A 130,655-nucleotide genomic window follows, 5' to 3' on the forward strand; every position below is an offset into this window, starting at 1 on the left:
CTAACACTGATGTTTAAAGAAACATAAGACTTAAAAAGAAAATGAAAAAATATTCACAAAGTCTCCTTATCATAGCAAAATAAAGTACCCCAAATATGAAACGTATTTGGCCATATGAAGAAAGCAATATCAAAACCGAAGAAAAAAATGTATCCCAAAACACAAAAAAGTACTACACAATAATTATAGCAAAAATATATCAAATGTTTATTAATAAAAAGAAATCACATATAAAATACATAAACAAAGAAAGTGTAGAAAGAAGAGGGTGTCTGGTTGTCCACAACAACGGATTCATGGTACATAGCCTAATAGCACGCACAATTCATTCATTATAGTCTATGGGCTCCATGTGCTTTGCAAGCACATCGCTTGCAATTGCGATTGCATTCCGTCCAGGGGGGTCTCCATGCAGACGGAATACAAGCGCTAGTGTGAACCAACCCTAATAAAGGGTGTTATCCCTTACTGTGGTTTTATATAGGGGTGCAGAGAAACTTGCTGCATTATTTACAGTTATCACAATGTTATCACAATGCAGTAGCGCCAAATAAATATATAACACATTCAGCTCCACTACATACTTTTCCACTTCTTTTTGATTCTTTCATACGTCGCAAAGTAGATACTAAACCTTAAATGTTTGTTCTCTTTTAAGAAAGTACTTGGCATCCTTCCACAGGAGAACACGATTCTTCTATTAAGATAAAAAGAGTTTTTATACTGTTAAGATGAAGAATTTCAGGATCTTTGGCATCACTAAGTGACTTGGCAAGAGATAATGTGGAGTGGGAGGAGGCGGTTCAGAAAAAGAGTAAGTTGGCCCCGTCTGTCTGGAGTGAGGAACAAGTGGGCTCATCAGTGAGTCGTCTCCTCTTCTCCTCCAGCAGGGTTCATCTTTATAACCAGCTGCAAATGAACACAATCTGCCAGGGTCACTTATTCAGTGACTTCATTCATCATCGCTATGACCAGGTTGTCACAGGACTCTGCAGTATTAGGCAGTTGTTATAGAACAGAGCTGCAGGCAATATGGTATAAATGATCAGTACTAATAACATTACAAATTGAGATCTTGGTGGGGGGAAGGGAGAGGCAGGCCTGGTAAGTGATAGGAACAAGGGAAGGGTGTTAGCGAGTGCCATGTTTAGGCGGTAGCAGACTGAGTAATTGTTTCTTACAGGCCTCCCAATTGTGGAGCCATCAAATCCCATTAAGAAGCGTAAATTAAATAAAAGTTTTCATATTCTGCCCATGAAAATTTAAACTTGTGCTGTTATTGGTTGACTTTGGCAACAAAGATAGTTTCTTTTTTTTTGGACAGTTTCATAATTATTGGAAATATGGCTCATGGAGCAATGCACTTAAAGGAGGTGTTGGACAGTCTCTGTTTGATAGAAGGGTCCCCCTCCTTTCCCCTCCCCATTAAGATTTGACTTGGTAAAATTACAGGACTGCGGACCACACCTATTTGTGGATAATGTTTTTGTTTGGTTCAATTTCGTTTTGGAAGGGCAAGACAACTTCGTTAGGATTATCTCTAAAATTTTGGATTGTTGGTAAAGATCACAAAGTGTATTACTGCTGGAACTGGCAGTAACCTGTTGGAGAAACTATCAGGTAGTGTTTGATTTCCTTGAGATGCCACCACAGGGGAAATGACACAGGGCATTACACATTTCTAATTGAAATCAATGGACTATCCATGTAATGTACAGGTATGCTGAGTCCTCCAGAGACAGGCGGAGATTGAGGGAGAGACAGGCTCTTTTTGTTTTGTGGGATGCAGACATATAGCAACAGCTAGTGGGTTAGGCAGCTGCCTAATTAAAGGGAACCTGTCCACAGGATTTGATAATGCAAACCAGCCCCAGTACCTTATAATGTAGTTGCAGAGTGTGTAAATTATCGCTTTTCCTCAGAATTGCTTCAATGTACAATTTATTCAATAATTAATTCTACAACGTCAAGGGGCTAGAGAGTCAGCCAATAAAGTCAATCCCTCCATGCATCCATTTTAACACATTGGTGGGCCCAGTGCAAAAGTTTTATGAGTGGGGCCCCCCTTCACCACCACTACCCGCTTATTATACCCATCTGAAACCTGCCAAAAACTGGGATTTTATATGGTGACATTCAATGAGTGACAACGTGTTCTCTGACTGATGGAACGTTTCCCCTGTCAGAAGTGTATTATACATTCATCTGTAGTGATAATCATTATTGCTATTACTTTAGTGTGTAACGGATATCACTAGAGAGGCGGTCAGAGTATTTTACTATATAAAGATCAGTTATGGACAGGACAGGGACAGTGAAAAAATGTAAACTTTATTGATGACTTTGTTTATGTGTTGCGTAGTCCTTGGTGTGACTCTTTTGGCGCTGCGATCTCAACGATGGTAAACGTCTGGGTCATAGCGCCAGTAAACTTCTTGGTTATGTTCAGAGGGGTACTACATAAGAATACCCTCTAGTAAGGCTCAGAGCAGTATTACATTATCTAATATACAGTTCTATGAAAAAGTTTGGGCACCCCTATTAATCTTAATCATTTTTAGTTCTAAATATTTTGGTGTTTGCAACAGCCCTTTCAGTTTGATATATCTAATAACTGATGGCACAGTAATATTTCTGGATTGAAATGAGGTTTATTGTACTAACAGAAAATGTACAATATGCATTAAACCAAAATTTGACCGGTGCAAAAGTATGGGCACCTCAACAGAAAAGTGACATTAATATTTAGTAGATCCTCCTTTTGCAAAGATAACAGCCTCTAGTTGCTTCCTGGAGCTTTTAATCAGTTCCTGGATCCTGGATGAAGGTATTTTGGACCATTCCTCTTTACAAAACAATTCAAGTTCAGTTAAGTTTGATGGTCGCATGGACAGCCCGCTTCAAATCATCCCACAGATGTTCAATGATATTCAGATCTGGTGGACTGGGATGGCCATTCCAGAACATTGTAATTGTTCCTCTGCATGAATGCCTGAGTCGATTTGGAGCGGTGTTTTGGGTCATTGTCTTGCTGAAATATCCATCCCCGACGTAACTTCTACTTCGTCACTGATTCTTGAACATTATTCTCAAGAATCTGCTGATACTGAGTGGAATCCGTGCGACTCTCAACTTAAACAAGATTCCCGGTGCCGGCATTGGCCACAGCCCGAAAGCATGATGGAACCTCCACCAAATTTTACAGTGGGTAGCAAGTATATTTCTTGGAATGCTGTTTTTTTGGACGCCATGCATAACGCCTTTTTGTATGACCAAACAACTCAATCTTTGTTTCATCAGTCCACAGGACCTTCTTCCAAAATGAAGTTGGCTTCTCCAAATGTGCTTTTGCATACCTCAGGCGACTCTGTTTGTGGCGTGCTTGCAGAAACGGCTTCTTTCTCATCACTCTCCCATACAGCTTCTCCTTGTGCAAAGTGCGCTATATTGTTGACCGATGCACAGTGACACCATCTGCAGCAAGATGATGCTGCAGCTCTTTGGAGGTGGTCTGTGGATTGTCCTTGACTCTTCTCACCATTCTTCTTCTCTGCCTTTCTGATATTTTTCTTGGCCTGCCACTTCTGGGCTTAACAAGAACTGTCCCTGTGGTCTTCCATTTCCTTACTATGTTCCTCACAGTGGAAACTGACAGGTTAAATCTCTGAGACAACTTTTTGTATCCTTCCCCTGAACAACTATGTTGAACAATCTTTGTTTTCAGATCATTTGAGAGCGGGCTGTCTATGCTTACCGACCATCAAACTTAACTGAACTTGAATTGTTTTGTAAAGAGGAATGGTCCAAAATACTTTCATCCAGGATCCAGGAACTGATTAAAAGCTACAGGAAGCGACTAGAGGCTGTTATCTTTGCAAAAGGAGGATCTACTAAATATTAATGTCACGTTTCTGTTGAGGTGCCCATACTTTTGCACCGGTCAAATTTTGGTTTAATGCATATTGCACATTTTCTGTTAGTACAATAAACCTCATTTCAATCCTGAAATATTACTGTGTCCATCAGTTATTAGATATATCAAACTGAAATGGCTGCTGCAAACACCAAAATATTTAGAACTAAAAATGATTAAGATTAATAGGGGTGCCCAAACTTTTTCATAGGACTGTATATAACAATTAGAGAGCAAAAGTATAGTATCAAAAAACTCACTATGAAAGTGAAAAAATACCTGGAAACTTTGTTTTCTCCCCAATTGGATGGACAGAAACCCAAATTTTAGTCTAATGAAACCTTAACAAGCAGCCCTTTAACTCACGTTGCCCATGACAACCACAGATGGAATAGGCAATTGGAAATACAACAATAGCCACCCTTAACTGTCATTGTGGATGTGTGTGTGTGTGATGTGGTAAGACCTTCCAAAATTCACTTTTCAGGCCCTTATTGTGAGCCTTTCCAAATTAAGTTAGAGGCCCATAAGCTGAGCTACCAGCAGTGATTGAGGCCCTTTAGGTGACTTCAGCCTCTTACCAGCAGAGTTTTAGACCCTTTAACTTAGTTGAGCCTTGCACCAGCAGTGTTTTTGGCCCTTGGAGTGAGTTGAGCCTCTAACCAGCAGAGTTTGGTGAAGTCAGGGTGGATTCAGCCTCTAACCAGCAGAGTTTGGTGAAATCAGGGTGGATTCAGCCTCTAACCAGCAGAGTTTGGTGAAATCAGGGTGGATTGAGCCTAGAAGGATCAGAATTGCGCAACGCAGATGGTGGAGGAATATGAGGAGGAATTGTAGAGGTTGAGCGCAGACATGATAATTCATGTTGGGGTGCTTGACACTGGTGGGCACGAAAATGATGGGTCTATCCAGTGGCTGTTCATTTTGATGAAAGTCAGCCGGTCGGCACTCTCAGCTGACAGCCGGCTGCGCTTATCCGTGATCATACACCGGCTGCGCTGAAAACCCTTTCAGATAGCACGCTGGTGGCAGGACAGGACAGCACCTCCAAGGCGTATAGGGCAAGTTCAAGCCACAGATCCAACTTCGATACCCAAGACATGTAGGGCGCAGAGGGATCGGAGAGGACAGGGCTGTGGTCGGACAGGTATTCCCACAACATGTGCCTATACTTTTCCCGCCTGGTGACACTAGGACCCTCAGTGGCGGTACTTTGACGAGGGGGTGCCATTAACATGTCCCAGAGCTTAGACAGTGTACCCCTTGTTGGTGTGGACCGGACGGCACTTGTTCGCCTCATGGAGGAACTGTCCTCTCTGCTGCCAACGACACTTGATAGAAACATCTCCATCATGTTTTGCACCAATTGCTTGTGGCAGTCATTAATGCGATTGGCCCTCCCCTCTACCGGAATAAAAGACGAGATGTTATTTTTATACCAGGGGTCAAGGATTGCAAATATCCAGTATTGGTTGTTCTCCATTATTTTAACTATGCACTTGTCACTTGAAAAGCACCCCAACATGAAGTCAGCCATGTGTGCCAGAGTGTTACTTGGCATGACTTCGCTGCCCCCACTGGAAAGGTCACTCGCCATTTCCTCCTCTTCCTCCTCCTCCCTTTCGCCCCATCCGTGCTGCAAGAATGGGACGCATTGAACTTCCCCGGTAGCCTCCTGTGTCACAATCATATAATCTGCCATGTCTTCATTCTCCTCCTCCTCCGTCATTAAACGCTGTGAAGCGGACAGGTGTGTGGAACTACTCTCCTGCTGTGATGGTTCTGCTGCTATCCCTGACTCCTCAGTGTGATCTGCGTTATCCCTGATGGCAATTAGGGATTCTCACATCACACACAAGAGCGGGATTGTTACGTTCACTAGTGCGTTGCCACAGCTGACCCTCTTGGTGGACTCCTCAAACACCCGTAGGATTTCACATAGGTCTCCCATCCATGGCCACTCATGGTTGAGAAACTGAGGGAGCTGACTTTGTGGCACCCTAGGGTTTTGGAGATGGTACTCCATCAAAGGTTTCTGCTGCTCAACCACTCTGCTCAACATATGATATGTTGAGTTCCAGCGTGTGGGGATGTCACACAACAGCCGGTGTTCAGGCAGATGTAGGCGTTGCTGGAGTTTTTTGAGGCTAGCAGCGGCTACTGTAGACTTGCGAAAGTGGGCGCACAAGTGCCACACTTTCACCAGTAGCTCGTGCACATTTGGGTATGTCTTTAAAAAATGTTGCACCACTAGGTTAAAGACGTGGGCCAGGCATGGAACATGTTGGAGGCTGGCAAGCTCCAGAGCTGCTACCAGGTTCCTGCCGTTATCAGACACGACCATGCCTGGGCCCAGGTGCAGCGGCTCAAACCATATTGCTGTCTAATTGAGGAGGGCATCCCTCACCTCGGAGGCAGTGTGCTGTCTGTCCCCCAAGCTCATGAGCTTCAGCATGGCCTGCTGACGTCTTCCCACTCCAGTGCTGCAACATTTCCAGCTCGTAGCTGGAGTCAATTTAACGGCGGCGGAGGAGGAGGAGGAGGGTGTTGTTTCAGAGCCCCTGCCAGGAATGATAGGCGGGGAGACGAGGTACACCGGCCCAGTTTGTGACCCAGTCCCAGCCTCAACTACATTCACCCAGTGTGCCATCAGTGAAATGTATCATCCCTGTCCACGCGTCGGTGGTCAAGTGGACCTTTGTGCAAAGCGCAGAACTTAGGGCCCGCCTGATGTTGTGTGACACGTGCTGGTGCAAGGCGGGGACGGCACACTGGGAGAAGTAGTGATGGCTAGGGACAGTATAGTGAGGTGCTGCACTTGCCATCAGGTCCAGGAAGGCCGGAGTTTCCACAAGCCGGAACGCCAACATCTCCTGGGCCAGGAGTTTGGAGATGTGCATGTTCAAGGCTTGCGCATGTGGGTGGTTAGCGCTGTATTTTTGCCTGCGCTCAAATGTCTGATAGATGGTGGGTTGCTGGGAGGAGGCGCATGATGGTGCAGGAGAAGGAGCTGAGACAGGAACAGGGGAGGATGAGGGAGAAGTCCCCAAAGTGGCGGAGCCAGATGTTGCGGTGTCCTGGCTGGTGCTCTGGACTGCAGTGCCAGCACTGGCAACAGTGGGAGAGGCAGTGGCGACAACGCCGGACGACGATTGTCCTGTGTTTGCTCTTTCCCACTGAGCCCAGTGCTTGGATTCCAAATGACGGCGCATGGAAGTGGTCAAAACGTTGCTCTTTTCAGAGCCCCTACTCAGTTTCAAGTGATAAATTGTGCAAACTGCACTATATTTGTCCTCCGTGCATTCCTTGAAAAATCTCCACACCATTGAGGAATGTGCCTTCTATGGGGGAGTTTTTCTGGGCTGGCTATGATAGGGAACATCTTGGGCCATTCTGATTGTGGCCTGGCTTCGGCTAAGCAGCTGACCTCTGCCTCTACACATGCCTCTGCCTCTAGCTTTGTCTCTTTGGTGCTGCACTTCCCTCAACATCGACACTGCTTTCCCCGCTTGACATCCCCCCTGTCCAGGGCAGGTCAGTGTCCTCGTCGTCCACCACTTCCTCTGCCAATTCCTCTCTCGCCTCCTCCTCCTGCACACTGCACATGGCAACAGGTTGCCCTGATGGCAACTGTGTCTCGTGATCGTCACTGAGGGTGGGTTGCTGGTCAACCACCACAAAATCAACAGGAGATGGAGGAGAATCCAGTGTTTGGGCATTTGGACACAGAAAGTCGTCTTGTAGCTCCTTGGAATCGGGAAATGGAGGGACAGGGAGAGGGACAGTTAAAGGACCAGAGAACAGCTCCTGGGAGCAGGGAAAGCTGGAATATTACACTGTTCATGACGCATTACTTGTATTAAAAAATAAGAGAATCAATGTGATGCACTGAAAGAATGTGCGGTTCTCTGTTCATGTACAGGATTTGTATGAAGAAGAGTTTGTGAAGTATAACACATTTATCACAGTGGGAAACAAAGAGCAATTTGTAAGGGATTAACTCTGAAAAAAAGCCAATGCCAGTGACAGTCACACCAAAAAAGTTAGATAACTTACTAAGCTGATCAGGCTGACAAACATTTACTTAAAGGGGTTATCTGGTTTCTAACATTGATGGACTATGATTAGAATAGGTAATCAATATTAGATGTAAAGGGGTCGGACACCCAGGACCCCTGCAGGCCACTGGTACAAAGACAGCGCGGTTCGTGGTATTGTTTATATACCATAAGCTGCGCTGCTCACTCGCTGCACAAACTGTAGTGGCGAGTGTAGGTACTGCAGCTCTGACGCATAGATTTCAATGGAACAACACTGCAATATCTACACTAACATCTACAGTTTGTACGGCGAATGAGCAGCACAAATACCACAAACCATGCTGTCTCTTTATTGGTGACCTGTGTGGGTCCCGGGTGTTGGACTTCCACAAATCTAATATTGATGGTCTATCCTAAGAGTAGGCCAGCAATGTTAGAAACTGAATAACCACTTTAAAGGATTCAAGCCCATATCCAGGCTCTTCAATAAGGGGATTACGCTAAATGCCCAGTATATAACTCCAGGAACTTTTGCGTTAAAAGGTTAGAGATACATGTATCACGAAGTTAATGGGAGCCATTTTTGGCAGCACATTTTAAGGCAGATTCTGTGTCAAAATATGCTTCCAAAAAACTCAGTGTGAATGAGCCCTTACACTGCTGTGCTAGGAGAGCCCCCTATAGAGTGCACTCATCTACAGCACACTAGCAGAACTGAGCGGAAGTAGAGGGACCACTTATAACTATGATGGAGGCCCAATATCCAGTTTTCCGTCAATTAGTCAACCACTCATGTACCACTCCCTCTTTTTCCAGAATCCTGTTCCTGAGCCAGGGATGTATGCAGGAGGTCGGGTTCTGGAGGGTGGGGTGTATCACAAGAGGGCTGAGAGTAGGGCTGGGCAATTTGTTGGCAAATAACCAAAACCATCCATCAATCCGGATAACCAATTTATGTGAAAATGTCCAAGCCAGAACTGCTATTACAAATAAAGCAAATTGAATATTTCTTTGCTTCCCTGTGCAGAATAATTAGTGGTACAGTATTAGACATTATCGCATTTTGTTACATAGCTTTAACAATTCATATCTATCCAGACTCCCAGGCTTTATTAAGCAATATCATGAACAAACAAATTTTGTTGTTTTCATAAGGCTGCTCCCCAAAGTTCATTGATTTTTAGTGCCCCCAGAGCACCATCTTTTTAGAGCGCCAGGGATGTCCTTCCCCCTTTGCCAGAGATCCAATCTGGATTTAAAAGGTTGTGCCATTAGGGGTAAAATAAAGTTTAATTATTGTGTATTTGATAGACCTACAATGTTTTATAGCCCCTCTTCTGCCTTGTCCTGACTGTGCTTGGGAAGTAATACAGCGAAAGCTTTCCTCCCACAAAACAGAGGCAGTGGCACCCCAAGTCTCTCCAGCTTAACTCTTGCCTTACCACAAAGTGATAATGCCAAAACTTGGACTTTACTGTCCACTTGGTTGACTGTAGTAACATTGTGTATCCTGGATGTAGTGGCTTCACTTTGCATGTATAAGTACCAGAAATGGGTTACAAACTGTGCCCACACAGCTGAAGCCACCATTCAGATACAGTGTATTCATGGGTTAATGAATCCATATACTACCAGTAGGGGGAGGGGGTGAAAGTAGATGAAGGAAAAGATGGACACAATATACAGAAGTAATAAGTCAAATCAAAGATAAACAAATACAGAGGAAAGATTGAGGAACATACCCATAAGCTTGTCATCTCCTTACTGTGGTTGAAAAGACCACTTCCCATTGGGGTTCATGGTTGCAACATAGAGACATGTTACATATCCATTTTAATGCCAATGATCAATCCAATAATGCAGTTTATAAAGACTGTTGTCCCATAGAGGACAAACTCATTTACTATTCCTGATGATGAAGGATATAATTCTGTATAGAGTGGATTAAGTTCTGGGTTAGTTTTCTACCAGCGAATACATTGTAAATGCATAAGTGGAGATGGGATAGCATTAGTGCAGTAAAATATTCCAGAAATACAATTTATTACAAGTAGAGCACGTCTCTGACTCGGAGACATCTGCAGAGGGATTTCTAGTAACATCATAAATAAGGCTCATAACACCATATTAAAGCCTCCTTCATTTCAGTGCACATGGGCATGTATGAATGTTAATTTTAAATAAAGCAAATTGAATATTTCCCTGCGTCCCTGTGCAGAGTAATTAGTGGTACGGTATTAGATGTTATCGCATTTTGTTACATAGCTTTAATAATTCATATCTATCCAGACTCCCAGGCTTAATTAAGCAACATTGTGAACAAACACATTTGGTTGTTTTCATAAGGCTGCTCCCCAAAGTCCATTGATTCTTAGCGGCCCCTGGAGCACCAGGGATGCCCCTCCCCCTTTCCCAGGGGTCCAATCAGTTCTTGAAAACTGCACCCCATGAAGTACAGTGTGATTTCCAAGTAGTATTTTGTAACCCCATTTTGTTCTGGGAGAAGGTTAGTTGATAAATGTGAATAACTGGGTCTATCTTTCACAAAGAACCTACGATTTAGTGAATGACTTAGAGGAGTTGTCTACAATGTTTTATTATGGTTTTAATGATTTATCACTATTTTTAAGATCTAGAGTCTGTAAATGGAACATTTTCATTTACACTGAGAACTTATTCTGACTTTGGTCAGCTGACATAGGTGTACTGTCCTATTTTCTGATATGCTGTTAGGCCCGGTTTACATCTGTATTCGGTATTCCGTTCTGCGAGTCCGCTTAGGGCCCCCCTGAACGGGATACCAAATGCATTAAAAAGCGGTAAGCAAAGAAACCACACAGACCCCATAGATAGTAATGGGGTCCGTGTGTTTTCCGCGTGGTGTCCGCACGAATCATGCAGAGAGAAAAGTGGTGCTTGCATTACCACAGACACCATTATAGTCTATGGGGTTTGTGTGGTTTCTTTGCTAACTGCTTTTTAATGCATTTGGTATTCTGTTCGGGGGGTCTTCAAGCAAACTCCGGGAACAGAATACCGAACACAGATGTGAACCAGTCCTAAGTGCATCTTTGTCAGCCGGACATGATCAGGATGGGTTTTCATCCTTGCAGTATTGACAAGAGTGCTCATGTTCTCTGACAGATGTGAAAGATCTTGAAATATTACAAAGCTATCTCTAAAATCACAGGTTTAAAAGAAAATTAAAATACTGGGAAATCCACTTATATATGTTTGACTATTTCATCCAAAGATATCAAAATCAGTATACCTCCCGTACTAAAGGGGATTGGTCACTGTGGCCACCAGGACCATAAGTCAGAGAGGTCTCCTTTGATATCTGACAAATTATTTTCTTCTGCTCTATCAGATATATGATACACAGGCTGCCAGATGTCCCCCATCTTGTCAGGAGATCTTTAACCTGTTAATGTCAGATGTAGCTGTAGGCCAGATGTAGCAGAAGGGAAGCTGTGTAGAAAAATGCAGAAGATTGGTAAAGGGTTCCAGTATTGTGGAAGTCCACATATAAGGTAAGTCCACATCTGACAACCTCAGACGTGTCCAGGTGGTGACTCAGACTGGCTTGGTCTCCTCGGAGGATTGGGCAGTGGCCTCTTTAGAAGAGGCCAAGGCATTTGACTCCGTCGAATGGCCTTTCCTTCTACAGTCTTTGCGTAGATATGGGTTTGGGGATCGCTTTATCACGTGGATCTCCATTTTGTATAGTTCTCCCAGGGCGGCGCTATCCATTAATGGTTCGCTGTCTCCATATTTCACGTTAGGTAGGGGCACGAGACAGGGTTGCCCTCTTTCTCCGCTGCTGTTTGCTCTAGCTATAGAACCCTTGGCCTTACTTCTCCGGCATGATCCTGTCTATAGAGGTATATCCATTGGTCCCAGGGAGGAGAGGACTGCACTTTATGTTGACGACCTACTCCTGTTCATGACTGACCCCTCTACATCCCTGCCTCGAGCTGTGGAAGTGATTGGTAATTATTCAGGCCTGCGTACCAACTGGTCCAAGTCCTCTTACATAGGTCGTACTCCAACAGCAGCGGAGGGAGAGGTGGTGTGCGGTTTGCCAGTGGTCTTGGCTTTTAAATATCTTGTAATTATGATCCCTAGAGACTATAGGAGGTACCTGGACCTCAATATTTTTCCCCTCCTCTCGCACTTCCGCTCTAAATTCCAGACCTGGGCTGCATTACCATTGTCTGTAGCCGGTAGAATTAATCTGATAAAAATGATCGTTCTGCCCAAATACCTATACTCCCTTAGCAACTCAGCCGTGCCCGTACCTTTCCGATTTTTTAGACAGATGGACTCCCTGTTGACCTCTTTTGTGTGGGGATCATTCTAGACCCAAATTACGACTATCTGCCCTCCAGAGGCCAAAACAGATTGGGGGTGCGTCACTTCCCAACTTACTTCTCTATTATTTGGCGGGACAGCTCCATTTTATGAAGCCCTGGCTCTCCCCGACCCAGCTTTCGGGACCTGAGGCGCACCTGGCTCACCACCTGGACCTACGTGTATTGTGGCCGGTTCTGGCCAGTCTCGGCTGTTTAGAGGTCGGCTGCTACCCATCCACGCCTTGGCGGCGCAGGTTTGGAAACAGGCTAGGAAGATATCCTCATACTCTGATACTCCCGCAGAGACCCCTTTATGGGACAATCCTGGATTATCAGATTTTTTTGAAATACCCGACTCCAAGACCTGGTCCAGATATGGGGTGTCTTCCTTGGCAGACTTATACACACAAGGGGTGTTTGTTACTTTTGAGTCCCTGGTCTCTTCTCATGAGGTTCCGAGGCACCAATTCTTTAGATTCCTCCAGATTTGACATGCCCTTTTCTCATTGTTCCCTCACCAACCCTGTGCCATATCAGAATACCTGCTTATTGGTGTGCTGTGATCCCAGGGCCCAGGGGGCTTTATTTCAGTTCTTTATGATCACTTGATTCATGTGAAGGTATCTCTAGCCGATGCCCCAACATTGATAAGACGCCGTACTAATATTCCAGGGCTGACGGAGGAGACGTTTCAGGAGATTTTAGAGTCTCCTCTTTATGTCTCACCCTAGGCTAATAACAAATTGATCCAAATTTTCATTCTACAGCAGTGCTATTTAACTCCAGTCCGGGTGCACCAGGTAGGTTGGCTACCTGGCCCTAACTGCTTTCGGTGTTCATGCCCCCGTGCGGACTTTTGGCAGCTGTTGTGGAGCTGCCCAGTTATTCAGGCCTTTTGGAAGGGGGTGATAGACCTCCTGACAGATGTCCTGCACCGCCCTGTCCCGTTTTCTCCAAAAGTATGCCTGTTTGGTGTGCTGGAGGAGGAATTGTGGCAGCACCACGTCCGTATTTTCCTACGGGAATGCTTGTTTTATGCGAGGAAAGCCATCGCTTTGCCATGGATGGCTCCACGACCCCCATCCGTTCCTCAGTGGCGCAAACTGGTTAACACAGTTCTCCCATTTAATCAGATTATATATAAAGGTAGAGGCTGTCCCCAGAAGTTTGATAAAGTTTGGGGTGCCTGGTGTGACTCACCCATAACCCAATACTTGGCCACTTCAATGCATTCGGCTATTGATGCCTTCACTCCGCAAGGGGTGGCTCGTGGCGGTTTCACGGCCCCCCTCTGTTATTGTAATGTTTCCTTTCCTCGGTATGATATGTAATGTGTTGCCCTGAAGTGTATGGATGGTGGGAGGGGGTTTGGGGACGGGAGGGGATGATGATGATTGGCTCATCTTTGTTCGTTTGTGCTCTTTCTTTATGTGCTTCCATTCTGTTTTCTTCAACTGTATTATTTGCTCTGTTATGCACTTTTCAATAAAACGAGTTTTTTAAAAAAAAAAAAATGTTCCAGTATTGTGACAGCACATGTCTAAATGGAAGAGACTGCTTGGCTGTACAGAACATTTCTCAACACTCTCACCACTACAAGCAGAGAAGACATCACCAGGAGAGAGGGCACTGGCACCAGAAGAAAAGGCACTTTCATTTTATAGAACTGGAGTCTAGGCAATATTTTGTCGCTACATTATTGAGTTGCTACCATACATGCAGCTGATCTGCTGTATCTAGGCCTGCCATTATATTGGTATACTATCATATATAGAGCTGATCTGCTGTATCTCAGCCTGCCATTATATTGGTATATATAGAGCTGAGCTGCTGTATCTAAAACACCATGTTAGAAAAGTTTTCTTACAGATATGCTGTACTATATATATCATTATTTTTTTAGGGAAAAGCAGGAGTTAGATATATGCTTTGGGGCTTGTGCCCCTAATGTTTTAAGGCTCATGCAACAAATATAGCTGTAGTGCTGCATCAATGGGTTACTTAAGATGGGCACAGAGGGGCCTCTGCTGGCGGGTGTTAGGAGAAGTTGTGTGTTATTGAGTTGTATGTGTCTAATAAACCAGGGCCATAAAGTTAGCAATGCCTTTAAATCCTTAGGATTTATGTTTAGGCTGTCACGTTTATTTTCTGTTCTATTGATAGGTGATAAGAGACCCCTCTCACCATAGCCATAATGGCAGCTCATGCTGCTGCTATGTGCTTCTAGGAATCAGGGAGTTTGAACAGGGATGGAAATTTTCTCAAGAATACCTCAGCAAATTAACAGCTAGAATGCCAAAGGTCTGCAATGCTGGAATTGCTGCAAATGGAGCATTCTGTGACGATAGCAAAGTTTGAAGGAGAAAATTATTATTTCAAATAAAAATCATGATTTCTAACCTAACCTAACCTTCTTGACTATATTTTCAATTCATTTTGCAACTCATTTGATAAATAAAAGTGTGAGTTTTCATGGAACATATAAAATTGCCTGGGTGACCCCAAACTTTTGAACGGTAGTTTGGGGTCACAATATTAGAGTGAAAAGAAAAGTTTATTTGGGTAAAATGTACAATTGAAAGAAGGCTGGGATAGACTATTAGCCTAGATACAACTTGAGGTATGGTCAGACATGGAGGCATACAGGTTCTGTATGGTATCCTGCAGCACATTTACTCACAGATGTTACACTTGGACCTGTAGATCCTGCACACTTGTGGATTACCAATGCTAGCATCCTAAATAGCTGATGTTTATGTGTGCAAGCATTATTCTGCTTAAATATGCCAGTTGGAAGCCCTGCCATGAGATGCAATACATGTGACCACAGGATGTCCTGCACATATCACTGAGCTTTTAGTGTCCCTCATAATACTACTAGGGGTGACCAAATATGAGAAGTGATAGCTCCCTACAACATTACACCAGCAGTTGAGGCAGTGTTTAGCTCCACAGAAAAGGCAGGATTGCCACTCCATAGCAGTCCAGGATTTCCTTCTGCTATGTACCAGTAAAGGAAACTATGGGAGCTGCTCATGCTTGTTGACAATTGTTCTCTCTTCTGGTTGCCTGTATGGGTTCACTGTGTGGGTGCCCTCGCATAATCACTGTTCCCATCAACTCCTAACAGCTAGATCAGAGGGCCTAGAGGACACAAAATTAATCAAAATGACCATTCTGCTTCTCTCAGTCCAATGATTACCCACCCACCCCCATCCTCTCAAAGCATTTGAGCTGGGCAAAATGAGTATATTGTAAAGAAATGTCTAGCAATCAATGATATTTCAAGAGGTGCACTACCAAAAAGTAGCCTCAGTTAGCCTTTTTATAGGACAGTGGATGAAGCACTTTTACGCCCTCTTGTGGTGAGACCCAGTATCTAATCAGATCACAGCTGTAATAATTTACATATCTGAATGAGACATAGCTGTAACAATCCGACATTTCTATCTGGGTGTGCTATTTTTTTTCATCAATGAGTATAAATTGAAACAATTATAAGTTTGTGGGTCTTTTATGTGGTTAAATAATGTAATAATGAAGCTCATTCTGCATTTATTAGGTGGAGAGGGAAGCTGTTACTCCACAATGTGATTGCTGTAAAACCTATTCATTCTCTTTCATCAGTAAGATAGATTGTAAAATGAAAATGCTATAGAGAATACTTGAGAAAATAGGTTTTATACAATGACTCTAAAACATGTTCTCACTATATTCGCTATCACCTTCTCTGCCACTCACATCATAATGTCCTCTCCAAAGACTTTCACAAGAATCTGTACTATACCCAATATACCATGATGAGACAGCATCCTAATAATTGGAAAAATATGAGTAGGATTTAGACTACCTTCTCCACATTACTGCATGCCAGGACAAAGCTCTCCAAAATCACCTTCAAATGTGGTCTCTAATCCATGGCCCTCCAACTGCGGCAAAACAGCTCCCAGCACGACATGACTGCTGCCATTAGATACCTGGCATTCACTCACTCCTGGATTGTGGGTGTGTGAAGGGATTTTCTATCAGTATTTGTCATCACATACTATTTGGGCCCATCTTCATCCTGAAATGTGGCCTTTTTCAGTGATTTATATTATTACTAGAGGGAGGACCCGGCTTCGCACAGGTATATTACATTTTATGTTTGTGTAGTGGCCCCATAAGAATTGTCCAATTTTGCACTGGTGTATATTGTATGTGGTTTGTGTGTATGTCCATAAGCATCATGTGATTATGTGTATCTCATTTTGAATGTCAGTGAAAAACCTGTGATCAGTTGTTATGGATACCTGGAGTAAAGCTGTATCTAATCCTTCCCCGTGTAGTACTGTGTTTAGATGCAAGTATCCAATCCTTGTTGCTGTGGTACTTTGTGCAGATGCGCATATCTAATCCTCCAGTAAGTGAAACTGTGTGCAGACGCGCGTATCTAATGACTCTGGCGTGTGGTACTGTGTGCAGATGCGCGTATCTAATCCTCCCCCATGTGGAACTGTGTGCTGAGACGCGTATCTAATTCTCTGGCATGTGGTACTGTATGCAGAGGCCTGTATCTAATCCTCAAAAGTGTGGTACTGTGTTCAGATGCACGTATCTAATCCTCCCCTGTGTGCTATTGTGTGAAGAGGCACGTATCTAATCCTATGGCATGTGGAACTGTGTGTAGATGCGTGTATCTAATCCTACAGCATGTGGTACTGTATGCAGACGTGTGTATCTAATCCTATGGTGTGTACACCTGTGTGAAGATGCGTGTATTTATTCCTCTGGCGTGTGGATCTGTAAGCAGACGCACGTATCTAATCCTACGACTTGTGGTACTGTGTGCAGACCTGCTTATCTAATCCTCTGGTGTGTGGAACTGTGTGCAGATGTACGTATCCAATCCTCTGGCATGTGGTATTGTGTGCAGATGCATGTATCCAATCCCCCGGCGTATGGTACTGTGCGCAGACGCGCGTATCTAATCCTCCGGCGTGTGAAACTGTGTGCAGACGCATGTATCTAATACTACGGCATGTGGTACAGTGTGCAGACGTGCGTTTCTAATCCTCCGGCGTATGGAACTGTGTGCAGATGTGCATATCCAATCCTCTGACGTGTGGTACTGTGTGCAGATGCGCATATCTAATCCTTCCCCGTGTGATACTGTGTGTAGAAACGCGTATCTAATCCTCCAGCGGTGGTACTATGTGAAGACATGCGTATCTAATCCTCCAGCGTGTTGAACTGTGTGCAGATGTGCGTATCTAATCCTCCCCCGTGTGGTACTTAGAGCAGACATACGTATCTAATCCTTCAGCGTGTGTAACTGTGTGCAGAAGTAAGAGAGCTGCAGTAGGAGATGCAGTAGTAGTGTAGACGTAGGGTCCCAACCCAGTCAGATCATCAATAATGGAACGTCACACAATGGAATGTGCTTCAAAATCATGCAGTGTTTTATTAAGTGCTTCAAGTAGAGTTTAAGGTGAAACGTTTTTCGGTGCATACAAGCACCTTCATCAGACTCTACATATAAGGAAAGGAAATATATACAGTGAGACAAAATTGCACATGATATACAATATATACAAAATATGTACAATACAAGGCCCAGATGTAAAAGGGCAGGGAATACAATGGTAGATTTCCAAATGCTGATATGGTGGATCAGGACATATCCAAATATTGGGAGATAGACACATGACTAGTGACGGGTAGTGAGGTATACTGAACTAAAGCTAAAAAAAGCAATAATAGACTGTGTAGACAGAAGTGATGTCGAATTCCTTAAGAACTGATAGTCCGGTTAAGGTAAACATAAAACAATCTGTGGTAATAAACAAGCATATAAGCAGTACCTTTCACTGAGGGGTAAAGTAATATACACGGTTTTTCAACAGATGACCCCTGGGACAACTTGGATTCTGTCAATAAACAAGGTGGCATGTCAAAATTGTAGAGTCATTGGTGGCAGAGGAGAAAGAAGGGGGCTATTAGCCGTACTAGTGGTATTCGAACAAGGTAGTGCATACATGATGGTAAATGGCATAATGCTCGTTGCCTAGGTAACTTACCTCCGCTTGTTAGCCTGCAGGGTCCGCTTTTAATGATATAATTGGTGGTCAGTAGCAATACTATTGATAGCTGCCATCCACCAGCAGTAAAACAAGCCCTTCCAAAATCCCAACTTCTTAGGGTTAAACGTATCGTTGACAACCCCAATGTTAGGGATGCACGATACTACGAAATGACGGACAAATTTACTAAACGTGGTTATCCCAGCAAACTACTTAACAAAACTCTACAGGACACTAGAGCTCCCACTCAAAATAGGCCTCCTAGAAGCATGGATCACAGAATCCCCTTCATTCATAAATACCACCCTTTCTCCTATAAGGTGCATAATATTATCAGGAGACACTGGTCACTACTGGGACGTGCCTATCCAAATATCAAGGAATTCACACAACCCTTTATGCCATGTTTCAAACGCCCCTGCAATCTTCGTGATAGACTTATTAAGGCAGACCTAGGCTCTGACGTAAGGGTTCCACGACAGACATTTCTCAGTACACAAAGAAAGGGTACATTCCCATGTCTCCATTGCCACCAATGTTCCAACGTATTGAAGGGCGATAAAGTATATCATCCTCATAGCGGACAAGCAATCCCGGTGAAAGATTTCTTCACTTGTGATTCTAATTTTGTTGTGTATTTGATAAAGTGTCCATGCGGTCTCGCATACGTTGGGGAGACTACCCAACGTGTGCGAGACCGCATCAAGCAACACAAATCGAACATTCGATGTCGAAACTTGTTGCTTCCAATCCCAGCCCATTTTGAGACTATGAAACATAGTATCTCACAATTACGTTTCCAAGTTTTGGAGCATGTAGAAGCTCCTAGAAGGGGCGGCAATCGCATCACCCTACTCAAAAGAAAGGAAGCCTTTTGGATCCACAGGTTACAGACGTTGGAACCTAAGGGTCTTAACCGCGACTACGATCTTAATGCCTTCATTTGATTCAAGTTATATGTCCGTTCATTGCATATTTCTCACTTGCCTCATGATATTGTTCTTGTCTCCTTCACACAGGCTCGCTGACACTCCGCAACCACCCTCCAGGGTCCGCAACCATAATAAAGTATCCTTTTTATCTTTATTTTTATTTTAATTGGCATATCCCGGTCTTAGTAGAACTTCCACATTTTTATTTTTTATTTTTTATTTTTTAATTTTCATTTTTTAATTATTATTTATTATTTTTATTTTTTTTCCTTATTTTCATTTTTTACCTAAATCTTTATTTTTTCTATTTCTCTTCTTTTTTCAAATCTCTTATCTTTTTCATTCTCTATTAATTTTATTTTTCTTCATTTTTTATCATTATGTACTTCCCTATCTCTTTACTTTTCTCGTTTTGTTTACATTCCACTACTCTACTTACTCTGCCTTTTCTATCCGTCCATTACTTCTCATTTCTTCCACAGCTGGTCATTTATTCAGTAGCTGGGTTTATTACCTGTCCTCTTAGCCTCCGACCACTAGGGGCCACCAACTCCACATTATTCGTCCTATTCTGCACAAGATCATCACCTCCTGACGCTCTACACTGAGTTTGGTTCTTCCACGCATGCGCCGCAGTGCCGGCTATCGCTCCTCTATATTGCGGCGCACTGGGCATGCGCGGTTTCCCGTGAACACGGCCGCATCATCCGCACGCTCTGAGCGTGCGCCGGGGCACCCATCTGATTGGCCGTCTGGCCGTTTTATACCGGACCTCCGGCACAGACTGTACGCGCCTTTCTCTACAGCGCTACAGCTGTTATTTCTGTGCCGCGTCCTATCAATAGTATTGCTACTGACCACCAATTATATCATTAAAAGCGGACCCTGCAGGCTAACAAGCGGAGGTAAGTTACCTAGGCAACGAGCATTATGCCATTTACCATCATGTATGCACTACCTTGTTCGAATACCACTAGTACGGCTAATAGCCCCCTTCTTTCTCCTCTGCCACCAATGACTCTACAATTTTGACATGCCACCTTGTTTATTGACAGAATCCAAGTTGTCCCAGGGGTCATCTGTTGAAAAACCGTGTATATTACTTTACCCCTCAGTGAAAGGTACTGCTTATATGCTTGTTTATTACCACAGATTGTTTTATGTTTACCTTAACCGGACTATCAGTTCTTAAGGAATTCGACATCACTTCTGTCTACACAGTCTATTATTGCTTTTTTTAGCTTTAGTTCAGTATACCTCACTACCCGTCACTAGTCATGTGTCTATCTCCCAATATTTGGATATGTCCTGATCCACCATATCAGCATTTGGAAATCTACCATTGTATTCCCTGCCCTTTTACATCTGGGCCTTGTATTGTACATATTTTGTATATATTGTATATCATGTGCAATTTTGTCTCACTGTATATATTTCCTTTCCTTATATGTAGAGTCTGATGAAGGTGCTTGTATGCACCGAAAAACGTTTCACCTTAAACTCTACTTGAAGCACTTAATAAAACACTGCATGATTTTGAAGCACATTCCATTGTGTGACGTTCCATTATTGATAACTGTGTGCAGACACGCACATCTAACCCTCGGTCGTGTGGTACTGTGTGCAGATGCACGTATCTAATCCTCCCCTGTGTGGTATTGTGTGAAGAGGTGCGTATCTAATCCTACGGCATATGGAACTGTGTGTAGACATGGGTATCTAATCCTACGGCATGTGGTACTGTGTGCAGATGTGCGTATCTAATCCTACGGAATTTGGTACTGTGTGCAGACGCGCTTATCTAATACTCTGGCGTGTGGTACTGTGTACAGACGCGCTTATTTAATCCTCCCCTGTGTGGTATTGTGTGAAGAGGCACGTATCTAATCCTACGATGTGTGGAACTGTGTGTAGACGCACGTATCTAATCCTACGGCATGTGGTACTGTGTGCAGACACGCGTATCTAATCCAACGGCATGTGGTACTGTGTGTAGACGCACGTATCTAATCCTACGACATGTGGTACTGTGTGCAGACGCGTCCATCTAATCCTATGGCGTGTACAACTGTGTGAAGACACGTATATCTAATCCTCCCCTGTGTGGTATTGTGTGAAGAGGCGTGTATCTAATCCTTCGACGTGTGGAACTATGTGTAGACGCGCGTATCTAATCCTACTGCATGTGGAACTGTGTGCAGACGCGTGTATCTAATCCTATGGCGTGTACAAGTATGTGCAGACGCGCATATCTAATCCTCTGGAGTGTGGAACTGTGTGTAGATGCATGTATCTAATCCTACGACATGTGGTACTCTGTGCAGACATGTGTATCTAATCCTATGGCGTGTACAAATGTGTGCAGATGTGCGTATCTAATCCTCTGGAGTGTGGAACTGTGTGTAGACACCTGTATCTAATCCTTCGGCATGTGGAACCGTGTGCAGAAGTGCGTATTTAATCCTCTGCTGTGTGGGACTGTGTGCAGACCCGTGTATCTAATCCTGTGGTGTGTGATACTGTGTGCTGATCTGTGTATCTAATCCTCTAATGCATGTATCTCAGTTTGGATATCAGTGTTGTATTGTGCATGTGGAGTGACCGTGTGTATTGCAGTTGGAATATGAGTGAAAGTCTTGCAGGTTTGTATTGGCTAAGGAGGGGGGGCACTGTGTTTGGAATGCTGTATGTCAGCAACGGTACGTCCGAGCGAGTTGGAGTCTCATCTTAAACCTTCCCGGATATCTGAAGTATCTCTGTACCAAATTTGGTGAAGATCGGTCCAGTTGTTTGGTTCGCATTAGAGAACAGACAGACAGACAGACAGACAAGAATTCATTTTTATAATATAGAGAGAAGAGATTATTATTATTATTATTATTATTATTATTATTATGCTTTTTTTCAGTGAATTGTCTTTGATTATAACATAGGAACTCACAAGACCCTTCAAGTGGGTTGTGGGCTTGCATATTTTGGCCAAAATATCCACTAGTACCATATGGTTACTTATTTAGCAGGATGCAGCCAGGCCGTGTTATGTTGGTTGAAGGAAGATGGAGTGCTGGTACTAGTAGGATGTACTGACACAGGTGCAGGACAGCCTGCATGATCTAATAAGGAGGGGCATCACTAAAAGTATGTAAAGGTAACACAGTATATCTTGCGCTGTTACGTGACTGTCACCTTGCATAAGCCTTATATTACGCATCTACCCCCTTTATAGATTGTTGGTGTGTGAATCAATGATCCATTATATACTGTTTGGGTCTGTCTGCGTCCTGCAGTGAACCATTGCTTCATATGGTAAATGTCCCATTCAGTGATATGATTTGTAATGATTTCGAATAGCATGCACCCATAGGAATGAATGGACGTAGCCGGCTGTGCGGCCGGCCTCCGGCAAAGTCTACATGCCGGCCGCTTCCATTCATTCCTATGGGTGCGTGCTATTCGAAACGGCCATTTCCAATAGTACTCACTCATCTCTAGTAATGATGTATTCCCCTGCGTCCCACCAGCGGCACAATATGGGGTATTTTCTGCCCCTGTGTGATGGTAGGACAGGCGGAATTTTTAATTAGCCAGACTTAACACCTGGCTGGATCCTATAAGAGGGCACCACACCCCTCCCCCTGCGTGTTTTTTTCTGTCCTGTGTGTGGACAGGTGGGGAGGACTTGGTGTCCTCCTATAGGGCTCTTTGGGTCACTTACCTGATCCTGAGTCCTGTCCCTCGCTGGGGCTCCTGACCTAGAAGAGAGGCAGGGGGTCAGCAGGGTCTTTCTCTCCTTCCCCTCTCCCCGTCCGCTGACTCTTACCTGCAGAGTCGACGCTTCATGGAGGGCAGGACACTCAGTCCTTGCCTTCCTAGTTTCCCACTAGTGGGGCTTGTGAAACAGAGTGCAGCAGAGTGCAGCAGAGTGCAGCAGTTTGCAGCAGTTTGCAGCAGTTTGCACTTGCAGGTGGCAGCTGAGTTTTGGACAACTTTGTCTAAGCGGAAGCTTCGACTCCTGCCAGTGGCTCTGCAAGCAGGTAGGGGCCGGAACCTTCGGCCGGCTCCCTCGTTCCTGGATGGGGAGGGAAAACTTGCGATGCACTTCCGGCGGCGACCGAAATTTTACAGACACTAGCTCCGGAGAAGGAGCTAGGTTTAGGGGCAGGGTAAGGCAGTCCCCTGGCCCCCTGGGGGGGGAAGCGGGAAGGGGGCGGGGTCTCGGGCGGACCCGCCCCTTTTTCCGGCGGCCAGCTTAAAAAGCCGTTCCTCCAACGCCCGATAAGAAACCATTATTGTGTTTCATGTGTGTTACTCCTCTCATACTGTAAATCTATTTAGGTGAACATAGTGAACATATTTTCCGCTACCATGTCCTCTTCCACCATTCCTCCTGGGGACCAGGAGAGGAGGAAATCCTCGGCCAAGAGAAAGCATTTTTCCTGCCGGGATTGCGATATTCCCTTACCTGATGGTAAGTGTGGTCGGGGATAGGGGCTCTCTGCAGTAGGAGGTTGCTAATTAACCTCTATATTCCAGGATACGATTGGTCACATTGTCGGTCCTGCAGAGGGCCTCCTGCTGATGAGCCCTCCCCCAGGGACATGGTAATATGGATGAAGGAGTATATGGTGAGTACGGTGCAGAGAACAAGAGGAAAGATGGTTTCCCCACTTCTGGTAAGCTCCTCCTCCCCTTTTTTGTAGGAGGAGTCACTAAAGGACATCCGCGTGTCCATCACCCAGCTCTCCAAGAAGCAGCGGACAGAAGGGCGCTCTGCTTCTCCCCCCTCCCTGGAAAGACTGCAGATGGAGGATGACTCCTGCCCATCCATGGTGCAGTCGAGCGTGGCCAGCAAACCCATATTCCCATGGGACAGAACAACCAATTTGCTGAAGGCCATCCGGTCAAGCGGCATGGATGACTTGGGGGAAGCCTCCGCTTCTACCGCTGAAGGGCAGAGGGCCTTTCAGGTAGATGCGGCATTAATGGCCATTATGGAGCAGGAGTGGGAATTTCCTGAGAAGACTCATGTGGCCTCCAGGGTATTTAAGAATTTGTATCCGGTGGATCCTGTCCAGCTGGCTTCCTGGGGGCCACCCCCAAAAGTAGACCTGGCGGTAGCCAGGATGTCCAAGCGTACCATTGTGCCTCTTGAAGACGGCTCTAACTTACAGGACCTCTTGGATAGGAGGATAGACTCCACACTTAAAAAAGCGTACTCATCTGCTTCGGCTCAGACCTCTGTGGCCATTGCCTCCACCGAGGTGGCGGACTTCCTACGTGCCCGGCTGACGCAACTGGAGCGGGACATAGATACCGGCGTCGATAGAGACGAGATCTTATCGTCTATGTCCTCTATTCAGCTAGCAGCAGATTACCTGGGAGAGTCATCCAGACAACAGTTACGTCTGTCAGCAAAAACCATGGCTCAGACCACAGCCGCAAGAAGGCCACTGTGGCTCCGTCCCTGGAGGGCGGACTTACCATCCAAATACGCCCTATGCGGTCTACCCTTCCAGCCGGGGAAGGTGTTCGGGCGCAGCCTCGATGATCTAATGGAGGGCCTGGCCGAAGACAAAGGCAGAACCTTGCCGCAGGCCTCCAGAAGCAGAAGGCCTCCCCCAGGTAGGGGGCGGGGTGCTCAATCTAGGGCTCAACCTCAAAGGAGGTCCAGAATACGACCTAGAGGTATGGGCAGGGGGCGCGCCAGGGATGATCCAAAAGGTAAACCTACCTTTTGAGGGTGCGCAGCTCTCTGCGGCCAATCTTGCGGTAGGTGGGTGTCTGGCCCACTTTGCCGGTGTGTGGGATCAGATCATCAAAGATCCTTGGACTTGCGGGTGGTGGCCCAGGGCTACGCCTTGGAATTCAAGCAGCCTCCCCGCGATCATTTCACCAGCACTCGTACCCTGCCTGCTGCCCAGCAGTCCATCTTAGAGGCAGCCGTCTTGGAATACAGGACAAAGGGGGCCCTGGAGAGGGTCCCCCCTCTGGAGGAAGGCCTCGGTATCTACTCTCCAGTTTTCCTCGTCCCCAAACCATCTGGGGACTGGAGGATGATAGTAGATTTAAGATATCTCAATAGCTTTCTAAAGGAAAAACCATTCCGTATGGAAACAGTAGATTCTGTAACATCCTTCCTCCAGCAGGACGAGGTAATGGTGACCCTAGATCTCAGGGACGCCTACCTGCATGTCCCTATTTTTTGCCCACACAGGAAATATCTAAGAATAGCTGTTCAAATAGCTGGTCGCAGAGAGCATTTTCAGTTTACCGCCCTCCCCTTTGGCATATCGTCAGCCCCGTACGTCTTTACCAAGATGGTCGCCCCCATCGCCGCCGCTCTAAGATTAGAGGGGCTCTTCGTGTTTCAGTATTTAGACGACTGGCTCATAAAAGCTTAGTCTACTTCTCTACTCCGCCAACATCTTCAGATTGCTGTATCCCTCCTCCAGAAACTAGGATGGGTGATCAACTGGGGGAAATCCGAGACAGCGCCGTCCACCTGGAGGAAGTTTCTCGGATTTATTCTGGATTCCCAGAAGATGCAGATCTACCTTTCCGGCCCAAGGAAACTCAAGATAGAGGCAGCTGCCCGCTTTCTGTTCAGAATTCGGCAAATAACCATCCGGACCGCCATGAGAGGCCTGATGTCTTCTTCAGCCAGGGCGGTTCCTTGGGCCTTATGGCATTTGTGTCCCCTTCAGAGGGAAGTGCTGAGCGCCTGGAACAGGTCGCCACGGGGACTGCAAAAGAAGATCTGCCTTTCTCCCGCTACCCGTCTTTCCCTCAGATGGTGGATACACCTGAAAGACGGAAGGTCTACGGTCCCTCCAGAGTGGGTCCTGCTGACAACGGATGCATCCCATCAGGGATGGGGAGCCCATTTGGACGACAAAACTATACACGGCGTTTGGGCACATCCGGAACAGGGGTCATCCAACCTGAAGGAACTTCAGGCAGTGTACCTTGCCTTGTGTCACTTCGCCCCCCTCCTCAAAGGGAAGGCGGTCAAAGTCCGGTCGGACAATATGACAACGGTCATCTATATAAACAAACAAGGTGGTACCAGATCCCGGGCCCTTCAAAGAACCACGAACCTAATCTTCTCATGGGCAGAAAAGAACCTGTCCCATCTATCCGCTGTTCACATCAGAGGCTCCCTGAACATAGTAGCGGATCAGTTGAGTCGGGGTATTTCCGTATCCGGAGAATGGTCGCTTCATCCAGGAATATTCCAGCAGATCGTCCAAAGATGGGGTCTCCCAGAGGTCGATCTTATGGCAACCCGACTCAACGCCAAGGTGCAGACCTTCTGTTCCCTGTATCAGGAGGACAACCCCTTGGCAGTGGATGCCCTGTCCATCCCATGGAGGTTCAGGCTGGTTTACATCTTCCCTCCGGTCCCATCATACCCAGGGTATTGATGAAGATAAGACAGGACCAAGTCTCGGGCATTGCCATAATCCCGTTCTGGCCAAAAAGGACTTGGTTTGCCCAGCTCATGAGGATGAGTCAAGGCATCTATTGGAGGCTTCCCCCCCTCCCAGACCTGGTAACTCAAGGAGAGCTGCTCTGCCAGGATCTGAGGAGGTTCAACTTGACAGCCTGGAAGTTAACCAGTCCCTATTAAGGAATAGAGGACTTTCAAAGGCCGTCCTAAAGACGATTTCCTGTGCCCGCTCAGAAGCTACAAATAGAAGTTACCAAAGGATTGGTAACATCTTTAAAACTTGGTGCCAGGAGCACGAAGTGGACTCCGTGGATCCTCTGGTAGGTGTGATCCTGGACTTTCTTCAGGACGGCCTTGACAGGGGCCTCTCGGTTGCCACCTTGAAGGTGCATATGGCCGCCCTGTCCGCCTGTCTGGGGAGGCGGTTATCTCAAGACCCCCTAGTAAGTTCCTTCCTTAAAGCGGCGGGGAGGTTGAGACCAGCAGTATCTGCTCCCGTCCACAAGTGAGATCTCAGCACGGTCCTATCAGCGCTATGTGGTAAGCCCTTTGAACCTCTGGAGTCGGCAGAGCTTAAGTTCCTCTCCTGCAAGGTAGCATTCCTCTTGGCGATAACGTCAGCCAAGAGGGTAGGAGAATTACAGGCGTTCTCCTGTGAAGAACCGTATATCAACTTCTATGAGGACAGAGTCCAGTTAAGATATCTGCCGGGATTTACCCCCAAGGTTCCCTCTGTGACCAACAGACGTCAGCTGGTCACACTTCCAGTATTCTATCCAACACCCTCCAATCCGGAGGAAGTAAAACTTCATTCACTTGACTTGTCAAGGTGTTTAAGGATTTATCTAGAGCGCACGCGCTCTTTTAGAAGATCGGAAAACCTCTTTGTAAACTTCTTCGGGAAATTAAAGGGCCTGGCGGCCTCGAAACCCACCATTTCTAGGTGGGTGAAGGAGGCCATTAAAATTTCATTTGAGATACAGGAGTTATCTCCTCCGGCCCTCTTGACAGCGCACTCCACGAGGGCAGTCTCTACCTCGTGGGCAGAAAGGTGCGCCTTGCCGCTTGACCAGATCTGTGCGGCGGCGGCGGCGTGGAGCTCAGACTCCACATTTGTAAAACACTATAGACTGGCTACCCAGTCTGCGGAAGCTTCGGCTTTCGGCCGTACAGTGTTGAGTTCTGTAGAACACCCACCCTAATAAGGGGACTATGCTTGCTATCTCCCCATATTGTGCCGCTGGTGGGACGCAAGGGAATGATGGGTTATGTAGATAACCTGTTTTCCCTAAGTCCCAACAGCGGCACAAGTCTCCCTCCCTGTAATTTGGTAGAGGAAAACAGACTTAATGTACATAAGTTGCTTGTATGCACTTGTAAAGATTGTATGTATGTGGGAAATACCAATATCTTTACTGTAAACATATTATATTGTATAGAGCCTATTATAGGTTACTTAATATTAACACGCAGGGGGAGGGGTGTGGTGCCCTCTTATAGGGTCCAGCCAGGTGTTAAGTCTGGCTAATTAAAAATTCCGCCTGTCCTACCAGCACACAGGGGCAGAAAATACCCCATATTGTGCCGCTGTTGGGACTTAGGGAAAACAGGTTATCTACATAACCCATCATTTTTAGTGAATTGCACAGATCTCAATCTACTGTCCGCTTGTAAAGATGTCCTACTTTTCAAACGGACAGAAAAACCCGACATGTAGGGTTTTTCTGTCCACTTGAAAAGTCGGACATCTTTACATGCGGACAGTGAAGGAAGAGCACGGAGTGCAAAAGAACGCACCTGATCGCCATTTAAATAAATGACAAGTGTCACGGACACAGCTAGTGTCCGCTCCTAATGTCCGTGCCAGATTTTGAACGGACACTAGGAGCGGACACTACCTGTCAGACACAGACGGTAGTGTGAACGCCCCCTAACTGATGTGAATGTGTCCGTTTTTTTAACTAATCCATTTAATGGATCAATTTAAAAAAACGGACACTCTAGAATCATTTTTTTTATATATACTGTCCTTTTTTTGTTTTGTTGCTGCTTTCCGAGCATGCGCAGGAAAAGACGGACACAAAATAACGGTAACTGATGGCAATCTGGATTCTGGGAATACAGGAATAAAGGCTCACAGTGAATAACAATGTGGCTTTACTAAGTATTATGCAAGATAATGAAACTGTCTGCGGCAATTACAGTGAAGGAAATAAGTATTTGATCGCTTGCTGATTTTGTAAGTTTGCCCACTGACAAAGCCATGAACAGTCTATAATTTTAAGGGTAGGTTAATTTTACCAATGAGAGGTAAAATATGAAAAATAAAATCCAGAAAATCACATTGTATAAATTTTATACATTTATTTGAATTTTGCATAGAGAAATGAGTATTTGATCCCTCTGGTAAACAAGACTTAAAGGGGTATTCCCACGTCGCATACTCACCAGTCTTCACTGCTGTAAAATCTTCTTTCTTCCTGGTTTCTTGCGTCATTTGGTGGGCGGGGTTTCACATGCAACCTGATGTTTAGCTCCGTCCCCAAATTAGTGTGTAGCTCCGCCCACCACATAGCGTGATCCTATGGGGCGGCTGAAGGGCCTGTGATGTCATCAAAGGTCCTCAAAAAACACTATATGCACAATATTGGACTATGAAGTACAGGCAGGAGCAACTTCATTCTGTGTTACATACAGAGACTGCCTGTCTCTGCCATAATGAACACAATTGAATTAGCTAGCCTGATAACTGGGAGAACAGAAGACGAGTTCAGAAATGAAAACAGCTCCTCTCCCCTATCTGATAACAGGGAGCTAGGTCACATGGTGTAGACACAGGAATAGCTAGAAACACAGGCTCGCTCCCCTGCACTTAGCCCCTCCTCCCTCCCTCCTGACAGCAGGCAGATACATCACTTGACTTTAGAGCAGATAAGTCAAGGGCTGTGTCAACAATGAATTCAATAAAGTAAGATAGTGGACAAACAAATCAGTTTTGCTGAAGCAATGTATTTAGGAAAAGTCTTACATCCACATTACATTAACAAGCAGTATAGATAGGATCCTTGTGATGGGACAACCCCTTTAATACTTGGTGGCAAGCACAGCAGTCAGACGTTTCTAAAGTTGATGAGGTTTGCGCACATGTCTTGAGGAATTTTTGTCCTCTCCTCCTTGCAGAACATCTCTAAATCATTAAGATTTTGAGTCTGATGCTTGACAACTCTGAGCTTCAACTCCCTCCATAAGTTTTCTATGGGATTAAGGTCTGGAGACTGGCTAGGCCGCTCCATGACCTTAATGTGCTTCTTTTTGAGCCACTCTTTTGTCGCCTTGGCTGTATGTTTTGGGTCATTGTCCTGCTGAAAGACCCAGCCACAACCCATTTTTAATGTTCTGGCAGAGGGAAGTAGTCCTACTATTTGGACGGTGTGAAAAGTATGGGTAAAACTCAAGCCATTCCACCCACAAGGGTAAAGAAGCCAAATGAAGAGAAGTTGGACTACATAGCCACAAGGAGCCTGAAGTAAATACAAAGATCATACCAAGTGTTGTTTGGAGACTATTGAGCAGTCAATGAGATTCAGTTATTGGAAGCAGCCCCATCTTATACCCAAGCGAGAGGGAGACTCCTGCTGCATTGCCAGGTGGGTAATGACTGGTATAACCCAATCTTGTTGTTGGTTTACAAGCTTGTTTATTGCTCAAAACACTATTTTTGCTTTTACAAGTTCCAATAAACATCCATTCCAGCTTATCTAGCTATAGTCACTGAATCTATCACCTGTATGTTACACCACCTTGGCAAATCGCAGCTAATACAGGAATAACTGGCCACAAACCAGTACAGGGCTTGCAGTAACAAGTAAGGGTCAATGCACACTGAGTTTTTTGGTGAGGATTTTGACGCTGAATGCACCTCAAAATCAGCCTTCAAAAAAAGCCTCCCAAGTTCTATTGGGAGGCTTTTTTTGGAGGCTGATTTTGAGGTGGATTCAGCGTCAAAATCCTCGCCAAAAAACTCCATGTGCATTGACCCTTGGGGTCCATTCACACAGTGGAAAATGGTGAGGAATTTGGTGTGGAATTTCAGCGCTGAAAAAATAACTTCCCATTGACTTCAATGGGCTCCTTTTTCTCCTAGCAGGAAACTAAAGCCATTGAAATCAATGGGAGGCTTTTTTTTTCAGTGCTGAAATTCCACAACAATTTCCTGACAATTTCCCTCCATGTGAATGCACCTTTAAGTAGTACATTTTCTTCTGCTTATGTACAAGCAACAAGTAAACTATTGTATAGTAAGAATCCCCTGGCCCTGGGGAAAATACACAAATACAATCTGCAGTACTTGTCTGTACAAATCTCCAGAGAGGGTTATTAGGCTGACTGGTCTTATCTGCTGAATTCCCTGGGCACCTCTATTCATCTAAAGACTATATCTGTTACATGTACACACAACACTGGTGGTAAATTGATCAGGGTCACTGGGAATTGGTAAGATAAGGGTTAATATTTCAGACATATGTTTATTGGGGAATTTTGCATCCCATGGGAAAACATAGATCTATTCATAATGAGAATATTATACATTTCCCTGGCATTTCTATGAAGTCAACGCTAAAGGTTTTCATACTGAACCATCACAGTAGAGGTTATTTTTGCACCAATAAGTCTTTTATTGGCCCAGTATTAATATATCCTATTGTGTATAAATAATTGTAAGGCTGCAGCACAAGTCACTGTGTTTCCCAAGGTCCTTTATTGCCGCATTATTAAAGTAGTGACCGGTCACATCTGCTTCACCTTCAGAAAGAACTTCAAAAGGGAAAATCATCAATAGAAAATCAGTTTCAATAGATTTCAATCACCGGCTACTTGATTCATTATGTTCAGGCTTCTCTGTCCTGAGAGGTACATCTGATTTTATGTCCATAGATTGTTTCTGTAGCAATTTTTCTGTCTTTTATCTATTGATTGTAAAAGTACTGGAGGGGGGAAGGAATATTGGTAGGGGTCCTCTATGATCTATAGTCACAATCATGTTCTGACACTCCTATAAGCACTCATGCAGCCTCAATTTTTATTATCTCCCTCTCTCTATTCCATCGGTTTGTGCATCTTATCCTATAAAGTACACGTTTTCCACCACTCTCCACCTCTTCCTCTCACTATTTGCGTCTTCCTAATCAACGTCAGTTTCTCTGACTTCCTCATCCCTCTCTGTTCTCTCCTCACTCTTCCTGCTCTTCTTGCTGTCACTGCTGCCTCCTCTCCCCTCTCTGTTCCTTGTTGTCACTGCTGCCTGCTTTCCCTTTCTATGCTCCTTGCTGTCACTGCTGCTTGCTCTCCCTCTCTCTGCTCCTCGCTGTCACTTCTGCCTGCTCTCCCTTTTTCTTCTCCTTGCTGTCACTGCTGCCTGCTCTCCCCTCTCTCTGTTCCTTGCTGTCACTGCTGCCTGCTCTCCCTTTCTCTGCTCCTTGCTGTCACTGCTTCCTGCTCTCCACTCTCTCTGCTCCTTGCTGTCACTGCTGCTTGCTCTCCCTCTCTCTGCTCCTCGCTGTCACTGGTGCCTGCTCTCCCTTCTCTCTGCTCCTTGCTGTCACTGCTGCCTGCTCTCCCTTTCTCTGCTCCTTGCTGTCACTGCTGCCTGCTCTCCCTTTCTCTGCTCCTTGCTGTCACTGTTGCCTCCTCTCCCCTCTCTGTTCCTTACTGTCACTGCTGCCTGCTCTCCCTTCTCTCTGCTCCTCGCTGTCACTTCTGCCTACTCTCTCCCCTCTCTCTGCTCCTTGCTGTCACTGCTGCCTACTCTCTCCCCTCTCTCTACTCCTTGCTGTGACTGCTGCCTGCTCTCTCCTCTTTCTGCTCCTTTCTGTCACTGCTGCCTGCTCTCTCCTCTCTCTGCTCCTTGCTGTCACTGCTGCCTGCTCTCCCCTCTCTCTGTTCCTTACTGTCACTGCTGCCTGCTCTCTACTCTCTCTGCTCCTTGCTGTCACTGCTACCTACTCTCTCCCCTCTCTCTGTTCTTTACTGTCACTGCTGCCTGCTCTCTACTCACTCTGCTCCTTGCTGTCACTGCTACCTACTCTCTCCCCTCTCTCTGCTCCTTGCTGTCACTGCTGCCTGCTCTCTCCTCTCTCTGCTCCTTGCTGTCACTGCTGCCTGCCCTCCGCTCTCTCTGCTCCTTGCTGTCACTGCTACCTACTCTCTCCCCTCTCTATGCTCCTTGCTGTCTCTGCTGCCTGCTCTTCCCTATCTCTGTTCCTTACTGTCACTGCTGCCTGCTCTTCACTCTCTCTGCTCCTTGTTGTCACTGCTGCCTGCTCTCTGCTCTCTCTGCTTCTTGCTGTCACTGCTGCCTGCTCTCCGCTCTCTCTGCTCCTTGCTGTCACTGCTGCCTACTCTCTCCCCTCTCTCTGCGCCTTGCTGTCACTGCTGCCTGCTCTCTCCTCTCTCTGTTCCTTGCTGTCACTGCTGCCTGCTCTCCACTCTCTCTGCTCCTTGCTGTCTCTCCTGTCTGCTCTCCACTCTCTCTGCTCCTTGCTGTCACTGCTGCCTACTCTCTCCCCCTTGCTGTCACTGCTGCCTGCTCTCTCCTCTCTCTGTTCCTTACTGTCACTGCTGCCTGCTCTCCACTCTCTCTGCTCCTTGCTGTCACTGCTGCCTGCTCTCCGCTCTCTCTGCTCCTTGCTGTCACTGCTGCCTACTCTCTGCCCTCTCTCTGCTCCTTGCTGTTACTGCTGCCTGCTCTCTCCTCTCTCTGTTCCTTGCTGTCACTGCTGCCTGCTCTCCACTCTCTCTGCTCCTTGCTGTCTCTCCTGTCTGCTGTTCCCTCTCTCTGCTCCTTGCTGTCACTGCTGCCTACTCTCTCCCCTCTCTCTACTCCTTGCTGTGACTGCTGCCTGCTCTCTCCTCTTTCTACTCCTTTCTGTCACTGCTGCCTGCTCTCTCCTCTCTCTGCTCCTTGCTGTCACTGCTGCCTGCTCTCCCCTCTCTCTGTTCCTTACTGTCACTGCTGCCTGCTCTCTACTCTCTCTGCTCCTTGCTGTCACTGCTACCTACTCTCTCCCCTCTCTCTGTTCCTTACTGTCACTGCTGCCTGCTCTCTACTCACTCTGCTCCTTGCTGTCACTGCTACCTACTTTCTCCCCTCTCTCTGCTCCTTGCTGTCACTGCTGCCTGCTCTCTCCTCTCTCTGCTCCTTGCTGTCACTGCTGCCTGCCCTCCGCTCTCTCTGCTCCTTGCTGTCACTGCTGCCTACTCTCTCCCCTCTCTCTGCTCCTTGCTGTCACTGCTGCCTGCTCTCCCTTCTCTATGCTCCTTGCTGTCTCTGCTGCCTGCTCTTCCCTCTCTCTGTTCCTTACTGTCACTGCTGCCTGCTCTTCACTCTCTCTGCTCCTTGTTGTCACTGCTGCCTGCTCTCTGCTCTCTCTGCCTCTTGCTGTCATGGCTGCCTGCTCTCTCCTCTCTCTGCTCCTTGCTGTCACTGCTGCCTGCTCTCCGCTCTCTCTGCTCCTTGCTGTCACTGCTGCCTGCTCTCCGCTCTCTCTGCTCCTTGATGTCACTGCTGCCTACTCTCTGCCCTCTCTCTGCTCCTTGCTGTTACTGCTGCCTGCTCTCTCCTCTCTCTGTTCCTTGCTGTCACTGCTGCCTGCTCTCCACTCTCTCTGCTCCTTGCTGTCTCTCCTGTCTGCTGTTCCCTCTCTCTGCTCCTTGCTGTCACTGCTGCCTGCTCTCTCCTCTCTCTGCTCCTTGCTGTCACTACTGACTACTCTCCCCTTTCTGCTCCTTGCTGTCTCTCCTGTCTGCTCTCTCCTCTCTCTGTTCCTTGCTGTCACTGCTGCCTGCTCTCCGCTCTCTCTGCTCCTTGCTGTCACTGCTGCCTACTCTCTCCCCTCTCTCTGCTCCTTGCTGTCACTGCTGCCTGCTCTCTCCTCTCTCTGTTCCTTGCTGTCACTGCTGCCTGCTCTCCACTCTCTCTGCTCCTTGCTGTCTCTCCTGTCTGCTGTTCCCTCTCTCTGCTCCTTGCTGTCACTGCTGCCTTCTTTCCACTCTCTCTGCTCCTTGCTGTCACTACTGACTACTCTCCCCTTTCTGCTCCTTGCTGTCACTGCTGCCTGCTCTCCGCTCTCTCTGCTCCTTGCTGTCACTGCTGCCTACTCTCTCCTCTCTCTGTTCCTTGCTGTCACTGCTGCCTGCTCTCCACTCTCTCTGCTCCTTGCTGTCTCTCCTGTCTGCTCTCCACTCTCTCTGCTCCTTGCTGTCACTGCTGCCTACTCTCTCCCCCTTGCTGTCACTGCTGCCTGCTCTCTCCTCTCTCTGTTCCTTACTGTCACTGCTGCCTGCTCTCCACTCTCTCTGCTCCTTGCTGTCACTGCTGCCTGCTCTCCGCTCTCTCTGCTCCTTGATGTCACTGCTGCCTACTCTCTGCCCTCTCTCTGCTCCTTGCTGTTACTGCTGCCTGCTCTCTCCTCTCTCTGTTCCTTGCTGTCACTGCTGCCTGCTCTCCACTCTCTCTGCTCCTTGCTGTCTCTCCTGTCTGCTGTTCCCTCTCTCTGCTCCTTGCTGTCACTGCTGCCTGCTCTCTCCTCTCTCTGCTCCTTGCTGTCACTACTGACTACTCTCCCCTTTCTGCTCCTTGCTGTCTCTCCTGTCTGCTCTCTCCTCTCTCTGTTCCTTGCTGTCACTGCTGCCTGCTCTCCGCTCTCTCTGCTCCTTGCTGTCACTGCTGCCTACTCTCTCCCCTCTCTCTGCTCCTTGCTGTCACTGCTGCCTGCTCTCTCCTCTCTCTGTTCCTTGCTGTCACTGCTGCCTTCTTTCCACTCTCTCTGCTCCTTGCTGTCACTACTGACTACTCTCCCCTTTCTGCTCCTTGCTGTCACTGCTGCCTGCTCTCTCCTCTCTCTGTTCCTTGCTGTCACTGCTGCCTTCTCTCCACTCTCTCTGCTCCTTGCTGTCTCTCCTGTCTGCTCTACCCTCTCTCTGCTCCTTGCGGTCACTGCTGCCTTCTCTCCACTCTCTCTGCTCCTTGCTGTCTCTCCTGTCTGCTGTTCCCTCTCTCTGCTCCTTGCTGTCACTGCTGCCTTCTCTCCACTCTCTCTGCTCCTTGCTATCACTACTGACTACTCTCCCCTTTCTGCTCCTTGCTGTCACTGCTGCCTGCTCTCCACTCTCTCTGCTCCTTGCTGTCTCTCCTGTCTGCTCTACCCTCTCTCTGCTCCTTGCGGTCACTGCTGCCTGCTCTCCACTCTCTCTGCTCCTTGCTTTTGCTGCTCCTTTCCCCTCCCTCTTGCTGATTTTTCTCCTTTCCCCTTCTGGTCTCACCTCTCTTTCATCTCCCTGCACCTCTCTGTCTCTCTCTGCTCTTCCCACTCCTCTACACTCCTCTCTCTGCTCCATTCACACTCTGCTCTCCACTCTTCTCTCCTCCCTTTTCACTTCTCTCATGTTTTTTCTTTTGTCTGCATTTCAAACATCAAAGACAATCCAGAGCAGCTCCAAATATCACCAATGATTTTTCTCTCTCTGAAAAGTTGATGGATGTCAATGTTTTCTCACTTGTGTTAGCCATTTAATGAAGCAGCAGAAATTGGCTGCAGTATTGATCCAGGCGTATAAAATGCGTGATTATAATTATCTGAATATTGGGGGGAATTCATCAATGACATCATAATGTTGTGGCGCATATTTGGCACAATACCCTGATCCACTTCTCGCTTGCCACAATGTGTGAATGTAGGAGTAGGGTAGGGATGGAGGAGGGTCAGTAGCGCCTCGGTATGACAGATTCATTATAACGCATTCCAGTTCCTACCTGGCATAGATTTCCATTCTGCCACAGGAAAATCTGACTGATTTATGAAAAGGTTGCAGCCTCTACATACATTTTTCAGTCCCTGCACCACTTGAATCCTTTATGAAGACTGGCATACAATACGTCAGACTTAATAAATGTACCCCAATGTGTCCGAGCATAACAGTGAGTATATTCTCCACGCTGATCTGAGCAGTTGACAATCATCACTGGGCCAAGCATTCTACCCAACTCTACAACTTACAATATACAGGTTAAGACGGACAGCATTGCATAAACACAACATTTTGCAGTGGAAAAAATACCGCCTTTTACAATTCCAGCAAAGTCAATGAGAATTTATTCTGTGTTTATAAAAAATGCATGCATTTTCCCCATAGACTTATATGGGTGTAGGCAAACATGAGAAATGCAATTAAATTATACAGCCATGTTTGCTGCATTTCTGTGTCTTCCCTTGTGAGTCTTTAATAAGCTGATATTCAGATGAGTCAGATATTCCAGCACTGGGAATACCCATTACTGATCATGCCCTCTAGCCCTTTCCCTGTAGCGATCTAACATCAAAGACACAAAATTTTAAAGAGCAAGATTCAACCAATTCAATTCTATGTACTTTTCCATAGGGAACATTGTTAAAGTAGTTATAATCTAGGCATTATTGTAGTAGTTATTTTCTTGTACATAGAAGCAGTATTATGGTAGCTGTTTTCTTGTAGTTAGAGGCAGTATTATAATAGTTACATTTCTGTATACAGAGGGCAGTTTTACGCTAGGTTCACACTAGCTTACCTTCAGACCTGGAAAAACAGAAACCCTATCCACTTAAAAAGCAGTTACATTTTTAGACTGAAAATGTATGTTACTGTTGTAGATTGGGCCGGCCTTCAGCAACCTGAAGTACTGTCCTTGTTGCTCAGAATCCTATTTTCTCCTGCCTGCACCATCCTTTGCAGTTGGAGTTGCTGCTTAAAGGGGTTGTCCCATCACAAGGATCCTATCTATACTGCTTGTTAATGTAAATGTAAGACTTTTCCTAAATACATTGCTTCAGCAAAACTGCTTTGTTTGTTCACTATCTTACTTTATTCATTTTTTTGGGACACATCCCTTGACTTATCTGGTCATAAGTCAAGTGATGTATCTGCTTCTCCGAGGGGGGAGGGAGTAGGGGCTAAGTGCATGGGAGCGAGCCTGGAGGGGGGGGGGAGTTTACCCTTTGGGGGGAAGGGGCCGCCAATACAAACCCGGCATCCACTGTAATAGAGAGGCGGATGCCGGGGAGGGTTAGACGCCAGCACAGATGCCAGCAACATCGCTATGCTTCTGCCCTGCATGAAGCCAGCAGCGGCAGGAGCGATGCTGCTATTCCGGGGGGGGCAGAGGAGCGGAATAACAGCATCGCTTCTGCCGCTGCTGGCTTCATGCAGGGCAGAAGCATAGCGATGTTGCTGGCATCTGTGCCGGCGTCTGTGCATCTGTGTTAGCGTCTACACTCCCCGGCATCCGCCTCTCTATTACAGGGGATGCCGGGTTTGTATTCACATATTCACAAAGCTGGCCCTGCGCGCACACTCATAGACCAGTCTAGCCTTCACAATGCGAATACAGACCCGGCATCCGCTGTAATAGAGAGAGGCGGATGTCAGGTCTGTATTCGCATTGTGAAGGCTAGACTGGTCTATGAGCGCGCACGCAGGGCCAGCGGCATCTCGACGCTTGGCTTTGCATATGTGACCCCGCCCACCAATGACGCAACAAAGCCAGAAGACAGAAGATTTTATAGCAACGAAGACTGGTGAGTATGCGACATGGGACAACCCCTTTAAGTAGGATAGGTGATGTCACAGCAGTTGGAGGACCAGGAGCAGTGCTCCTAGGACTAAAATCCTGCACCCAAGTCCACCACCTGCCTCATTTGTATAAGACTTCAGAGCTGTTTTTCTCCAAATCTGCAAAAGTGTCAAACATAAAAAAGGAATGATGTTTACCACTGTAACTTGTACAATCCCTATAAACTTAGATGTGCAAACATATGGGTCTTCTGCATGACTAACTCCTGTATGTGTATTAAGAAATCATACATATATATACATGGAGGGTCTTTTGTCTCTACCTACTCCAGGGGTCCATCTGAAGCTGGATCCCACCATTTGTTTTCCAGATGTCATGACTTTTCATTAGAGAGGCAGTGGTCTCTGGGAGATTGTAACAAGGCTAGCTCTAGCTAGTTGTCTGTTGGAATCCAATACTCCAGCTTCTGCTATAATGATAAATGCATTCTGGCTTCTAATCTTGTTCCCTTGCTGCTCCTCAGGTCAGACATCTCTAGATTCTCAGTGGGACCACCACCACCTTTTGATCTTTTTATTTATAGCTTTGTGTTCTGTGCTCAATAGAAGCAAGACAATTCACCCCATGATAAGGTGGGCGCATTGGTTAGACCGAAAGGCATCACCAGATTCTCAAAGTGTCCTAGGGGTGTGTTAAACGCTGTTTTCCACTCATCCCCCTTCTTGATTCTCAGCAAGTTATACGCCCCACGTAAATCTATTTTACTAAACCAGCGGGCTCCCGTAATCTGGCTGAAAAGATCCGAGATCAACGGGATGGGATAGGGATTCCGCACCGTGATTTTATTAATCTCCCTAAAATCCAAACAAGGGCGCAACCCTCCATCTTTCTTCTTTACAAAGAAAAACCCCACTGCTACTGGGGACTTAGATGGGCGAATATGCCCCACCTCTAGACTCCCCTCAATATACTCTTTGAGCGCCTCCCTCTCCGGAATAGTGAGATTGTACAACCGTGTCTTGGGTAGCACTGCATTAGGTATAAATTTAATCGAGCAATCATAGGTGCGATGTGGTGGTAATGTCTTGGCTGCCCTTTCCTCAAAGACCTCCCTGAACTCACATATTTCTTGAGGCAAATTGTCTATAGACAAAGACATAACGGATATGGGCAAACATCGACCATTACACCCATGCCCCCAAGAAACTACTGTCTCGGTCTCCCAGTTGATAATAGGGTTATGTTGCTTCAGCCAGGGCCACCCCAACACTACTTGTGCTGGTAACTTAGATAACAAGAACAAGTCAATCTCTTCCCTGTGGCCACCCACAATAAACTCCAGACCCTCCACCTGTTTGGAGATGACAGATTGCTGTAGAGGGGTCTTATCAATAGCCCACACCGGTATCTGAGACTTCAAGACCAAAGGACTCACCCTTAGTTGCTCGCAAAACTCTGAGTCAATAAGGTTGACTGCCGAACCACAATCAACCAAAATCCGGCACTTCTGCCCATTTACCCATCCATCAAGGGTCAACCCGGCAGTCTGAGTACAGGAAATATGCACACCTCCCTCCTTAGTAGGTTTTCTCCCTTTACTCTCAATAGACCTGGGGTTATTACCCTCCTTGGCGAACCATTCTCTGGAGGGGCATACCCTTGCTACATGTCCCATCCCTCCACACACAAAACAGCGTACTGTGCGGGACCCTTCACTCTTGGGTCTAGCACTTCGCACAGTGGCCCCAATCTGCATGGGTTGGTCCCCCGGGTCCTCTCCAAAAACAGAGAATTGAGGAGGGCTAACCCCCCCAGGACTCCTGTCTCCACGCTCCCGGAGGCGCCGTCCAACTCTAATTGCCAGCTGCATGGCCTCATCTAGATCTCCCGGAACAGGGTGAGAAACTAGATGGTCTTTAACCTGGTCCGAGAGCCCTGTCTCAAACTGACTAAGTAGAGCGGGGTCATTCCAGTGTACTTCTGCTGCCCACCTACGAAACTCTGTGCAATATTTCTCTATAGCGTGATCCCCTTGCACCACACGTCGTAGGTTATACTCAGCCGTGCGTACCCTGTCTGGGTCGTCATACAGTAACCCCATTGTGGAGAAAAATGCCTCTACAGTTAGTAAGCAAGCTGAGTCGGCTGGTAACGAATGTGCCCAGATGAGGGGATCATCTCTCAATAAAGTAATAATAATCCCAACTCTCTGTACCTCAGAACCGGAGGAAAACGGCCGTAGCCGGAAATACAAAAGACAGTCCTTTTGAAATCGGAAAAAATCTGACCTCTTACCTCGGAAGGGTTCAGGTAAGCTGACTTTTGGCTCCAGAGGCCGACCCACAGGGGCGCTACTCACCTGCCTCTGTATGCCCTCCACCTGAGAGGCTGTGTGTTGAGCCAACTGCTGTACTTGAGATACGCCAGAAGCTTGGATGGCATCCATTCGTAGCTTGATCCCCTCCATTTCAGTGGAAATCTGCTGCACCGCCTGGTACAACTGTTTCAGGTCCGTCATAATGCAAACGAACCTTTTTTTTTTTTTTTTTTTTACCGGCTGAGTGTACTGTTATGTCAGTCCAGGTAGCTGCAACGGGGCTAAGGGATAGCAGTAGGGAATCTCGCCCTGCACTACTCCCACTAGCTATCCCGGTCCCTGCCTCACGGGTGTGGGTCGGCTGTTCTCAGGCTAAGCCTGACCCCGACAGCTCCTCTCTCACTGACACCGTAGGCCTAGAGGGAAGTGGGAGAAGGAATGCCCTATAAGATCTCTAGGGACTGGAGACTAACGGGGGTCACCCCTAACGAACAAGTGAAGCTGCTACCGACAGGGACTGACAAGGGTGTGCGCTGACTAACAACACAAGCAGCACACAGGAAACATGTAGGAAAGAATTCCCCAAACCAATATGGGAAGGAACCATACACTAGGAAACAAACACAGGGAAACTGAGTAGAAATCAAAGGATAAGGCAATTCACTCACACAGTCAATTATACACGGAGGGAGGATTGGTGAACACAGAAGGGAAAACACACACACCAACTTGTTCACCCAAAACCTCCCAAAAACCAACCACGGAACTTCCTCTATCCAAGATAACCACCTACTCCTCCTGCTAAGGCCTAGCTCTGTAAAAGCGACACTCAGCACAGAATCATGGGAGGCATGGGTTTAAATACAGAGTAGAGACCACTCCTCCCAGGTGCAAATGGGAGGACAGACTAATTAACCAGGAAATCAAGCTGCCTACCAACAGTGCGTGCGAGCAAGTCAGAAGGTGTGCACCAATACCCACGACACAAAATACTCCTAACAGGATCCTCCCCTCAAGGAGAAGACTCCGGATTCTCTAGGAGCATCCTTCTTCGGGAACTCCTTGTGGAATTTCTCCACGAGTCTGGGGGCTGACATATCCGACTCCAGAACCCAAGAATTATCTTCAGGACCGTATCCCTTCCATGCCACCAGATACCGTAGCTTCCCCCGAACATATTTGCTATCCAGAACTCGGGATATCTCATACTCCCCGGACTCAGAAACTGGTGGAACTTTAACTGGAGACGTTCCCTTCTTGGCCTTCTTTAACAAGGAGACATGGAACACCCGGTTTATCTTCCACCTTTTAGGTAGTTGCAGCTGCGCCGCCACTTCATTTACCATCTTGATGATCTTAAAAGGACCCACAAACCTGGGACTCAGCTTCTTGCTAGGAACCTTCAACCTGATATTCTTGGTGGACAACCAAACCATCTCACCAGGGAAGAACTGCAACTCTCCTCTCTTCCTATCCGCCTGGACCTTAGCCTGGTGCGACGCCCGCACCAGATTCTCTCGGATACGGGACCATACCCCTTGCAGCTTTTTAGAAAATAGCTCCTCCTCCGGAACTGGGGACGAAATGGAAGAAAATACTCCGAAAACAGGATGTCTACCACCGGAGCAAAAAAAAGGTGTGGTACCTGTGGCGTTGGAATCATGGTTGTTTAAGGAAAATTCTGCCAGGGGAAGAAAGTCAGCCCAATTATTCTGATTCTCTCGAACAAAACACCTCAAAAACTGTTCCACATCCTGATTCTTCCTCTCTGTTTGCCCGTTAGACTCCGGGTGAAACCCGGAGGAAAACGACAGTGTAACTCCCAACCTGCTGCAAAAAGCCCGCCAGAATTTAGCCACAAATTGCGGACCCCTGTCCGAAACGATCTCCTCGGGAAGACCATGCAACCTTACAATTTCTTTAATAAATGCCCCTGATAGTGTCTTGGCACATGGCAGCCTGGAAAACGGGATCAAATGGCACATTTTCGTGAAGCGGTCAACGACTACCCAAATGACCGTGAAACCCTTAGACACTGGAAGGCCCGTGATGAAATCCATAGACAGATGAGTCCAAGGTGCCTTAGGAGGTTCTAACGGATGTAGAAGACCGTGGGGACGGGTATGCGACGCCTTGGCTCTTGCACAGACCAAACAATTTTGAACAAACTGCAAGACATCCTTACTCCACCCTGGCCACCAAAAATTCCTAGACACCAATCTCATGGTCTCTGAAACCCCCGGGTGACCAGCAAGAACCGACTCGTGACACTCCCTCAGGAGACTTTGTCGGAGAGTAGTTGGGACAAACAGCTTGTTTCTAGGTATCTTGGAAGGTGCAGCGTGTTGCGCTTCGATCAAGGCTTTCTCCAATTTCGTGCCCAATACTGCTACCACCACTCCATCCCCAAGAATAGTGGCAGGCGCCTCTCGTTCCTCATCGGTCGACATATACCGGGATAAAGCATCAGCCTTAACATTCTTTGAACCCGGCACATAAGTCACGGTAAAATGGAACCGCGCAAAAAATAGAGCCCATCTGGCCTGCCGTGCATTTAATCTCTTCGCCGACCCAAGATAAACCAAATTCTTGTGATCGGTAAATACCTGGACTGGCCTTCTGGCCCCCTCCAGGAAATGACGCCAATGTTCGAACGCTAGTTTTATTGCCAGTAGTTCTCTATCTCCGATGTCATAATTCCGTTCAGAGGCAGAGAATTTCTTAGAAAAGAAGGCACAGGGATGCGTACAATCCTCGAACTCCTGAGAAAGTACTGCACCCACCCCCACCGAGGAGGCATCCACCTCCACTCGGAAGGCCAACCTCTCATCCGGCTGTCTCAAAATGGGAGCGGAGGAGAATCGCTTCTTCAATTCTTCAAACGCGGCTAGCGCCTCTGGCGACCACTTAGCACAGTCAGCCCCCTTCTTAGTCAAGTCCGAGATGGGTTTCACAACCTCAGAAAATCCCTTAATAAACTGGCGATAATAGTTGGAGAATCCCAAGAACCGTTGGACCGCCTTTAGGTTCTCAGGTCGCGGCCACTCCAAGACTGCCCTGACCTTCTCAGGATCCATCTCGAACCCCTTGTCCGATAGGATATAGCCAAGGAAACATAATTTATTGACCGCGAACACACATTTCTCCAGCTTAGCACTTAATTGGTTAACCCTCAGGAGATTTAAAACCTCTCTCACTCTCTCCCAATGAGTCTCCAAATCCGGGGTGTAAATGAGTATATCGTCCAGATAGACCACAACCCCCCTCCCTATGACGGCACTTAGTACATCATTAATAAAATTCTGAAAAAACGCGGGCGCATTGGTTAGACCGAAAGGCATCACCAGATTCTCAAAGTGTCCTAGGGGTGTGTTAAACGCTGTTTTCCACTCATCCCCCTTCTTGATTCTCAGCAAGTTATACGCCCCACGTAAATCTATTTTACTAAACCAGCGGGCTCCCGTAATCTGGCTGAAAAGATCCGAGATCAACGGGATGGGATAGGGATTCCGCACCGTGATTTTATTAATCTCCCTAAAATCCAAACAAGGGCGCAACCCTCCATCTTTCTTCTTTACAAAGAAAAACCCCACTGCTACTGGGGACTTAGATGGGCGAATATGCCCCACCTCTAGACTCCCCTCAATATACTCTTTGAGCGCCTCCCTCTCCGGAATAGTGAGATTGTACAACCGTGTCTTGGGTAGCACTGCATTAGGTATAAATTTAATCGAGCAATCATAGGTGCGATGTGGTGGTAATGTCTTGGCTGCCCTTTCCTCAAAGACCTCCCTGAACTCACATATTTCTTGAGGCAAATTGTCTATAGACAAAGACATAACGGATATGGGCAAACATCGACCATTACACCCATGCCCCCAAGAAACTACTGTCTCGGTCTCCCAGTTGATAATAGGGTTATGTTGCTTCAGCCAGGGCCACCCCAACACTACTTGTGCTGGTAACTTAGATAACAAGAACAAGTCAATCTCTTCCCTGTGGCCACCCACAATAAACTCCAGACCCTCCACCTGTTTGGAGATGACAGATTGCTGTAGAGGGGTCTTATCAATAGCCCACACCGGTATCTGAGACTTCAAGACCAAAGGACTCACCCTTAGTTGCTCGCAAAACTCTGAGTCAATAAGGTTGACTGCCGAACCACAATCAACCAAAATCCGGCACTTCTGCCCATTTACCCATCCATCAAGGGTCAACCCGGCAGTCTGAGTACAGGAAATATGCACACCTCCCTCCTTAGTAGGTTTTCTCCCTTTACTCTCAATAGACCTGGGGTTATTACCCTCCTTGGCGAACCATTCTCTGGAGGGGCATACCCTTGCTACATGTCCCATCCCTCCACACACAAAACAGCGTACTGTGCGGGACCCTTCACTCTTGGGTCTAGCACTTCGCACAGTGGCCCCAATCTGCATGGGTTGGTCCCCCGGGTCCTCTCCAAAAACAGAGAATTGAGGAGGGCTAACCCCCCCAGGACTCCTGTCTCCACGCTCCCGGAGGCGCCGTCCAACTCTAATTGCCAGCTGCATGGCCTCATCTAGATCTCCCGGAACAGGGTGAGAAACTAGATGGTCTTTAACCTGGTCCGAGAGCCCTGTCTCAAACTGACTAAGTAGAGCGGGGTCATTCCAGTGTACTTCTGCTGCCCACCTACGAAACTCTGTGCAATATTTCTCTATAGCGTGATCCCCTTGCACCACACGTCGTAGGTTATACTCAGCCGTGCGTACCCTGTCTGGGTCGTCATACAGTAACCCCATTGTGGAGAAAAATGCCTCTACAGTTAGTAAGCAAGCTGAGTCGGCTGGTAACGAATGTGCCCAGATGAGGGGATCATCTCTCAATAAAGTAATAATAATCCCAACTCTCTGTACCTCAGAACCGGAGGAAAACGGACGTAGCCGGAAATACAAAAGACAGTCCTTTTGAAATCGGAAAAAATCTGACCTCTTACCTCGGAAGGGTTCAGGTAAGCTGACTTTTGGCTCCAGAGGCCGACCCACAGGGGCGCTACTCACCTGCCTCTGTATGCCCTCCACCTGAGAGGCTGTGTGTTGAGCCAACTGCTGTACTTGAGATACGCCAGAAGCTTGGATGGCATCCATTCGTAGCTTGATCCCCTCCATTTCAGTGGAAATCTGCTGCACCGCCTGGTACAACTGTTTCAGGTCCGTCATAATGCAAACGAACCTTTTTTTTTTTTTTTTTTTTACCGGCTGAGTGTACTGTTATGTCAGTCCAGGTAGCTGCAACGGGGCTAAGGGATAGCAGTAGGGAATCTCGCCCTGCACTACTCCCACTAGCTATCCCGGTCCCTGCCTCACGGGTGTGGGTCGGCTGTTCTCAGGCTAAGCCTGACCCCGACAGCTCCTCTCTCACTGACACCGTAGGCCTAGAGGGAAGTGGGAGAAGGAATGCCCTATAAGATCTCTAGGGACTGGAGACTAACGGGGGTCACCCCTAACGAACAAGTGAAGCTGCTACCGACAGGGACTGACAAGGGTGTGCGCTGACTAACAACACAAGCAGCACACAGGAAACATGTAGGAAAGAATTCCCCAAACCAATATGGGAAGGAACCATACACTAGGAAACAAACACAGGGAAACTGAGTAGAAATCAAAGGATAAGGCAATTCACTCACACAGTCAATTATACACGGAGGGAGGATTGGTGAACACAGAAGGGAAAACACACACACCAACTTGTTCACCCAAAACCTCCCAAAAACCAACCACGGAACTTCCTCTATCCAAGATAACCACCTACTCCTCCTGCTAAGGCCTAGCTCTGTAAAAGCGACACTCAGCACAGAACCATGGGAGGCATGGGTTTAAATACAGAGTAGAGACCACTCCTCCCAGGTGCAAATGGGAGGACAGACTAATTAACCAGGAAATCAAGCTGCCTACCAACAGTGCGTGCGAGCAAGTCAGAAGGTGTGCACCAATACCCACGACACAAAATACTCCTAACACCTGGATTCACATACATACATATGAGACAATGAAGGGATCCGTGAAAGCCAACAATAATAGAACATGACCATTACAATTGACCATCAAATCAAAGGTTATGCGAATAGCTTCCATTTACTTGCACTGAATATAATGCTGCTGTGTGATGTCTGTGAAAAATATGTTGCACAAATATAGCTTTATTTTGGTAAATAAGGGCAATTTACCCTGAAGTCAAGTATTCTTAATTAAGGCTGCAATATAAAAATATATCATAATAAATACTTGTAATGGAAGCTTCACACTACTATAGCGAGTCCATTGCTCTAATCCATCAGAGGATCAGTGCAACAGACATTACAATGTTCCAGAATGTCAGATACAAGAATTTCTGTTTATTTCCATTTTTATTGACTGCATTGTCAAAGTGACAGATGTTACGAAAGATGACATCTGCTCTAGTAACTCAGTGCATGAATGATATACTCTATTAATTCTAATCTGGTTTAGGAGGAGGGATGTGTTTCAAGACCACATCTTGATCTTAACCTGCATTATACAAGCCTGGGATCACATAGTGTTTTTCTGATTAAGAACCAACTTACCTTCTTCCCATCTCCTTCTTTTGCCAGTTTTCCTGCTATCTCTTCTTCTCACTTCCCATATTCTTCAACAAGCTGCGGGCTTTGTTTGATGGACAAGACACAATGAAGTATCTCAGTAGCAACAGAAATTGCCTTTACCATGAAATATTATTGTCTGAGCCCTTATCAGCAAAATGCATTTAACTGACCTAATTGCCCTGACCTAGGAGCAGGACAACAGCTCTGAGAACAAGCACAAGAACTCAACCGCCTTCCCTCCAGAAAGCAGTGAGGCATGTCACCCATCCTGATAGCAGATACCAGGCCAGAGACCAAGGCAACATTGTGTAACCACTGGGAGGAATCATTTCACATAAAGGTATACAAAGTGGCATTTCTAAAACAATGTACTAAGGAAAACTTTGGAATTTATGTAAGCTAGGAGTTTAGATAGGGTCCTTTAGATAGGAGCACCCCTTTAATGAATGTTATGCTACTCTGCATTTCAGCTGTAAGCAAATAGTCATTTAATTGAAAACCACTGGTTTATTGGCATGGTAAAAATATGCAACACATCCAAACTGTATACCAACATGTGTTACTCATTACTGCAAACAGCGTGTATATCTGAATGAAAACAGCCCCATGTGTTTCTTTCCTTTTTGTTCACAGCTTGAACTGTTCTGTTTACTCATACTTATTGTAAGTAACCTGATTTGCAGTCTTATGTACTGTAATTCACTTGTTACATTGCTTAATCCTTCTCTCCTCCTGGCACTGTGTCTGTAGATTAGAGAGTTTAACTCCATGTCTTGGGCTTGAATCTTCTCCCTCAGGGGCTGATTGGAAGACGTTAGGCCAAAGATTTTACAGTGCAAACTCTTACTGTGATCGCCAACTACTGCACTAACCAAATGAGGCCCTACTGGTTTGCTGGAGAATAAACGTCCCCCAGTCCCCACCCAGCAACCTGCTATAGGCCAGGGCTGTAACAAGTCTAGGGTAACCAGACGGTGGGGGAAGCCAACAGTGTGTAAAAAAGGGAAGCCGCAAAACAATAAATACATGGAACATAAAGACAAGACAGACATACAACTTAACCAGAGGCACAAAGACAATAGAAGCAGGAACACTCTGGGAATCAGGCATGGATGCTTCCGAATTTTCACATATCTGAAGCCCCCAAACACAGCTGCCACCATTTTCTTATATCATGTTCCATTTACTGTACTGCTGATGCCGCCTGCTAATCCTAAACAGCCGAACTTCATCTCTTGTGGCCTAGTCCATCACATTATTTTATGCCATGCTGCCACTCATGTTTCCCCACCTACCACCTCTGCCATCACTCAGCTAGTCATGTCCTGCTGCACGGTCCATCATATTAATCCATATTTTACTGCCATTGCTTTTTGAAACATAACCACCGTGAGTGTCTAAAGAAAAAAAAAAAAAAAAACAGCCAAGCCCCCCCCCCCTCAAAAAAAAAAAAAAGGTCATTCTTGGAGCATTTGAAATGTTTAATACATAAAAGCAAGTATTTGTGTATGGTTAAACTAGGTGCAGCGCCGCACCTCCCATGAGGCGACCTGAAGCGACCGCTTCAGGCGGCGCTATGGCAGGGCCCCGGGGAGGGCGGCATTTTTCCTCCTGTCCTGGACTGGCTTAGCGTCACCGAGCGGTGGATTGGGGAGGCCGCTGGAGCAGCGCTGCTCCAGTGGCCTCCCCTCACACTCAGGCAGAGAGCAGGTCCTCTCCGTGCCTGCTCTCTGCCTGCTAACGCCCCTTCGCTCCACCCTGCTCCCCTTTGCTCCGCCCCCTCCTCCCGGGGGGGGGGGGCAGCTTTCTGTCGTCTGCCTCAGGCAGCGAAACAGGCAGGTTCACCCCTGACTAGGTGTTTTGTGCACTACTTGCAATCTGTTTTTCCATAGACATACACATCACTTTCACATTGGTTATGTTTGTCTTAGAGCACTAGAAATTAGATAGATAGGTTTTAGGAGTCCTGAGAGTAACATTCACATTCACAGTGTTTTACGCCAATTTAAGCTTGGGTTCTTACCGTACTTATTTGACCCAAAACAAATCTTTGTCTGAACCACTTGAATCCTTAACAAACTTATTATTCAGATGTTCGTCCATCTTTATCTAAGGCTAGAGCTACATGTTGATTTTGGCTGTGGCTGCTGTCTCCAAAGATTGCCAAGTCACTTTACAACTCTTTCACTCATGTTAGTGAATGGAGTCTTACTGCGACTGCGATGGTGTCACGACCTCTACTTCTGGTTGCACAAAAATCAAGCAATATCCGATCTTTTTTTTTTTTTTTTTTTTTTTTACTAGCAACACTGTAATCTTTTCTTTTGTGACAGGCGTCATGGCCAAAATCTTTGTGTAGACAATGCCATAGGGTCAGTCAAACATATGGTAATATTGCAGCAGCTCTACAATTTTCGTTTGACCTAGCGATACAAAAAGTTTTTGAGAAATGCAAGAATTCTGAGATGGTCTCAGAAAATATTGAAATTGTGATACTCAGATATGTCAGAATCACTGATATCTAACCTCAGTGCCGCCCTATGGACATACTGACTATGATTAGTTTTTATAGTGTTATTCCAATCTGGGCAAATCACTGACAAGATGGGAATAACTTCATGCAAGTCCTGACCAACACTGTCACGCCCACAGAAGTGAAAGGAAGCTATGGAATCAGCATAGCACAGCTTAGATACACTGTATCCATAGCTCTCATTCTATACCTTCCATAGCTAATTGTACTATACTGTTTCCATAACACCCATTCAATGGACAAAGAGGATCGTTCGCCTTGTGGCCAGCTATTCCCATCTTAGCAGTGACTTCCCAAGTTGGGAATAACTTTTTTTCCTTTTTGAATGCAGTACATTTACATGTAGCCAAGTTCAGCGTTAAGTATCCAAGTCCAGCATTACAATGAGATTAGAAAACTAATGACTCTTTCCTAAAATTGCGTCACCCATAGTCTGTGACTGTGTCTGTTATTGCAGTATTCCAATGAATGAGACGACAATGCAATTTCAAACATAGCCAGAATATTGTTTCTAACTTCTTGCTACCTCTATACATAGGTATGACTCGAAAGACTCATCTGAAAAGAACATTGCTGCCTCATTGAAGATTTTACACAAGCAGTCGCCTCCCATAACATTACCCTAGAGGAAGACTTTTGTACTGTGCTGCCTTTTATGCTGTAAAGTGCAGGTCCACTGCGCCTCTCACTGGGACTTGCACTGCTCTCGCATCATATCAGATGTTATTCATGGCTTTAATACCACCAGGGGGCTGACACCGATTCTGCTCATCACTCGCTAACCTCTAATTAGTGATAATTCATCTTTTACTTGCTTATAACACAAGGAAATCTGACAACACTTTGCGGCTGCAGGAGAAACACTAGAGAGACAACAACATATATATGCAGCCATGTATTATTAAAATACATAATTCACTATGTTGGCTGCTTTGCATATGTTCAAAGCCTGGAGGTCAAGTGACAAGACAAATGTCTCATTCAGCCATATTAATGAGATGGAAATCGACTGCAATTGAACTATTCAGCTCCTTGGGACTGGTTGATCCTACTACAGTGTAGTTAGAAGATGACCATGTATAGAGTGTAAATATAGATTACCCCACATACATAAGGTTTACCATAGTTATTGGGATGCCAGTAAAGCTGGTGTGGAATGTGGATGTTGTCCACATAAAGAAGAGTCCTTTAACGCTTTAAAAGTGTCATTGGTGTCGCATAAGCAACTACAAGCTAGTAATATTATCACATTGTAAGTATTAAATCTAATGGAAGACAAGCAGACTGTATGTAATGCAAACAGAGTGCAGTACAGGTATGGCCAGAAATAGAAGTAGGCTGTATATCTAATAGTAATGTCTCAAGTGGATCAAGGTAAGTCTATACCAGGGGCGTAACTACTGTGGTAGCAGCAGCAGCAGCTGCCACAGGGCCCGGGCCATTAGGGGGCCCGGTGACAGCCGCTACCGCTGCGGTTTTTTTGTTTGTTTTTTTTTAAATAGTCCGTTACAGGCCCCATTCACTTGCTGATCCTGGCTGGGCCGGGATCGGCAAGTGACACCGCGGGCCCCACAAAGACTATCATTATACTCGGGGGTCTTTGCAGACCCCCGAGTATAATGATCAGCGGACCGGGAGACGTAAGGAACATAACAAACAGTGTTACTTACCTCTCCACGATCCTGCCTCCGGCCTCCCTCATTCGTGTCTGACGTCTCTGACGTCACATGACCCGGGTCTGCTTCCCGGGTCATGTGACGTCCGACGTCATTAATGCAGGACAAGAGCGGCAGCCGACAGCCTAGGAGCCGGGCACAGGTGAGCAACTGGTTTTTTTTTTAAAATGTTTTTATTCCCCCGGGTCTCCGATTATTATACTCTGGGGTCTGAAAAGACCCCAGAGTATAATAATTGTTTATGGATGTCCACAGTGTGACATAATACTGTGTGCAGGGGTCACTATTGGGGTTAATTCTGTGTGCAGGGGACACTATTGGGGTTAATACTGTGTGCAGGGGACACTATTGGGGTTAATACTGTGTGCAGGGGACACTATTGGGGTTAATACTGTGTGCAGGGAACGCTATTGGGGTTAATACTGTGTGCAGGGAACACTATTGGGGTTAATAGTGTGTGCAGGGGACACTATTGGGGTTAATACTGTGTGCAGGGGACACTATTGGGGTTAATACTGTGTGCAGGGGACACTATTGAGGTTAATACTGTGTGCAGGGGACACTATTGGGATTAATACTGTGTGCAGGGGACACTATTGGGGTTAATACTGTGTGCAGGGGATACTATTGGGGTAATACTGTGTGCAGGGGACACTATTGGGGTTAATACTGTGTGCAGGGGACACTAATGGACATAATACTGTGTGCAGGGCTTACTAAGGGACATAATAGAGTTCTGAGGAGGGGGTCGGTTGAGGTCTTCAGCGTCGGTTTGGGGGGGGACCCCATGTCAAAAGTTCGCCACAGGGCCCCGCCATTCCTAGTTACGCCACTGGTCTATACATACCATTACACTTTAGTGTGGCACCACATCAAACACACACCAGTGCTCAAATATCACCATAAATAGTTGGAAAAGTAAATACATACCCACAGCTTGTTGTGACCGCCATGATTTATAATCATATTTATAATCAATAAATACAATTCATAATTATGAATTGTTACAATATTTGTGCATTTGTCAATTTTATTCATACTTGATAGAGTTACTCATTATTGGTAGTTGGCTGCAGCCTCTTCATAAGTCTGTTGCAGGTCCCAATGCCAAAATGGAAATTTACACCAGACAGGAACTGACATGGATTTCCATTCTCACACTAGTAAACTGTGGCAGAATGTGGGGGCAAGGTTATTAAGATGCATAAAGGTGCTTGTGCCAAATAGGAACCTCAATATCATAGATTTATGACAGTTTTCATTGGCTTAATTATACAGAACGACGCAAACAGAATGGCGGAACTATTTCTACTGAGGTAATTTCTACCCTATTCAACTGCATGGATTATCTGCATCACTGCCCTTATTACACAGGATGATGATGATGATGTGATGCCAATAATCTGCATCTCTTGTCCTGCATAAAAGATGTGATCAGCTGATCAACCGCACTATTAGACTGGGCTAATAATGGCAATGAGCGCACGTCGCTGACAATAGCCCTGAATATGTACCTGTCTAACAGGGCCTTTACCAATTCCATTTCAATCCCTCCTTATAGGGGTATTCACATTAACATAATTTCTATATTTTTGAAAATATAAATAAAACATTTGCTGTGTTTTAAACATTTTCTTTAACCATCTTAACAGTGACAATCTGATGTCTTGACTGGTTGCCAATGGATGTGACCATGAATTTAGAAAATTTCTATAGTTTGGTGCTTGTCAAAAACCCAGCCATGATTTCCTTACTGTGGACAGGTTTTCAGGAAAGCATACTGTTAGGAAACTCAGTTTAGCCAATGTTGCTTTAAGGTTACTGTGCCAGCCTGTGAAGCTTCTGTAGTTTTCAGGGCTCTCCGAGGCTGATCCAATTAGCATCTGAGGAGAGATAGTTAAACCCTGTTCCTTCTCATCCAGGTGTCTGCTATTTGGTTGTACTTTTGTGAGGTTTCCATCCCCTAATCATTAGTGCTGGACTGCTCTATTATTGATAATTGGCTTGTTACTGGATTTTGGCTCTGATGTTACCTCTTGGACTAACTTTTGACTTGGACAGGTTCATTCATCCAACCTGATTCTGATCTTCCTTATAGGTTTTGGTTAGACTTCAGTTCATAGAGGGTTTATTTCTTATATAAGTGGTGATAACTTGGGCCCCAAATTTAACACACATCACTCTGACTTTGTGGATGGCACTGGTGAAAAACTTTAGGTGCCCAGGATCTATCACTCAGCGGTGTGTGAAGTATAAACAGCTTGTTCTATCGCTCTCTGTTGTCAACCAGTTTCTGGAATTTCTGATATTTGCTCCAGAGATACTATCATAACAGACCCTACATGTATGAGAGGGTCATTCAGCCACAATAAGGAAATCATGACTGGGTTTCTGACAAATTCCAGGACCAAGTAAGTTCCTACATTCTACGTTGCATCTTATTGGCAACCTATCAAGACAAGAGACTGTGACCACTAAGATCAGACCTGGGCAATATATGTCCCGCGGGCCACATTCGGCCCTCTGACTGGTTCTGTTCGACCCGCATAGCTTGGTGGGATAAAAGTAGATGCTGAATGGGAAGTCCGCCAAAGGACCTGTGATGACGTTATCACAGGTCCTTTAGCTCACTAGGATAGGCTAAGACTTGTTATTAGGCAGAGTCACACGGGACAGTGTGGTTAATGTTACACAGAAAGAGCAAGCTGCCAGGAATAGAGACTGAAGGAAGATAAGGAGAGAATAGACAGTATGTGTGAATGAGAGGTGGAAACTGAGAGAACCCCTACTGTTTAATGTCCCCCTCCAGCTGCCCCAGTTTATTGTCCCCTCTAGTTTCTGCTAGTTTAAACTGGGGCACCAGGAGAGGGACTTAATACTGTGGGACATTTGGAAGGAAAGGTTATAATGTGGGGGTGTATAATGTTAGGGTGACTGTAGAAAGATTATACTTTGTGGGGGCACATGGAAAAATGATTGAGTGGGTGGAGTCAATGTAGAAGTGGGTGGAGGTAAATTTTCTGGTAAATTTTTCAGTACAAGGTGTACTGCCAACCTGCAAGCTTTTTATGCCCATATAAACATTGGATCAGACAACAAACAAGCTTATTTGTGATCATTGGCTTGTATAAAAGGGACTTACAACCAATGTTACCTGACCAGTCCAGTGTGAACAAACAAACAAAAATAATTGAATAGATCGGTAATGCACCCAGGGGTATACAAAACAAAAAAAGTGCACTAAAATTTAACTTTTATTAATGTTCATTAAAAGCTAGCTATCCATATGATAAAAATGGTAGAAAAAGGGCTAAACTGCGTGTGTGGCAAACAGGCTGCTACGCTAAATTAGTGGTTTAGGAAATATCTTGGGTACTAGGTAACCTCCTATCACTTTGGTGAATCCATTGCCTGGATACTAGTTAGCATGATTCCCTAGAAGAAGCTCCCCTTTCACCCATGGAACTCCAATACACCACACAAACTATCACTGAGTCCAATACAGCAGACCCAGTGCTACACACAGCTGAACTCAAGCCAGAGTATTTATTAACTAGCTAGAGCCGCATTCACATATGCAGGTACTGACACATAGGCCTAAACTACTCCGCCTAACGCGTTTCCCGGGCTACTCCGGATCATCAGAGATATTGGATGGATAATTAAAGGCCCCCCGGCATACCCAATTCATGGGTTAACACCAGAAAACAAAAAAGATGCTCTATATGTGTTGAGCGCTTGGTCGGCTGTGATGTTTAGCCACCAGAATTAATTCTCTACAGTTTTAATTATGGTTATGTTCATGGAAAAATTATTTTAACTTATTTACCACTGAGTGACTTAAACAGTGAAGTCACAACTCATACCCCCTCCACTATCACACATATGTACTGGACCACTGTCTTACATGTTATTTTTTCCTCATTTCTGTTTTTTTTTTTTTGTTAGCCGACACATTGTTATCAACTTAGTAGATTACAATTATCTGGGGGCTTGTATGCCATTCTGCTCCGATTTACCAGCTTTATAACACCCATATCCGCACCTCCCCCGATGCTGATGTTTGCAGTATGTTTCATTATGTTAATTAATTTTCAATGAAAACAAATTTGAAGTGTGGAGCATTTAAAAAAAATTTAAGAATTATTTGCTTAGAAAGTAGCGGTATCGTTTTCACCCAAAATATTAGCCCTGAACCCCAGCTGCCTACTAGAACTAAATGGGCCTTTAAAGATTTGGTTGGGGGCTGATGGTTAGGAGCAAAAGTTTGGTTCAATTCTAACCAGTTTGTTCAAAACTAGAAGTGCAAATGAATTGTTTTATAAAGTGAATGACAAATTGAGGGGTCCTAGGACTCCATCTAACCCCTCTAGCTCTCTAAGCAAACATAGCCTTAGTGCCTTCAAAGTGACAGCAACAGATATAACTATGAGTAAATAGTGAGATGTCAATAGTGCTTGTTTTTTCAAAGACATACTGCACTGTACAATTTTTACACTTCTTAAAATTTCACTGGGATTTTTTTGGTTTTTGGGAATCTCATCTACATAACCATTTGCTTGCATGTAGATTTTCTGACAGGTAAAATACCTACAGTGAAGAAAAGATCTATTCTGGATTCCACTGAGAGTTATACCTGTCATCGCCCTGTTACATGGCCCATGTTTAACATGAGCTGATTGACAATCTAGCATGTTGGTCAGTGCATTTTTGAAAGTCCTTCATACTTGTTGATGCACAGTACATGAGGAAATAGCAATTATTCAAGTGACTGTTTACACAGGAAGGTATGCTGGCAACCAACAAACATAAAAGGAGGTGTACTGCAACCTGCAAGCTTTTTATGCCCATATAAACATTGGATCAGACAACAAACAAGCTTATTTGTGATCATTGGCTTGTATAAAAGGGACTTACAACCAATGTTACCTGACCAGTCCAGCATACTATCTAAAGTGTAGACAAGACTCCTGATTCTCCTTCCAGTGGCTGATGTTGGAGAAGAAAAGGACTAAGCATGTTCAACTTTTCCATTCCGTATTCTCATTTCTATTTCTTGCTCTGACCATGGCTTATTCCCCTCTTTCCACAGAATAATAAAAAAAAAAACATACATTCTGCTGAGCCTAGTGTATGTATGAGTATGGCAGAGTTTTATCTGCATAGCAGCTTAAGAATTTTTCAACATCAAAACATTCCAATCCTTAGTGCTTTTTAGATTGCCATAGATTTAGTGATCATTTTGATCATTCTTCTACTTTACCTATCAGGAAGTTATAAGATGAAAGAACTATATTCAACCTACAATTCCAATAATCTAGGCAAATACATAGACTACCCCTACTATAACATACACTTCACCTATAGCATTCTTCTTATCATTGCTCTGGCTTAAAGCTGACAAACCCTAGTGAGCGCCATTTAGAGAAAGTCCGAATAGCAAATACAGGGAAAATGAATAACACTCACTGGTACAGATTCAGACAGAATCTGTATTTGGCATCAGTTGACTAGAAAAACATCTACTAAAAATGTTCCCCTTGTGGAGAGAGACTTGTTTTGAAGGCAGCTGTATAAGATTAGATCTGTTTTTCTCTACAGAATAAATGCTGCTGTTATTGATGGCTGTGACTGCTATTGCAATCATTGGAAATGGGTTTAGCTACAGTGCCAAACATAGCCATGGTTAAGGTTGGCACTATCTGAGAACAGTCAGAACAGCGCTCAATTGCTTAAAATAGGACATTTTCTTCTGCTTATCTACAAGCAACAAGTGAGACTACCATATAGAAAGAATCTGCTGGGGAAAATACACAATACAATCTCCTCCACTTGTCTGTACAAATCCCCAGAGCCTCCTGGATTATTGGGTTGATCAGTCTTATCTGCTGAATTCCCTGGGCACCTTTGCTCATCTAAAGCCTTTATCTGTTACATGTACACACAATACTGGAGATGATTGATGGGTGTCACTGGGAGTAAGTAAGGTAAGGGTTAATTCTCCAGGAATATGCTTATTTGCACAGAGCTATTTCCCAATGTTTGCTCTTGGTATCCCAGCACTGTGCTGTTCTTTTGGACCCTGCCTTGACAGCTGTGAAGCATGCAGGCAGTGTGATCTGCACATTCAGTGCTTGCTAATAGACTGCTTCCCTCCTGCCTGCAACACTTCTCTAAGCACTGCCTGTCACGTCTGTTTGTATGCTGGAGTCAAATGTGTCCTGCATCATAAAGCAGCCAGTCTGTTATCAGAGTCCTCACCGCTGGGGGGGACCAATAATCTTTAATAAATGGCTAATGCAATTACTGTGTCCATTCAGTCTAGTCCTAATGTGATTAGACCTGATGGACTTTAATTATACATAATATGCCTGGGCAAGGTGTGGGACTGGCACTCTGGCATCCTCAGGAGGGGGAGAGGACTGAAAAGCTTATCTCCTGGCACCTCATAGAGTCCTACACACCTCTCCCTAGCCAGTGCCCGAGGTGGGCAGGTCTTACATTAACACAAGCAGACTGCCCCTTCTTTACCAGACACAGCTCTCATCGGAGCACCAAGGAGCAGCAGCCCTCCAAGACATCACCCACATCCATTCTGAGGATACTTCTATGGAGGAGAATGTGACATGAGAATATACCAAGATACTGGAAGACATCAGCATATGGAGGAAAGGGTCCATTCCAGAAAGGTCCCATTACACAGTGACTGGAGAAGGTGATGCTACTGTAGAGGAGACCCCGGGACTGCCTGCAGGTGTAAACACATAGGCAACCCTCGGTCATATATATATAATATATATGGTCAACACCATGACTTTCCAAGAATATTCTGCTGCAATTCTTCTCTTGTCTTGTTTTCTTCTGTCTCCAGGTGAGTCTTAAGTTCTTTCCTGATATTCCAGTACTTGGCTCCTCTGCCACATAGGACATCACATCTACCTGCCCTTTAACATGGGAGTGGGTTGTCAGTGAGATATAACATGCCTCAGCAGACAACTTAGCCTAGAAAGATGTGCTGGAGAGATATGATCGACATTAACCCTCTTCTTCCAGGTCTCAATGTGACAGATTATAGATACTACTACTCATCTGTCCTATAGTCACCTATCCATGTACTGACTGCACTGTATCCTTCTCAAGTCCAAACAGTTCTGAGGGTAAAGACGTCTTGTCTTCTGCACAATAAACAACATCTAAGTGCAGTCAGATGGACCAGTCACTGACATGGACGACAGAGCAGGGTTAGTCACTTGTCAGACATGCTGTGGTTTCCGCACCATGGACAGTCCCCTAAGTACAGCCAAAGGGACTAGTCACATGGAGGATGACATCCAGTAACTAGTACAGGGTATAGGATATCTGTGGTATACATACATCACCATGGACACTTCAGGAGGGATCACAGAAATGTGCAAGGACTGAGACAGACTGGCAAATAAGAGTAACCGGACTTTACGAATATGATAGTGTGCACTATATAGCAACATAAATATCTAAAAGTTCAGTCCTCTAGAATGGGGTTCCCCTTAGTTTAGGTAAATCACTATCATTGTACTTTGGAACTGTTCCTGGTGCTGAAGCCACATCAGTATCTTATAGAGCAAGTGTCCAAGCCTTATAGGACTGTTCTGTACCCTCTACTACACCATAAAAGCCCAGTTACTCATATCTAGAAACCACTTACCCAGTCTATGTAAATCTGTAAATGTGAACATCCTTGGGAACAGCCCATGGAGCTGAACAGAGAACTGCGATTTGAGGAGTTTGCCAAGAATAACTAAGCCTAATAAAATACATTTACTGCTATATTGTGAACTCTAGTAAAAGGCTTAAAGTCACCTAAGCCCAAGGACAGCTCCTGAAGGCATCCAAGGGGACTGTTCTCAGATGGACTGAGCAGAACTGACTTCTAGATAAAGGTAATTGGAATGATATAGTAAAGTCCACAAGATAAGACCAGCATGGGGCAAAGAGTATAACAGTATTTTAAGGATTGTAGTCACTTGATCTTTTAGATGCTGCCATCCTTTCACCGCCATGCACAGCTCTTAAGTGATGCTGATACTGAAGGCAGAGGCTGTGTTCTCAGAGAGAGATTCCCATGGACTAAAGCTTCTAGATAAGTAGGTTTTTTATATACAAGATATGAGCACTTGGCAAGTGTAGGATAATAGACAGGAGTTTGCTTAGATAGGTAAAACCAGTCTATGATAAGATGCTGTAGGTTTTATCTGAGAGTATAAAGATATAGAGTCATTTAACTCTTTATAAGTTGGTGACTTCACAACCCATAGTGGTTGGTTAACATACATCAAAAGGTTTCCCTGCAGTCCTATGTAAGGTCACAGATAACACTGTGTAAGACATGATGGAGCTTACAATCTTGTCACACTGGAAGTATGCAAATGGCCGTAAATAGTTGAATGGCAATAAGTGTATCATTTGTGATCCAAGTATCAGCATCAAACTCTTATTGCCTACAGGTGCATGGTAGCCAAGCGGCAAGTATCATTTATTACAACTCTTATAAAGACTGCATTATTAGCGTTATTATGGAAAAAAAGATCTATCTAAATAAATTGCTATGGTTACAAAAAATAATTTACTATAATAAACAGGGCTTACTGGGGTCTTCAACTTTCCTGGCAATCTCACTGATCCAGTTATGGGGTGTAGAAATCTGTTGGCTAGTCCATACAATTCAATTCATTACAGTGCCATGGTTATTTACAAATGTAGCAGTGCTGAGAGTGTTTTGTGGGAAAACTAAGATTGCGGGTAATCCTACTGCATATGGCTAGATTACAAGTTAAACTCTTCTCCATTGATAAGGAAAGGGTTAACCTTGCTTGCTTGCTTTCTGTCGCCCCCTGCTTGCTCTCTGATCTGTGCATGACTGGGGGCTTGAAGTACACATGTTTTATTGATGCCCAGCCCCCTTCTCCCCCTTATTCCTACATTAAAATCATCAGTTCCCTGAGGTTGCTGGTTTAATAAGAGATGATTATTCCTCATTTTCATCCAGCTTTGAGCCCCTGGGGTGGAATAGGATGGAGAGTTGTAACATAACACTCATTTTACCCTGAATATAAGCAAAACTGAGGCGATGAGACCCCATACTGGCTCTCTGTTGTGAACAACTGGGAATTATGTGTGTTGGAGGGTGCTGTTAAATGGCGCAGTATTATTATACAGTACTATTACATTCTGTAATGTTTTACAGGGAATAAATGAATTCCTAACATTTCCTGCTCCAAAGGAGCTAACAATCTAATTTTACACACATGCAGCAATTTCAATGGATTTTAATAGAAGTCCGTCTCTGGTCATAGAAGCATTTAATTAACAACTGCCATAGTTGACAACTAGTTTCTATCTACCTGCACACTTGGATAAACCAAGTGTGTGTGTTCTTTTAAATGGGAAATGAGAGCTAAGTAGCTGCCATACATCTCTAGCAGGTGAAACAAAGGATTCAGCATCTTCAAATACAATATATCTGATTCTTCATTCTAGGGACTGCTGAATTGACCCCTTATGCATTAAATTGTTAGTCAATCCCATATTCAGGTAACTTCTATGACAGTTCATAGGGTAGAGATTTGTTGACTTCAGCCTAGGGCGGAGCAGCACAGTCCTATTCCATTGAATGGAGGTGTATTGCAGCTCAGTGCACAGCAAGTGCCAGTGCTTCTATATAGGGAAAAAATTGAAAATTGTAGTAGAGATTGGTTTTCCCCCATGTACGTAGAATCAGCTAGTGTAAAAGACTGATGTAACTATCCAAGTGTATATGGTCGATCAGCACTCATCATGCTGAATATTGGGCTGTGTAATAGCATCTTAAACCCTGCATTGAGATGTAATCCATAAGGCAAACTGGCAGCAAGTGTTCAACATCTCCACCATGCCAGCACTGGGGAAATGAAGCATTACAAACTTCTCACTGAAAGTTATTGGCTGTTCTTGTAACAAAGGTTGTGCTATGTCATCCATTGTAGCTGCTCTTCAACCTGACTAATAGATGAAGCTCCTGAAAATAGGGCTTCCCTCTATATTACCCCCGTCACACTACATGGCGGATAAATCCATCATGAGCAAGGGGCAGTTTGTGTGATAGTATCATCGACATCATTGGCAGGAGCCTGGTTAATACACATAGTTGGGTATCTGCCACAGCTGCCAAGGACCAATAACTCTGATCCCTGGCAGTTTAAACCTTTAGATGCGATTAGACAAAGGGAAGACGCCCCCTCTTCCAGAAGTTGTCATGGTAGTCAGAAGCCTAGCAGTGGCTTTGCCTAATAGAAGGACTGTTAGTCTATTAGGACAGAGCCTAAGTCTAATAGACTGTCTGGCAGTGTAAAACCAACAGATACACAGTCCAGTCATATTAATGTGACCACCACCTACTTTTGACGTCAACGTTAAATAACCAGTCACAGAAGGCACGTGTCATCAGTCATCTGGGTGCACTCATCATTGTGGAAGGCACAATGGATCAGCACAAGTATGCATCTATCCTTGCGGACCATGTTCACCCCTACATGCGAATTGTTTTTCCTCAGGATGGTGGCATCTACCAGAAGAACAATGCAACGTGTCATAAAGCTCGCCGTGTACGTGCGTGGTTGGAGGAGCACCAGGAAGAGTTTACTGTACTCCCTTGTCCAGCAAATTCCTCAGACTTGAACCCAAATAGAATCTGTGGGACCACCTCGATCGGGTTTTTCGCGCCATGGATGCTCAACCGTGTATCCTAGTGCAACTGGCCACGGCACTGGAGTCGGCATGGCTCAACATCCCAGTGAACATCATCACAACATCCCCTCTCTTCCTGCACATCTCGCAGTGGTCCGCTCTGTGAAAGGTGCTTATTCTGGACTTTGACAGGTGGTCACATTAATGTGACTGGACTGTGTATAATGCACTGCAATATAGAAGTGGGACTAAAAAAAATAGAGAGTTTAATAAAATGAAAAAAAATCTACTTTTTACCTCAAACACACTTAAAAATAATTATAACAATAAAATAATAAAAACCTACACATAATTATGTAAAAATACTGTACACCAATAAAAAAACTGTGTCAAAATTTTGTTCATTTCATTTTTTTTAAAAAAAACTGAATAAGACATTATCAATAAATTGTATGAACCCCAACAAGTTACCTCGTAAAAAGTACGCTCTAACTTAGCTTGATCAACTGAAAAATTAAAAATCTATTATTTTCAGAATATGGTGATGCAACAAAACCAAATCATTAATTTTAGCTGTGGATTTGTGAGCATTTTTCTATAGGTTTGAGAAAAGAAAAAAACACAGGAAAAACTCATGCCTTCTCACCTAAGGCTGGTGCCCCACATTGCAAAAATGCAGCGATTTGACACAACATTTTACAGTACCTGCAAAGTGGATGGGATTCTGGCTAATCCCATCCACACATTGCTGAGCAATATCTGCAGTGGAAATACTGCGATTTCAAAAGCTATTGCATTTTCAGAAATGGCAGCATATCAGTTATACCTATAGAAACACTGGCGTTTTCCATATAGGTATAGCAGGTGCAGAAAGTCCACAGAGGAAAACTCTGTGGACTTTCTGTGAAGATCGCTGCGGAAAAGCCACAATGTGTTTCCGCCGCGGTCTTTTCCGTAGTGCTTTTTGTGCAGCTCACTGCGTGGGGCCTTAGCCATGTGAAGTTTTCTGGGCTAATACATAATAAGATAAGATAAACCTTTAATAGTCCCACAATGGGGAAATTTCAGTGATACAGTTTCATAGATGGTACAGTAGTATATAACAAGAGAGAAAACACATACAAGCTCATGGCAGATAGAGAAATCCTAGGAATCATAGCAACTAAAAAAGAAAGAAACAAAGACACACTGCAGGATCATTTAGTTCTCTGTGTGAACTGATGTTAATAATACAGCCGAATGTGGTTGGAGGACATGAGGAGGGGATCACAGCATGTAGATATAACAGGCAAAAAAACGTTTTTTGGGTTTTTTTGCAGAGGTGGGGGACATATGCAGCTGTCATGATAACATGTGGTAGTTCCTTTGGTAGGTGGTGAGATCTCCTGCTCACAGCTGATAGTTCGGTATCTTACATCAGCGCTATTGTCCATTAACCACAAAAAATGCCCCAAATGTCCTTCATCACAAGCCCTCCTCTTCCTTTCTTCTTACCACTGTGTTCTACAGGTTCTAGAGGTCTGAAGCCATCCAGGTAGACAGGGTGCTGCTCTCTTGCCAAGCTTCCATAAACACATGGGTAGGTGGGTGATGGTAGGTTCCCAGGTTGTAACAGAGTCCCACGTGTCCACAGTAAAAGAAAGAAATACCAGTCAGCTGTAGCATCTTCACACATCAGCAATAGACGCCAAAAATCATCTCCTTGAAAGAAGAAGTCCACACTTCCATGCAGGTTTCTCCTCCATGCCGCATGGTGACCATACTGTGCTTAGCTCCTGGGGGGATGGTAACAGGCACATGTGCAGGTCTCCAGGTCTTGAGTCATTGTCCATGCTTAACAATAGAAACAAAAGGAACAAAATACTCCACAGGATCTTCCATTCGATTTATAGTTGCTAATTCATAGTGCTAGTTTACTTGGTTACAGGATTCTTGAAGATACAGAGAAAAAGAGTGAAAAAGGAAAGATAAAGGTTGCTCCCAGCTTGGAGCTCTATATCAGGCAGCCACACACAAGGCGGCGCCAGGAAGTTGTAATAATACATACCTCTGTCTGGTGCCAGTGAATTGGAGGATTCTTGCTTATATTCACATGCTTACAAATCTTTAAGAATGTAAATAATACTCAAAAATTGCAAAACTTTTCATTATGCTTTGATATTTTCCCATGTTTATGGCAGTACTATCCTGCATTTTGCCGTTGGCTGTTGTACATGGTGGTATGACTACTATGTGAATGGTTGGCATGTGAATGTTGGCAGGGGAATACACATTATGTATGGCACATTGCTCACAGTAACTGTTCATTCCTCCAAATAACTACCTTTTACATTTCAAGCCACCATCCAAAAATAATTTCATTCTTCGGTCTGATTCCTTACCTGCTGCTTTCATAATATTCTAACACCTGCTCCCCCTCACTGCTGTCCCTTGTGCCATCTTGTCCTCCATTCCCCCTTCCTACCCCCAACTGTTCCTCTTCACACTGATGATAAGATATTTTTACTTATGTGAAAACTTTTTTCCGCCCACTTGATTTTGACTGCCAATAATACAGCCACAAAGAACAGATTCCCTTTGTATTAGCCTGTTTATTTAGGTCCTTATTGATTATTGTTGGTTAGCTTTCATCTGATGCTAGGTTCACACTAGCGCCCAGAGTCCATTCTGAGCTTTCCGTCTTAAGCATGCAGAAGACAGAAAGCTGTCAGACCGGGTCCGGCCGTGAGCGCCGGTGAGCGTTTTATGCTCTCTGCCGCGATTCTGTTTTTTAAAACCGGACACAGAGTACTGCATGTCTGACTCTGTGTCCGATTTTTTAAAAACGGTTTCGCAGCGGAGAGCATAAAATGCTCACTGGCGCTCACGGCCGGACATCTTTCAAACCCATTCAGATGAATGGGTTTGAAAGAGTCCTGCAGGTTTCCATCTCCTGCTCAGTTTTGTGCAGGAAACAGAATCCTGCATGAACGGAGACCGGGCGCAGATGTGAACGAGCCCTTAGCCAGTATCAGCCAGTGTAAGGAGCTGTTCACACAGCCGAAACAGGGCTTTGATGTGGACGGCTGCTTTGTTACCCCCTCATTTTCTGGCCACTGCGGCGGCAGATGAATGGGGCTAATTGGTGGCTTGTCTTCCATCGTGGACTTAAGAAAAATTATTTAGTGTTCCTTTAAGGAGTTGTAATTTGAGTGGGTTGATCATAATCGCTCAGCAATATAAGTGAAATAGTGAGTTTTTCGCTATCTCATATGAAAGGCAAGAATTAGTTCTTTGCTGCAGCTATAGAGAGCTTACACACTGCCGAGGACAAGAAGATGTTTCCCCAGCGGATGATTCTCCATTGTCTATAGGCCATACCATCTATAGGAATCAGACATATTGGGATTGGCTACAGTGCAAAGGGATGACTACAATTTGTATCCCACGTATGTGGCACTGGGCTCTTCAGCCTGCCATTGATCTCATTCTCTGCACCTATTATAGTAGTGGTCTCCACCTGCAGCAGTCAGGGCATGCTGGAGGTTGTAGTTTCACAATAGATTGGAGACCATTGCCCTATACGTATACCTCCTACTGGAAATGTTTGCATTATTTTTGTCATGCACAGTTTCAAGCCAAAGCTGCCCCACATTTAGCGCCTCATATATCTGCCTTACTGTTGCCGGAACATTGGAGGCAATCATTAGGGTCATGGCTTACATTCAGGGACATCAATAACTGGCGACCCACTTTTTATCTGCTCTTCTCTCATTTAGAAGGTGTCTGACTGTATTCAGCTGTATATTGGATGCTCACAATAGAATCTGTGATGTCCTTGACAGTGTTTGGTGCATTGTGTGATCTGTATGGAGAATCTGTACACATCTGTAGTTGCTATGCAGAATCCCCACAGTAACTGCATTATTAATATAAATATAAACTGATTCTTATATGCATATCTATAGCCGGTGGCTTTTCTCATTCCTCAAAGTTGGGACCTTCAATCCTGGGCTGTTTCATTCTCACACTAATAATGAGTACATTAAGCAGCCATGTTCTATAGCCTACATCTGCAGTGCTGGGTCACGTAGATTTATAGGATGGTTCAACCTTTTTAGTCATAGCAGACCTGGATACAGAAGAACAATACTGAATTTCCAAAGGACACTGATGTAGGTGAATATGGTGGGAAAGCAGGGAGTTGTCTGTTCTCTATTCAATCCCAGTGTCTTCTGCTGCCAGATGGAAGCAGGCATGGGTGATGTAATGGTGTCAATACATTGGGTGTGCTTCTCTCAACCTTTCCGCAGCAGAAACGGGGGTGTACTTTGTTACAATGGGGTGTTTGCATTTTGGTTTGGGGACCACATAGAGGGGACATTTAGTCACCTCCAAACATTTTGGACAGTCAAAAAGGGACACTTATAGTTTACTTAGGGAAGGTTTAAAATGTGTCTGCATATTTAAATGCTTGAATAGGTTTTTATTAAAATACAAGACCAAACAATGTCTGAATATAGATATTTTGAGGTCTAAAATGCACTAAACTATGGCATATTATATAAGTTGGGGTCTAATATACAGTTAGGTACCAGATAGTTTCTAGAAAATAGTCAGATAGGCCATAAATATACACTGCTCAAGAAAATAAAGGGAACACTCAAATAACACATCCTAGATCTGAATGAATGAAATATTCTCATTGAATACTTTATTCTGTACAAAATTGAATGTGATGACAACAAAATCACACAAAAACCATCAATGGTAATCAAATTTATTAACCAATGAAGGCCTGGATTTGGAGTCCCCCCAAAATTAAAGTGGAAAAACACACTACAGACTGATCCAACTTTAATGTAATGTCCTTAAAACATGTCAAAATGAGGCTGAGTAGTGTGTGTGGCCTCCACGTGCCTGTATGACCTCCGTACAATGCCTGGGCATGCTCCTGATGAGGTTGTGGATGGTCTCCTGAGGGATCTTCTCCCAGACCTGGACTAAAGCATCTGCCAAGTCCTGGACAGTCTGTGGTGCAACGTGATGTTGGTGAATGGAGCGAGACATGATGTCCCAGATGTGCTCAATCAGATTCAGGTCTGGGGAACAGGCGGACCAGTCCAGAGCTTCAATGTCTTCATCTTGCAGGAACTGCTGACACACTCCAGCTACATGAGGTCTGGCATTGTCCTGCATTAGAAGGAACCCAGGGCCAACTGCGCCAGCATATGGTCTCACAAGGGGTCTGAGGATCTCATCTCGGTACCTAATGGCAGTCAGGCAACTTCTGGCTAGCACATGGAGGGCTGTGTGGCCCTCCAAAGAAATGCCACTCCACAAAATTACTGACCCACTGCCAAATCGGTCATGCTGAAGGATGTTGCAGGCAGCAGATCGCTCTCCATGTGCTCAGTGTGAACCTGCTTTCATCTGTGAAGAGCATAGGGCGCCAGTGGCGAAGTTGCAAATCCTGGTGTTCTGTGGGAAATGCCAAGCGTCTTGCATGGTGTTGGACTGTGAGCACAACCCCCATCTGTGGACGTCGGGCCCTCATACCATCCTCATCGATTTCTAACCATTTGCGCAGACACATGCACATTTGTGGCCTGCTGGAGGTCATTTTGCAGGGCTCTGGCAGTGCTCTTCCTGTTCCTCCTTGCACAAAGGCAGAGGTAACGGTCCTGCTGCTGAGTTGTCTATCTTCTACGGCCCCCTCCACATCTCCTGATGTACTGGCCTGTCTCCTGGTAGCTGCTGCAGCTTCTGGACACTACGTTGACAGACACAGCAAACCTTCTTGTCACAAATCGCATTGATGCGCCATCCTGGATAAGTTGCACTACCTGAGCCACTTGTGTGGGTTGTAGAGTCCATCTCGTGCTAACACGTGTGTGAAAGCACAACCAACATTCAAAAGGGACCAAAACATCAGGCAGAAAGCATTGGTACGGAGATGTGGTCTGTGGTCCCCACCTGCAGAACCTCTCCTTTATTGAGTGTGTCTCGATAATTGCCAATGATTTCCATCTGTTGTCTAATTCCATTTGCACAACAGCATGTGAAATTGATTGTCAATCAGTGTTGCTTGGAATTACATTGTGTTGCTTAAGTGTTCCCTTTATTTGTTTGAGCAGTGTGTAATCAATAAGGGGTCGACACTCAGCCCCCAGACCAATCATCTGTACAGAGCCGCTTCCAGCCCATTCAGTATATAAACAGGGAGCTTTGTTCACTGTATAGCAGCCAGCACCTTGGCGGCAGCTCAATGGAAGCAACTCTGTATAGATGATCAGTCTGAGGGCTGGATGTCAGCCCCCTACCAATCATATATTTATGGCATATGCTGAGGATTGGCCATAAAAAAATAAGCCCACAAATCACAAGGGGGTGTTATACTGTGTGGGGGCAAAAAGAGACGGTATTACTCTACCATGTATCCACCTTGGCAAAAGTGAAGCCCCATTACTCTAGTATGACTCCACCTTGCCAACATGCATTATTGTTTAATAATAAACACTAGGCACCTATCAATAATGCTGAAGTAAAGGTTCGGCCGGCCATTTATGATGTTGACATACTTCACACTTTACGAGAGATTTTTAGCCCAAAGATAAATGATGGCAAGCGCAGCTTTGATCAAAACGTTGGTGTAAGACTTGCCATCTGCTGCGACTGTGGCAAAAAACAAATGCAACTGACCATCCTGCGAGGCGCCGTGAGGTTCTCCCTCAATTATAGCATTTTTGGCTACCCTCCACCTCTTGCACTTGCTACAACGGAAACGTTCGTAATATTTCTGATGCATACGCTTGGATCGCCTGCTAACTGTTCCGGTGCAACGAGGGGTGCCAAGAAAACACTGTTCTTGTGGTTGTTGTTGTTGTTGTTGCTGCTGCTAGAGCTGTTGCTCGGAAAGAAGTAAGCCATTTTGGCGAGCGTACTCAGAAGCTAGTTCCTCAATGGATATTAGAGCACAAAGCTCGAACACTCTAGAATCTTGGTCACCATTTCAGCTAATTCACAAAACGGCATAAGCCACAAAAACAATATTTTACATCATAACTGGCCAAACTTTATTGATACATTAACGTAGATACATTTTTGCCAAGGTGGAGACAAGCTAGAGGAATACCAAAAGAGACTTGGGATTTGGAAGGGCCAAAAAAGAACATGAGTTGGCATGTGTATCAGCCGGAAATGTGCCCTCTTTTCTAATTTTATCCCTCCGTCAGGTTTTCTGAAAGTTGGAAGGCATGTGTAGGAAATACACAGTAGAAAAGATCAATTATTTATATGTGAGAATTATTTCTTAAAGAGGGTCTCTGGGAATAGGCCAAACAATAAAGTAAAATGTCAGGGTACATACTGTGATCCCTCACTGACTCCTCTTAGTTTTTAGTCTATTCCTAGCTAATCTTAGATGGTTAGAGGTTATTATAACCCAGGTCTGTTGGCCAGGAAGGTGGGTATAGGCTGCATTCTCTCTAGTGAGAAGGATGTTTGCGGCAGCAGGGACTGCCCTATTATACCCTTTATAAGCCAAAATCTAACAAGTCTAAACTCTAGCACTCAAGCTTCAGCCTACATGGAGAGGACACCTAGTAGGAGGACATCCAGGTCCATCTAGCTGAGGTTTGAAGAGTTTTTTTGAGTTTATGTATATTTATTTTTGCTGTGGCTGTAAAACGGAAGGTACATTCTGGTTGCTAGTGAATTTGTTTCCCTGTAGACCCATTGATGTTGGAGGGGCAATGAATATCATCTGGACTCTGGTGAATGTAACACTGGGGAATGTTAGGGTTAACTGCAGTCACATCTTAATTTTCAGTCTGAGATTGTCTGCTGCTAAGCAAAGTCACCTCTCATTTCTCTTGAGAGGGTTTTTACCTGTTAAGGAAGGTCATAGATTATGCATGGCCTTCCCTAGAGACTGGTGACCCACATACCTGATATAGCTCCTTCCCTTTTTACAAAAGTGCAAAGATTTTTTTTTCAGTATAAATGTACGTGATTATATAGCACCAACATATTCCACAGCGCTTTACAGTTTTGCCATTGAGTAACACGTAATTGCTCTTTCTTCTAGCTCTGTGTCACATTGAGACCCGTGCCCATGCAGAGGAGAGATTGCTGAAAAAGCTTTTCATGGGGTACAACAAGTGGTCCCGTCCTGTGGCCAATATATCCGATGCAGTTCTTGTGCGGTTTGGTCTTTCTATTGCTCAGCTCATTGATGTGGTAAGTAATTTTTTTCTTGGTAAAATCCTACTGTTTGATCTTACAGGGCTTGTAGATTAATGTGGTTTCTTCCAAAAGCAGCGCCACACTTGTCTACAGGTTGTATGTGATATTGCAGCTCAGTTGTATTCAGTTCAGATGAGCTGAGCTGCAATACCAGATACTTCCTATAGATGGGTGTGACAATTTCTGGCAGAACACAGTCATGTTTCTGATTCTGAATCACACCTTTAAAGAGGACCTTTCACCACTTTTGGGCACATGCAGTGTTATATACTGCCAGAAAGCCGACAGTGCGCTGAGTTCAGCGCACTGTCGGCTTTCCCGATCTGTGCCCGGTGTAAAAAGCTTACGGTGCCGGTACCGTAGTGCTCTATGGTCAGAAGGGCGTTTCTGACCATTAGCCAGAGACGTCCTTCTGCCTCGCGGCGCCTATTGCGCTGTACTGTGGAGCGGGGAGGAACGCCCCCTCCCTCTGCTCACACAGCTCATCCATAGACGAGTATTATCAGGAGCGGGAGGGGGGAGTTCCTCCCCGCTCCACAGCACAGCGCGATAGGCGCCGCGAGGCAGAAGGACGTCTCTGGCTAATGGTCAGAAACGCCCTTCTGACCATAAAGCACTACGGTACCGGCACCGTAAGCTCTTTACACCGGGCACAGATCGGGAAAGCCGACAGTGCGTTGAAATCAGCGCACTGTCGGCTTTCTGGCAGTATATAACACTGCATGTGCCCAAAAGTGGTGAAAGGTCCTCTTTAAGCCTAGTCATAGACATGTTATAATTTGATAAAGTGAAGGTCTTTCATTTAGAAATATCATACACTTGAGAAAGGGATCTGTATTCCTAAAAACGCGTCGTGTCATAAATAAAGATAATCGTTCGGACCACCGCACCTATTTCCTCCTTTTTCTACTATATGGATCATTAACAAATATGTCCTATTCAGATGTTAATTCTGTGGAGATTAGGGGCTGCCCGACACCACTGGAGCATCTTCTCCTTGGAAATAATAGTATTGGACAAGAAAAACCTGTCAGACGCTTTCTTCCCATTTATTGGAGGATGACTTTGTGCACCGCTGTTTATAGCCTAGAATATTAGTGAGGTGCAGGGCAATGCGGACATGACTTGCATAACGCAACCTTTCATGTTCTCAAGTCTTCTTCTACTTGCCATCCATAAGGTATTCCTTAATAGTGTCCCATAAAGTTTACCTTTCTTTACAGGATGCTTTCTTAAGGAGGTTATAAATATCATTATAGGAAAACATGTTCCTTCATATCATCGCACCATTCCTAGTTATGACATTGATATAGGCGCCATTTTAAGGAAGTCAATCATAGCCATAACAAAGCGTGACATTAAAGAGTGTGTTGTTTTAGAAGACTCTATGGGCCCATGCATTGTACTGACAACCCATTGATTTCATTGTAAACAGTGTAATACTTAATTTCCCTTGTGGTGCGGATGCAGGGAAATTTAACATTTTCTGTTAGAGTTGATCAAATTAGAGTTAATCATGGAGAACCCAAGCAGACCTTTACACTGCTTGGACCTGACTATCTGAGTGCCACAACAACAAAAAAATGCTGCTCTTTTTAGTTATTGACCCCTATTGAGACAACTATATTCCAATTGACAAATTTGCTTTGATCTTCAGGAAGAAGAGCTGTATTTCTGTACATGTTGGAGGACCATTGGTTCCACCTTATTTGTTCCTTTTTTAATACATTTTCATTTTAGAATGCTGGCATCTTCAGCAGTTACTGGGAGATTTATTTCTGCAAGAATTCCCTTTACTCTCCTTACTCAATCCCAAAACTTTGACTGATGCATAAATAAATATTTGGGCACTTGTACAGATGTGATTTTCCCTGGAGCCACAATTAGGATGTATTTATAGTAATTAAAACACTTGTTTTTCCTAATTAGTCAGGAGCTTACCCAGTTTTAAAGAATCCCAGAAGACTACTAGAGGATAAGAACTCACTTGTAAAAGTCAATAAAACACGATAGAGGAGAGATGTCAAAATAAAGAGACTGCAAAAACTCATGTTGTATGGTACTTTCTATAATTTATATTTAGGCATATTAATAGGGTCATTATAGAAGTTAGAATAGGTCAATGACCATTGGGACCCCTACAGTTTCCCATAGGCTTCACTGAACTCAACAGCTTTGCCAATGTAGGGATGGGATATGGTTGGGATGACTACTGGCACCTCATTACATGGAGAATCTGTACCCCATATCAGGATTCCATAATGCCAGGATGATATATATAAATTTCTTGGATTTCCTGGAATATTCCACTTTCCCCTCAGTCATAGACATAGGAGTGAAACTGATAAATTTCTTTGCTACTCTCTCCTCTTTGACCTTCAAGACCTTCATGGTCAACAGAGGTCGTAATCGATTTAGGAACCACAATCCAGCTTGACTGGTTCTAGTCAGGGGGTCAGCGAGTCTTCTCACTCAGGTGAACAGATATTCTTACTGTGTTTTGTGTTGCTGGTTCTGTGCCAAAAGTTCTTTCCGTTCTGTCCCAAGTCTCTTCTCATATGGTAATGATGGTAACTGGCCCACTTTTATTAATACTATGGCCCATGAGTGCTTATTAAAGAACATTTCTCCCTATAATTAGTACAGTGTCTGGGAAAGTTGGATGGCAACCAGTATATTCATTGTCACCCATCTTAACTTAATGACTGCCTAGTTAGGGAGTGATAAGATATGTAACAATATGGTCCGAAACACAGCTTCAGTATCGCTACATGCATGTCATATGTAAAAAGCATTTCCCTTCCAAAAGAATACCTGCAAATATGTATTATCAGTGTATGCAGTGAGACCGTATACATGCATGTATAAGGAGTCCCTATTCAGGAGTTAAAGGGGGTCTTTCAGCAGTAAATGATTTCCAAATATCTATCTGTTATTCAGTTTTGGAGCCCAATTTCCATGTAAATCACCATTTTATACATAAAACACACAGTAGCTTGCACCTGTTCACATTGGGATGTGGTGTCTGAATTTTCTTGTACGTATTTTATACATATGTAAATCAGGAAAAAGTGCCTTGTCTGGGAATCTACGGACAAACCATAGTCCAGACAAGCTAAGGCAGGCCCCAAAGCACTTTCATTCACTTGCATATGAATAAAATGTCGATTTACAATTGAAAATGGGGCTCCAAAACTTAATAACAGCGACAAGGTACTAGGATAGTTTTACAGCCAATTTACTGCTGACAGACTCCCTTTAAGAAATGCTGGGTATCTAACAGCCCCAGGACAAACTATAATGAAGGACCATATATATTCACACCCTCCTTTCCTAGACCTCTGCCTTCATATGTAGAGAATGATACATGCCTCACTCCTCAATCATCCCTTAACTGGGCAAATGTACTGTCTGGGGTTATTAAAAAGATGGATGATCACTGTTAGGGTATGTTCACACAGAAGAAACCTTTTCTGCCATGTGGCTTTTTTGCGTATCTAGCTGCATCAGGATGCCGATACAGTGCATCGGTATTCCGCTCCAGATTAGGTCCAGATGAATGGGCCTAAGCAGGAGGGTGTCTCAAGCCCCAGATGCCGCGACTAACTCAGCTGCAGAATCCGCGTGAAGATAGGGCATGTCGCATTTTTTTCCCACTAGTTGAATAAAATCGGTAGTGGAAAAAAACTGTGAGTGACTCCCATTGAAATGAATGGGAGGCATTTTTGCAGGTGGATTTTGAGGCGGATTCCACCTCAAAATCTGCGTGCAAAAAACTGAGTACCCTTATAGTATCCACATTGGCTGGTTTTTGAATACCAGTGGACACAGCATATACAACATCCAGTATGGAACTCATTAGAGGTCACAACACTATAGTTCCTAGTAATTCTGGGGATGCATAGTGGCACACCATCAGTGTGTATCAAGGCTAAAGTACCCAGCTCTTGCTGGCTCCTGAAAAGTAATCTTGCAATGTTACACTGTACAGTATGTCCTAATCCAATCTTTCATACTTCTGTACTAGCCATTCACATCAGTAGAAAAGCTGGGGACAATAAGACCGACTTTACCAGAAGAAAAAAGAATGAAATTGTACAAAAAGACTTATTGCCCTCTCTGTGTATCCTTCTGTACATTACTGTCAATCCCTGAATTCTGTTGTCATGACAGTCATAGTGTCCCCTCCCCCACACACAAATTTTCATTCTTGTAAATAGTAATGACAGTGCTTGGTAGTGTGAAGCTGCCTCAATAATTGATAGTGGTTGGAATGAGTCACTAATGGTATTAAGGCCGCCGCTAGCTCTACGTATGTTTACCCATTATATCCCTCACCCGAATAATCAATTATCTCTGGGCTCCTTTGGCACATACAGAATGGGATCAGCATTATTGTACACACTGAGGACTACTGGCAGAATACCCTCTCACTGCACCAAGTGTTTATGTAGCACGTGGTGCTATGGCAGGAACAGAAAATAGACTCAGCCTGAGGCGCACATGAGAAATGTAAAGCAGAAATTAGCTGGCACCCTCTAAATGATCCTGTATGACGGCTGGAGGACAATGTATAAGGATTGATATCAGTTCACAACATTCAACAGTAGGAAGTGCACTATTTCCTCCCGGTGCACCCAAAGGTGAAATGAAAATGTAACTCATATTTAATCTTTTTATTCTTATATTTTTGTAATATACTTTATTAACCTATCAAACTTCCTTTTAATAGAAAACAGGCTCTAAAGTTCCCAATTAACAATGTTCTAACTAAGTATTACCATAGAGAGACAACATGCCGCTCACGGTATAAAGTAAGCTAGCGATCTATATAGACTGCTATTGTGAGGGGGCGGATTATGACGTGGATTCAGCACCAAAATCCGCCCCCTCTTGCTCTGTGTGAACGGCGCCATATATGACTGAAAGAAAGGATGTGATCTGCTATAGTGAAAACGTAATAGCAGTTAATAAATGAATAGATTTTATAATGCAATATATCATAAGGGTGATCAGATCACCTAGGCAAAAAAGGGGGTCTATAAAATAAAAGCAAATTTTTTCTTTTATGTTTTAAAAATATAAAATAAACAACAATATAAAATAAACAACAAAAATATAACTGAAATGATCCCCAAGATTACATATAAAAATAAATAATCAAAAATGAACATTAACACAATAGGTATCCCTGTACCCAAAAATGGCCAAAAAGTCTAAACATATTTATTACATATGCTGAGCACTGTCATGGGGGTAAAAACACAAAATAGCGAAATTGCTTGTATTTTTCAAAGCTTTTAATTTTTAAAGGTATTAAACCATAAATAATACTATATAAAATTGGTTTTGCGGTGATCATACTGATCCACAGAATATATGAATAGTGTCATTCTCACCTCATAGCAAACTCTGCAAAAACTAAACCCGCACAATCTCCAGTTTCCTAGTACGCTGCACAAATATTAATAGTGCCACTATTATGTACGGTGTAGAATAAGCTTTCATGTGACACTATAAACAGAAAAATAAAATTTAAAACAAGTTATTGCTCTTGGAATGAAGGGATAACAAAGCAAAAAAGCAAAAACAAAGTCCGGACCTTAAGTGGTTAATAATCTGGAAATGGAATAAAGGGCATGCAAATTCTAACTAGACATCATGACCACACCGGCACAGGGCATCTTTGCTACTGTTGACCATTTATATGGAAGACAGACCTTATGCCCCATGAGGATAACTGCAAGGGTTGCAGTCATACTTCCTTGGAGCTTAATTGAACTTAAAGGTCCCTTTATCACGTAATACACCAGTAGATTTTGCACTGGGGCCCTGGAGCTTCAAGTTACTCTTCTGTATTACCCATATCACATCCTGTATAAAGCAAGGATCACAATCAACTATCTGGAGAGATAAATGACCCTGGAGAACCTGGCGGACCTTACTATTAGGGTCTTTTTCTTATGAGATGATTTAGAAATCCAGTAGGCTATTAGATAGATCCTATAATAAAAGTCAAGGAGACAGTCAGGTCAGTGCCAAGACAGATGAGTGGCACCATATCTTAGAGAAGGGTCAGTGGCCAAGAGCTTGGAGCTACATTGTCTGTTGGTAGATTTAATGTCATACATTTAAGGGAATTCTTTGTCTGGTGTCTGATCACAGTCCACCTTGTCATTGTAATACTGTATGTTACCTTTTTATTTTTTTGTTCTCTGCAGGATGAGAAAAATCAGATGATGACAACCAATGTCTGGGTCAAACAGGTGAGTTACCTCATAGATAGACTTAAGAAGAACTTGTCCAAGCATGATAAAACGGATGGTTGCCAACAAACACAGCAATACCCATGAAATATTAACTCCCTATGAAAGGACATCTGTACAGTAACCAAATTGAATTATTAAATTATTCTGAAGTGCAGGAGAAAGTGTATATGGAAACTAGGTAGGTTCACCCTGGCTTGGATCCAGTACGTGGCGCTACCTTGACTACAGTGTTCACATCCCATTCTGCGACTGTTTGAATTAGCCACCTTTATCGACATCAAACCAGGCTGGTAATGTTGCATTTAAGAGAGACATATTTTGTTAATATTTGGACCACGCTGTAACAGATGCCAAGGGGAGGGTGTGTTAGCTGTGACGGTTTGGCGAGTCGAGCCCACCAGATTACACAGTTAACATACTGGATCCATGACACAAGGGCGAACCAACTTTTAACCAGTCCCTTCTAGCAATATCTATGGATAGAAAGGCTGAAGAACCAGTAATGACCTCATAACCAAGCATTCACAGTCCTTAACTCAAGAGCAGAACAACAGAGTCTGCAGGCTGAATATCTAATCTGGAGGCAGAGGTTGTCAAAGACTGGTTCTGGAAGTAGGAGGCTCCTCTCTTATCTTCTCTCCCTTTTGTGGGGTGTTCCTGACAGTGTGGAAGAGGTGTAAATGAGCAATGATTTGTTGCAAGTATAGAGATAGATTGTATCTGCCATTAGTAGAGGGGAAGATTAAAGGGCAATCCTGCTATCATTAATGCTGTACTGTTTGGTGCTTAGGTATTTGTGCTTGTATAGGTCTTGTGCAAGTATTTATTTGCTGATGAGGCTCTGGCTTCACAACAGATAGACTGGTGAAGCCCAAGTCAAAAACGTTTGAAAAGCCCTGACATGGGAAATTCAGAGATTATGCACATACAGTGCCTGATTCAGCTAAACAGATCTCTAACACAGAAAAAAGAAAGCTATATGTATGGTGAATAAATCTGCAACTGTGTGTCACTAATTGACTAATATCCCGTCAGCAATAACACAGGCAGAAGTAGACATTTCTTATAATTGTAAGCTATGAGATGTTCTCCACAGCCCAGTGTGCAGACAGGAAAAGCTGTTTCAGATGAGTGTGAATGCTGTGAGGAAAACCAGCCCCTCTACATCCAGGTGTGAAGAGAGAACAGACCTTCCCCCTACACTCACTGTGAACCTGTCTTTTTTCACAGTGATAACTAAGGATGGAAGTTCCCTAGTAACAGAGCATAAACAGCAAATTAGCTAGGAGGTAGACATGTAGTAGCAGTAACATAAGAGAGGTTTTACAGGCAGAAAACTGCAACATTTTTGTAATAAAGTGCATTATAGTTTTGTCCAGAATCACATGCTATATTAAATGAGACTAAGTTGTCTGAAGTATTAGAGGCCATTTAATTAACCTATCTAACTTCCTTTTAATGGAAAACAGGCTGTAAAGTCCCCACTAGTATTGTCCTAATTAAGCAAGGAGGATCTGTCCCATACACTTATACTGAATGCTGTATGTAGATATGTAGCATATGTTAAATGGGGTGATTACTTTAAGGTGGTATAAAACCCAAGATACAGCCATTTGAAGTGACCATCTTTCCCTTTGGCAAATTCTATAGCGCTACATACTGGCAATACAAATATGTACATGTTCCCTAGTAAAGACGCTGTTAGAGGGTTGCAAAGGAGGGATTTTAGAGCCGTTTTTCTATTAAAAGGATTTAACGTGGGTTAATTAGAAATATCATGAAAATACTATCACCCCCCCCCCCCCCCTCCAGCCTGACACAATAGCAAAAAAAGCAAACAAAAAAGATGTGGGTTACATTTTAAAGAGAGCTAATAATTTATCTATGTATTATCTGTGGCGGCTCCTGCAGGAATGGCATGACTACAAGCTGCGCTGGGACCCCCTGGAATATGAGAATGTCACATCAATCAGGATCCCTTCTGAGCTGATCTGGAGGCCAGACATCGTCCTATACAACAAGTGAGGCAACCTTCATTACCTGCATTCTTAATTTTCTTATTTTTTGTTGGTACTGCTGCTGGAACTCTTCCAAAGCCTCAAAATAAAATGGCTGCATTACTAGTTAAGTGATATAACATGTGTGAAGTACAACTCCAGGTATGATCTACGACAATCCTAAAGATCACACCGCAGCTGATCATATGCTAGCAATATGCCATCACTTCCTCTGGTGGGGATGCCCATATAACACCATAACACCGCTGCTGGTTGAACAGAACTACAGTTCCCGCTTGTCCCTGTCCTCATGATAATACTTTTGGCCCTTTGCTTGGTCTATGTGCTGTTAGCATAGGGACTATAGCAACTTGCCACCATCAGGGACTTTTAACTTAACCCTCTTATAATTTGACTTACGTGAAATTTCATAATAAACTTGTAGAATTTATAGTGTATTGTACATTATTCCTTATGAGGTGAGGTTCACACAAATGCATAAAAAAATAGTTGCGTTGCAGTGTGATATTTTTTAGATGTGTGTTAATTGGGTTCCCCGCACCGCATAAACTTAATATTGATACAAATAAGGGCTCGTTCACATCTGCGGCCCGGCACTCCGTACTTAGGTTTCCGTTTCCTGCCTAAAATACAGGCAGGATACGGAAACCTAAAGCACCAACTAAGTATCAATGTATAAATAACACAAAAAATTCTTTTGATTTTAAATCTAAAGAATACGGAAATCTAAGGATACGGAAACCTGCAGGACTGTTTCTCACGCATTCATTTGAATGGGTGAGAGAGATGTCCGGCCATGCGCGGCGGTGAGCATTTTAGGCTCTCCGCCGCGAAACCGGGTTTTATAATCCGGACACAGAGTCGGACATGCAGTACTCTGTGTCTGGATAAAAAAATCCGGTTTCGCGGCGGAGAGCCTAAAACGCTCACCGCCGCGCACGGCCGGACCCGGTCTATGGTTTCCGTCTTCTGGCATGCAGAAGACGGAAACCATAGAACGGAGACCTCAAACGCAGGTGTGAACCCAGCGTAAGGGTCCCTCAGCATCCTTATTATTAGATTTGCAGAATGCAGTGGGGTCCCTGAAGTCTCTGCCCAACTTCTGCTACTTTACTCTATGACTTCACTTACCTTTACATTGGTGACATTTTTGATAGACCTAACAGCAGCTAAAAACAGAAGTACACACCCTTTTTTAATGGCTAATTTGCATCTGTTCCATTTTTTCCATTTTTAATGGCCAAACATCATCAGGGTTTGTTTTTTTTAACATTAAGAATTTTATTGAAATGTTTTTGTTTTTTTTTGCAAAACAAAGAACAGATAAAAAAATTAAAAAAAATAATAATGAACAAACAAGGCAGAAGGAAGGTTCCAGGAGGTGATGAGAAGGCCAGGGAAAACAAGAAAAGGTATAAAGGAACAGGAAGGGAATGTAGGGGGGAGGAGGGAAACTAAAGCTCTGTCGCAGCAAAGCCACATAAATAGTTCAAAAACATTGAATTTAGTTCAAATATCATGATAAGGAAACCTAACTTCATGTAGTAAGGGAAGAAGAAATAGTAGTGAAAGAAGGGGGGGGGCTGAAATCAGGAGACCACAAAGGAAAGGTAGACCGAAATTCAGCAGAGTAGTAGAAATGGTTCCACAAAAGCCACGTTTGCTGATGGGCGCTCTCATCATGTTGCAGCTCTGTGAGCAGATTTTCCATACTGCATATGCTCAGGATCTCCTGAAGCCATGACAGTAGAGAAGGGGGAGTCATGGATTTCCACAGCCTAGGGATAATGGATCTTGCCACTCAAGCATCAGCAGTTTTTAATGGTCAGTGAACAAAAAAAGGGAACAGTTTTTAATGTAACATGGAAGTAAATCCATTCTGCATGACTGAAAATGGATCCATTGATTTTTATTGGGTCCATGTGTCCATAAAAAAAAGGAAAAAGATAGAGCATGGCAGATTTTTTGACGGGCATAAAAAATGGTCATTCAAAAAAACAGACATGTGAATAGAGACATTGAAAACACTGTGTTCCCAAAACAGCCGTCACCACATGGCCATTTTTCAGTGTCATGTGGCTAAAGCCTAAAACAAATTGGTCATGTGACCATGAGAGTCAAAGCAGTGGAGTCGGAGGAAGGAGACCTCTGCCCCCTGCTGTGATCTGCCCAGCTAATAGTCAGAACGCCAGGGACCCTCATTTATATTGGGCCCTTTAAAAACGTGTTTTATCGCCCCACATAGTACCTTTAAATTAGTATGTCAAAGAGAAGGACCTGAAGCCTAAAATGGCTCCAAGTATCTATCATCTGCTATATTGTCTAAACTTGTGCAGGCTGCAATGTTTTTTCCCCCTACGCCCAAACAGCAGCACAAGATGGGGTATTCCTGCCCGTGTACTGTTAGGACAGGTGGAACTTTTATTAAACTAACAAGTTGCCCTCCCATAAAGGCCCAGGAGACCTCCCCCTCCCTGTGTTTTTTTCTGTCCTGTTACCAGGACAGGTGGAGGGAGAGGTCTCCTCTCCCATCTGAATTAGGTGGGCCTCCGCTCCCCTTTTGACTTACCTAGGGGTAGTGGAGGTCGCCTTCCGATGGAGTGCAGCTTTGGTCCCGCGCTGTCGGCTCCATGCTGTGCTCCCGCGCCGCTCCAAGCCGCCTAGGAACATAGTTTCCTTCTGGCGGAGGGGGGAACCTTGCGGCGCCTCTGTTTTTCCGGCCGCGGACAGTGTGTGCGCCGCGGCCTTCTGGCTCCTACCGCGCTTGTGCGGGAGCCGCTTCGCGCATGCGCGGGGGTCCCGATTTGCGGGCCCAATCGCGCATGCGCGGCTTTCCATCCGGCGCATGCGCACCAGAGGTCCTAAGCGCCGGACGGGGATTTTAAAAGCCCACAGGTATGGGCTTGTTAGGGGAATGTTTTCCCCACCGAAAGAGGCCAGGAAGGCTCTCTTTTTTAGATAGGGGAGGCCAGAGTGCCCCATGCTTTGGATAGCTAGGTGGAAGTGGCTGGGGGCGTGGTCAAGATTAGCCCCCCCCCCCCCTCCACCCTATTTTAAGCTGGCTGGCCCATTGTAGTGTGCCTGTCAGCTCTTGCTAACAGGTTGCTACTGCTCTTGGGCAACCAGAAGGCAGCTAGTCAAACCCTTGTGAAAGAGATTCCTGAAGGAATAAGGTGATGTATTCCCCCTAGTGGGGCCTCAGGGTAAAGCATAAGGTAAGAGATTAATTGATGGTATATCTCTCCTTAGATGTCATCTTCCTCCTCTGTACCTGAAAATCCTAGGAGGAAAGCTCCCGCCAAACGCCGCCACCTAGCCTGCATCAAGTGCGAGGTGCCTCTTCCGGATGGCTATGCATATCAGTGCTGCCGTGGGTGCCGTGGGCCCCCGTCAGAGGACACGTCCGTCCGAGATGTTGTTGGCTGGGTGAAAGAGTTTGTGGAGGAGTCAATGAGGGAGATGAAAGTTTCAATCTCCCAATTGTCTAAAAAGCCTCGCTTGGAGTCATCCCCTCCTTCTCTCCCCCCTATGGAAACTCTACAAATCCTAGATGAGGTTTCCTCTGAAGAGGACATCTTGGAACCCGTTAAACCGGTCTTTTCTGTAGACAAAATGCCCAAATTGCTAAAAGTTGTACGGGCCAAGAAAGTGGGAGAGCCTACTGAGGAGACTCCATCTATCTCCCTTAAATCTTTCAAGGCCAACTCTGAAATGGTTAAGAGGATGGAAGCGGAATGGAGGTTTCTGGAACGACCATTCAATGCTTCCAGGCGTTTCAGGTCGCTGTTTCCCCTAGCTGAAGCCCAGTCCAGCTCTTGGGGCCCTCCGCCTAAAGTAGATATAGCGGTCTCGAAACTATCTAAGCGCACCGTGGTACCAGCGGAGGATGGTTCGAACCTCCAGGATATGATGGACCGCAGGGCGGAGGGGTCCCTTAGGCGCATCTATGCCTCCTCTGCAGCGCAGGCCTCAGTGGGCATTGCGGCTAGTGAGGTGGTCACCAGGCTGCGGGCGGAGGTCTCGAATCTTGAGAGAGACATCGACTCAGGTGTCCACAGAGACGATCTGCTGACAGCCATGACAAGTATCAGTCTAATGTCCGACTACCTCTCTGAGGCGGCTTTCTACCAGGTCAAGCTGGCAGCAAGGGCTATGGCTTTGTCAACTGCCGCGAGGCGTCCCCTCTGGCTCAAACCCTGGAGGGCAGACAATGCCTCAAAGTTCAATTTGTGCGCCTTGCCATTTGAGCCGGGCAGATTATTCGGTAGTGAACTCGACCGCATAATGGAGGGGCTGGCCGACTCGAAGGGCAAGAGCCTCCCTCAGCCTGCAGGGTCCAGGCAACGGTCCTTTCGGGGCTATGCGGCCTTCAGAGCAGGCTCGGACTGGCCCATCGGTGTACCGGGGAATCCCCCGGTGGGCCCCCGAGCCCTGACTTAAAGTTTTGATTTTTACCAATGCAGATGCATTGGTCGGGGCCCGATCGGGATGGCCAGGGGCCCCAACTGGGCACCTGGCCAATGCATCTGCCTCCACACACAGGGGCCCCCATTAGCTGATGCTGAAGAAGTACACATCGGAGGACAACGTGTCTTTCTTCAGCATCAGCTAATGGCTTCTCCCTTCACTTACCTGCAGCTGCTGTCCTGTGAGATCTCCCCTGCTGCACGCACGCACGCACTTCCTCCCCCTCCCCCCTCCTACTCACACTGAGTCCTGTTACATCGCAGCGTGTGGGGAGGACAGGGAGCCGACTGCTGCTGGAATAGGTGAGTAAACTCTTTGTAAAATCTGTATGTTTAATATGTATATATGTACATTTGTGTAAAGTATGTGTCTTGTATACTGTGTGAGTACTGTATGTTTGTATACAGGTATGTGTGAGTATATACTGTATGCTATAATAATGTGTATGTATATATGTGTGTGTATATATAGTATTCATACAAGTATATATATGACTTATATGGTATATGAATGTATATAAATGTATATGTGCTATAGTATTGTATGTGTATATTGTATTGTATATGTGTGAGTATACAGTCCTATGAAAAAGTTTGGGCACCCCTATTAATCTTAATCATTTTTAGTTCTAAATATTTTGGTGTTTGCAACAGCCATTTCAGTTTGATATATCTAATAACTGATGGACACAGTAATATTTCAGGATTGAAATGAGGTTTATTGTACTAACAGAAAATGCGCAATATGCATTAAACCAAAATTTGACCGGTGCAAAAATATGGGCACCTCAACAGAAAAGTGACATTAATATTTAGTACATCCTCCTTTTGCAAAGATAACAGCCTCTAGTCGCTTCCTGTAGCTTTTAATCAGTTCCTGGATCCTGGATGAAGGTATTTTGGACCATTTCTTTCTACAAAACAATTCAAGTTCAGTTAAGTTTGATGGTCGCCGAACATGGACAGCCCGCTCTCAAATGATCTGAAAACAAAGATTGTTCAACATAGTTGTTCAGGGGAAGGATACAAAACGTTGTCTCAGAGATTTAACCTGTCAGTTTCCACTGTGAGGAACATAGTAAGGAAATGGAAGACCACAGGGACAGTTCTTGTTAAGCCCAGAAGTGGCAGGCCAAGAAAAATATCAGAAAGGCAGAGAAGAAGAATGGTGAGAACAGTCAAGGACAATCCACAGACCACCTCCAAAGAGCTGCAGCATCATCTTGCTGCTAATGGTGTCACTGTGCATCGGTCAACTATACAGCGCACTTTGCACAAATAGAAGCTGTATGGGAGAGTGATGAGAAAGAAGCCGTTTCTGCACGTACGCCACAAATAGAGTTGCCTGAGGTATGAAAAAGCACATTTGGACAAGGCAGCTTCATTTTGGAAACAAAAATTTAGTTGTTTGGTTATAAAAAAAAGGCGTTATGCATGGCGTCCAAAAAGAAACAGCATTCCAAGAAAAACACATGCTACCCACTGTAAAATTTGGTGGAGGTTCCATCATGCTTTGGGGCTGTGTGGCCAATGCCGGCATCGGGAATCTTGTTAAAGTTGAGAGTCGCATGGATTCCACTCAGTATCAGCAGATTCTTGAGAATAATGTTCAAGAATCAGTGACGAAGTTGAAGTTAAGCCGGGGATGGATATTTCAGCAAGACAATGATCCAAAACACCGCTCCAAATCAACTCAGGCATTCATGCAGAGGAACAATTACAATGTTCTGGAATGGCCATCCCAGTCCCCAGACCTGAATATCATTGAACATCTGTGGGATGATTTGAAGCGGGCTGTCCATGCTCGGCGACCATCTAACTTAACTGAACTTGAATTGTTTGTCCAAAATACCTTTATCCAGGATCCAGGAACTGATTAAAAGCTACAGGAAGCGACTAGAGGCTGTTATCTTTGCAAAAGGAGGATCTACTAAATATTAATGTCACTTTTCTGTTGAGGTGCCCATACTTTTGCATCGGTCAAATTTTGGTTTAATGCATATTGCACATTTTCTGTTAGTACAATAAACCTCATTTCAATCCTGAAATATTACTGTGTCCATCAGTTATTAGATATATCAAACTGAAATGGCTGTTGCAAATACCAAAATATTTAGAACTAAAAATGATTAAGATTAATAGGGGTGCCCAAACTTTTTCATAGGACTGTATATGGTATATGTTTAAGGCCTGGTTCACATCTGCGTTCAGTGATCTGTTTGGGGAGTCTGCATGGGAACCCCCTCCCCCTTCCCCCCGAACGGATTACCAAACGCATTAGCAAGCGGTGTGCAGTGAAAGTACGCGGACCGCATAGACTATAATGGGGTCCGTGTGCTTTCCACGCGGTGTCCGCATGAGTCATGTGGACAGGAAAGTAGATTGTAAAGTACTTTTCTGTCCGCATGTTGTATGCAGACACCGCACGGAAAGCACATGGACCCCATTATAGTCTATGTGTGCTTTCACTGCATACCACTTGCTAATGCGTTCGGTAGTCTGTTTGGGAGGGTCCCCATGCGGACTCCCCGAATGGATTACTGAACGCAGATGTGAACCAGGCCTGAGTGTGTAGGTATATAGTGAGTGCAATCCCATCCACACATTGCAGAAAAACACACACGGCGGACACACTGCAATTTCCAAAACTGTTGCGGTTTTGGAAATTGCAGCATGTCACTTATATCTACAGAAACACCTGCAGTTTCACTATAGGTATAAGGCTAAGTTCACACGGGGTTTTTTGGTCCGGAACCTGAGGCAGAGGCCGCCTCAGGTTCCGGACCAAAAATCGGGTAGCCGCGACTGGATGCACCGGCCTCCAGTCACGCACTCTGCTCCAGATTAGGCCCAATAAATGGGCCTAGATGGGAGGAGGGAGTGTCTTCAGGCTGAATCGCGAGGTGAAATGACCTGAAGAATGAGCACCACGCTTCTTTTTCTGGGAGCTGGAACAAACCGGCTCCCGGAAAAAAAAGAACTGACCGGCTCCCATTGATTTCAATGGGAGGCGTCTTTTTGGTCAGGATTTTGAGGCAGATACGGCCTCAAAATCCTGACCAAAAATCCCTGCGTGAACTTACCCTAAAGGAAACAAAGTCCTCAGAGGAAACCTCTGCGGAGTTTCTGCAATAAGCGCTGCAGGAAAAACTGATGTGTTGCCGCCGGGGTTTTTCCCGCAGCGCTTTTTGCTTTGTCTTGCTACATGGGGCTTTAGGCTGACGCTCGGTTCACACTAGCGTTTGTCAGTCCGTTCTCAGCTTTCCGTCTTCTGCATGTAGAAGACAGAAAGCTGTCAGACCGGGTGCGGCGGTGTGCGTTTTATGCTCTCCGCCGCAAAACTGTTTAACCGCTAAGGACAGATGAGTATTCTTTTTTTATTTATTTGTTTTTTTATTTTACACCTCCCTCCCACCACATGAGTTGCTCCAATTCCTGGACAACCACTTTAAAGGATTTATCCATCTTTATAATATTGATGGTCTGTCCTTAGGATAGGCCATCAATATTACATCTGCGATGATACAACAGCCAGGACCTCTGCAGATCAGCTTTTCCAGGACACTTCAGCTACGGGTAATGGTAACATTTCTAGGAGCCATGCTGTTCACTTGCCATACAGGCTGTAGCAGTAGGTATATGTAGTGCGCATGGTATAGTGCGTGAGTAGCATGGCTCCCAACATGTTATTACCTTTAACCGCCCTGTCTCGGTACCGCTGATCTGCAGGGTCCTGGTGGTGGGCCCCTAGAAACAATTCCACTGGTGGGCCCTAGACATCCCAGTCCGACCCTGCTTCAGAGGCATGTCAAGAGGCCAATCCCGGAGGCGCCCTGGCGGCCAAACAAGAGGTGGTCGAGGTTCCTCCCGTGGTGGTGAGAAAAGATCCACCTTCTGACTATCACGATCCCCTCGCCTGCAGGGCCGCGGTGGGGGGTCGCCTCTCTTTACATCTAGCCGCCTGGCATCAATATATCCAAGATCCATGGGTTCTCCAGCTTATACAGGATGGCTACAGAATAAGCTTTCTTTCCCCCCCTCCAGACAGATACAGGAGGACCCGCCCTCTTCAGGGCACCAAGCAGCTTCATCTTCAAAGATCCATGCAGGAGTATGTGGACAAGGCTGCATTGGAACCAGTCCCTCTAGACGAGCAGGGTCAAGGCGTCTATTCGCCCGTATTTCTGGTGCCAAAGTCGACCGGAGGGTGGCGCATGATTATCGACCTAAGGTATGTAAATCAATTCATCCGCAAGGTCCGGTTCTCCCGTTTTTGCAGCCAGGAGATCTATTCGTCACCTTGGATCTGAGGGACGCATACCTCCACATTCCCATTTATGCTCCACACAGGAAGTATCTAAGAATTGCCATACATCTAAACGGAAGATTACATCACTTCCAGTTTACGGCTCTCCTGTTCGGTATATCTTCGGCTCCCCACACCTTTACAAAGGTAGTGGCTCCGGTCGTAGCCGCCCTGCGCCTCCAGGGGATATTTATTGTCCCGTATTTAGATGACTGGCTATTAAAAGCCCAGTCAAGGGAGGCTCTCGCCACACAGTTGGGTACCACAGGGGCATTCATAAGCGAGCTGGGCTGGCTGGTAAACTGGCAGAAGTCAGTAGTGGTTCCATCAACCCGGATTCAGTTCCTGGGCTTCAATTTGGATTCTCTCAGTATGATGATCTCCCTGCCCTCTCCTCGAAAGGAGAAGATTGGTCGAGCGGTCCACCACCTATCCCGAACCAGGAAGGTTACAATCAGGACAGCTATGAAGGTCCTAGGACTTATGTCCGCGGCCATCGAGGCAGTTCCCTGGGCACTATGGCATATGCGCCCCTTACAGCTCGAGATCCTGAGAGAATGGAACCACAGTCCTTCTGGACTTCAGAAGCCTATCCAGTTATCCATCAGTACCCGTCGATCACTGGAATGGTGGTCCCAACTCAAAGACGGGAGGTCCACGGTCCAGACTTCCTGGACCCTGTTAACCACAGATGCCTCCCTCACAGGTTGGGGAGCACATCTGGGGGAGACCCTGATACGAGGAACCTGGAGCCAAGAGGAGAGAACTCGCTCCTCCAACTGGCGAGAGCTTACCGCAATATATCTGGCACTTCGGAATCTGACTCCCCATGTGCAGGGGAAGGCGGTCAGAGTGAGAACAGACAACATAACGGCTGTGCAGTATGTCAACAAACAGGGAGGCACCAGGTCTCCCTCCCTGATGCGGGTGACCAACCAAATAATTTCCTGGGCAGAAAGGAACTTATCCAGGTTGTCAGCGGTGCATATCAAGGGCCATCTCAATGTCCTGGCGGATCAGCTAAGCAGGGGCCTAGTAACAACAGCCGAGTGGTCTCTGAGCCAGAAGATCTTCCAACAACTCACCAAGATGTGGAGTCTCCCCGAGGTGGATCTGATGGCCACCCAACACAACGCCAAGGTGGGAGTCTTTTGCTCCCTGTATCGGAACGGCAATCCCTTGGCGATCGATGCCCTGTCAATACCCTGGAGCTTCAAACTAGCATACGTTTTCCCTCCGATTCCGATGATTCCCAGGGTATTGGCAAAACTCAGGCAGGACCAGACGTCGGCCATTGTCATCATGCCGTTCTGGCCAAAAAGGGCATGGTTTACCCACCTCATGTTAATGAGTCGAGGGACCTACTGGAGGCTTCCGCGTGTCCAAAACCTGGTAACTATAAACAGTCAGCTCTGCCAGGATCTGGACAGGTTCAACCTCACTGCCTGGAGGTTGACCGCACCGTACGTGGAGACAGAGGATTGTCCCAGGCCGTCTTAAGGACATTGGCCCACTCTAGAGCGGAGTCAACCAATCGCAGTTACCAGAGGATTGCTCAGGTATTTAAGGACTGGGGGGCCAGGAGACAATGTGATACATCATCCATTGAGGCAGTCCTGGAGTTCCTACAGGAAGGATTAGACAAGGGATTGTCCCCAGCCACCCTAAGGGTGCATGTCTCGGCACTATCCGCTCTATTAGGGACCAGATTATCGCAGAATCCTCTCATAAGGCAATTCCAAAAAGGGGCCTCTAGGCTCCGACCCCCGGTACGGCCCCCGGCTCCCCAATGGGACCTAGCTGCGGTCCTACAAGGGCTATGTGCCCTGCCATTTGAGCCCTTGACAGAGGTAGAGTTCAAATACCTCTCGTGGAAGGTAACCTTTTTGCTGGCAATCACATCGGCCAAGCGAGTAGGGGAGCTTCAGGCCCTGGCGGCCTCGGAACCATATACAACCTTTTTTCCGGACAGAGTCCAGCTCAGATTTATCCAAGGATTTCTGCCGAAGGTTCCCACGATGGAAAATATTAACCAAACAATAACCTTACCAGCATTCTTCCCCTCTCCCTCCTCCGAATGGGAGGAGAGAATGCACAGCCTGGACCTTGTGCGAACACTGCGGATATATCTAGATCGGACGAGCCCATTCCGCAGAGCAGATAATTTGCTCATTAATTTCTTGGGTCACAACAGGGAAAGGAAAGCATCTAAACCCACACTATCAAGGTGGATTAAAGAGGCTATTTCAGGGGCCCTGCAGGCACAAGGTCTGCCGATCCCGGAATTTTTGCGTGCCCATGCTACTAGGACAGTAGCTGCGTCTTGGGCAGAGAGACAATCCCTCTCGGTGGACCAAATCTGTGCGGCTGCATCTTGGTCTTCACATTTAACCTTTTCAAGGCACTACAGACTGGACTTGCACACCACCAAAGCAAAATCCTTTGGTTACTCGATCCTGTCCTCAGCTTGCCAGGATCGCCCTCCCTAGAAGGGGTATTACTCGTTAAATCCCCATCTTGTGCTGCTGTTTGGGCGTAGGGGGAATGGAAGATTATGTAGATAATCTGTTTTCCCTTAGCCCAAACAGCAGCACAAAGCTCCCTCCCTTTTGACTTAGGTTGATTATACACGGTTATATTCTGTATGATGCTTGGAGACTAACACAGGGAGGGGGAGGTCTCCTGGGCCTTTATGGGAGGGCAACTTGTTAGTTTAATAAAAGTTCCACCTGTCCTAACAGTACACAGGGGCAGGAATACCCCATCTTGTGCTGCTGTTTGGGCTAAGGGAAAACAGATTATCTACATAATCTTCCATTTTTTCCACAAAGACCCATAGCCAGTGTGAGAAAATGTTGGTGTGAACTGCTCCATGCACTATTATGGGCCTGTTTTGTGTGTGTGTGTGTGTGTGTGTGTGTGCAGCACATAGACCATGAAACACACCTCGTTTTCAGAATGGTCTGCAGCAACTGACGTGTATATTATGAGGTTCTGCAGAAGCTCAGATGTACACAATAATGTTGAGCATCAGCTGAGTTATGCATTATAACGTTATACAGCATCTGAGATGAGTACTGTGATTTTTTGCAGCAGATGAGGTATGTTTAATGAGGTTCTGCAGCAGCTAATATGTGTATTATGAGGTTCTACAAAAGCTCAGCTGTGTATTATGATGTTCTGTAGCACCCGAGTTGTGTATTATGATGTGTTGCACTAGATAAGATCTACGTATTATGATTTGCTGAAGCCGATGTGTGTATTATGATGATCTGCAGTAGGTGAGGTGCCTATTATGGGGGTCTGCAATGGCTTAGATGTGTACTATGTGGTTCTGCAGCACCTATTATACATTTTTGAAGCAAGAGAGCTATGTATTATGTAATACAATATAATATATGCAGCAGCTGCTTATGAACCTCTTAAAGAGTGAATGAGCACTGCATGTCACTTAGGAGAAATTGCTTCGTACAAACCAGTGTGTGACAGACACTTCTGCAGCATCTATGCGGTGCCACTCTTCTCGGTATGAGCCTCAGTATCTGACATATAAGAAAATGGAAATCGTGATGTCAACATTGCATAATATGTTAAATAAAATGTCCAATATAAAGAAATATCTCCATATTATGGCAGCACTGATGTGTTTTCATGTCATTTATTTCATCTGTCTGACATTTCATTTACAAAACGTGTTATCTGAATGTCATTTACTGCTTGACAAATCTTGTGAAGTTAGCAAAAAGTAGAAGATGCCCGCAGGAGAAGAGGAGAGAGTAGGACATGTGTGCGGTGGACTCTGTACAGGGAATGACCCCATGAACAGCCCAATGCGGGAACCATCACAAAGTAATGAGTGGACACCACATGAAAAGCACAAGTCAGGATTCTGCTTTTTTACAATAATCTCTTATCCCTTTTCACCGATTTTTCATACAGTAAAGGCATTTAAGCGCACTGAGGATAAACTGGATTATCTGGAGATGCTCTGAAAATAGAACATGCCTTATATTTCCCAAAATTAAAGTGAACCTGTCAGTATATTTTACACACAGAAGAGTATTTTCTAAATACATTACAAAACTTATCCTGTATGTACTAGGTTAAATCCTATACTATAATCTGGAGCTGCACTCACTATTCTGGTGGTGGAGACACCATGTACATACATTGTATTAACCTGTTCCGATTCTGAGTTATAGCCTGTATTATACTCATACACTGCACTCACTATTTTCGTGGTGGAGACACCATGTACATACATTGTAATAACATGTTCTGATTCTGAGTTATAGTATGTACTATAATCATACCTGTACACTGCACTCACTATTCTGGTGGTGGAGACACCATGTACGTACATTGTAATAACATGTTCCGATTCTGAGTTATAGTATGTACTATACTCATACACTGCACTCACTATTCTGGTGGTGGAGACACCATGTACGTACATTGTAATAACATGTTCCGATTCTGAGTTATAGCCTGTATTATACTCATACACTGCACTCACTATTCTCGTGGTGGAGACACCATGTACGTACATTGTAATAACATGTTCCGATTCTGAGTTATAGTATGTACTATACTCATACACTGCACTCACTATTCTGGTGGTGGAGACACCATGTACATACATTGTAATAACATGTTCTGATTCTGAGTTATAGCCTGTATTATACTCATACACTGCACTCACTATTCTCGTGGTGGAGACACCATGTACATACATTGTAATAACATGTTCCGATTCTGAGTTATAGTATGTACTATACTCATACACTGCACTCACTATTCTGGTGGTGGAGACACCATGTACATACATTGTAATAACATGTTCTGATTCTGAGTTATAGCCTGTATTATACTCATACACTGCACTCACTATTCTCGTGGTGGAGACACCATGTACATACATTATAATAACATGTTCTGATTCTGAGTTATAGCCTGTATTATACTCATACACTGCACTCACTATTCTGGTGGTGGAGACACCATGTACATACATTGTAATAACATGTTCTGATTCTGAGTTATAGTATGTACTATACTCATACACTGCACTCACTATTCTCGTGGTGGAGACACCATGTACATACATTATAATAACATGTTCTGATTCTGAGTTATAGCCTGTATTATACTCATACACTGCACTCACTATTCTGGTGGTGGAGACACCATGTACATACATTGTAATAACATGTTCCGATTCTGAGTTATAGTATGTACTATACTCATACACTGCACTCACTATTCTCGTGGTGGAGACACCATGTACATACATTATAATAACATGTTCTGATTCTGAGTTATAGCCTGTATTATACTCATACACTGCACTCACTATTCTCGTGGTGGAGACACCATGTACATACATTATAATAACATGTTCTGATTCTGAGTTATAGCCTGTATTATACTCATACACTGCACTCACTATTCTGGTGGTGGAGACACCATGTACATACATTATAATAACCTGTTCTGATTCTGAGTTATAGCCTGTACTATACTCATACACTGCACTCACTATTCTGGTGGTGGAGACACCATGTACATACATTATAATAATCTGTTCTGATTCTGAGTTATAGCCTGTATTATACTCATACACTGCACTCACTATTCTGGTGGTGGAGACACCATGTACATACATTATAATAATCTGTTCTGATTCTGAGTTATAGCCTGTATTATACTCATACACTGCACTCACTATTCTGGTGGTGGAGACACCATGTACATACATTATAATAACCTGTTCTGATTCTGAGTTATAGCCTGTACTATACTCATACACTGCACTCACTATTCTGGTGGTGGAGACACCATGTACATACATTATAATAATCTGTTCTGATTCTGAGTTATAGCCTGTGTTATACTCATACACTGCACTCACCATTCTCGTGGTGGAGACACCATGTACATACATTGTAATAACATGTTCTGATTCTGAGTTATAGTTTGTACTATACTCATACACTGCACTCACTATTCTCGTGGTGGAGACACCATGTACATACATTATAATAACATGTTCTGATTCTGAGTTATAGCCTGTATTATACTCATACACTGCACTCACTATTCTGGTGGTGGAGACACCATGTACATACATTGTAATAACATGTTCTGATTCTGAGTTATAGTTTGTACTATACTCATACACTGCACTCACTATTCTCGTGGTGGAGACACCATGTACATACATTATAATAACATGTTCTGATTCTGAGTTATAGCCTGTATTATACTCATACACTGCACTCACTATTCTCGTGGTGGAGACACCATGTACATACATTATAATAACATGTTCTGGTTCTGATTCTGAGTTATAGCCTGTATTATACTCATACACTGCACTCACTATTCTGGTGGTGGAGACACCATGTACATACATTATAATAACCTGTTCTGATTCTGAGTTATAGCCTGTATTATACTCATACACTGCACTCACCATTCTCGTGGTGGAGACACCATGTACATACATTGTAATAACATGTTCTGATTCTGAGTTATAGTATGTACTATACTCATACACTGCACTCACTATCCTGGTGGTGGAGACACCATGTACATACATTGTAATAACATGTTCTGATTCTGAGTTATAGTATGTACTATACTCATACACTGCACTCACTATTCTCGTGGTGGAGACACCATGTACATACATTGTAATAACATGTTCCGATTCTGAGTTATAGTATGTACTATACTCATACACTGCACTCACTATTCTGGTGGTGGAGACACCATGTACATACATTGTAATAACATGTTCTGATTCTGAGTTATAGCCTGTATTATACTCATACACTGCACTCACTATTCTGGTGGTGGAGATACCATGTACATACATTGTAATAACATGTTCTGATTCTGAGTTATAGCCTGTATTATACTCATACACTGCACTCACTATTCTCGTGGTGGAGACACCATGTACATACATTATAATAACATGTTCTGATTCTGAGTTATAGCCTGTATTATACTCATACACTGCACTCACTATTCTGGTGGTGGAGACACCATGTACATACATTGTAATAACATGTTCTGATTCTGAGTTATAGTATGTACTATACTCATACACTGCACTCACTATTCTCGTGGTGGAGACACCATGTACATACATTATAATAACATGTTCTGATTCTGAGTTATAGCCTGTATTATACTCATACACTGCACTCACTATTCTCGTGGTGGAGACACCATGTACATACATTATAATAACATGTTCTGATTCTGAGTTATAGCCTGTATTATACTCATACACTGCACTCACTATTCTGGTGGTGGAGACACCATGTACATACATTATAATAACCTGTTCTGATTCTGAGTTATAGCCTGTACTATACTCATACACTGCACTCACTATTCTGGTGGTGGAGACACCATGTACATACATTATAATAACCTGTTCTGATTCTGAGTTATAGCCTGTATTATACTCATACACTGCACTCACCATTCTCGTGGTGGAGACACCATGTACATACATTGTAATAACATGTTCTGATTCTGAGTTATAGTATGTACTATACTCATACACTGCACTCACTAGTCTCGTGGTGGAGACACCACGTACATACATTATAATAACATGTTCTGATTCTGAGTTATAGCCTGTATTATACTCATGCACTGCACTCACTATTCTCGTGGTGGAGACACCATGCACATACATTGTATTAACCTGTTCTGATTCTGAGTTATAGCCTGTACTATACTCATACACTGCACTCACTAGTCTCGTGGTGGAGACACCATGTACATACATTATAATAACCTGTTCTGATTCTGAGTTATAGCCTGTATAATACTCATACACTGCACTCACTATTCTGGTGGTGGAGACACCATGTACATACATTATAATAACCTGTTCTGATTCTGAGTTATAGCCTGTATTATACTCATACACTGCACTCACCATTCTCGTGGTGGAGACACCATGTACATACATTGTAATAACATGTTCTGATTCTGAGTTATAGTATGTACTATACTCATACACTGCACTCACTAGTCTCGTGGTGGAGACACCACGTACATACATTATAATAACATGTTCTGATTCTGAGTTATAGCCTGTATTATACTCATGCACTGCACTCACTATTCTCGTGGTGGAGACACCATGCACATACATTGTATTAACCTGTTCTGATTCTGAGTTATAGCCTGTACTATACTCATACACTGCACTCACTAGTCTCGTGGTGGAGACACCATGTACATACATTGTAATAACATGTTCTGATTCTGAGTTATAGTATGTACTATACTCATACATTGCACTCACTATTCTCGTGGTGGAGACACCGTGTCCACACATTGTATTAACCTGTTCTAATTCTGAGTTATAGCCTGTGTTATACTCATACACTGCACTCACTATTCTGGTGGTGGAGACACCATGTACATACATTATAATAACCTGTTCTGATTCTGAGTTATAGCCTGTATAATACTCATACACTGCACTCACTATTCTGGTGGTGGAGACACCGTGTCCACACATTGTATTAACCTGTTCTGATTCTGAGTTATAGCCTGTATTATACTCATACACTGCACTCACTATTCTGGTGGTGGAGACACCATGTACATACATTATAATAACCTGTTCTGATTCTGAGTTATAGCCTGTATAATACTCATACACTGCACTCACTATTCTGGTGGTGGAGACACCGTGTCCACACATTGTATTAACCTGTTCTGATTCTGAGTTATAGCCTGTATTATACTCATACACTGCACTCACTATTCTGGTGGTGGAGACACCATGTACATACATTATAATAACCTGTTCTGATTCTGAGTTATAGCCTGTATAATACTCATACACTGCACTCACTAGTCTGGTGGTGGAGACACCATGTACATACATTGTAATAACGTTCTGATTCTGAGTTATAGCCTGTGTTATACTCATACACTGCACTCACTATTCTGGTGGTGGAGACACCATGTACATACATTATAATAACATGTTCTGATTCTGAGTTATAGCCTGCATTATAATCATGAGCTGCACTCACTAGTCTGTTGGCAGTAAATTGGTTATAAACCTAATCGCAGTACCTTGTGGAGGGGATTCTACAGCTTCTAAATATGCCTGTTATTCAGCTTTGGAGCCTCATTTTAATGTAAAATAAAATTTTATACATATACATATGAAGAGAAAAGTGCTTTTACCCAGGTATCTAGAGTTGAACCCAAAGTCCAGATGAGATAAAGCCCCAGAGTACCCTTCCTATTATTTGCATATTAATAAACAGCAGTTTATATGAAAATGGGACTCCAAAGCTGAATAACAGAGCCATGTTTGGAAACAACAGAAACTTCACTACAATGTACTGTAATTAGGTTTATAACCAATTTTCTGCTGACAGACTCCCTCTAATGCTTCATTTTACCTGCATTGCCGGGGACAGAATGTTTCCAATTGTGTATTCTCAGTGTGTATTATGCAGATATGGAACCTGCCCAAGACAAAGACCGGGCAAGGACAAGATCCAGAGCTCTTACAGATCCTCATTATTGTTCGTGAACAAGCAAGATCTTAATAGCCCTTAGTTTTGTCTTTGCACTTAGTTCCCACCGGAGCTTGTGTCTTCTCGTAGTTAAATAACCTGCTACTGTTTGGAAATGCTTGAAACACACTTTAAATGAGCCTGTGGTTCTGCTCCAGTCATTTAGATTCTGCTGTAATTAACATGGGAGGGTTGGAGTAGAGAATAGCGCTCCTGCAGCAAACCTTCTTGTGGTCTTCATTTTCTAAGAACACTCCAGGGACACAAGAGAGAGGCCGGCTGCTTCGATAAGTGTTAGCGAGGGAATTACCACTTATCATGAAAGGAGCCTGTGATTATCAAACAGACCTTTCAAGATCTGCTAAAATTGAGATGGAAATGTTTGTACGGGACAAAGTCTCTCTGTATTTTTTGGGATGTCTGATCCGATTCTCTTATCTTTCTTTCTCTCAATTTGTGATTAACTTATTAATGCAGAGATCAGGCATGGTGGGATGATAATCTCATAAGGACTACATAACTGTTAAATTGCCTGAGAGGCGGAGGATGGGATTTTTTTTTTTTCTTTCTAGAAATGTTTTGTATTTATATAATCACTTTTGATGGGATTTATCCTGATAAGAAGGTCAAGAACTCAATCAGAGAAGAGGATCATAAAGGTTATGGTGAATGTCTAGTAGAGGCAATCAATGGAAGGATGTGGAAGGTTACAATGAGGGTCTGCTGGACCAATTAATGCTCTGAGGACAGGATTGTACAGAGTTCTAGACAGTGTCTAGGGGGCCAAACCAAAGCCTTTGGTGGAGGGATTTAGAAGTTTGAGGTAAAAGCATTGTAGGCCTAGTTCGTGCCCTTCGCAGACAGTTTATGATAGAGAGGGCTGTAAATTCCATAAGGAATGTGCACAGAGAACATCAGACATTACAGAGTAGCAAAATATTTAACAATGAATAATTCAACAAGACAAGTAAGGTTCCTTTTAACAAGAACTTACAATCTAGGAGGAAACAGGGCTGACTCAGAAGGTAGAAGTGCTGGATTTGTACAATGGCCTAGTTGTCTTTTACAGAAAACAGGGCAGTACACATAAAGCATGAGACAATCACAGGGCAAGTATCTCAGTATGTACAGATATAAAATGCCTTTAAATACAAAGAATGTGGGGGTAATGGTGAATGAAGGATTCTGAGAAATATTGCAGAAGAACATTAAATGTAGTAGATTAGAGAAAGTGATAGCCCTGCCTAAAAAAAAAAAAAAAAAAAAAAAGTATTTAGGACAAACTTGAAACAATGGAATGGGGTGGTACATTCCAGAGAAGTAGTGCAGTCTTGTAGATGAAATGGAGGAGGTTCAGATTATGGAGGAGGTAAATCTTGAGTGGTTGGAAGAACATAGAGCCCAGTGAGAGTGGTAGGCAGAAATGAGGGAGAAGAAACAGGGTCATGCAGAGCTATGGAGAGTTTTGTGGATGACAATGATGATTATAAATTGAATTTGAGAATAAATGGGCAACCAGTGATGTGACTAGTATGCAATACATCTGATATATTAAGATTGCATTCATACACCAGTTTTAATAAACTGACTAATAAATTAGGCACACACCCATGCATCGGAATGAAAGTCTATGCTAGTCAGGAACTGGCGTAGACTTCATATATAACCCATAGCAGAAGACCGGCATGATTTATAATAGATATGTCAGGCTGGGGCAATTCCAGCCCACCCTGCTGTCCGCCCATATTTGTGGAAAGTGGTGAGCGAAGTGCAGAATGGGGGATCTGGTGCATCTCTGGCACAAAAAAAAAAGGGCATCAAAGATACGGCATATTATCATACATCTGTGCCAGAAAACTGGCATCAATGCATCGATCAATTCTCCATAAATGTATTAGCACTACAACCCTCCATGGCGACTATGGATTACAGAGTGACGCACACTCATTTTGGCAAAATACACATGTAAAGAATACACGTGTAAAGATAAGACTCCCATTGTCTTCAATGACATTTTACACGTGTTTCTTGACATGTATTATGACATGTTTTTTTACAGGAGTAAAAAAATGTCATTGAAGTCAATGAGTCTTATTTTTACACGTGTATTTTGCCAAAATGAGTGCGCGTTTACTCCGTGTGAATGGACCCTTATAGTACAAGTTCTAGTGAGGATCAGCAGACCTAATCAATGACAGGAAAAAGTGGGTTCTCTGGCAGATGTGACCGTGCAAAGGTTACAACAAATAATTTGCATACAAATTAAAAATTAATTTATTCAACCACTAGATTAAACCTTGAAACACAAAGGTGGCAGTAGATCCCTTTTAAATTTTTATTTAAACCATTCAATTCGTGAAGGAATGAAATGGTTTGGTTGTCCTTAGATGGTCCATCCTCGCTGCGTCCACCATGCACTAGTTTCCAGGATACACTTGTACAGGTACAGCCTGTATATAGCGGAAAGGCTGGATATATACTTCTTTGAGAATGAGAACTGGATGCAGTAATGAGTAGCATATGTTACTATGGATGTCATCTGTATGATAACAGCTATTAAAGTGATAACCTTTGATTTACTGGCATAGTAACATTTGCTACTAATAACTGTAATTAGCTGCATGGAGTTCTTAAGTTAACAAACCTCATGTAATCGCAGCCTCCGTGCATGTGCCTATTTTCCGAGTTGTAACTGTATTACTATCATGTAGAGATGAGCGAGTACTGTTCGGATCAGCCGATCCGAACAGCACGCTCCATAGAAATGAATGGATGCACCTGGTACTTCCGCTTTGATGGCGGCCGGCCGCTTAACCCCCCGCGTGCCGGCTACGTCCATTCATTTCTATGCGAGCGTGCTGTTCGGATCGGCTGATCCGAACAGTACTCGCTCATCTCTACTATCATGTATAATTGTATAGAAAATCGTATAACGTACTAGTGAGGTACTACTAGACACTTCTACACAGAGCTGGGATAAAGGAATGATACTGTGGCACACATGTTTTGCAAGACCTTTCTTGAGCCTGCATGGCCCTGAACTCTGTTCTGTCCCTCTGTATGTAGAGCTCTAGATCCACAGCAGCACCATGCATACACAGCAATAGATGCGTGCAAACCACAAAACCTCAGCAGAAAGACATTTCTTTAAGATAAATATAAAAAGGCACCACTCCAAAAATAAGAAGAAAAAGTGGTGAGATTTATTTCATACCAACATTTCAACACCTAACTCTGGAGCTTTTATCAAGCAAAGTGCAAATACAAAGAAACAATACACCCATGCACCCCACATCTCTCCCTCACCCACAGCCAACCTTGCACCCCACATACCCCACAGTACACCCTGTGTACTGTTGGGACTGTCCTGTGGAATGTGGGATGGCTGGGAGCAATGCTTACACCTTTACTTTAACATTACCCAGCATATCCAAGTAAAGTGTCAGTTCCAGCATCTACTACATCCTATAGCGCATGTCAGGGAAGGGAAGATGCACAAGACAACACATATTCCAAGATGGCGCTGCTTGAGTGGCAGCCTCGATACAGAGCTCCAAGCTGAGAGCAACCTTTATCTTTCTTTTTCACTCTTTTTGTTTGTATCTTCAAGAATCCTCTACTCAAGCAACCTATGAATTAGTAACTATAAATCGAATGGAAGACCCCGTGGAGTATTTTTTTTCCTTTTGTTTCTATTGTTAAAGCATGGACAAGACTCAAGACCTTATCAGCTGGAATTTCCTGTTGGGACATGTTCCTGTTACCATCCCCCCATGAGCTAAGGACAGCATGGTCACCATGAGGCAAAGAAAGCTGGAGGAGAAACCTGCATGGAAGTTTGGACTTCTTCTTTCAAGGAGATGATTTTTGGCATCTATTGCTGATGTGTGAAGATGCTACAGCTGACTGGTATTTCTTTCTATTACTGTGGACACACAGGACTCTGTTACAGCCTGGAAACCTACCATCACCCACCTACCCCATGAGTTTATGGAAGCTTGGCAAGAGAGCAGAAGCCTGTCTACTTGGATGGCTTCAGACTTCTTTGGGCAGTAGAACACAGTGGTAAGAAGAAAGGAGGAGGTGGGCTTGTGATGAAGGATATTTGGGTAATTTTTTGTGGTTAAAGAACAATAGCGCTGATGCAAGATACCGAACTATCAGCTGTGAGCAGGAGATCTCACTGCCTACCAAAGGAACTGCCACATGTTATCATGCTAGCTGCATATGTTCCCCATCTCTGCAAAAACGTTTCTGCCTGTTATATCTACATGCTGTAACCCCTCCTCGTGTCCTCCAACCACAGTCGGCTGTATTATCAACATCAGTTCACACAGAGAACTAAATGATCCTGCAGTGTGTCTTTGTTTCTTTCTTTTTAGTTGCTATGATTCCTAGGATTTCTCTATCTGCAATGAGCTTGTATGTGTTTCTCTCTTGTTATATACTACTGTACCATCTATGAAACTGTATCACTGAAATTTCCCCATTGTGGGACTGTTAAAGGATTGTCTTATCTTATATGCAAAAACACCATGCTAAATGCAACTCTTTTTTTTCTTTTTGGGTGGGGTAAATAGTCCTGGAAAGGTACAACAGCTATGAGCTGGCACAGATTTTTCTCCAGATATATGGCCTGGCCTCATTTATGAAGAAGTGTATACATACTTATAAATGAGGTGCACGCTCTGCCGATGATGGGGTTATGAAGACTGGGGTTGATAAATGTCTTTTTTTTTTTTTTTTTTGGAATACTGTGAGCCCCATATAGGGCTCACAATGTACATTTTTCCCTATCAGTATGTCTTTGGAGTGTGGGAAGAAAGCCATGCAAACACAGGGAGAACATACAAACTCCTTGAAAATGTTGTCCTTAGCAGGATTCAAACACAGGATTCCAGCGCTGCAAGGCAGCAGTGCTAACTCCCTAAATTTCCCCTAATCTCTTTACTATGCTGCTGTCAATTTCAGGTACTACCGGAAGGATATATTAAATGAAAGCACTCAACTAAAATGACCTAGTTCTCTCCTGTAAACATGCGGCATAATGCATAGTGTTTATTCCTCGCACACAGCATCTTCAGGTACACCTCTAAGGGAAAATAATGCTTTTCTCCTGTCCTAAAAGAAGAAAGAGAATGTGAGAAAGGGCGACTATTTATAGGGAGATAATTTCACCCTTCCTTACAGTGGCACTTCTCCTGGGCCTTCATCTACCTTATACACAAGAGGTTCATGCTTTCCCATCCTCCTTCTTGTCGAAAGCTTAGTGTGGGGGTCAGGAGGGTGTAGGCTGTGCTATCATTAGAGGGGAAAGACGGAAAATCTTCCAGTACCAGCTGATAGTGACAGGAGCCTGGGAGCAGAGAAGCATCTCGCTGTTTCATCCTAGATTCTGATAGTGTAGAGGGCGTCAGATGTCAAACTGTCGTACACAGGTACTGAGGGATCTGTACACTGAAGTGAGCTGCACAAACTCGATGAAGAGCAAAACAAACTTAAGCCTGGTTCTATATATATCAACACGTCATTAATATTATATGAAATGGCATTCTGAGCCATATCTACCAAGAGCAAAGAAGTTTAAAGCAGTGGCCACCAATAAGGCTACATTCACATGACCAAGGTGAAAAACGGTTGTGAAAAATGCAAACAAGGCATGCCTGTTTTTTATGGATCCCTCATACATTTGAACCTATTGAGGAATCTGTAAAACAGACTGAGAATGCAGCGGCGGTTGTTATCAACACCCCACTATCCACCGGTTCCACCCACCGAATATAAGCAAGCATTTTACTTCAGCTATTTGCAGCCAAAATGGAGCTTTGAGTATTAGACAGCACACATACAGTTGGGTCTCTTAATAATTGTGCAACATTTCGGAAGATATGTGTGCCGGAAACTGAAATCTACTCAAGCAAGCAGTTGGAATAGATTTCATGTATTACTCCAATCATAGATGTTTTTGGCTGTTACGGCCTTGCCCCCTAAGCAGTTGCAACACCTCTCAATGCAAACCTGCTGCAGAACCTCCTAATATACACCTGAGCTGCTGACTGCATGCTGTGCCACTTTGGAAATGTTGATGAAATCTGCAGTCATCGCTCCTAACAGGACCTGCAACTGATGTGACCATACCCTAAGTAGCCTTTCATCTGAATATTACTGGGCCGTGTGTCAGTCACATTTCCTGGTCCAAATGTGGCTTTTATGTACAGGATCCACAGCATCATGTGAATACTGTTTAGCAGAGCCATAGTTGTTCTGAAGCTCACGGAATAATAAATCAGTATGATCCTGTGAGATCCATTAAAATGAGTCGCAGTTGAGTTGGAAAATGTGAGCGACACACAGGTGTGTTTCTCAACCTGGTTACATTCATGTGAAAGGGCCCTAAAAGGGTTGGGGTCACCATAAAACATAACAGCCTACTTTCAGCCTAGGGTATCTTGTATTAATTAAGTGTGCTATCCGTGTATTTTACGGATAGTACATTGACCCATTCTTTTCTAGGGTCCCATACACACGACCACAATCCTTGGTACGGTCTGACACTCCGGGCCACAAAATATAGAACAGGTCCTATTCCCGTCCTATTTTGCGGCCTGTGCTTCCGTGGCTCTTAATCATTTACTGAAAGGAGCCGTGGAAGCACAGCCAGTGCACAGGCGGCACACGTGTGACACCCGTGCTTTTAATACATGGCAGACCGGTTGCAGCACAGTCATCTGCAACTGGCCTTACTCTGTGATTCCTGGGTTTCCTCTGCCAGTCCCTTGGCCCCCTGGCAGTATGATTTTTTTGATTTTTTTTGGTTATTCCTCCTGTTAAGAAATAATAAAAGTTTTTACTAGAGATGAGCGAACAGTGTTCTATCGAACTCATGTTCGATCGGATATTAGGCTGTTCGGCATGTTCGAATCGAATCGAACACCGCGTGGTAAAGTGCGCCATTACTCGATTCCCCTCCCACCTTCCCTGGCGCCTTTTTTGCTCCAATAACAGCGCAGGGTAGGTGGGACAGGAACTACGACACCGGTGACGTTGAAAAAAGTAGGAAAAACCCATTGGCTGCCGAAAACATGTGACCTCTAATTTAAAAGAACAGCGCCGCCCAGGTTCGCGTCATTCTGAGCTTGCAATTCACCGGGGACGGAGGTTTCCGTCCAGTTAGCTAGGGCTTAGATTCTGGGTAGGCAGGGACAGACTAGGATAGGAAGGAGAAGACAACCAACAGCTCTTATAAGAGCTAAATTCCAGGGAGAAGCTTGTCAGTGTAACGTGGCACTGACGGGCTCAATCGCCGCAACCCAGCTTTCCCAGCATCCTGAATGGAATACACTGACAGTGTATTCCCGTATACCCTATATATACACCCCCGATCCCCGTTCCAACGGTGTGCCCCCCCACCTTCACCCCAGAAATACCCTGCAAGTCCCCTAGCAATAGAATTGGGGCTATATACACCCACTATTTTTGCTACTGCCATATAGTGCCATTGTCTGACTGGGAATGCAAAGAATATATTGGGGTTACAAATACCCTCATTTCTTGCTACTGCCATATAGTGCCATTGTCTGACTGGGAATGCAAAGAATATATTGGGGTTACAAATACCTTCAAGTCCTGCCACTGCCATATAGTGCCATTGTCTGACTGGGAATGCAAAGAATATATTGGGGTTACAAATACCTTCAAGTCCTGCCACTGCCATATAGTGCCATTGTCTGACTGGGAATGCAAAGAATATATTGGGGTTACAAATACCTTCAAGTCCTGCCACTGCCATATAGTGCCATTGTCTGACTGGGAATGCAAAGAATATATTGGGGTTTCATATACCTTTAAGTCCTGCCACTGCCATATAGTGCCATTGTCTGACTGGGAATTCCAAGAATATATTGGGGTTACAAATACCTTCAAGTCCTGCCACTGACATATAGTGCCATTGTCTGACTGGGAATTCCAAGAATATATTGGGGTTACAGATACCCTCATTTCTTGCTACTGCCATATAGTGCCATTGTCTGACTGGGAATTCCAAGAATATATTGGGGTTACAAATACCTTCAAGTTCTGCCACTGACATATAGTGCCATTGTCTGACTGGGAATTCCAAGAATATATTGGGGTTACAAATACCTTCAAGTTCTGCCACTGCCATATAGTGCCATTGTCTGACTGGGAATGCAAAGAATATATTGGGGTTACAAATACCCCACACCCCTGGGTGTGCCCCCCCCCCCCACCTTCACCCCAGAAATACCCAGCAAGTCCCCTAGCAATAGAATTGGGGCTATATACACCCACTATTTTTACTACTGCCATATAGTGCCATTGTCTGACTGGGAATTCAAAGAATATATTGGGGTTACATATAACTTCAATTCCAGGGAGAAGCTTGTCAGTGTAACGCGGCACTGACGGGCTCAATCGCCGCAACCCAGCTTTCCCAGCATCCTGAATGGAATACACTGACAGTGTATTCCCGTATACCCTACATATACACCCCCGATCCCCGTTCCAACGGTGTGCCCCCCCCCCACCTTCACAAATACAAATACCTTCAAGTCCTGCCACTGCCATATAGTGCCATTGTCTGACTGGGAATGCAAAGAATATATTGGGGTTACAAATACCCTCATTTCTTGCTACTGCCATATAGTGCCATTGTCTGACTGGGAATGCAAAGAATATATTGGGGTTACAAATACCTTCAAGTCCTGCCACTGCCATATAGTGCCAGTTTCTGACTGGGAATTCAAAGAATATATTGGGGTTACAAATACCCTCATTTCTTGCTACTGCCATATAGTGCCATTGTCTGACTGGGAATGCAAAGAATATATTGGGGTTACATATACCTTCAAGTCCTGCCACTGCCATATAGTGCCATTGTCTGACTGGGAATGCAAAGAATATATTGGGGTTACAAATACCTTCAAGTCCTGCCACTGCCATATAGTGCCATTGTCTGACTGGGAATGCAAAGAATATATTGGGGTTACAAATACCCTCATTTCTTGCTACTGCCATATAGTGCCATTGTCTGACTGGGAATGCAAAGAATATATTGGGGTTACAAATACACTCAAGTCCTGCCACTGACATATAGTGCCAGTTTCTGACTGGGAATACCTGGCCACCAGCTCTGCCCTCTCCGATCCCTCTGTGCTCTACAGCCTACACTTATTTTCTCATCTTTTTTTCTGCACTGCACATCTCTTGCCTACTTCCTTTGGGATCTCAGAAGTGGTGGTCTCAATGCTGAGAAACACATCTGAGTCCCCCATGCAATATGCATTAAGAGAACCCTGGAGCCTACCATAGCATCGAGCCTGGCTAAATGCAGAGAAAGATTTTGGACCACTTCCAGAGATGGTAATTTCAGCACTGCAGTTGGCAACGGATGGTGTAATGGGATTAGCTGAGGGATCGCTGTCTTGACCACTTTTTGGCACAAAATGAAAGTCCAATCCAGCCAAGTATGGTGCAAGGATATGATGCAAGGACACCTACATATCCGTCTGTGACACATTGGGGAGTTCACCCTCATCCGCCCTTTTGGCCTGCACCATAATGCGCCTCTTCCCAGCTAAGCTAAGCGCTGAATTTAGGGACCGCCTCATGTTTGGGGGAAAGTGCTGGTGTGGACGGCACAGTGAGGTGGCGCAGTAGACACTCTGCCCAAAAAGGGCAGAGTGTCCCCCAGCCGGGACTCCAACATCTCCTGGGCCAGACTTTTGGAGATGAGGCCGTTGAAGCCTTGGGCATGTGGGTGGGTTGCGCTGTACTTTAGCATGAAATGAAAGGCCTGGGAGATGGGGAGTTGCTGGGAAGAGGCGCATGATGGCGCGGGCAAAAGGAGAAGTGGCAGGAAAAGGGGAGGATGAGGGAGAAGTCAACAAAGTGGCGGAGGCAGATGAAGTGATGTCCTGGCTCGTCCTCTGGAGTGCATCGCCAGTACTGTGAGCAGAGGCAGTGGCATGAACGGTGGGCGACGTTTGTCCTGCCGTTGCTGCCTGCCACTGATTCCAGTGCTTGGATTCCAAATGACGGTGCATTGAAGTGGTGGACAGGTTGCTCTTCTCAGGGCCCCTACTCGATTTCGAGAGGCAAATTGTGTAGACGACACTATATCTGTACTCGGCGCATTCCTTGAAAAAACTCTACACCTTCGAGAAACGTGCCCTCGATGGGGGAGTTTTTCTGGGCTGGGTACAAAAGGGAACATCTTCGGACATTCCGGGTCTGGCCTGGCTTCGGCAAAGCAGCTGACCTCTGCCTCTGGACATGTCTCTGCCTCTAGCTACCCTTTTTGGTGATGCACCTGCCTCAACATCCACACTACTTTCCCAGCTTGATATCCGCCTTGTCCAGGTGGGGTCGGTGTCCTCGTCGTCCACCACCTCCTCTTCCAACTCCTGTCTCGCCTCCTCCTCCTGCACAATGCGCATGTCAACTGGCTGCCCTGACAGCAACTGCGTCTCATCGTCGTCGATGAGGGTGGGTTGCTGGTCATCCGCCACCAAATCGACCGGAGATGGAGGAGACTCTAGTGTTTGAGCATCTGGACACAGATACTCGTCTGTTAGGTCCGTGGAATCGCTAAATGGAGGGGCAGGTTGCGGTACAGTCAAAGGAAGGGAGAACAGCTCTGGGGAGCAGGGACAGTTGGGGTTATTGTTCTGGGAAGATTGGGAATTTTGGGTGGAAGGAGGACAAGACTGTTGGGTAAGAGGAGGTAGAGGCTGACTGGCTGGTGGACAATGTGCTTTAAGCGTTATCCGACAGCCATTGCAAGACCAGTTCCTGATTCTCGGGCCTACTAAGGTTTGTACCATTCAGCCTAGTTAATGTGGAACTTTTGTGCAAAGTGCAGAACTTAGGGCCCGCCTGATGTTAAGGGACACACGCTGGTACAAGGCTCAACTCACCCTAAGTGCCAAAAACACTGCTGGTGCAAGGCTCTACTCATGCCAAGGGCCTCAATCTCTGCTGGTAGCTCAGCTTACGGTCCTGTAACTTTGTTTGGAAGGGCTCATGTTAAGGGCTAGAAAAGTGAATTTTGGAAGGTCTTACCACATCACACACACACACACACACACACACACACACACACACTCAAAATGACAGTTAAGGGTGAGGGCTTTTGGATTTCCCATTGTCTATTCCATCCGTGGTTGTCATGGGGAACGTGATTTAAACGTGCTTAAATTGGGGTTTGTGTCCATCCATTTGGGGAGTAAAGAAGGTTTCCAGGTATTTTCCCACTTTGATAGAGGTTTTTATGAATGTGTAAAGTGTGTAGTTGTTCGGCTGTGATGTTGGGGTAATAGAGGGTCTTTGGTGTGTTAGATGCCCCCAGACATGCTTCCCCTGCTGTCCCAGTGTCATTCCAGAGGTGTTGGCATCATTTCCTGGGGTGTCATAGTGGACTTGGTGACCCTCCAGACACGGATTTGGGTTTCCCCCTTAACGAGTATATGTTCCCCATAGACTATAATGGGGTTCGAAACCCGTTCGAACACACGAACAGTGAGCGGCTGTTCGAATCGAATTTCGAACCTCGAACATTTTAGTGTTCGCTCATCTCTAGTTTTTACTCTATTATATGTACACCAAAATAGTTCAATTTAAAAATGCAACTTGTCTTGACAAAATCAAACCATCATGTGGGGACGTCAATGGGACGATAAAAAAAACTTATGGCTCTACCCTCTCCTGCTGAGGGGCATTATTTTTCTGGTGCCTAGGTCAAAGCTAAAAAAAATATATAAAAATACAAAAGATTTCCATTTAAATCACCCCCTTTTCCTAGAATACATACAAAAGTACATAAATAAAGCTAAACACATACATATTAAGTATCCCTCTGTATGAAAACGCCCGGTCTACAAACTTATAAAAATATTTTTCCTGTAGCAGGAAAGCTAAATCTAAGGGTAAGTTCACGCAGGGTCTTCTGGTCCAGAACCTGAGGTGGAGGCCGCATGAGGTTCTAGACCAAAAATCGGGTGGCCGCGACTGAATGCTGGTGCAGTGCACCGGCATCCAGTCGCGCACTCCGCTCCGGATTAGGCACAATGAATGGGCCTAGTCGGGAGAAGGGGGTGTCTTCAGGCTGAATCACGAGGCGAATCGGTCTGAAGAATGAGCATGTCGCTTCTTTTTCTAGGAGCCGGAACAAAACAGCTCCCGGAAAAAAGAACTGACCCGTTGATTTCAATGAGAGCTGTCTTTTTGGTAAGGATTTTGAGGCGGATATGGGCTCAAAATCCTGATCAAAAAACAGGACTGTATTTCAGCAGGACTACATCCACAGAAGATCTGTGGTTAGTTCCCCAATATGTTCAAGAACTTCCCTGCTGAACTTCTTTCAAAAATTATGTACAAGTGTACCTAGAAGAATTGGTGCTGTTTGGAAGGGGTGGTGAGGGTGGCTAGACCAAATATTGATTTCATTTCAATTTTTCTTTTGTTCATTCACTTACCATTGTGAATTGCTATAATAAACTATTAACCCTTCTATTTTTGAAAGCATTGTTAATTTGAAGCATTTACCACCCTACCTAAAACTTCCAGCTCACTATATATGTATGTGTGCATATATATTATATACATACAGTTAAACAAATACATATTTGCCTTTCCAAAAGCTCCTTGTCAAGGCAGAAAGACTTCCAGAGACCTATATCTTGTGCCCACCCTCTGTTTCCCTACCAAACTGCTCCCCCCTTGCTACACCCTCTAGTCTACGTCTTATCCTTTTAGATTGTGTTATAGGATGCTTGCACGCTTACCCTCATGGGGTATCTATACAGTGGTTTGCTTTTGGGTTTGCTGGGCTGTACTAGATACTCACTTGCATTTTGCATACAGAACACATATGATCTTCCTGATTTGGGGTCACTAGTAGGGTGTATGCGGAGGGATTTAGACTACCAATTGAATCCATTGGCCATAAATAGTTCTCTGATTTATATGGATTCCCAGAATTACCCTCTGAATGACTCCTCATGAATATCCCTCCTCGAGGATTCTGTGCAGTAAATGACTTTTCTAATGTCAGATCTGATTAAATGCTATGTAGAAGACTCTAGTGGTAGCTGAATCTGGCCATTGAGCTGTAATTTTCCATTAATAAAACCAATATTCATCATTCATTGTAGCGAGCTGCCAGACATCCTCTATGTGGCCACTATGAATGAGCACGGGCTCCAAAGCATGGAGTCTTATTGGAAACACAATGAAAGGTGTTTTCTTGCACTGCAAGCCAAGAGCTTCCTCTATTTAAATGCAGGGCTATGGAAAAACCTTTTACTGAGCCTTTTAAATATGCAATGCAGCGAAGGATCTGATAAGTCAACACTAGAGGATTTGTGAGGATTAATGTGTAAGTGTTAAAATTCAAGAACACCGCTTGGAATAAATGCCTAGAAATTACAAGTCTAGAGTGAAAACAAGTATAATTAGATTCTGATACATCACTCGACAATACCTCTCTGGTGTTCACTTCATAGTACATCATTCAGTAGGGTTAAAGAGTCTGCAAGGTTAATGGGGAAATTTAAAGGGATCAACAGGGTTGGACAAACATGGCTGCTTTTACTTCAAAAACAGCACCATACCTGTCCACAGATTCAGAAGTGTAAGGATGGGGTGTGATCATGTCCATGTCTGGAGGGATAAGGGGGTTCCACATAGAGGGTCCCTCAAAGACCCCACAGTCAATTGCATCATAACAGCAGTAGGGGTAAGACTGAGGATAACCTGACTGATATCTATGTTAACATCACAATACAGTGTGATAGCAGAGATCGGCGCTCATCTGTGCTGCCTGTAGAGTTACTGAACCGTGGCACTTGTGCGAGATCTGTGACCCCTTCACCATTTAAATCACATGCCAGTTGTTTTATAGCAGCCATGTGATGTTATTACAGCATCATCCCATAAAACTGAATAGTGAAGGCCACATCGCATTGCTATAAAACAGACTACCTGTGATATAAACTGTGAAAGGGTCCTGCTGCTCGCATGAGTGCCACAACCCCTTCAAAGAGCTGATCAGCAGGGGGTCCTGGGTGATCTCTTATTGATGATATATCCTAAGGGTAGGTCTTCAATTAAAAAAAAAAAAAAAAAGTCATCTCTGTACAGCATAGTATTCTGGAACATTCTACTTCTGGTTACAATCCTTACATTACATATCATGCAAGGTAGCATGCTACTATTTTTTATGAACCTGCCGAACAACTCTGTATTCCTCCATTATCTCCCATACAATATGACACTTATAGAGTCTGTTATGTAGTGTGCCCGACATCTTAGACTGCACTGTGATAAGTAAGCTATAAGTTATGTTCTCTATGTAGCAGAAGATGGAGTTTTTAGGCCCTTTTTCTGCTATTGGATGGTTGATATCTCTCTAGTTCCTAGTTCAGCCTGTACAGTAAAAACAATGTCAAATAAGCCTCAATAAACTAGCAGTATTGATTCTTTATCCAAGTCTGTGTCCATCTTGAGGGCCCGTTCACACAGAGTAAACGCGCGTGTATTTTGGCAAAATACACACGTAAAAAATACATGTGTAAAAATAAGACTCCCAATGACTTCAATGACATTTTACACGTGTATTTTGATGTGTATTTTGACCTGTTTTCTGCACGTGTAAAAAAAATGTCATTGAAGTCAATGGGAGTCTTATTTTTACATGTGTATTTTTTACGCGTGCATTTTGCCAAAATACACATGCGTTTACTCCATGTGAAAGGGCCCTCATACAATACTATAAAAGACATTTTTTCATTATTGTGTTTTGAAAGTCTTCCAAAATGTTTGTCAGGGTCTGATGTTCTCAAACATTTTCTTTGTTCTTTTTTCCTAAAGTGCTGATGGGGACTTTGCCGTTACACACTTGACTAAAGCTCATCTCTTTCATGATGGACGCATAAAATGGATGCCTCCTGCGATTTACAAAAGCTCTTGCAGCATCGATGTCACATTCTTTCCCTTTGACCAGCAGAACTGCACCATGAAGTTTGGGTCATGGACTTACGATAGAGCTAAAATTGACCTAATTAGCATGCACAGCCACGTAGACCAACTCGATTACTGGGAGAGTGGGGAATGGGTCATTGTCAATGCTGTTGGCAATTATAACATCAAAAAGTATGAATGCTGCACAGAAATCTACTCAGACATCACATATTCCTTCATCATTAGAAGGCTTCCTTTATTCTACACAATTAACCTCATCATACCATGCCTTCTCATCTCTTGTTTGACAGTCTTGGTCTTCTACTTGCCTTCAGAATGTGGAGAGAAGATCACATTGTGTATTTCAGTGCTACTTTCTCTGACTGTCTTCCTCCTCCTCATTACAGAGATCATCCCTTCCACTTCTTTGGTCATCCCTTTGATTGGTGAATACCTGTTGTTTACTATGATATTTGTTACACTGTCTATTATCATCACAGTGTTTGTATTGAATGTACACCACCGCTCTCCTCGTACACACACTATGCCAGCATGGGTACGTAGAATATTCTTAGATGTAGTTCCTCGGGTACTATTCATGAAGAGGCCAGCAAAAGATAACTGCAAGAAGTTAATTGAGTCCCTACATGCTAGAAGACTCAGTCCTCCCCCTAGGCTGTGGAATGAGACTGAGATTGAACCAAACTTCCAGAGTTCATCATCAGCCAGTCCTACTAGTCAAAGAGCTTCGCCAACATCTTCATGCTGCCACCAGTTGGAACAAACCGCTAATACTCAAGTGATCTGCAAGTCGCCATCTGGGCAATATTCAATGCTATGTGAAGAATCAACATTGACTAGCTGTCCTTCTCCACAAAATAAGACCCATCTTCTTGGAGAACCACAGACCAACCTGATGCCCAAAGTACGTTCTGTAAGTGTCCAACAGATGTACACTCCCAAAGAAACCAATGAGGGTACAATTCGCTGTCGATCCAGAAGCATACAGTACTGCTACCTTCATGAGGATTCCTCTCAGACAAATGGTCAATCCAGCAACTCTCCATTGTCTCAGAGATGCCATGTTCATGAAGGACAGCAAGGTAGCCAAAATTCACAGTGTAAATGCAAGCCCAAAACCCAAGAAAAACCAAGTGGCGCTAGCCAAGTTACCAAAACGATTAGTGCCAAAGAGCAGCATGTACTTCTAATGTCACCATCTCTCAAGCTGGCCATAGAAGGAGTTCACTACATTGCAGACCACCTGAGAGCAGAGGACGCAGACTTTTCTGTAAGTATATCAATAAAATGTACTAAATTGTTGAAACTACATCTGTAAATCATGAGATAATGGCCAATGCAATCTTCATATGCAATAGGCATAAGTACATGCATGTAATACATTCAGGAGCGCTTCTTTAATGCATGTATCCTTAAGATCAATATATTGATGTGCATGCATTACACTGAGATAAAGTGAGCACATTAGAATGAAGGACTAAATATATGTCCCGCAGTCAGGATACATGGGGATAGAAAGCTTATATCATGTGCATATGATGCATGGAGATGTGGATGGTGCAGAGGAGATGTAGTCAGAGCTGGGAAATGTAGACTATGAGATGTGTTTAGTATCAATAGAAAAGATCCATACATTGAAAGGTGGCAAGAATATAAGGAACCTGGTGACAACCAGTGGTGCAATGATAAAAATTTTCACTATGAATTCTGGCGAGTCTTTATAGCTTTATATATTCTCCATTGTCTTAATTGCTTTTTTATCAATCAAGGTGTCTTTGGATATATTCCCACCTCATCATAATTTTGAGGTGGGAATATGCAGGGAGCCCCAGTGATCACTTGTAATCTCTGTAATCCCCTGCAATGTCCCAGTAGAAATTACTCCTTAAACATTATCTGTATAATGCAGGAGAGACAAATTCTCTAATATGGTGGCTAAAATGAATCTACTATTTTGGCCAACAATACTTTTTAAAGGGTTGTTCAAGATTAGGAAAAATCTACTGGTATCTTTTAACACTGCCTCTCTTGTCCCTGGGTTGTGTCTGGTATTGCAGCTCAGCACCTTTCACTTGGATGAGCATAAACTACAGCCCATGGGCAGGAGTGTTGCTACTTATGGAAAAAGTGAAAGGTGAAGAGTCTTGAAGAAGTCCAGATTTTCCTTACATCAAGTCCTATCAGGGGATGTGGACTCATGGTGTATGAGAGTATTAGACTGTGGGATGACGACTATGACTACATGGAAATTCAGTACTTGTGCTCTTGGAATCCTGAGCCACTGGGGTTTGGGGTCTATACTGCAACTCCTTACTGCTTAGCCTCACCCTGTGCAGAAGACACTGCTGACCTTGTCATTCCTGGTCTGCATGATTCAGCATTGGTTATTATGTGGCAGGTACAAGCTGTGCCGTCTGATAACTTTAAATGGAGGCCATTGTCAGCAAGCTACTCACAGTGTGATAAAGTGAGCGCACAGCCTGCAATCATTTAGTCTATTTCCATCTCAAGTGGCTGCTATCTGTCTTCTCTCTCAACATCTTTCTCCATAGCTTTTAACCCCCTCTACTTCCTGGATTATGTATGCCAAATCTTTTCTTTCTTGTTCCTTGTCACCTCTTCTCTCTCTTTTACATTCTCCTGTTGACTGGTTATTAAGCTCACAGTTCTGCTTGACTATTGAAGGTCTTCCCATGTGTCTGCCATTCTTTGGCCATGCATGTAACACGCATCACTTTCTTAAACATATTGCTGCTGCCCTTCCTAGGATTGTTGTTGTGCACCACACCATGACTGAAGATGATATATTGTAGACAGTAGAGTACACATACAGTGTTGGCCAAAAGTATTGGCACCCCTGCAATTCTGTCAGATAATACTCAGTTTCTTCCAGAAAATGATTGCAATCACAAACTCTTTGGTATTAATATCTTCATTTATTTTGCTTGCAATGAAAAAACACAAAAGAGAATGAAAAAAAAGTCAAATCATTGATCATTTTACACAAAACTCCAAAAATGGGCCGGACAAAAGTATTGGCACCCTCATCCTAATACTTGGTAGCACAACCTTTAGACAAAATAACTGCGAACAACCGCTTCCGGTAACCATCAATGAGTTTCTTACAATGCTCTGCTGGAATTTTAGACCATTCTTCTTTGGCAAACTGCTCCAGGTCCCTGAGATGTGAAGGGTGCCTTCTCCAAACTGCCATCAAGAGATCTCTCCACAGGTGTTCTATGGGATTCAGGTCTGGACTCATTGCTGGCCACTTTAGAAGTCGCCAGTGCTTTCTCTCAAACCATTTTCTAGTGCTTTTTGAAGTGTGTTTTGGGTCATTGTCCTGCTGGAAGACCCATGACCTCTGAGGGAGACCCAGCTTTCTCACACTGGGCCTACATTTCCTACATTGTGCTGCAAAATTTGTTGGTAGTCTTCAGACTTCATAATGCCATGCACACGGTCAAGCAGTCCAGTGCCAGGGGCAGCAAAGCAACCCCAAAACATCGGGGAACCTCCGCCATGTTTGACTGTAGGGACCATGTTCTTTTCTTTGAAGGCCTTTTTTTTTTTTTTCCTGTAAACTCTATGTTGATGCCTTTCCCCAAAAAGCTCTACTTTTGTCTCATCTGAACAGAGAACATTCTTCCAAAACATTTTTGGCTTTCTCAGGTAAGTTTTGGCAAACTCCAGCCTGGCTTTTTTATGTCTCTGAGTAAGAAGTGGGGTCTTCCTGGGTATCCTACCATACAGTCCCTTTTCATTCAGACGCCGACGGATAGTACGGGCTGACACTTTTGTACCCTCGGACTGCAGACCAGCTTGAACTTGTTTGGATGTTAGTCGAGGTTCTTTATCCACCATCCGCACAATCTTGCGTTGAAATCTCTCCTCAATTTTTCCTTTCCGTCCACATCTAGGGAGGTTAGCCACAGTGCCATGGGCTTTAAACTTCTTGATGACACTGTACACGGTAGACACAGGAACATTCAGGTCTTTGGAGATGGACTTGTAGCCTTGAGATTGCTCATGCTTCCTCACAATTTTGCTTCTCAAGTCTTCAGACAGTTCTTTGGTCTTCTTTCTTTTCTCTATACTCAATGTGGTACACACAAGGACACAGGACAGAGGTTGAGTCAACTTTAATCCATTTCAACTGGCTGCAAGTGTGATTTAGTTATTGCCACCACCTGTTAAGTGCCTCAGTTAAGTAACAGGTGCTGTTAATTACACAGATTAAGGAAGCATCACATGATTTTTCAAACAGTGCCAATACTTTTGTCCACCCCTTTTTTTATGTTAAGTGTGGAATTATATCCAATTTGGTTTTTTGACAATTCTCTTTGTGGTTTTCCATTGAAGACAAATTAAATGAAGATAATAATACCAAAGAATTTGTGATTGCAATCATTATCTGGGAGAAAATGAGTATTATCTGACAGTATTGCAAGTGTGCCAATACTTTTGGCCAACACTGTAACTGCAGGCCTGTTTTTTCTGTAAGGTGGTACAAACACGCACCTTTGTTGGTCTGTTTCATAGAAATGGGTTGGACCCCTTCCCAATTGCACCTAGCCTGTAGGGTGGTGAAAGCACAGTGCTAGTATGTGTGTACGCCACAACTTGGCAGCTTATTGGCTATGTCATAGCATATGTTACAATGTTCTTATACTATTTTGTATGATATGTTATATGCATGCTTATGTCTCTTTATTAGTGCGGGTCATTGCCTAGTCATAGTTCTGATACTTTTTGATGGCTGGATCACGCAACGATTTCTTAGAGGCAAGACAAAGAGTTGCATTATGGGAAAAGTTGTTTATTGGTCTTCCATGGTGGGATCCACTCATGTTGGGCATTACCCCAGCAACAGAGGACAGCAAATGGTTCACGATATCCCGCACTCTGTGTGGTGAGACAGAAGTCTGCACACTGCTGGAGGACTTCATGGAGGTGGCAACGTCGAGTCAGGCCAAGCTAGAGAGCCATGTAAATGGTTTTAGCACCATAGACATTGTATGGAGCAGCACAACACATACCTAACCACCACCACATGCAAACTTCTCCTCACAGTTACACAGTGACTGACGGGGATCCCAGAATTAAGTTGATAGGGGAAAAATGTCCATTTGTGGGAATTTTTTAAAGCTATTCCCGACTTTCATCTTTTATCCTGTGGTGGAGTTACAGATGAATGGCACTTTTAGATCTGTTTTCTGAGGCTCCCAAAAATAAGAAAATGATAGGAATTCATAATACTCTGGCACGAAAAAGTTGGAAATTTTGACAGACCCGACGTAAGGCAATATGATAGAAAACCCTCCTCTTCCCTTGTCAGAACTATAACGTCAATAAAGACAACACAACTGTTGTTGAGAAAACCTTGGGGGGTCGGCCAAAGCTTTATTAAACAATAAGACTTGCCCCGAAAAAAAAGCCCTAGCATGATTATTCAGGAATTTGGAATATGCTTGAAATATAAGCCCTACTCCAAAAATAAGCCCTACCCTGAAAATAAGCCCTAGCTACAGTTCATTAAAAAAGTGTCCAGGCATCTATACATGTAAAAAAGTTAATCGAATACAGCAGATACAGTAGACCCTTCATCAAGGAAAGCAGACACCTCCAAAAGAATCGGACATTGACTTTAAGTGAGCTATCTGTACAAGATGAGACTAGTGAGATATTTCTCCACAACAATAAGGGTTGACTACCATTAGCGCTGGGCTCTCGTACACAGATCCTGCTGGCATCACTCCATTGTGACTGCCTCCGGGCACCAGGGGCAGCAAACTGCTACACTTAGCTGCAGTGGAATGCTGCTGCAGTGGCAAGGGACCTGACAGTGACAGGCCTTTGACAAGAGTAACTCAGATATGTGTGTGTGAGAGCCCATCCACCATTGGCACTTGTACACTCTATTTGCATTTGGTTTAAGGGGGTCTGCTGAGTGGATTGTTGTTTATGGAAAAAAATAAGACATCCCCTGAAAATAAGCCCTAACCCATCTTTTGGAGCAAAAAAATAATATAAGACCCTGTCCTATCTTTTTTTTTAATTATTATGTAGAACCTTGTTACCCACAACTCAAAACCGGACATGCCACCGGATGCCGGCCACTGCCTGTGTGGTGGGCATGTGTTAGTTGTTCCAGCTGGTGACATGTCCTGCCATATGCCATTGTGACTCCTGACAACAAGAGATAAATAAATAAACACGTACATTAAAATGCAAACTTGCAAAAGGGTGGGAGGAATCGGGCAGGGATCCAAGAGGGAGATCCTGCACAATGCCAGGGACAAAACTATGGAGGGGTCACACCTCTCCCCAATGCCCGGTCAACTCATACAAGGCAAGGAAGCCAGACCCTGCCCCACGTCTGGTCAAGAGCCCACGGTGGTTTCATATTATTACGTCACCTGCACCAATTTTCTCCAGACTGCTTATTAGGGGGTGCTTTGCCTCCCATGGCCTGACAAATTCTTTATCATCTGGCAGGATTTATGGTTGCATAAGTATTTTGCCATATATTGCAATACTGATCGTTGGTTCAAGCCCCCTAAAGCAGATAAGAAAAAATGTTTAAAATATATATACTTATTATAATTATTATTATTATTTTTAATATAAATAATAATATAAAAATAAACAAAAGTAAATGTAAACACAAAAGGCATGCTCACATGCAAAAATTCCCAAATTGTTGAAATATTTATCTAATATAGAGACTGCTGTAAACAGAAAAATAGCTGATTTACCAAATTTTTTTTCTTAATTGTTTCACTCCTTTGAACAAAAATGTAGCAAATAGTGTTCAAAATGTTGGAAATTCCCCAAAAGTATTATTATTAATAATTAAAAAAATGAATACCTTACACAACTCCATACACAAAGATGTAAAGTTACATAAATTTTTCGGGCATTTTTCAAAGCTTTGGTTTTTTAGAAAGGTAATTAAAGCATAAGAAAATATAAAATTGTCATCACAATGATTATGCCAGCGCAAAATATATATGGTGCAGGTCATTTTCATTGCACAGTGAACACTATGAAAGCAAAGCCAATAACAAAACGGGGCAGTTTTTCTCTAATTCCACCTCATTCTGATTTTTATACAATTTTCCCAGTACATTAAATGGAATATTAAATGGTACCAATACAAAATACAAAGTATCTTGAAAAAAAAAATAAACCCTCATATGGCCCTGTTAACAATTAAAAAACTAAAATGAAAAAAAAAAATGGCTGTGGCTATTACATATGGCCCCCTTATTGTGTGACCATATGTAAGACACGTATGTTCCAAACGATACTTAAGTTGCCTAGACAGAAGCAAGCCTTGGCGCCTGTATTCAGGGTATATTTTACTTTCATTAGCCAGCATTGAAGAAGGTCAGGTTTATGTTCAATGTATCAGCGTATATTAGTATTTAAGTAGCATCCTAGTTTGTTGCCTTAGACTGAGGCCACACTTTGCAGAAAAGCTGTATGTTAAGAGTGGCTACAAAATGAATGGAATTATAAATGTACTTACAGTTCCCCTTTCTACTAAATCCTCCCCTTGATTTGATGCAAAAAACATCTCGTCCACAACATGTGCCCTCAGCCTTAAAGGGATGGCCAGATTTACAAGAACTTGGCATTTTTGTTTCTAAGGGTGCATTCACACTTCGGATACGCTGACTGATTCTGAACGTTAAAACACATTCAGAATCAGCACGTATAAAGCAGATCCCATTCATTTCAATGGGAGCTGGCATACGAGCACTCCCCATTGAAATGAATGGGCTGCTTTTTTCTCTACGAGCGCTCCCATTGAAGTGAATGGGAAGTGTTTAGAAGCGTTCGCGTGTACGGCTCGGAATGAGCCGAGCGCTTACGCCGTGTGAAGGGGCCCATAGAGAAAAAAGCAGCCCATTCATTTCAATGGGGAGCGCTCGTATGCCGGCTCCCATTGAAATGAATGGGATCTGCTTTATACGTGCTGTTTCTGAACATGTTTTAACGTTCAGAATCAGTCAGCATATCCGAAGTGTGAATGCACCCAAAAACTGTAAACAATTAGTGAACAACTTTGTAATATACACCATGGTAAAAAAAAAAAAAAAGTGAAAGGTCAGTTACACTTTAATGGTTGCTGGATTCTTATACCTATAATAGAAGGACGACCAGAATGTAAAGGCACCGCGCTTACTCCAAATTCTTAAATCACACGCAATTTTATTCCAATAAATACCAAAACACACTGCTAGCAGAGGATGGTTACCAGTGTATTTTGGTATTTATTGGAATAAAATTGCATGTGATTTAAGAATTTGGAGTAAGCGCGGTGCCTTTACATTCTGGTCGTCCTTCTACTATTGCTTCATCCCTTGTGGATGTACGGGGCTCCAGTTGCTGTATATATCTCTGGTCCATCATTATCCATTTATCCAAGGCCTTAGAGGACCTCCTAGGTGGATAACAGACGTCTGCTCGGTGACTATCACTTGGTGTGTACTCATACCTATAAGTCTTTATATTCCTCAACAACTGATGTGATAGATACTGTATACTGGGTCTTCTGGAAAGGGTAAGCGGAGTTGTAGGATTCATATTTTGGTGCTGTTCCCATAATCATCACTATCTCATCTATGACATAGACTATCCATTAAGTAGATTTACCTCTCATTCCTTTAGGTAAAGCAGGATTGGAAGTATGTCGCTATGGTGATTGACCGGATCTTCTTATGGATGTTTATCATCGTCTGCCTATTGGGAACTGTTGGACTATTCCTCCCACCTTGGCTAGCTGGAATGATATAATCTTAAGGACCCATGACAACACTCAGATGGGGTTTGCCGACAATGGGTGGGGAGCATTGGACAAGGGTGGGAGTATGGGGGAGCATGAATGCATGGTATATGCAGGCAGACGTGACTGGACACAAGAACAGACGGAGATACTCAAATTTTCAATCCAAATTAGGACAAAGCGCAGAAGAAGAATGACCTGAGTGAGGAAGTGTGTGACAGTGTCTGTAGTATATAAATATTTAATCTTATGTCTGACTCGCATGAGTGGGTTTGAAAAGCTCCTGGGGATACCCTAGGGCAGAAAACCATTTCAAAGGCATTCCCTGCTTCCGTGGCCAGGAATCCTTCATTAAATATTTGCTGTACACAGCTCACTGCACAAAGCAATGGTGTACTCTAAATATGGGCAAACTCTGCTGATTTTCAGCAGGTAAGTGAATAAACATGAATTGAACCTCTGTCTTCTGTTGTTATTTCAGGCTATATATCCATATTCTTTCTATACATTCATATCGCCTATTACATAATATGATGATGAACCAAGTGCCTTGTACCTCTGAGATATCATAAGGAGAACCTTGCAGCAATAAAGGCTCTTAAGCCATTCTCTGCTTTTAACCCCTTCCCTGTACAGCTATTTGATGTTTTTTCTTTTTTGTATTTTGCTCCTCACCTTCCGGAAACCATAACTTTTTTATGTTTCCAAAAACAATATAAGGGTCTCTTATGTGGAAAGCAAATTGTACTTCATATTGGTACCATTTGATATTCTGTATTTGGAAAATGAATTGTATTTGCACTATTTTTAATGGGTTTTGTTTTTATAGGGATGACAGTGCAGCCAAAATAACATATTAGCTATAATCTGGCAGTCAGTATGGTTATGGTGATACCAATTTTATATAGTTTTTGTATGTTTAACACATTAACAAAAATACAAAATTTTAAAAACAGTAAAAGGCTAAATCCCGACGCAGCAAATCACTACCAAAAACACTGCAGAATAGATATTGTTTTTAGCCTTAGTTGCGGAAACACAGCATTTTTAGCTGCTGCTGAAAAGCAGGTACAAAAGCTACATTTTACAGAACCAGCAAAGCAAATTGGATTCTGGTTAATCTCATTCACACATTTCAGAAAAAAAGAGCTGCAGAAAAGTTGCAGTATGTTAATGTTAGCCGCAGAATCGGGAGCATTTTCACTATTTTTTGAATTTAAAAAAAGAAAAACACAGCGAAAGCGAAAACCAAACAAAAAATGATGCAGAAAAAATGCAGCACATTTTCTGTTTTTTTTTTTTTTTTTTTAACCATGATTTACTATGTGGCGCCTTTAGAGCAGTTTCACTGACAGTGCTGGGTTAAAACGCACAAGAGTAACTACCAGTGGCAGCTTAATGCATACTGTATTTAACCGGTTAATAAGCAGTATACAGTGAAAACTCTCCCTGGTATTCACTGATTTATGCCATTTAATGGGAAATTCATCAGTCACCAAAGTGTTACGCAGCACTTTACAGTGACAAACAAGATACCTTTCTTAGGTATGTCACTTTTGTACATCTGAAGGAAAAAACATCTTGAAGTTCCCTTACTCATCTCTCCTCCATAGACACAGTTAAATAGAGGTCTCATCACTATAAACTCTAATTAATTTTACAGATTAGATATTTACTTTAAAGGGATCGTATCATTAAAATGCTATTTTTTCTCACTAAGGGTGCATTCACACTGAGTAAACGCTAGCTTATTTTGTAGAGTAAAATTACACTTGTAAATTTTGCTATCCCATTGACTTCAATGATATTTTTTTACAAGTGTAAAAATACGCCTGTAAAAAATACGCCTGCAAAAATACGCCTGTAAAAATACGCCTGTAAAATGTCATTGAAGTCAATGGGATAGCAAAATTTACAATTGTAATTTTACTCTACAAAATAAGCTAGCGTTTACTCAGTGTGAATGCACCCTAACATGTAGGAATAGCCTTAAGAAAGGCTATTCTTCTCCTACCTTTAGATGTCTTCTCCAAGCCGCCGTTCGATAGACATCCCGGTTTTCTTCAGTATGCAAATGAGCCTCTTGCAGCACTGGGGGCGGTCCCCAGAGCTCAAACAGCACTGGGGGCGTCCCCAATGCTGCGAGAGAAGTCTCCAGCACCACCTCTATCTTTGTCTGGAACGGCTTCTCTCCGCATCTTCTGGCTTCAAACTTCTATGCATGGGCAGTCGGATCTGCCATCGGGCCTTGGGCAGAGCCAACTGCACATGCCCGTGACCATTTTTTTGTGGCTGTTTATGCGAGTGTACCGCGCATGCACAGTATGCTCCTGTAGTTCAACAGAGTACAGAGTGTAAGCGGCCACAAAAAAATGTGCAGTCGGCTCTGCCCGAGGCCTGTGGGCAGAGCCGACTGCGCATGCGTAGTAGTTTGAAGCCAGCGCCGTAAGAAGACGCGGAGAGAGGCCACTCCAGACGAAGATGGAGGCGGTGCTGGAGATTTCTCTCGCAGCATTGGGGACGCCCCCAGTGCTGTTTGAGCTCTGGGGACCGCACCCAGTGTTGTGAGAGAACTCATTTGCATACAAAAGAAAACCGGTATTTCTACCGAACGGCAGTGCAAAGAAGACATCTAACGGTAGGAGAAGAATAGCCTTTCTTAAGGCTATTCCTACATGTTAGGCTCCATTCCCATGGAGTAATGCACCGTGCATTCAGACACGTATACACGTGTCAGAGTGTGAGCGCTCAAAACAGATCCCATTCACTTCAATGTGGGCTGGCTTACAGGCGCAACACTTTGAAATCAATGGGACGCTTTTTGACCCATTGATTTCAATGTGTAGCGCGAGTGAGCCGGCACACATTGAAGTGAATGGGATCTGTTTTGAGCGCTCACACTCTGACACGTGTATACGTGTCTGAATGCGTGGCAGGTTACTCCGTGGGAACAGAGCCTTAGTGAGAAAAAATTGCATTTAATGATAGAATCCCTTTAAAGAGAAGATAGGACACCTTCTTACAATTGGCTAATAATCACATCCCCTATTTTCTGATGCCTATTTGGCCCACTTCCTCCACGCATCAGTTAGAAATGAAGGGCATCATGCTAGGCCAGTGGAGAGGAGGTGCCCCATTATATTACTATAGGGTTAAAACGGAAGCACGTTCAGAAATTTCCCTTTAAATCTGAATGCAATGGCAGAACATATGCCTATGATCATTACATCAGGCCACCTTTTATCTGCTGCCCTGACTGATTTTGGTAAAGAACTGTAGAACCGCCCATGTTGTGTGAAGGACATGTTCAAAGCTTGGATGCATCCCTCACCGCAGGCACAGTAGGAATGTGACAGCAGCAAATGTTCAACTTGCCAAACCCATGGGGACTTGTGGAGGAAAAAGGAACATAGCTGTTTAATCTGTGAAGGGCACTGTGTGTGTAATGTAGTATTCACATCATCTTCCTCATCGATTGCATATGTGTTAATGAGAAAGACACGAAGCTCTTCCTTGTAAAAATTCTCACATCTCCCATTCCAAAACCATTAAGAAGAAGCGAAAATTGACTTTATGGGCCTGACGTCATCTAAAGGTAATTTTAGTATGTATTAATTATCTCTAACGTCACACTAATTCCTCTATATTACATACAGGTATTAAGTGTCTGCAAAGTCATTCCAGTTATACTAATTGTAACATCAATGGTGCAGAAAACTGCATGCCGAACTGCTCTGTGCACTGTGATCTGTAATAGCTATATTACACCAGTATAAACTACTGAAGCACTACCATTAAAAACAAGCAGTAATTATTATAATACTGCCTTCTATGTACATAAATATATAACTACTATAATACTGCCTTCTATGTACACAAATATATAACTACTATATTACAGCCTACTATGTACACAAATATATAGCTACTATATTGCTGCCTACTATGTACACACATACATGTATATAACTGGTATAATACTGCCTTTTATGTACATAAATATATAACTACTATGATACTACCTTCTATGTACGTAAATATATAACCACTATGATAATGCCTTCTATGTACACAAATATATAACTACTATATTACTGCCTATTATGTACACAAATATATAGCTACTATAATACTGCCTACTATGTACACAAATATATAACTACTATAATACTGCCTTTTATGTACATAAATACATAACTACTATAATCCTGTTTCTATGTACACAAATATATAACTACTATATTGCTACCTACTATGTACACAAATATATAGCTACTATATTGCTGCCTACTATGTACACACATATATAACTGGTATAATACTGCCTTTTATGTACATAAATATATAACTACTACGATACTACCTTCTATGTACGTAAATATATAACCACTATGATACTGTCTTCTATGTACACAAATATATAACTACTATATTACTGCCTATTATGTACACAAATATATAGCTACTATAATACTGCCTACTATGTACACAAATATATAACTACTATAATACTGCCTTCTATTTACAAGAATATAACTACTATAACACAAGCCCTTTGTATACTGCTCAAAAAATTAAGGGAACACTCAAAGGGGTTTTCAAGATCTAGTCAAGTTGAATACTGATGACTTTGCCCAGGATAGGTCATCAGTATCAGATGTCACCAATCAACCGTTTCACCTATTTGTAGCCATATACCAGACATACTGCTGGAGCCAGCTCTGTTCCTATTCAAGTGATTGAGAGCAGAGCTCTGTTCCCGCCACCACCATTACTGTGTATGGAGCCCCATACACGCCATACAGTTTCCTGTCCATGCAATGTAGCAATAGGAACAGATCTAGTTTCAGTCGTATACCTGGTGGAGAGGTCACTAGTACTCTGGACAACCTCTTTATGTATAAGTATAACCCCAAGTCAATCATAATTCAGGGTATCAATTTGTCCATTTAGGCTATGTTTACATAGCACTTTTTTACTGAAGAACAACATGCAGTTGTATTATGCCTAGCACTATGGATTTCACATGCATACTAATGAGCATTAAACTCAAAAACTGGTTTACCGGTTGATTACGTCCATGTGAAATGCATTGTAACATATGCTATTCTTTGCTGCAGTTACAAACTGCATGCACTTATTCAGTAAAATAACATTACATAACCCAGTCTAATGCCTCATGAACACAACCATGAGCACTGTCAGTGTGCTAGCCATCTTTTTCATGGCTAACTTACTAACCTATTAATTTCTATTGCCTTATGGACACGATCGTGTATTTTCACAGTCCTGTGAATGGGGCTGTGAGCAAAACTCAGGACATGTCCTATTTGTGTTCATTTTGCAGCCACGTCACCATGGCTAGTATAAGTATACAGATGGTCTTGCAAGTGGTGGCCACCAACAATTATTGCTCCTTATCCTTCCTGACTGATTTTGTTAGTGTCCTTTGTGCAAGGAGGAAAAGGAGAAACACTGCCAAAGATCTACAAAACGACCTCTGGCGGGTTATTGGTTTGGATGTTTCTGACTATAGATAAACAAGCAGCTTAAAATAAACCAGATTCAGGAGCAACACGGTGGCTCAGTGGTTAGCACTGCAGTCCTGGGTTCATATCCTGCCAGGAGCAACATCTGCAAGGAGTTTGTATGTTCTCCCCGTGTTTATGTGGATTTCCTCCCTTACTCCACAAACAAACTAATAGGCAAAAATGTACATTGTGAGCCCTATATGGGGCTCACAATCTACATTTTAAAAAAAACTAAACCAGATTCCATCCAAGTTTCTTCGAAGTTACAGTTTCTAAAAAAAAAAAAAAAAAAAAAAACTTTTGCAATTAGTATTGACTAAACTGGTGGAAATGGCTGCCATCCTGTGAAACAACAGGAATAAGCAGAGAGAGAAGCATCACATGAGATCAGTGAATGATGCTGTAGGCATTGTATAAGATTATGCATCGTGAGGAGCCAATTTGTGTATAAGAAAGTAGGGAAAGAGCATGAACAAATCTCAGCTAGCAGGGAGACCAGAAATATCAACAATCTTTGATTTACTACAAAAAGTACAGATAGTTATAGGAGAGCAGGATAGGTGAGATAGAGCTAACGAATGTAGACAGATATAGGGAAAGATCGTAGGAGTCATGAACATGCTCTGGGTGACATCATACAGCAGTAATGCATACATAATAAAATATATAAGCAGTAAAATATCTGGAAAAAGACAGTTCAGGAGGAAGCACATGCTACTTTCACAAAATTAAAGACTGTAAATAATAAGAAGAATGTGGGCAGCAACAGGAACACTACTTTTGGTCTTGGCAGCGCCTCCAGCAGCCACAGGGTTGTTATAGTTCTGAAAATGAAATGTTTGATTACTTGAATTGCTCATCTCAGTCACAGCAGAAAACATCTGACAGTGATGCCGTTACTTTGAGTCGAGCTTCAGTGTATACCTCCTGCTCCACTGTCATGATACTTCATTTACTTTCTGCTCTGTCAACCCTGTCTTCAACTTCACTGATACTGACCCCTAGCGACGCCTGGTCTCAAAGGTACAATACTCAGGCTGAGGAGATAAATATTCCTCCTAGCCTTTCTGTTGATGAGTTGGATGAGAACAGTCAGTGTTTTGATGTAGAGTAGGCAGAGGTGGAAGACATGACTTAGTGGTGGTGATAGTATTGTAGTTTAATATTATGAGAGAGTACAAGAATCCCATGGCCATGAAGATGAGTCTGAAAAAAGTAGTGGGGAATTATATTTTTGCTGCAGAAAGGAACAGGCAACTGGGTCAGTATGACAACAAAATAACAGCTGAAGAAAAGGGTGCTGACCATGGTAATAGTAACAAGATGAGCCAACCTGCCGCCACAACATCAAACACACCTAAGGCAAGCCCAGGCAGTAGCGGCAGAACTGGCAGACATGTTTTTTGCACTGCTGGTGGTAGCACCATCTAAGTGTGGTTATCTTATCTCCCATGTGGGAATTTTTCTTTACACTACCAAATGACAAATCCATCCCATAGTTGTGCAGGCACGTTTCTCTGTATTCACGTGAAAAGAGATATCTAGCTCATATAGAAAAATAGAATTGGCAGTTATAAACAAAGTCAGCAAGACCATCCTACACCTACTCCTTGAGATCTTTCTCATAACCTGGCCCAGCGCCGCACCTCCCATGAGGCGACCTGAAGCGACCGCTTCAGGCGGCACTATGCCAGGTCCCCAGGGAGGGCGGCATTTTTGCTTACCTAAGCCAGTCCAGGACAAGCTGTCCTGGACTGGCTTAGCACCGAGCAGTGTATTGGGGAGGCCACTGGAGCAGCGCTGCTCCAGCAGCCTACCCTCACGCTCAGGCAGAGAGCAGGTCCTCTCCATGCCTGCTCTCTGCCTGCGAATGCCGCTAAGCCCCACCCCCTCCGCTTAGCCCCGCCCCTCCACTTAGCTACGCCCCCTATGCTCCGCCGCACCCCCCCTCTTCACGGGGGGGCGGCTTTCTGTCATTTGCCTCGGGTGGCGAAAGCGGCAGGTTCACCCCTGACTTGGCCTCATCCACACCTAGCACATGGTTGTCATTATCGTAATCATCACCATCTGCTTCTTGCCTGTCCACATTGTAACATCAGGCATACATAAGGGAATGTTTGTCTAAGAAATAGTAACATACACCTAGTCATCCAGTGGGTTATCAACTTAACGCACAACAAGTCTTAACCGCTTCAGTACTGGGCCAATTTGTGGTCCAGGGGGGCCACACGGTGGCTCAGTGGTTAGCACTGCAGCCTTGCAGCGCTGGAGTCCTGGTGTTCAAATCCCGCCAAGAGCAAAAAAATCATCTGCAAGGAGTTTGTATGTTCTCCCTGTGTTTGCATGGATTTCCATCCCATATTCCAAAGACATACTGATAGGGAAAAATGTACATTGTGAGCTCTATGTGGGGCTCACAATCTACATTAAAAAATAAATAAATAAATAAAAAATTTGTGGTCCAGGACCAGACACATTTTCGGGTTTTTTTTGTATGTGCGGTTTTGAGGGCTGTAACATTTTTCTTGTATGTCTTATTCAACTAATTTTTGCGTCTTTTTTCGGGGACACATAGGGCTTTATTTTTATGTTGTTTTTATTTTCGAATGTGTTTTAATTTTTTTTTATATCTGGGAAAATATAAACAAAATAGGAGGGAAATTGTGTCTGGTTTTCACTTTTTTTTTAAATTTAATAACACAAAGCGCTACTAAAAAACTTTATAAAATAGTTTTTCCTCTCCGTTACAGTAATTTTTATTTTGTATGGTGTTGTCGGGAGTTGGACTATAACCTTTAATAACGGCATTTTATTAGCGTATTATTTATTTATTTATTTTGAATTATTTTAGTTTAATTTTTTTTAACTTTTTTATTATATTTTTTTTTTTTTTTTTTTTTCAGATGGTGTCCCCATAAGGTCATAAGAAACCTTATGATCACTTTTTTTTTGTACTGGAGGCTGATTTCCCCTATAACTGAGGCTGCTACATTTAGCCTCAGTTGCAGAAGGAATACAGACTCCAGCACACTGTCCTTTACACTTACAGAGCTGATCTGGGTCAGCAGCTTTTGTAAGACACTGAGCCCGGCGGATCACGTGACCGCCGGGTCAGAGAGCGGCCGCATCATGGCGGCGCCCATAGCTGTATACACAGCGATCGAGAAGGGAGGGAAGGGAATAAACCTTCCCTGTCTTCTCTCTGGGAGCTCTGGCTGAAGTTACAGCTAGCTCCCAGCTTCAGTACCGGTACGTCCTGTCAGAACTAGGCAACCACTTCCCGGACATTTATACTCTATGGGCGGTCCGGAAGTGGTTAAGTTACTGGCAGCGTAGTCATTGCTGTACCACTTAGTGGATTCCATTGGGTTTTGTCATGTACGCTTAGCCTCGACAACGAATACCAAGTTGCCATTATTTTTCACAAGTCAGAGAATGTGTCCCATTCTTTGGCTATAACAGTATGAGGAAAAATCTGTGCCACTGTTGACACATGGATCAGCAATTATGAACAGGGACAATACATGGTGTTCATAGCCCATTAGGTCAATGTTATGAGTGACAGCGAAAGAGGAACTGGAGGAGGATGAAGAACTGGGTCAGGGTGAGCCTGTGACTCCTAAATTGAAGAGGAGGAAAACTAGGTTGTGGGTTTATAAACTCAAAATGGGCAAGCCTTTTCTTGGTTTCCAAAGGGAGGTAAAATTGGAATACATCAGGATAGGCTGTATACCCAGCTTGGGGCAGTTTTTAAGGAGACGACAGCCAGTGCCAGCCACGTCCGCCCAGGAGGCCCAGTACAGAATTTAATACACAATGAACAAGGCCACTTTAATTATAGGGCAAAAAGAGCAGCTGCATCATGTGACTGTGACATGACAACAATCATTTTGTTCTGACTTTGGCCAGCCAATAGCTATATGCTACAAATCAGTATCATCCCACCATGGTAATGGAAGGTCCCCAGTACTCCCCACCACATGATTCACTGTGCTGGTATGGGTTATATCAGTCACACTTGTGACCTGGCCCCTTCGCCACACTACTGCCGCGTGCTATAATCAATTGCATACTTACCTTTATATCCTACAACGCGCTGAAGAAGCACCAGGCTGTCCATGTCTTCTGATGACACACCGATGAGCGCAGCATCAGCACTTAGCAGAAAGAAGAGGTAAGTATGCAATTCATTAGAGAAGTAATGTGGCCTAGACTGGGTGTGATGTGGAATGTGGTGAGGGGGACACTATCAGGGCACTGCTACCTACCTGTGGGGGATAATTAGGAC

The 130,655-nt window shown here is 44.0% G+C and overlaps 1 protein-coding gene across 2 annotated transcripts; it reads left to right on the forward strand.

The window, feature by feature from the left end:
* The first annotated feature begins 58,286 nt into the window (after window positions 1–58,286).
* Window positions 58,287–121,295, forward strand: CHRNA4 (cholinergic receptor nicotinic alpha 4 subunit). Of its 2 annotated transcripts, none has more exons than XM_075277008.1 (6): window positions 58,287–58,355; window positions 70,254–70,405; window positions 76,633–76,677; window positions 78,592–78,701; window positions 111,932–113,312; window positions 120,722–121,295. In XM_075277008.1, exons 1-6 carry the CDS (start codon window positions 58,295–58,297, stop codon window positions 120,845–120,847), a joined length of 1,875 nt encoding a protein of 624 aa, XP_075133109.1. In that variant the 5' UTR covers window positions 58,287–58,294; the 3' UTR covers window positions 120,848–121,295. The 2 variants fall into 2 exon arrangements, with proteins under 2 accessions (XP_075133109.1, XP_075133110.1); XM_075277009.1 differs by having other exon boundaries at window positions 111,932–112,955.
* The last annotated feature ends 9,360 nt before the right edge of the window (window positions 121,296–130,655 follow it).

Source organism: Leptodactylus fuscus, chromosome 6 (genome assembly GCF_031893055.1).
Source record: "Leptodactylus fuscus isolate aLepFus1 chromosome 6, aLepFus1.hap2, whole genome shotgun sequence".
NCBI lineage: Eukaryota > Metazoa > Chordata > Amphibia > Anura > Leptodactylidae > Leptodactylus > Leptodactylus fuscus.

What these genes read in the sequence shown, in the direction of transcription:
- CHRNA4 (XM_075277008.1), top strand. Translation starts at nt 58,295, where the DNA reads ATGACTTTCCAAGAATATTCTGCTGCAATTCTTCTCTTGTCTTGTTTT. An exon ending in CCAATGTCTGGGTCAAACAG is followed by an intron (nt 76,678 to 78,591) that starts GTGAGTTACCTC and finishes CGGCTCCTGCAG; the next exon opens with GAATGGCATGACTACAAGCT. An exon ending in CAGAGGACGCAGACTTTTCT is followed by an intron (nt 113,313 to 120,721) that starts GTAAGTATATCA and finishes TCATTCCTTTAG; the next exon opens with GTAAAGCAGGATTGGAAGTA.